Source organism: Barbus barbus, assembly GCF_936440315.1.
Source record: "Barbus barbus genome assembly, chromosome: 39".
Classification (NCBI taxonomy): Eukaryota; Metazoa; Chordata; class Actinopteri; order Cypriniformes; family Cyprinidae; genus Barbus; species Barbus barbus.
Genome location: NC_136717.1, coordinates 10,969,483 through 11,091,378, shown reverse-complemented (window position 1 = coordinate 11,091,378; position 121,896 = coordinate 10,969,483). Strand labels below are relative to the sequence as shown.

The 121,896-nt window shown below is 38.7% G+C and overlaps 1 protein-coding gene across 1 annotated transcript; it reads right to left on the bottom strand.

The window, feature by feature from the left end:
- Positions 1-845: 845 nt before the first annotated feature.
- On the bottom strand, positions 846-119,279 carry LOC306858282 (thyrotropin-releasing hormone-degrading ectoenzyme-like; the record flags this gene model as incomplete). Its single annotated transcript, XM_079398728.1, has 19 exons — positions 846-989; positions 2,008-2,089; positions 2,327-2,467; positions 7,547-7,714; positions 12,600-12,707; positions 12,919-13,016; positions 14,734-14,881; positions 30,331-30,386; positions 30,567-30,700; positions 32,334-32,422; positions 41,785-41,972; positions 45,426-45,491; positions 51,183-51,248; positions 52,894-53,031; positions 56,751-56,864; positions 64,038-64,192; positions 109,917-110,043; positions 114,855-115,125; positions 118,591-119,279. The coding sequence occupies 19 exons, from the start codon at positions 119,277-119,279 to the stop codon at positions 846-848; spliced, it is 2,982 nt and encodes a 993-aa protein (XP_079254854.1).
- Positions 119,280-121,896: the final 2,617 nt, after the last annotated feature.

The following is a 121,896-nucleotide window of genomic DNA, read 5'->3' as shown; positions in this document are numbered from 1 at the left end:
CATGTGTTTGTCCATGATAACAGACAAATGACAATGGCTTGTTCTGGATCCTCTCATGGCCTGCAGTTGCCTTTATTTAACTGATTGATGAATGTTTGAAGATATGGCCTCATTTGATATCGTACAAAATATAAATCAATAAAACGGTGTGATTGTGCAAGGAAAGCAAAGAGCAGCTTATCTCTGAAATTTAAACTTTGAAAAGCGTTTCTGTTCCATCTGAGAACAGCTTCAGTCTTCGGGGAGGGAATGCAGTGAGTAGACAAAGTCCCTTCATAGACATTGTCTTTCTTTTGTAGTTGTCAAAAGTACATGTGCAGCTCCTAAATTTGACTGAATTGGGGAAAGACGGAAATTTTCAAAAACTACTTGTCAAGATTATGTTTTAAAAAGAATTTATATTTCATTTTATGAGTACAGTTTGGATAAAAAGAGGATCAAATCAGGTTAAAAAATTATTTAGCAGTCTAATCAAGCCAATCCACATGTATGCTCTAGTGTAAAATAAAACTTAACTGGTTCCTGTTAAATCAAAAATGCTAATTTCATTCCATCAGTTAATATACTGAGAGATGCAATTTCTTCAATTAATTTTCTACAAGTTGTCCTTTTCCTCCACCTTAAATTGTATATTGTGCAGTGACTGGGCCGGCCAAAAGGGCAGCGCTGTTCTCTGTGAATTCGTCTTGGTCTGTCAGTGCTTGGTTGTTTCATAAACAGCAGGGAAACAGAAGTTCAATTTTGCTGTTTCTCAGAGTCCATAAATGTTTTATTTTTAATTTCACGTAAGTATCCTCACGTCTCTGGCCTGGAAATGTCTGATAGGGTTTCCATGCTAATAAAGGCTAACCGTCAAGAGCTTTCTGCAGCCACCGGTAAAATTGTTGCTGGAACAGGACATGCCATTTTACATTAGCTTGAACAATCTCAATGGCTCGAGCGAATGCAGGTGCTGACTCTCCCCCGCTGGTCAGGATGAATTCTTTCAGCTGAGGAAAAGAAGATAAACAACAGAAATGATTAACATTATCATTAACACTGTCATTGTATTGTGGCTGATATATCAGATGTAGAGAGTTTGTGTTTATGCGTGTAAGTGGCAACTTCCTCAGTGACACAGAATATACGATGCATTTACATGAAAATACCTGACATGTAATTTAGCAGATAACAATGATGTTTATGATAATGAGGTGAGGGAATGCATTTGAAGAAAACAGAATTATCAGTGTTTTTGTTATTCTGAGAGCAAACGACACTGCCTGTCAAAAAACAAAAAGCAAAACAGCTAGACTCTAACATCAATTTAGGGCATAAAAATCTAATCTAAAAACTCAATTTTAACAAATAACATGTTACGATGACGATTCCCAATTCCATGAGAACTACATGAATGAACATGCACGGGGATTCAGGATTAAAGCTGCTCTTTTGCTCCTGAACTATCACAAAATTGCTGTTTGTTCATAGAAACTTTTAAAATAAAATAAAACGCTTGTTTCAAACCAACAGCGTTAAACATAATGCTGATTGTTCATGAATCTGTGGATGAAGTGCTCTGGCAGCAGCTGATTGTCAGTGACAGTATGCTAATGCTCTGTTTAAGAAAACACTGAGGGGGTTCGTATTATCTCTGTATGAATGATAAATTGTGGAAGGCGAAGTCAGCTGGATGAGAAAGTGCTGCGCTGCAGTGAGAAGCATCAGCAGTCTGTGTCCTCTGGGACTGAAGCTGAATGAATTTGAATAAGTGAATATACGTTCCATTTCCTGTAATAAGGTTAAGCAGCTACAATGAGGAAATAACCCAACGAAATGATCCAGAGCACAATTCTGCAGTCTTCAGAGTTTACTTTTGCTCATTTTCTCCATCTCAATAATCTGCTGACCAACGTTTGTTTGTAAGTAATGTATTAATGTTCCATGAAGATTTGTCAATAATTCATTACTGTTTTAGTTTGATTAGAGGTGTACAAGCCTCAGGATGATGTAAAAGTTCAGCCTCACCTCATTCAACTCGGCCTCAGTGTTGAGAAACTCTGTCACACCGCTGATTAATTTTGAGTTCATAAATAAGGCCTCTCCATACCTGCCAATGAGAGACACTGTTATTAAAAGCATTGGAGCACCGCTTCAGAGAAGCCTAGAAGCAAACAAACACCAACAGATATTTCCCATGATGCTCTCGGCCCTCCAAACACAAACAAGACACAAAATAACATTCACAAATAAATATCTTATGAGAGTGCGAATGTGAAATTCATATCAGGGACTGAGAGGAAGGTTAAAATCACTGATAAACAGAGATGAATAAAGCCGCATTCACCTGGAATTCAATATGTCCCACTTCTCGCGGAAATATCTCCACGCTAAATGTCTTCCAAGCGGATTGCGGCCCACATGTATGATGACATCGATCACGTCCTGATCCGGCACCAGGTCAGAGGTGAGGGACAGATTCAGGAGCCTGTGGATATCAGAAATAAATAGGTTATGTTAGTTTGTCATAATATTTGTTATATCTTTACTAGTTATGCTTTTCAAATTAAATTTTGTTATCCTATGCTAGTTTTAAGGTTGAGTAAATCAGAAAAGGTTGAGTAAATCACAAAATGCATTATTCCTTGCCGTTTTCAGCAAAGAGAGCTGCTGACAGGCCTTGCGAAACACAATTATTCAAATATGTTTTCAAGACTGAGTCAGCATCTTCAAAAAGTAATTAACCTGAAAAGCCCAAATCAAATGCAGATAAAACCATTTGCTTCAAATTGGTGCGAAATGTCAAGTACATGAGAAAGGAAGAAATAGGAAATGAGATGTTTCACATAAAGACGCCGCCATGATGCACAAGATTCAATTTGCAAAAACATGTGGGGTAATTGCTTCTCTGTTCTTTGGTGTCTTATTACAGTTCAACCGCTCTTCTGGGCTTTTGACTTCATGCGTCGCCGAGTCACTTGTAGCACCTTTTTCTTTTTTTTTCTTTTTTTGACGAACACCCTGGAGATTACTGCCACTGTGACAAAGCTCACATCTATGTGCGGACGGCAGCTTCACAGCTTGCAAAAGTGACATCTCCAGCTTCCTCTAAGGACAAGTGCGAACAAGCTTTCAGAGGAGTTCTTCTGCTGAGCTCATTCTCGAATCCCTTTTTTAAAAGTTCACACTTAGAAATTCTGAATTCGGACTTGTGTAATTGATTTCTAGCAGGTATAATTGTGGCAGTGTGAAAACATCGGACGTTGTCAGCATAGCTTGCCATTTTCGTTTGTTCATGACTGATAATGCCACCATAAACTTTAGCATGTACAGAATAGCATGCTATCATTCTACTGTCTTCAGTGTATAGAATGTATACTGTGCACAGTATGTACATTTCCTATATGTGAAGGATAAGTACTACATTGGCCGCAATATGGTATACAACCAGAGCAGCATGGAATACTGTGTCCTACAATGCAAAGCACTTGACCTGAACTTCAATTTCCATTGTGATGAATGAACAGGAATTCATTACAGTGGTGATTTCAGTCTCTAAGGCTGCAGGAACATCTGTAGGTGAGCAGTCAGAGCGGAAGTGCGGTCAGCTAAAACACACACACACACACACACACACGCACAGACACACATTCCAGTAGTGGAGAGGAATTATCTTCAGCCCATTGGATCACAACATACATCAATGAAAGAAGTAAAAACATTGAGGAGGGACATGCAATTAATTTCATGCCATAAAAATCAATACTAAACACAGGCCCCATACACCCCATCCTTCACTCCAAACACAGGGCAGTTTTCTCTGGGGTAGAATAAATATCACAAACACACGCACTCATACACGCATGGAAGTTGTGGCCTAATGGTTAGAGTTTCGGACTCGTAATCCAAAGGTTGCGGGTTCGAGTCTCAGGCCGGCAGGGATTGTAGGTGGGGGGAGTGAATGTCCAGCGCTCTCTCCACCCTCAATACCATGACTGAGGTGCCCTTGAGCAAGGCACCGAACCCCCAACTGCTCCCTAGGCGCCGCAGCATAAATGGCTGCCCACTGCTCCGGGTGTGTGTTCATGGTGTGTGTGTGTTCACTGCTGCGTGTGTGCACTTTGGATGGGATAAATGCAGAGCACAAATTCTGAGTATGGGTCACCATACTTGGCCGTATGTCACGTCACTTTCACACCGCTCATCTGGGACAGGGGGCTTTGCTTGTGCATACTGTGTGAAATTGAAATTGAAGTGTGGCTGAAATCAATGAACTGCTTCTATAGGTCTTCTCCACTCTTTTACGTCAGACACTGGAGCAGATGTAGATGCCTGAATGTTGCAGTCATGAAATATTTCAAATTTTCCCAGTCTTTGGGTTCCTGGGGGCTCTGAATGACATTAGCATCACTTCAAATACAGGCAGATACCTGACCTGATTGTGTAGTTTGATACTTAAATGGCTTTTTAAAGGAGAATCATTATTAACTGTGTAATTTAGACTGGATTAGATTTAGGGTTTAAAGAATCACTCCTTTGAGACCTTATTTGAGGAAAGTACTCAGACATTTGCACCTTTGAATCATGATGGTGATGTTGAACAGTGCCTGATCTTTCTGAAATTACACTGTTCATGTAGACAGGAATAAAGTCATGGATATGCCAATACAAATCCAATTGGGCATATTGGATTTCATTGATTTCATGGATTTCATGGACTACATGGGGGAAGTCGTTGCCTAATGGTTAGAGTTGGACTTGTAACCCAAAGGTTGCAAATTCGAGTCTCGGTACCGGCAGGGATTGTAGGTGGGGGGAGTGAACGTCCAGCGCTCTCTTCCACCTTCAATACAATGACTAAGGCACCCTTGAGGAAGGCACCGAACCCCCAACTGCTCCCCTGGCGCCGCAGCACAAATGGTGTGTGTTCACGGTGTGTGTGTGTGTTCACTGCTGTGTGTGTGCACTTTGGATGGGTTAAATGCAGAGCACAAATTCCGAGTATGGGTAACCATACTTGGCCACATGTCACGTCACTTTCACTTTTTTCACTTTCATTAGGGCCGGTAAGGAGTGGGTTCCTGTTCATTTATACACACATCGAGAGATAATTATGGGGAGTTATGAACAACATGCCACAGATATGAAGTTGAAAGAGGAAGGTATTTGAAACTTCCCGATTAGACATCATTTACTTCAGAAGCCAAATACATAATTAGATCTTCATTATCTGACACAAAAACAAATCTCATAATGAATGAGAGATATTTGAAGTATATAACGCAACACCAAATCCCCCTAGGCAGCAATGATTCATAAGGTGCTACGTGCACATTGAACAGAGAATACAAAAAAAAATCATTTCATGGGAATTCATTCAACAATATTAAAAACTCTCAGAGGACAGTCAACAGTTGTAGTTTTTTTTCTTTGAGCTGATATAAATTCAGTTACAGTTTCTTAACACCGATGTGGCTATCACATCACGCTAATTCTATGCATTGTAGTACTAGGTGCCAGTTTCTAATTAGCATGTGAGTATTGTAAGCGCCTGTGTTTTTCTAACAGTGAAGTCTGGCACTTTCAACACCACCACATCACTACTGCACGCCACATCATTTACTAATATTCAGATAATTTTGTGTTGTGGGGAGAAAGCTTTATTGGCCTTTTCTTGGCATATTTCTCAAAAAAGTCAAGGTAGTCAATAGCTAGGTTTCCATCACCCTGTTTTTATGCGCATTTTGAAGGATCGCATCAGAAATTAGGGATGGAAACGCCAAATATCGAAAACAAATTCCTTTAGGTTGCAAAAAAGTTTTTATGCTCGCTTGAGGTGGTTTTTGACTTGTGTGAAAAAGAGTTAATGCGAATAATGGGAGATGGAAACAGATTTACAGAATAAATTCCTGCATGCGCATTAAAAATGTCATGTGGCGTTGAGCGATGGGACGGCATAACGGACTGATCTCGTTGAACAGCATGTTGTTATGGTCATTTTGAAATGCCTGAGCAAAGGCAGGTAGGTATCCAGAGGTATCCATCTCTGAAAGCAATGACCACATTTTTGTTTCGTCTGCTTGCTCTGAGGTGCAAGTAATTTATTATATATGAAAATTATTGGCTTTTCCTTATTTTCTTAGTGATATTTAATGGCAGGAAGTGACAATTTTGTTCCTCTTTTATTTGTTGGATGGAAACGTTGCTTATTCACAAATGTTTATGCGATTATTACAATTTTGTTAAAATTTGCAACTTTGGATGGAAACCCACAGCTAATGATTCCAAGATGTGTTTTAGAACAACCAGCCAAGATGTTCTAGCAGCTCACTGGCTGTTTGTCCAGGTTATTAAACACCAAAAAAGCTTGATCCAGAAAAAAAGCTTGATCCAGCTAATGGCAATAATTGATCTGCTTCAGTCACTAAGAAACCAAATTACTCTGCAATCTGATTGGTTGAAGGGAATGTTCAGAATGTCCAGAAACACATAAAGTGCTATTTAATAAGCCACCATCAGAAGCAGGATGACCTTCCAAAATTTTGTTCTGTAGGGAATTATGGAGGTTCCTGAAGATGATTTTGTATTCATGGTTCAGCTGCATGACTTTCAGATGTTGTGTTTAGGTGTATTGTGTATGACAGTACACAATACACAATACAGAGTCATGGATCACTAAGACTGAGAAAAAAACTCATTGATTTTACCTTCAAAGAAGGCAATTACCACTATAGAAAAAATTAAAATGTTCCTTGTTGACTGTAATGTGATGAATAGTATCTAATCAAGAAGATGAAAATGCATGGACGTAAAGCACTGAGATGTGTGCTTAGCTTAGTGTGGTGCTATTTATCTTCTTCCTCTAGGGAGGCAAACCACATCCCTCTCAACAGACTCACACTGAAGCCGTCCCACAGGAATCAGCCTGTTGAGTGCTGAACACTCATTGCAGAGAGGGGTCATGCTGGGTCTCTTTACATGGGAATGTTTCTTTCTCTCAGTGTATCCATAAAACAATGACCAAATGCAACAGAAAAAATGGAGATGTTGAATTCACAGTAAATCCTGAGAGAACTGCTTTAGAATATGTGTGGGCTCTGAGATCCTCGTCTACTCTGGACAGGGTGTAATCCGTCACCGTTCTCATCCTGCTATTGAGTTGGGAAAGGATTTAAGACACCGTGAAGACTTGTGGGTAAAGCTCCTACAGCAGCCACTGTCTTTACTGCCTCATCAGAGGAGTGAGTGCAACTCTGCTGGCTTGAGTGACATGATGTGGAGAAATGGATTGAATGGGATTGCTTCATGAGGTATAGTACACTGCAAACTAACTAGTGAGTTATAGTCAGGTGTGCCATACAGAGACCCCCAGACACTTCCTGCTGTCAATAAAATGGCAAAAACCTCTCAATACCATGAAAAAGTGAATGAAGAGGTTGGTGGACGGTACTGAGATTCCAAGCTAAAAAGAAGCTAAAACTTTCAGCTGAGACTGATTGATCAATGTCTCATGCTACAGTGGCTTGTTATTGGAATTTCTTTAAGAAGTTTAAGAACATTAACTGACCTGTTAAGCAAGAAGATGTTGTCACTGCAGGTCAAGGCCTCCAGAAGAACCTTCTTCTCAGAGATGGCCGTAGAGGAATGAAACTTCATCCAGATAAACTCCCACACGTCCTCATCCATCAGAGAAACACCTGTGCAGTACACAATGTCCCGCACATTGGGTGGAATCCTGTGGGGTACACAAGGTAAATATTCACAGCTAATCTTAGTATTTAAAAACTTGTATTTAACATTTACAACTGTATTGACGGAGCCAAAATCTTTTTTACTATTTACCATTTCTTTTTATATAAATACAAATGATCGACTTTTAGAGTCCAGGGAAAATAGTGAAAATGGTGATACACTGATTAACATATATGCACACTGACTAGTGCATGCGATTAGCATTTCTCACCGTGACTAAGTCTGTTAATTTAATGTTTGCTGGATAGAAGACCAAAACATTTCAGTGAAGACACTGAAAATAATAATAATAAATAATACATGCTAATTTTAACATTTAAATAGTCATAATTGACTATTACAAATGTATTGATGGAGCCAAAAACTTTTTTTCCCCTTTCACATGCTTTTGTTTTGCAGGGATTGTTCACCTAAAAATTTAAATTTGTTTACCTGCTTACCCCCAGGGCATCCAAGATGTGGATGACTGTTTCTTCAGTAGAACACAAACAAAGATTTTTAACTCAAACCGTTGCAGTCTGTCAGTCATGTAATGGCAGTCAAAGGGACCTATGGCTTCCGCGCATGTGTCTATTATGCCAGAGCACATTGATGCGTCACGCACCGGATGTTGAACGTGCTCAGGACAGTTGGGCATTGCGGTGGATCATAGGTAAAAAATGGTATAAATACTGTTCAGTTTCTCGCACAGACCGATTGTTTCGTGTCCTAAGACCTCAATGTATCGTCACGAGCCGCAGGATTTAATTTGGTTTTGTCTGTGTATGTTTTTTTGACTCTCAAAGCTGTGGTTCCCATTGACTGTCATTATATGATTGACAGACTGCTACGGTTTTAGTTACAAATCTTCATTTGTGTTCTACTGAAGAAACAAAGTCAACTACATCTTGGATGCCCTGGGGGAAAGCAGATAAACATAACATTTTCATTTTTGGGGGAACTAGCCCTTTAAAAAAGGTAAAATAGTTAATAATATCAGAATCAGAATTAGCTTTATTGCCAGGTATGTTTGCACATACGAGGAATTTTTTTTAGTGACAGTAGCTCCACAATGCGACAGAATGACAGCAACAGGACAGGACACAGATATTAAAAAAATAAAATTAAAAATAAAAATAAAATAATGTATAAATATCCAAAAATGCACAATGTGCCAAATAGCACAAACACAATATACAAAATAGACAATTCAGTATGTACATGTATGTTAGGTGCAAATTTGAAATGTGTGTAAAATAAAAATAAAAAGTATGATAGTGTTGTGTGTTTCTTGTTTATTGTTAAGAGTTCAAGTGTTCATGAGATGGATTGCCTGAGGGAAGAAACTGTTCCTATGTCTGGTCGTTCTGGTGCTCAGAGCTCTGTAGCGTCGACCAGACGGTAACCGTTCAAAGAGGGAGTGTGCTGGATGTGAGGGGTCCAGAGTGATTTTACTAGCCCTTTTGCTCACTCTGGATGAGTACAGTTCTTGGAGAGTGGGGAGGGTTGTACCAATGATTCGCTCAGCAGTCCGGACTACCCTCCGTAGTCTTCTGAGGTCAGATTTGGTAGCTGAGCTGAACCAGACAGTTAATGAAGTGCAGAGGATGGATTCAATGATGGCGGAGTAGAACTGTTTCAGCAAGTCCTGTGGCAGGTTGAACTTCCTCAGCTGGCGAATAATGTCAATACATTGATTAGCATATATACAGACTGAATGCTACAGGTGATTAGCATTCCTCAAGTCTGTTCCTGTTTAGGCCTAGATCACATTGTTTTCACACCTTTTTAGTTTTAATTCTCAAGAATTACATTTTCCCGAAGAGAGCATTTTTCACAGCAGGAATTTGTTACGTCCTCAGGGTTGTTGAAAGATAGCACATTTTTAGTCAATGTTTCACCTCCAGAAGAATCAGTGAAAAACTGTGAGTGTATTTATAGATGTTTTTATTTGTATGCTTCTGTGAAAAGTTGACCTTTCTTTTGCTGTTTCTTCTATTCATTCAAAATGTTGAAAATGCGCGAAATATCATTTTAAATAATAAGGCACTCTTAGATTCAAGTGATGTTCTCCTGTGTGCAATCACTTCTTTCACAGTGAAAAAATGTCCATAATAACACCAGCTGATCTGATTCGATGATCTTCAGTGAGCTCATCATTTAAGTGGTGATAATTTAATGAAATTATTACTGCAGGCCTCCCAAAGTGAGACACAGTGCAATATATATATTGTTTAGCAACATATCGGTCATAAGTAAGAGCCCTCCGTGGACCCTTGATATCATCTGGCTATAAATCTCAGAAAAGAATAACCGTCTAAAGTAGAGCTACACAGAGACAAACGCATCTCAGGCTGTGAGGCAATGCATGTAATATTCGTACAGGAAGAAGAAATAACATTAAACCTCTGGAGGAGCCGCGGCGATACAGTGACTGAACTTTTGATTTGCTCAAACAAAGCGCAATAAAGACCTGCTGATTCTGGATGAGCCGTCGGAGCCTCTGGGAGTTTTCAATGTAGCAATGTAGAAAACGGCACCTCCAGTAAGATATGAAATCATGTCACAACCAATTGGCTGCCATTATGTCGAGATAAAATTCATGAATTTTATATATTATCACAATAAAAATGGGCGACAGCACAAACCATAAATCTAGTTTTGACTTCTATAACTTTTCCTACTGCAATCTGAATATAAAGGTTCAATTTTCTCAAATATTTGCCACTGTGGAGAAGACATGTTTATAATAAAAGGCTGAAATGAGATTTTGTGTCTGCAATGTGTCTGCAAGACGCTTTTTTCTTGAAAAAGTATTTTACATTGTATTTATTTACAATAGAGATTTAAAAAACTGTATTATTAATTCACTATACAAAAAATTCAGCTGGACTGGTTTACTTTAACTGGTCTTTAATTCCAGTTTTCTTTTTTAAGGCTGTGGTTTCCTGTTTATAATCAATAAAGCACATGAAACGGATTTGTCAGCGTTTGTCTTTGGTTGTACAGTGATCTGAAGCCTGTCTTTGCAGCTCATAAACGCTGCTGGGTCAATCCTGTGACATTATCATCACCTAAACCATAAAAAGACATAAAGGTCAAACACATTCCTCTTTTATGATGTGCTCATCCCTGAATATCAAACTGAACAGATTCTTTTTATTGTCCCAGTTGGACTGGAGGTCATTTTTGAAGAAAAGGACAGTGAAGGACACATCTGGCAGATCCAGACTTCTGCATCGGAGGAAAACGGCACCATACAGTTATGACATATCCATAAAACGCAAAATGTAGTTAAAACTGCCAAAATTATACACAGTAATAAGTATCAAAAGGATGGTATAGCTAATGACATAAAAACAATGTAGAAAGGCAGGTTAATCTCTAGCAAATGAATATTAGAACAAATTTCTTGCCATCTGTTGACTTTGACAGTTGTACAAGAGGAACTAAAACATTTTTAATCTGTTGTTCTGGATAAAAGTATCTGCTAAATGCCATGTAAAAAATATCTCAAGTACGAGTGCTTTCATTAGCTCTAAGTCTCTGTCAGTGGATTAGACTAACCTGTCCACATGATGACACGTCTAGCAGGAGTTATTGTGTTCAGTACAGAGACTTCCTGTCTATTCAGACACGATCAGAAACCTCTCACTGGAATCCATGGGGTAATAATTACAGAGCCACTGCCAGAGCAATTGAGCAGTTTTGTCTCAAAGGAGTGGAAAATCTTTGACTGAGCAGGTCAAACACTGGCTGAATCCAACTCAACTAAAGTGTGTATTTCACATGTTGAAAGCAAAATATTAGGTCAAAAAGCTTTTAAATTGAGCAGCCCGCTGTTATTAGAGTCATGTTAGAGACCTCAGAAGAAATTAAATGCACATTATATGAAGCCAAGGTCAATATGTAACACATTTTTTGTGTAATAAAGCATTTGTGTGTGTATTTAAGTTCTATCTGTCAATTTTAGGGCTCAATTTTGAAAAAGCCAGCTAGCAAATTTCCAATGCAACTGAAACATAGGTAAGGCTGGGAAAGATTTGGCTTTCCCCCTGGCCACAGGTCAGAAATTAACGAGGGTTTGGGGCAAAAATTTGCCACTAAATTGGACAACAAAATGCCACCGCATGGTTAAACTAAATATTATACACGTTGTGAATAAATTGAAAATGGATTGAAAAGTGTCAGTTGTGGCATTAAATTTAGATCTGTTCATCTTGCATCATATACCTTTATGCATGTTTTTACAGTGTTGCACATTATAACCTATCACACATGATTCTGTTTAGCTTATGAATGCAGAGGCCAATCAGAGGCGTTCAGATTAGTCATTGCTAACCATTAGGTTATGTACTTTTAGGTCCACCCTCCCCCTTATTTGACTGAGATTGCCAGTGTGCACTATATACGTGGTCTTTACATACTGTGTTTGTAGGCATGCGGCCAACTTTTTGGCTCAAAAACAAAAAAAATAATTTCCTAAAAGCTGGGCAAACACAATATCTTGAGCAGAGTAAGAACACACACCCACGATCCTGTTTATTCTCCATTATGGTCATTAGTCCCTGCCGGTGGCATGGTGTGTTTGACAGTGTGATACTGCATACATGAATGTGAACATTGCTGTGGGAAGCAGGGAAAACAAATTAGATGAATAAATGTGTGTTGCCATGGACACTTGGAATAAAGCTCCTACTGTATAAATCTTGGCAGGGTTGAACATAAAGAACAATAACCAGTCATATTTTGCAATATATTTGTATGAGTTTAGCAATAAAATGCCAGAAATTATAATGTATCTGTTGTGAATGTGCATCACATTCATTTTTTGTACACCAGGTCACACCTGTGTGTAGGTGTGGGTGTCATTCTGTAAATTTTCTCACCTGTTCTTGTTGCTGGAAATCCAGTCTGAAATGAGAGAAACAGCCTGCCGGTGACAGTGTTTGTTTCCAAAACTGCAGGCCAGCATCATCACCTCTCTCTGTAGCTCTCTAAGGAAAAAATGGGAAGGATACCAGCAGGAAAGTACATTAGCAGGAATTTAAAGATGGAGGAAGGGGAAAAGGAACAATTAAATACTGTCTACTGAGGTCATTCCCATCTCTGAGGTGGAAAATATCTGACTCACACTTTGCAATTCGGTGTCCATATACGTTTATAACTGTAATATATAATTAAAGAAATATGAAATTCAAGACTCACTCGGTTTGATAAGCCGCCTGCATGAAGGAGCCTTCAGGAGAAGTGGCTGGCCAACCCAACTTGTGATACTTCGGTTCCACCTGTCTTAGAACATAGTCCTAACAAAACAAAACAAAAATGGAAGCAAAGAAATTATCAAAACAAAACAAGAAATACAGCAAAATGCAAAGTAAGGAAAAACAAAAGTGCATAACAAAAGGCAGAAAAACAGTTAGTATGGTTGCCATGTTGAGACCAGGATTTAAATTCTTATAGTTTGTTTAATTGTTTTGTACTATATTGCATTGTATACAGTATAAGTTCGTGTGTGTGTGTGTGTGTGTGTGTGTGTGTGTGCGTGTGTTTTGACTCGCCATACGGTTGGGGGAAATGTCACAGCAGGTAATGTCATGGCTAATTTAGCATGACTGCTCTCCTTCATGCCCTCTTACTGAGACGAGTGAATGATCACAATTAGACCCTGCTATGCCGCACTTCAATTCTTAACACACACTTACACGCATAAAAACACATAAACACTTGTAGAGGACATTGTTTTCCATACTGTGGTGGACCTTCAGCTAATCAGGTGCTTTTGTCAAGCTGTTACTACAAAATTCTTATTCTGCCAACAAATTAATCTCAGTTTGACAATTAGTGAAAATACACTGGCCAGCATAGACACACACGTTTGTTTTTGTGAATTGTGGGGACTCTCCATAGGCGTAATGGTTTTTATACTGTACAAACTGTATGTGCTATTGCCTTACACCAACCCTACACCTAAACCTTCCTAAACTTTGTGCATTTTTACTTTCTCAAAAAACTCACTCTGTATGATTTTTAAGCGTTTTGAAAAATGGGGAAATGTCCTCATAAATCATGTTCTCCTTGTAATACCTATGTCATACCCATGTCATTATACAAATTTATGTCCTCATTTGTCACAAAAACACACGCACGTGCACACACACACACACACACACACACAGGGGTTTGGTATGGCAGGTTGAAACACCTGGTCACATGACTGAAGGCTCCTGACTAATCTGCTCCAGCTGTTTCCTGTCTTGCATTACATTCTAAACATCTGCTCTGTCTCACAGTAAACACAGTGATGGGCAGAAATAGACAGAAGATGCTATTAAATTCATCACACTCTCACTGCAGACAATAAAGCGGTCGTCCATTACAGAGGAGGGGCAGAAATGACTCATGCACACCGAGGGATTGTGGGTAGGCGTTTGAGTGATATTCTGAATAACAGAGTGATAAATGAATATGAAAGCAGGTGGACAGGTAAGCCAGGGAAACAGAGAAAGTGTCTGACACTGTCACATTAGGCTGAGTTCAGAATGGAGAACTAGCACACTGCATACTGCGTAGTATATTTAAAACATAAAAATGCTCATAGTGCTTGTTTTGGTATAAAACTTTTATATATTCTTTTAGTATGTCATCTGGTTATAACATGCATGCAGAAAAACGGCATACTTCGTATAACATACATACTGTAGCGTATACTGCAGAAATAGTATGAAAAGTATGGTATTATGCCATTTTGAACATTGCCAATGTGTCATAATCAATGGTGGAGATGTCACTCTGATTTTAGTATGTATGAGTTTATAAAATGCTGCAGCAAACAGGCATTGTGTCTGGAAATATTTTGGACTGCTGTTTTGGATGATGATCAGAGGAAGTTTTGAGTTCGATCTGTCTGCCGGTGAGTCGAGTCATCTGAGATGTGCTGCTAGATATCAGCTGTGTCTTTCTTATTGCACTAGTCAAGGTTAAAATACAACAGACAGCAAACTGATCTGAGATCAGACTCACGCTGAACAGGCTGTGGTCTTCAGTGCGGTCCAGGAGTTTGTCCAGCTGGTAAAGAGCTCGACTAGCAGCATGCCACGGCAGAAACTCAGTCTCCTGAGACAAATATGAGATCATCTGCAGGGGGACGTTTTGGGGCAAATACCCCGCTCTAGAGAAAAGAAAGCAAGCATGAGGATAAGACACTAGCAGCTCATTTTTACGCATATTTCCCCTTTGGAAGACACATCGTTAACATTTGATTACAAACAGTTCATTTTGTTCATTATTATTCATTTAGAATAACTGCCAGGCATTGTGCCTTGTGTGGGGAGTCATAATGTGCTGTAAGAAACAAAAAAAACAGCTTTTCCTTTACGGCTACAGTCGTGTTCAATTTGCATAAATCCATAAAACATAAGTTTTCTTCTAAAACACAGACATGAGCATTAACAGCACATATTCACTGTCATTTGGAGCGGCACATCAAATCCCTGATGTTCTTCAGCAGGACCTTGGGCTCTAGTCAAATGAGACTGTGTTTCTAGGCCACACATCGGTACCTCCTCCATTTATTTTCATTCCATGTTTCCTTCTGACTTTCACTTCAGTTTTTTAGAAACTCCCACAAGTGTCTCATGAGAGTGGGGAAAAAAACCAGAAGCGGCCGACATCCTTAGAGCAAAAACACAAGAGACACGAGAATTTCCAAGAGTCTAGAATCCAGCGAATGCTTTGGTTTTTGCTAAAGCACACACCTTTGGCCCCCCAGAATACCTTGGCACCGTTCTTGAAACCCAAGCATCACAGGAATGAGTTTTGCATACCCAAGCAACACTCAAAAAATCTAGTTGAGATTATATTTATGTTCCACCTGCACTGTTAAAGGCCTTTCTCTGACTCATAATGCAGGAAATTAATCTTAATTTCTCACAATTTCATGCAGGGCACATAAGTGCTCCTTATCAGAGGTCAGGCGAAAAAGGAAGTGATCAGACTTGAAAACGGACTCATTAAATTCAAGAGGACAGATTCACCCAACACTCATTTAATTGGGACATTAATCACAGTTACTCACAGACACCCACTGTTACCCAAGGAGGTTTTTAACATTTTCAGGGAAACTGATTTGCATTCACATTAGTAGGAGACAATTGAGGCTGTGAAGAATTAAAAACAAACTATTTCAACATTTCCATGGTGAAGCGGCAAAGGAATTTAGGATATCAGGGAAAGATAAATGAATACCGTTGAACTAAAAAGAGTTTTATCTCAAGGTGTTCAAAGAGGTTTGTGTCTAATTGAGACCAGGAACCATGTTCTTCTTCATTTGAACAGCCTGTTAATATACTACAGAAGGAAGGAACGTTTTTAAATTGGATATCAGCGTAACATCTTTGCTCAGTGATTTAAAAAAATCCAAAATATTCATAAAACAAAAGCAAAAACTCAAAAAGGAATAACTGACATTCAGTGCAGACCTGAAGAGTAGCTGCACCTTGTGCAAGTATTAATTTTTAATAATTTTAATAATTTAACAATTTGAAGTCAATAATTATGCTATTACCATGATTAACACATGAATATGTGTTTGTGTCAAAACATGTTCAGGATTTTGTGTCTAAACCTTGAGTTGAACGACTTGCATAAGCCATTGTTTGTATCCAAGCTGTCGTTAACCAGAATAAAGGATTAAACTGTGGTCTAATGAGAAATAATTGTATAACAATAAACAATTAATAAGCCTCTAATGATGTCAAGACACTTGAAACACTCATCGACTATCATTCTTTCACACTAATTAAATGGAAATATTCAATATATACTTTCCTGATTGATGTGTGCACAAGACATGAAAGATGCAGTCTTGACACTGAGACAAGCACTTTTCTGTCTTCACATTAATTATAGTGTTTCTCAACACTTTAATACACAGTTGCATACAAATTACTGCAATTCCTGTATATAAACACACACACACACACACACACACACACACGCACACATTCTGCTCAGCTATCCTTGTGGGGACTCTCCATAGGCGTAATGGTTTTTATACAAACCGTATTTTCTATCACCCTACACCTACCCCTTGCTGGAAACGTTGTGCATTTTTACTTTCTCAAAAAACTCATTCTGTATGATTTCTAAGCTTCTGTACCCATGGGGACCTCAATTTTGGTCCCCACCATGACACGAGTCCCCATGAGTCTGTGTAAATTCAGGTTTAAGTCCCCAACAGGATATATAAACCTGTACACACACACTATATGTGTGTGTGTATACTGTATAAATGCTTTACTATAGCCTTTAATAGAAACTATTAAAGTTTGTATCAAATATTAAAGTGTGGTTTTTCAGAGGAAAAATAAAGCATATGACATAATGGTTGTCATTTATATTTAGAGACACTTCCATTATTACCACATTCCAACAGCAGTGGCTGGAATAAGGCCATTTAGTTTATCCTTTTCATAAAAACATCCCTTTTCTTTTTTTCTTTTTGCATTATTCAGGGGAAATATTCATTAAAAATAAAAGAACACAACATGACCATAAAAATATGATGAGGCACTGACGTTTTCCCTGCTGTTGGTGAGCACAGTAATGAATGAGTTGATCACTCTCATGCTTATGGGATGTGAAAACACACACATACACACAAGGTCAGCAAGTTGAAAATAACAGTATGTGGCTCTTGAACACATAGGGAATTGTTTTAACATGATTTACACGTTGAATTATTTAATCTAAATGAAAAGGCTGTTTCATTTTTAAACAAGGCAAATGTCACTGACATTGAAATAACTCATGAGTAACATATCAGTCTCCTAAATAAATCATTCTTCTAAATTGGCTTGTAATTGTAGCTCATTTAGTCAGAGCTTTAGCAGAGCATTTCAAACAGGCCTATTAAGAAGCTCCATCACTGAGACTAAGAGTCAAATGAGATCTCACTATGTGCATACAAAATATTGTGTCAAAGGAAAATAATAAAATATTCTAGAAAAAGTCGAAAATATTCTAGCCTCGTTCTTTAGTACTTTCTTGCTTTTGTATGAGAAATGACAGAATTGTCAAAAGAAGTTGTGCTGTTTCACAAGTGCCACAAACAAACCTTCTGTCTCTATGGCAACAATCTGCTGATGATGCTAATATCAGGTTAGAAACAAATCAGCATTTCTATGGAAGTTCAAACTGTTGTGAGTCAAGACAAGTAGCTGGTGATCACAGTAATAACAGCAACTGTTAATTGCTTTAATTTAGTTTAGTAGAACTGAAGCTACACTCAACATAAGCTGCTAATTTAACACTATAATGTGTTGATTGAATGAATGAATGAATGAATGAATGAATGAATGAATGAATGAATGAATGAATGAATGAATGAAAAGAGGCACACACTGGACAATAAATGTTTGTAAAACTGTAACTTTAAACAGCTGATCACTTTATGAATTGACAGCCTGTCAGCTAATCTTCAAATCATATTTATTTATTTATAAATCTGGGGGCTACTAGTAGTTCTTAACAGCCGGTAACTTAAAAATGTTAGAAGACAAAGTGAAAAAGTACATTTCAAACCCCGTTTAACGTATTTCCTGTTTGTCTTCCTTGTTTTTTTGTTTTGTCTTTTAGTTTGTAGTTTGCCTTGTTTAGTTCCTGTTCTTGTTTCCCCTTTTAATCATTGATTGATTCCACCTGTGTCTTGTTAGTCTTATTATGCCAGTCTATATAAAACTTTGTGTCTCCATTTGTTACTTGTCTTTCTTTAGTGGTTTGTTGTGTTTGTGCTGTTCTGTTGTCTACATTTCCTAGTTCCCAGTCTTTTGGCTATCTGTATTTTCAGTAGCCTATATACACTCAATTTAATTTGTTTTCAATATAAGTTGAATATGACCAAAATCTTTGTAGAGCTGGGAATAGAGAATATTCTAATAACTTTTGTGCTTTAAAGATGCAAAAGCTATGCAATTAACCCACTTATTATATTCATTAATTAATAATGCACTTGAAATATTATCTTTATTCTTAAACTAGGCTTCATTAACACCAGCTTTCTTCTCCTCAGTTGATCCAGTAATTCATAAATAATACAATAAATTCATAATAATACCATAAAGGCTGACTGAGCTTTGTGAGGCAGTATTGATCTGTGAGTGACTCCCATGAGAATCAGGAGCATTTAATTATTAAACATCACTCGAGTCAGCAGCGCCCATTCAGTTTCCTCAGCCATATCAACACTCTTCATCATCCCTGTAATTTACAGAGAAATTAGACATTTTACACATTGTGATTAATGATGATGCTCTGTTTTTAATATACATGTTGGCATTTTCGCTTCTCAAGTACGTAAGAGCCAATAACCTCCTCTACAGATCTGAGCCCTGAGGTTGAACAAGACATGCTGTTAACATCCGCTCTTATTTATTAGGATTAGCTGTAAACAACAGCAGAGAGAAACAATATGTACAAACCTGACTGAAATCAAACGGAGCCCTCTCAGTTATCATAGCCTTGCCTTGCGTGTTTTCCTTGTTTTTTTTATATTTGCCCATGTTTCCTGGATTAACCCTTTGCCTTCCCGTTCGGACTCTGTTTGCACCTCGTTTGGATTATTGCTTGTGTACCTGGATTATCTCTCTGCCTTGCCCTATTGGATATTGTTCGCCGATCGTCGACCCACACTTGCCCTAGGATCTCTCTTGTGTCTTGCCTGTGCCATATCTGTTTGCCTGTGTATTGACTATGTTTATAAATAAAGGTTTGCACATGGATCCGCACGTCTCACGTCTTGTTCTCCCCATTACAATTGCCAGTTGACTGAATCGTCATGCTTAGAAAACATATGTGGCCAAAAACACAATTCTCCACATCAGAATCAGAATCAGAATGAGCTTTATTGGCCAAGTATGTTTACACATACAAGGAATTTGTTGTAGTGACAGAAGCTCCACAGTCCCCGAGAATGATTAAAACAGAGTCTGGGTGTTGTTGTTCTGTGTCTGTGATCAGATCAACGAGTTTCTGTAAAGCTGTGTCACGTGTGCTTGCGGTGGAATGTAGACACTCACGAGAATGAACGAGCAGAACTCCTGCGGCGAGTAGAACGGCTTGCAGTTAATGAAGAGTGTTTCAAGATCTAAACAGCACATCTTGGACGTGATCTTAGTGTCCATAGGAGAGCTGTTGCTCTCTGATAATCGGCCAGATTGCGCTGTTTGTTCTGATCGCGCGCACTCTAAGGGCCGCCGGCAGACAGTACAGGTGCAGTCAGTTTGGGGTAGGTCTGTGCGCTGTGCCATGCAATGAGAGCTACCATACTCTCAAGAACTATAAACTGTCACATAGATACCTGATTGGGCAGATAGCTGGTCAACTGATCAAAAAATAGGCACATGTATTTTACTATGGCACAGTAATATAGTAATAATTTACTACTTTCTCCTGTTTTACTGTTGATTTCCTCTTTTCCTGATCATTTGGAATGAGGATAAAAAGACAAAAAAACAACAACAACATGCAAATAAGTTTAAACATCCATTCAATATCTATTATTTCCTGAATATTACTGATGAACTGATCAAAAAGTAGGCTACTGTTCACATGCGTTTTACTACTATATAGTATAGTAATATAGTAATAATTTAGTACTTTCTCCTGTTTTATTGTTGGTTTCCTCTTTTCTGATTATTTGGAATTGGGAGAAAAAGACAAAAAAAAAAAAAATCAAACCAATTCAATCTACTATTTCCTAAATATTATGAAATTCAAGAGGGCCACCCCTGATGACGTCATAATATGCAAATTAGATGAGTATATTTACACCCCACATAAACTTTCGGTCATGCCCAACATTTTTCTAATTTACAGTAAATCTCTATCTTTAAGCCTTTTCAAGCCACAAACTTTTGAAATCTTGATGTCAAAATCCAGCATTTTTTTCCAAAAAACCCTGGCGCCTAAAGGGTTAAAGTATTGCTTTAAATTACGTATTAATATTATATGTAATAAACCTTACATTTATTGGTGGAGAATGCGGGCAGATTAATCTAAATTGTGAGCATAAACCAAGTATTTAATCTTTTCCTATTGCCGCGGATGAGAGACGAGACTATAGTGTGTGTGTGTGCGCGTGCGCGTGAGTGACATCAGCTGCGCGCGCCCCGCTTGAATGAATGAAGACAGCAAAAGAGCTTCTCAAACTGCAGTAAGTGAACAAAGTTAGCATCTGAGATCGTACAATAAGGTCGAAATTGAGCGTGTTCCTCTCTTTCTGTAATGCCTTGTTTTATAGTTGAAGTGATGTCCTGCGGGTTCCAGGTCAGTCAGTAGCTATTCTCCCGAATCTCAGTCTGTTAGCAGAACGAAGCTAAACTGCAGTGATTCAAAGGGAAATAAATCAGTGGATAAAGAATAGTTTTGAGCGTGTTCCTCAATCCTATTTGTCAAAGCCTCATTATTATTCATAGTTTGATTGCCAGTGCGTGTTCCATTGTCAAATCATCTATGACTCCCTCAGTTAAACATTAGACAATAACGCTTGTCTGTTTGTGTAACTGTCCACTAAGTGAAGTTAATCTCGCTCAACACTGCGTGTGTCCGGGAGATTTTAATGGGAGTTTTTAAAAAAAGCTTTATCAAGTAAAGTTTAACTTTGAACCAACAGCGAAGAAACCTGTTGTGTTTATGTGTCCAGAGAAACTGGCACGGCTTCTGATACATCACTGTTTCCCCTGCAGCACCAAGCTGTTATTTTAATAAGTTTAACTCTGAACGAACTGAGAGTTTAAGCGCCACATCGCAGAACATCTAAAAGCGGTGTTGTTTATTTGTACAGTGTTGAAATGCGCTGACATTTCATGTAACATGCTTAACTGTACTGGAATGCAACAATTCATGTGCTAATCCACTAGAGTTTGTTTTGGTTTCCACAGTTACGATCGTGACACGGAAGGCTTAACCTACGTCCGGAGCAACTTTGTACTGCGCACGCGCAGCACATCGATGCTGATGTAAACAAACTCATGCTGTTGCTAAGCTAACGAAACGGTTGTTTACCTGGTACAAGTCTATGCTAAAGATTAGCCTCAAAGGTTAGCAGTTAGCATTAACCTCCAATACAGTGTGTGTTTGAAAAGCTAAAGTGGTTTAACCCTTTAAACACCTCTCAACTAATAGACTTGTTGGTCTTTCTTATTTCTCTAATTTCTCACTTCTTACCACTTATTTGCATTTTACTAGAAAGGGAAATACGAGTTCACAATTATTAATTGTGCCAAATTCAAAATTTAATTAAAACATTAAATTTATTTGGAATCATTCAAATTTCCCTCAGATCATTTCATATGATCAATACTTCTAGTATTCTATTCTGGGCCTAATCATTTTAGACACAAATAAGTCTTGAACTTGGAAAGTTTAAGTAAACTTATTCTATCTAATCGATTTATTACCCATATTAATAGATTCTATTCAGACTTATACTCACTCATTACTTTATTGCGTTTTATTCCCTCATTCTTCCTGTTTTGGTTATACACTTAGCCACTATTTTTATTTACTGATTTTCTCCTTTATTTAATTTCAATTTTTGTTTATTTTTGACATTTATTAATTTTCATTTTACTTTGTCTAACCTGAGCCTTAATAGGAGACAGGGTTATCCGTCACTACGAGTCCAAATAAATTTAAGAGACAAATCTCTTTCACCAAAATTTTATTTTTGTTGATTAGTTGTGGAGCAACTGACAACAACTCGTAGTCGGCATAACTGCTTGCTAGTGGACCCAATCCACTCGATTTACTGTCTCTTTCTCTTCTCTCCTGTTCTCTCCTGCTTTCTTTCATCTTCACTTTTCACATTTGTGGGAACCTGTAAGAACCATCAATCAATTCTAAGTGAATGAGATACACAATCTTGTCAAAAAGGACTAATCATCTTTACGAATTTGATTGTAATTGTTCTTCCTAACCTCCCTACATTAAAACGCAATCAAAATTTTAACATTTCATGCAACGCTGAGATCAATTTTAATAGAGACGTTTTGAGCAACCGTTGCCTTTGCAGCCTCCCTGGTGAGCGGTCCAACTGTAAGGTGTGAGTTGTCAATCCTGTCAGACTAAAAAAGAGATATCAGAATTATTATTATATTCATCTGTCTAGAACAGATATTTAATAATGTTGTTTGCCTTCTTGATAACATTTAATTGAAAGAAAACTAAATTAAATAAATAATTTTCTTCATTTGAAAAAAAAAAAGGAATTGTTTATTTTAATTGAATTTGCTTTTCACCTGTTTCTCTCTTTTCCCTCTTCCTCATTAGAGTGACGAAGTCTTCACATCTTTAGTCTACCACCTAGACACTGCGACCAACAGTCATCACCACACTACATTAGTGGTTCAAAATCACTGACACAACACTTAGTTGCATCACCTACACCTAGGCTTTTACTCCACACAGATCTGTGTCAGTCTCTCTTCTCCCTAGCGTGCCAACATGCCGCAGACTGCAGACCCCTTTGCACAAGGGGAAGATGGGAACACTTGGCTGAGAGGCACGACAGACAGCCTCACCCCCAAGACCCTTGAACTGTTATTATTTCTAATAATAATCCTAAGCCTGAGAAGATTCCTGACACAAGATTCAAGCCAGAACAACAACCACGAGGAGCTAGTCAAAATCTCCAGCTCTCTAAGCTATGCCTTCACAACCCAGCTGAAACTGAGCTACAAGCACGTCACCCACCTTCAAGAGGAGCTGACACATGCTCAACGCCGCATAGACAAGCTGGAAGTGAAAGTTCAAGATCAACACAAAGCACCGAACGAAAGGGAGCAGGAAACAACGGAACAAGTTAAGGAGCTCCAAGCAGCCCTGACAGCAGCTCAGCTCGACCAACAACATGCAAAGGCTGCCCAGAAAGACCTGGTAAACAGACTCCAGTACGCTGAACAGCTCCTAGAGAAAGCCAAGCATGACATCAGCGACAAGAATGCTGAAATCAGTGCCTTTAAAGACCACCTTGAAAGGTACAGTTCTGAAATAGACACTCTGACCCAACAACTAGACGATACCAACGATCAGCTCTACATGGTCAGAAAAGAACTTAAACATGCTAATGAGCAGAAACAAGAGCCAAGGCGAGAGAAACAGCTCTCAGCCTCACCTCTGCTGAGCAGAGCAGAGTCCCACATCCAAGAACTGGTATACAGCGAAAGAAGCGAAGAGCCACAACCCAAAACCTCACCTGCCTTCGCCACAGAACTCTTTCCTGTCAACGAAAGTAAACCTCCCATCCAAGCAGACCTCGGAGCTGCACATGGGATGACCATCAACGACCTCGACAAGCTGTCTAAAAACATCAGCAAGTTCGACCCGAACTCCACAGAGGGCCACACCATCCAGGCCCATCTTCAAGATATCGACTTCTATCTGGAAATGAGACCTCATGTGACTGACAGAGACAGGTTATACCTCCTTAGAGCCACGTCCAGTTCCGAGGTACGAAACTTTCTAGATCGACAGCCCAGTCGAACAAAGTCAGACTACCAGCTACTTCGTGAAGTCCTGATGAAAGAGTTTACAGACTCTGAATCTGAACATGGACTTTTAACTGCCTTAGAAACCAAACAAGGTCGACAAGAGGCTCCACAAGCTTACTACAACCGACTCCGACAAGCCTACTTCGGTGCACACAACGAACCTGACCTTGAAGAGGATGTGAACTTCAAAAGCCTCTTCCTAAGAAATCTGCACCCTGGAGTCAGCCACCATCTAGGCGTCATGGCCTGTCCAGGCTCCATGACCATCCAACAGTTGCGTGACCTAACACAGAAGGCCTACAACAAGCAGAAGATGGCCTCAAAGAAAGGTAACACAACCTCCACACTCTTGAACTCTGTCAACAAAGACTCAAGCTTTGCACTGGACGACACCCAGTTGCATCACAACACCAGAGTCCTCCATCAAGAGCACAGAGAACGTGACCCCCGTGTCCACGACAGCTATCAGCCCAACCGCTGGAAAAATCCATGGGACCACCCACGCTTCTCAAGAAACCACAACAACTGGAAACCTAACCAGACATCCAAAGGTAATCGCCTGACTCATCCAAGGGCGACTCGTGTGGGTAAGCGACAACGAAACCCACCTCAGCACCACTCAGACATGCACAGTGCTGGGTATGCACAAGAACAAGACAGCTTACCATCAGAAGACATGGAACAAGTTATGAACCAACTGAACGAGTTCCTTCAAGATAAGCTGAACACGGATGACTACCAAAATTGAGTCATGCTCGCTGTGACCAGCGACAGAACGGAAGGCCGGTGATCACATGGTACAACACCATATCAGAGATGACAAGCACCTGTTCAACAACCACCCAGAATGAACAAGTCTCTCACGGCCAACCGTTGATGAAAACTGAGGTACCAGAGAACATCACCTCAGTCACCCATCACTCACTAGAAAAACTGCTAAATGAACTCCAACTTCAAGAACCACATTCATGTCTGTGCAACAGCAACCACCAAAGCACAGAAGGTCAGAACGTCTGCCACATCCAGAAGGCAGCACAAGAGGAATGCAACATAGGAGACGAAGTTTGCATCCCAGCTTCACACAGCCATGCCAAACTACCTCCGACTGTCTGCTAAAGAACTTCCTGCCTTGCTGGACTGACCCCCATGAGATCATGGACACGCCCTCATCCACGCCAAGGATGCAGAGAGCCAGTCTTCACTGATATACCCGAAAAGGGGGGAGACAACACAGACTGAAACAGATCTGACCACACCTACACTACACCATTAACACACATAACATTACTTACACCCAGAGGTAACCACATCTACTGATAACACATTCCACAAACATATTCTTCTCACAAGTAGAATATACAAATTAGAGCATAACATGAAGTTACATACACCACCATGAAGAAACATGCAGCTATCCTCACAATAGGTAGAACACCTGACAAGTTAAGGTACATTACTTCCTAGCTGCACATGACATCCTAGCTCAACATAAGTTGCAAACCACTCTAGGAAAACCCACAGCAGCATTGTTTTGTTCTTCTTTCACCTATACTTTTCCTTCCCCTCTTTCTTTAGTAGGTGAAACACCTACTCACCCTGCAAGGGTCAAAGGTCTGATATTAGGATTGACTCGTCACACCTAATATCCGCAAGCCACTCTAAACTGAATGGAAGCCAGAGAGCTCCATGCACGATAGGTCAATTCATTTTACCACAAATGATGCCACCAGAAACTAAAGGTGAACATTCATAAGTTAAGACAACTTAGAAGGAACAAACAAATTTAATCACAAAACTTGATCGAAGAATCAAAGTATTCAACCGAATTAGAACAACAATTTCCAAATTGTACTGTTCAAATTACTAAATTATATTGACTAATTGAATATAACCGTCTGTACCTCAAATAACCTGAGGACCTGCACCAATACAGTAACTGTCATGGAGGTGTTGTCTTGTTGTTTGCTGTGTTCTTGTCTGCTTCTTCTGCCTTTGTGTTTCCAGCTCTCGACGACGTCTTCAACTAAATACCTCGCCGATCGAAAAGGGGGAGATGTAGGATATCAGAGACTGAATCAGACAATTTTAAGATGCATCAGAACACTGAAACCTGAGGAGCTGGAATGCAGAGAGGCCTTAAGGAACAGGACGTCATAAATCTAGTTTGGAGCAAGCAAATCCCAACTAGCAAGCCTCTGTCACCAAACAACTTGCAACACTGAGGAAAAAGAAACACTTATTGATAATTCCAATTCAAGAAGGAGACTGTCAAATTTGTTGCAAGTAATCAAGACTGATGTTCACATGTAAACCTGTGATAGAAAATCATTAGCTACAGACTCTTTCGGGGTGTGTCTCCACATAGAAGACAGTCCAATCAACATTCCTTCGTCTAAAGAACATGCCTCGTTCTCCATAGAACCACATAAAGACTTTCATTTTCAATTTTAATGAAACTAATAATTTCTAGGCATAACTGCATATTGTGTATGTAACCCATTTGAATATCCTTGTTTTAATAACTCAATATGTCTTGCTTTTAATAAGTATTGAATGGCTCAAGCCTTAAAGAGACCTATTGCATGTTTAGTATCTATGAGTTTGAGAATTCATGCTTGAAATGTTTCTTCCGGTCAATTCTTTGTCAAATGTATCATAGTCTTGTTATAAAATCAATGTTGAAAAGGTATACTTTGCACGAGCCTGTAACGTTCAGACCTCTGACTGAACAGATTTATTAGGGGGGTGGAGAAACAAAGCAATACCCCAAGCAAGGACAGTATCTAATTGGTCAAGACATTCAGATGGGACGGTCCAGAAGCTGAGTTTAAAAACTCAGGACATCGTAAAATTCTCTCTCTTACTTTTTACTCTCTTAGCTCTCTCTCTCGTCTCTCGTCCCTCTCACCGCGTGCTCTGGCCCACGTGCCGTAATGAGAAAGAAAACAACTTAGTCTCGTTACATCCTTTTTTTATTCTTTTACTTTAGTTTATTTTCTTTCCGTGGAGTTTCGTGTTCTAATGTAAGTTTGCTTCAAAGTCCAGCTCCGACCCGCTTCAAACTTCAACCAGAAAGAACTCCGCATCCTCAGCCAACGCCCAAAAGACGTCACTTCAAAGACTACTGAACTTCCAGCCAATCAGACACTTCGGGAAACCCCCCCTGTCTGCAAGGACGACACAAAGGAAACCCCTAACAAGGCAAAGCACGCAAGCTACACCTCCAAATTCTAACTGAATCAGGTGCAGTTAATATAAATCTTAGCCTCATTGAGAAACTCAAAGCAAGGGTTAAATAAGTGATTGATGGTTGTTCAGGTCTATGCAATTGAACATATTGCTGTGAACTTGGGATTTCACATTTCCATTCTCTTAAACTCATCCTTTCCTCACTTTCTCTCTTTCTGCAACGTGTGAATGTGTGAATGCTTGTATTCATGTGTTAGATTAGTTTATGTCTTAGGTTTATATAAATAAAATCTGATTTATATTTTAAAAGAGAAGTATCTTGTGTTTTCTGCTCACAAGTTAATGCCTTAATCTGTCGATTTCGTTACTGTGCTATTTAATAGTGTTTTCACTATATTTGGGATTTTAATATCCAGTGCAGAGTTTGTCATACGGCTCGTTCAGTGAATCGCCGTAACACTGATTCTGTTCAAATCCCTATAAAATCATAAATGATTCCCTTTGAGCTAAATTAAACTATTGCTTTAAATTACGTATTAATATTATATGTAATAAACCTTACACCGGTATGTCACCATTTAGCCAGGTTTCCGTGAAACACAGGGCAGCAGAGTTAGAAAAATCCTTGTTTGTCCGGGAGAGCAGAAGGAGTTCATCCGTTTTGTTGGGTAGAGAGCGGAGATTCGCCAGATGGATGCTAGGCAATGGCAATCGAAATCCGCACTGTCTGAGCTTCACGAGCACGCCAGCTCGCTTCCCCCATCTACGCCTCCTGTAGCATTTGACTAGAGCTACGGTTCCGCCAACTACAATGTCCAGCAAAACATCCGAAAAAAATCAAAATCCGGTAAAAGATTTTGTGGTGTGTTCTGCTGAATGTTCAGCACGTCATCCCTGGTAAAACTGATCGTATTTGAAAAACAAACAACAGGAAAAACAAACAAAAACAGTACAAACACTGGAGAGCAACGCACAATAGCTGCCATCAGCGGCACCATCTTGGTTATTAATATCAAGATGGCGTCTTCTTAATATGCTAGCAGAGCATCACATGCCTGTTAAACCCCTGTCTAGCTTGACGTGAGCCACACAGCGCCTGCAGATGAGCCTGTCGTTTCAGTTTGATGAACAGCGGTGCTAATGCTAGGAGAGCATCTGGCATTTCATAATATGTACAAAGCAGCACCTGAATACACAACATTCAATGTTTAAGAAAGTCCATCAGTGATACTAAAAACACTGTTTTGGCTGCTGACTGTTTCTAGCTGCCAGCGATCGAAATTTCCTTCAGAATGAGTAAGAGTTTTTTGTATTAAACAGAGAGGACCTTAGGGAGAGCAGTCATTCCTGAAGGGACTAATGGCAGCTTGGAAGCCTGTGGCACTATAAACTCTTAAGAGGACACTCTAGCTCTCTCTACCTTTATCGTTCTGTCTCTCCCTCCTCTTGCATTAATGGACGTTCATGATTTTCCTGATGAAGCTCTGAAGGATTGACACAATGAGGCAGCAGTGGAAAGGTGGGAACACAGAGGTTTTCCCTCGCTTTCTTATTATCCGCTATCGCAGTAAATGCTCAATAGTCTCAGCACAGGTCTCATCTTTATGAGCTAAAGGGGTTTTCTTCAGTAATGCCTTCAGACTAAAGGAAAAAAGAGAATTACAGTACAAGAACTGCATCTGTCAGTAATGAACATCTTACTTAAGTTGTTTGTGATGGACAGTTTCTTCAATATCCTTTTAGGCTGACCAAAAGAAAATCTGAGTTACCTTTGAGATTTATGTTTTTTCAAAGGTTCATTTACATCACTGCTTATTGGCTAATTCTCTCAGATTGATTCCATTTCAGAAAAGTATCATATGGAGATTTCAAATACAGACCACATGACAGGATTTGATCATAGTAATTCTTCTGGCATCAGTAGATCAAACAGAATCTGAACACTATATCTGGTGATGGTATTTTAATTCGCTTGGAGAGCACTATGTATGTATGCAGCTTCAGAGGATGTGAAACAAACACTTTATGTAGAAAACTAATGTCCAGTTTTGGAATCTCATCCAAAATAATGTCTCGGCTGACATGTGATCAGACCTGAGATGAATGTTAATACCAAGACTAAATAAGTGCTCAACTCTTGCAACACTTAGACGTCCATACAGATCTGTCAGTCATGATGAAATCTTCTGAAATCCCAAGAAGATGAAGATCCATTTTCACTGCTCTCTCCAGCAACTTTATAAGCGCCCTGTCTGTTCTTTGACATTTATGAAAAAATCTTGTTGTTATAAAGTTCTTTTTGAGTAAAGTTTTTTTTTTTTTTGGAGTAAAGGAGTAGGTTTTAGAAATTCAAGATTCATCCACTCGGCGTCATTTATAAATGCAACTTATTATTAAAACAGGCATTTGGAAGTACTTTTTTAATGAAAATAAATAATTTAAATGCAGGTCCACTTTTGTAAAAGTGGAAAAAATGTAACCTTTTAAAACTACAATGGTTGTTATAATGGAATAACTAAATAAATTGTTATGTTTCGTCAGTAAAATTTAAATATATGTAGATTTAATTGCTTAATTTTGACCATAGTGAAGTTCATAGAGATACATTGTTTCATTTTGTAATCTGTTTGATGTGTTTTTTGCTGAAAATCCAGACTTGGTCTCAACAGGCTTTTATACTCCAAGAGTTTTCCCTCACTGATAGGTGAATGAGCCTCTGAAATAATGTGACAGCTACAGTGACAATAAAGCAGCACACAAATAAAGCTGAATTAGACTGAATAGTCCAGCGGGTCTCTGTGGGGGTGTGAAGGACGTTAAATGGATCTGTAGAGCAGATTTCAGGCTCTGAATGACTCTGCGTGTAACAAACTGAACCCACCTCGCCAGGTTGAAGACGTCATCAATCAGACCGGCCCTGTTGCCCACAGAGATGATCTGCCAGGACAAGAAAAAGAAGCAGAGACATTTATAATGCAGCAGGAACCATGCAGGAGAGAAGGGAGTGATGAGGAGAATGAGGAAAAGGAAGGATCGTGACAGAAAATTGAAAGAAAACTCAAAGGAAATACTCAAAAAGGAAACATGATGGACTGACAGAGGTGGAAGATAGTCTACCGTTGGGTTGGTTTTCAGCTGTTGAATAAGAAGTATCCAGTTGTGAAGGTCGTAGTTCACTCTGAAGTAGCCTGTTTGATTGATGTTGCCCAGCAACCACGTCTCACCGTCCATGTGACCCACTCTGTGCGTCTCTATAAATACACAAGTAAAAAAAAGAGCATGAAAAAAACATTTAATGACACTTCTGATAGCTCAGTGTAGCTCGACTCATACTCATATGAGCAGATACACACGTCGCCAAATGACATCTAGATGTTCAGAAAGTAAAGAAACAAAATGTATTTCTAATGAAATATTACAGAAAATTAACAAGCTTCTCACTGTGGTTCATACGGACTGATATATTCTGCCTGACAGTGCACTCACAAAGCTTCTTATTCATATCAGTGTTTAAAAATTCTAGTGCATTTATCATCTTTGGAATGAACTCATAAAAGCAGTCCTGCATGAAAATATACAGACAATGCATTCAGCATTTCATAATGCACAACATCTGTAATCTAATGTGTTTGCCACGTTCTCATCTTGTAATATTCCAGCCAGACCTTGTGCTTTTTTGTGGATAACAAATGCACTGGTTAAGTGCTTTCGAGCGCTTGTGGACTCAATGTGTTTGAAGTGTATCGTGATCCAGGGAGCATCCAAGCGTCAGCGACCAGATTGCAAGAGTCAGTCGGTGAGTTAATGTATATAAATGGGGTCTCTATGTTACAGTCTCTGTTTCTCTGTCTGAGCTGCTGTGGATCTGCATTGTGGCCTTGATGAAGGCTGTTTCTCAGGGAAGGTGAGCTGAAAATGGAGGCTGTTAAATGGTCTCACAATCAGAGGAACTCTGAGCTCTGAGTCCCACGGATCACTCGCAGACCAAATTCAATTCCAGCTCTTGGAATTTGACTCACTGTGGCTCCAACCCGAAGAAAATCCACCTCGTTCTCCCAATGGAGGGGAACAGAATTGAATTTAATGATGGTGGATGTGGAGCTGCTGCATGAATGTGTGACTCAGAGATGAATAGTATTTTGAATGTGTTGTAAAAGGACATTTACATAAAAGCACTCTCGAGAGCTGATTTAGTCAAATTTAATGAGGAAATCCAATTAAATTTGTACATTTATCTATGGTTTTATGTGTCGCTGGCTAATATGACAGCAGTTGTCGACTTCATAGGTCAAGGACAAGACACCTACTCAGATCTAAAAAAAAAATGCATTTAAAAAAATCAATGTATATAATGATTTATATTCCTATTCTCGGACTAGTATGTTTATCATTTCTTCTTATTAACATTCATTCTGATATTTTTGAGAGTCAAAAATGTTTCATTTCAAAATTTCAAATTTTCCATTTGTCAGGTAAAACAAATCCATAAAGTGTAACTAACATGCAAACAATATCATGACGATTCCCATGATTATTTTCAGGATCAATAAGTCTCTTAAAATATTGTATCAGATAATTTGGCCTTATTATAACAAGGCAAGAGTTTATGACTGACATATTATAATGTGGTGTGACTCCCCAAACACAAAGATATTTATGAATAGATAATTCATGACATTTGTAAAAAACACTTATTACCTTGAGAAAATTATTTGAAAACATTTTCAAAATGATTAAGGTGTGTATGCTCATGTGTTTTCAAGGTGTCAGGAAAATGTGTCATTTGTATTATCTGGTGGTTACACCACATGACACATTTAGAGTCAAATTTAAATTGTGATGTTCAAACGTTAATGAGAACACTTATTGTTGCATAATTGGTACCTGTTTTATTGGAGACCCAGATGATGGTCTCTGTTGATATGTGACTGGAGTTTCCCACTGCGAGTGTCAGTGGTATTTGCCACTGGAAGCTGAAATGAGACAATGAGACAAATAACAACTTCTGTTTGATCTCAGGGTTTAAATGTCACTGCTGCAGATACATACTGTATGATGCGCATAATTTCGCACATATGGACTCCCACGACTTAATGGGATTGTGGGATATATTTGTACGATTTCCTCTCTGTCTTGGCACCAGCAGGCAAAGTGACAAAATCAGAAATATGAGATGATAGTGAAGCTGCAAGAAAGCCCAGCAGTGTCAAAGCTCAAATAAATCAGCTTTCATTCTTTCCCAGAGTGCTTTGCTATCTCTCTATCACACACACACACAGCTGTGTATCTCTCGTCACCCTATCGCTGTCATGTTCTGTGTCGCCACCTCATTTTGACGCCGATTCATCTGTGAGTGTGTGCTTTCATGTGTTAGTGTGTATATGAACATCCCTAGGTATGAGTGCACATCCAGTAAAAGCCTGTCTGACAGCTGCCACAATGGATGGCCGCCCCTCTTTCAGCTGTCAAAATGGCTGACACACAGGTGGACGTGGTCTGCTGTCTGCCAGCGTAAATTACCCCAGACGACAAGAGCACAGCAGAGCCGACCAACAGCAATAAATACTCTAACATTAACAGATCTAATGCAAGGCTGAATCATTTAGACAAGCTCCAAACAACATATTGTAACTTTAATTTAACTATTTTCATCCTTCCTTAACAAAACCATTTCACTGACTGAGTTTTTATAGGTAGGGAACAACAGGGATAAAGGCGCACCAGGGAAAGAATATGTACATATATGAACACATAACAGTGTATTCATTGAATAAAAGTAAATTTGTACTATTTTATGCATCAAAATAAACATAATATGTTACCAACTTTGTTGAAGTGATTTTAATAAACAAGTATTAACTTTGATATTATGCTAAACATATGACTTTAGTTGAAGTATTTGTATTAGTAATACTGGGGGCCTTTCGTCCCATGCTGGTGAGCCTTTTACCCCAAACAAAACAAACTACTTTATGATTTCTTTTCCCTTGAAACGTATCGTTAAATAAAAAGCTGAAATCAATCACTATGGCAGCAGTAAATAACACATTTCCCTTAAGGTGTGCCATTAGCCCCATTTTACTTTATTCAGTGCCTGATAAGAAATGATAGAATAACACATAATGGTGTTTTCATTCTTAATCATAAAAATATGTTAATGAATGACTTTTAAATGACATATCACATCAAATTAACAAAGTTAAAATGTTTAAAACACATCTTTTTATGTTTTCAGTTTGCCTTTGGTTAGCAAGTTATAGTTTAGCTTACTCTCTTGGCTTACCACTAAATGCATTCGGTTAGCAACCTTGCATACTGCTAACTGCGTAAGAAAGCTCTGTTCATTAGCTAGAACAAGACATTGTGATAAGTAATATTTTATCTTAAGGCAAAATGCTTAAAAATACTCTGAACACCTTAGCAAACACATAGCAGCACCCTGTCAACCATCATTGTAGCAGTGAACTTTACACAGGCACACACCACATTTTCTTCATAAAATGTCAAACTTTAGTCATCTAATGTAGCCTGGATTATTTGGTGATATCAGTTTCGGCTGTGGGGAATGGGTTGGATCATTAGGGATTTGTGTTTGTTGGAAAGCTGACAGGAATGGACAAAATCCTTTCAGGCTGCTGGTGACTCGCCTCAAATCATTCATAAGATGATTTGCATTATTTAATATGTCTTATACTACGGGGCCGTTGAATGCTTGAATCTGATTGGCTGACGAACGTTCTGAGGTGTGCAATTATTTTCAGGGAAGCGCACGGCGAACGTAGTTCCAGGCAGCTTTCTTGACCGCATTACAGTTCCATATCACTTCGCATCGTTGTCAGCGCTGCCCTGACGATTTTATCAGTTAGCCTAGTGTAGCAACTTACAGGCTACACATGCCATTTCTCACTAGCGAGGTAATAACAGCGCTACATCTTAAAGCAGACTTACAGTTTAGAGACGGTGCTTCAGAACACTGTTGAGGGACACACAGAGGTAGCCTAATTCATACAAGCTCTCTCTCTCTCTCTCTCTCTCTCTCTCTCTCTCTCTCTCTGTTTCTCTTTCTCTGTGTCTCTGTCTCTCTCGCTCTCTTTCTAATAACTTCATTATTAACTGCATTAGTCTGCTATCAACGGCTCAAGCCTCCATTGCCAGCTTTAAAATGACGTTTTGGAACTAGCAAAAGAGTCGTTGGATGAGATGCGGAAGAAATAATCCTACTCACAATAGCGATTTAAGTAGAAAAACCGGACGAATCCCTTGAAATATATAATCTGATCGATGTCTTGAGGTGTGGCAACCGTAGTATAAGCGGAATAATTGACTCCGGACCGTTGAATTATTAGAAAAATAATGCACACCCGAGGTGTAACGGCCACTCCGCTTCGCGTCGTGGCCGCATCACCACCTCGGGTGTGCATTATTTTTCTAATAATTCAACGGCCCGTCGTCAATTATTCCTTACTTAATTATGTCTGAATAAGCTGAAATGAGGATTCTGTGTAAAGTGACTGAAACAAGATAATAAAACAATGATGGCAACGTTTAATTTCAGCAGAAACAGCTAAACAGCAGACACTGGAGATACTGGAATGAAAGTTCACAGTATATCACAGAGGAAACTATAGCACAGTGAGGAAGACATTATGCATAAGATGAAGCAGTATGCTCCTGCTGGGAAACAGTATTTAAACGCATATGTGTGTAAGGGCACTATAGAGACAGATTCTGTGCTAGACGAGCGCTGATAACAATACTTATGAATTCCAGTGATAATAGAAGCATCTGTGTATGTTCAGAAGAAACCACACACTGATACATTTACATAAAACTCCGTTCATCAGCGGGATTGAACAAGAGAAGATAGCAAAAGAAAATTAAAGTTCTCCACAGGCTGGTAATTTAGTGGCTAATGTTTATGTTCATTTATGGAAGCGCCTGTTATTATCATTGTTATTTACATCCCTCAGGAACTTTGTGTTTGTCACGGTGCACACACGAGGGAGGAACAAGGAACGCACAGACGAGGATGTAACCTCAAATAATAGTCTTTACTGAAACCATCAAGGCAGGGCAAGACAAAGCAAACACAGACACAGACACAGACACAGACACAGACACAGACACAGACACAGACACAGACACAGACAGGAACACCGGGGGTAACGAGTAGACCAGACGACATTACACTGAACAGACAGGACTATAAATACACACGATAATGAGACGAACATGGCTGGACAAGAATTAACTAATGATTACATTTAACAAGGACAGGAAACGAACCAAATATGGACACAAGAGGCAGGAACACATGACACACACGACAGAGGACTGACAGTGTTATGGCCCAGAGCTTTAGTTAAAGCACGAATCAAGATTTCAGTCTCTGCAGCAGACGGTTATTTATTAGCTGAGGGTCAGTTGCTCTAAATGGACTATATGAAAGAATATATGAATAAATGCAAAAAAAAAAAAAAATGCTGGGAAATGCTGTTCTCTCCCCACTGCTCTTCTCCCTCTACACCAATGACTGCACATCTAAAGACCCCTCTGTCAAGCTCCTGAAGTTTGCAGACGACACCACACTGATCGGCCTTATTCAGGATGGTGATGAGTCTGCTTATAGACAGGAGTTTAAGGAGCTGGCTGTCTGGTGTAGTCTTAAAGGGGTCCCTGGGTATTAAGACTTGTATGGCTTAATATAATGTAAATAATGTCTCTTACTGAAATATGTAGTAGAAAACCCATCAAAGATTTATGTTATTTAAAAAAATCACATCGTTTTATACATATTTTGGACTATGGGGGACGCCATTATTCTGATGACGTAAAATGGTTGAACTCGGTGAGCTACTAGAGTTGCCTGTTGCTATTTTTACCACAACACATCTTGGAATAGACAACTCGGAAAATAAAATACTGATATGATGACCACAGCTACTGAAAGAGCTTACAGGTGGCGATGGATATAAGTATAGCTTTAAACCAAATGCTGTACCATTGATTTTTCCCCACAAGGAGTCTAAACACCCCATATATTGAGGGAAATCCGCACTGAGGAACTCCTCTAGCGGCCGCGAGTCATGATTAGCGTCGGCATTTTTACATCTTAACTGATAGCATCTAGCGTTTCTTGTCTCAGCCGTTTGTAAGCTCTTTCAGTAGCTGTGGTCTACTAAAAGACTCAAAGGCATCAGGCCTAAAGTGAAGAGAAAAAAAGATGCGGGTCTTTAGGAAGTTTTATTCGTCCACAGGCATCTTCCCATGCTTTTCTCCTCCTATTATCGCTAAGAAAGCAGTCTTACATTGCTTCCCTTGTTGCCCTTTGACAACCAAAAGCCACACAATGTGGTATCGTATCAGTATTTTATTTTCTAAGTTGTGTATTCTGAGTTGTGTTGCGGTAAAAAGCCAAAGACTATAGAAATAAGCGCCAGTAGCTCGCCGAGTGCAACCATTTGACGTCATCGATGCAGAATGTACTGTGCACATAAAATAATGGCGCCCCCATAGTCCAAAAATGATGTCGATTTTTTTTAAATAACATACATTTTCATGGGTTTTCTACTACATATTTAAATAATAGACATAATTTACGTTATATTAAGCTATACATGTCTTAATACCCGGGGATTCCTTTAACAACCTGGAGCTTAACACGCTCAAAACAGTGGAGATGTTCGTGGACTTCAGGAGAAACCCCCCTGCTCTCCCCCCACTCACCATCATTAACAGCACTGTAACAACAGTGGAGTCATTCAGATTCCTGGGCACCACCATCTCCCAGGACCCGAAGTGGGACATTCACATAGACTGTTGTCAAAAAGGCCCAGCTGAGGTTGTATACGCCATCATTGAATCTGTCCTCTGCACTTCATTAACTGTCTGGTTCAGCTCAGCTACCAAATCTGACCTCAGAAGACTACAGAGGGTAGTCCGGACTGCTGAGCGAATCATTGGTACAACCCTCCCCACTCTCCAAGAACTATATTTATCCATAGTGAACAAAAGGGCTGGAAAAAAATCATTCTGGACCCCTCACACCCAGCACACTCCCTCTTTGAACTGCTGCCGTCTGGTCGACGCTACAGAGCTCTGAGCACCAGAACAGCCAGGCACAAGAACAGTTTCTTCCCTCAGGTAATCCATCACATGAACATTTGAACACTTAACAATAAACATAAAACACACAACACTATCATACATTTATTTATTTAACAAACATACTTATTACATTTCAAATTTGCACCTAACATACCTGTATACTAAATTCTCTATTTTGTCTATTGTGTTTGTGCTCTTTTTGCACATAGTCTGTTTTGTATATTTGTATATTATTATTTTTATTATCTGTGTCTTGTCTTGTCACTGTCATTCTGTCGCACTGTGGAGCTTCTGTCACCAAAACAAATGCAACCATACCTGGCAATGAATAAGCTAATTCTGATTCAGATATATGCAATTCCTAAGCCTTTAACATTTTATCACCACTGCAAAAGAGAACAGCTGCTTTGTGTCTACATTTAAAATTAACCAGCATCTCAGTCTCAGTGTCTCTCTGTGCGGGTGTGATAATATCTCAGGATCTCTTTAGGGACGGCTGGCTTTTGCAGTCTATAATGAGTCACTGGGGGCTTTTGTGGCTCAACATGTGCGATAGATCCTCACAAAACTTTTATCCAACACCAGCTGCACAGAAGAGAGGAAAAAACACAAGTGTCTTCATTTGAAACCTTCTATGGATTCACACATGCTGGAGTTTGTTTTGAACTTGAGCTGTTGTATTTATTTACAGTATGTTCTATAGACTTGCTTTAGACTTTCAGTCAATCATCCAGCAACGGATTGAAACCATTGAGACCATGAAGAACTGGACAAAAGAAGATGAAGATGTTCTGTTGGATGGGCTAGAGAAGAAATAGTGAACATCTGCTAAACAAAGAGGTTGTTGGTGGATTTCTGGAACAGTCTAGAACAACATTTTGAAAGAACAGCTTTTTGCTGAACACACAATTAAGGCTTTTAAACTTTAAAAGAAGCCTTTAATATCATCCATCAGATAACAAGCAAATTGGAAAAGCCCACATTATACATGTCCAAGACTTCATAAAAGATTTTTTCAATGACTGATATCAACATACAGTGACACACTAATGTACAGACACAAAATCTGACTTGTGAAAATAATTCCTTACTTTAATTATTGCTGCTGCACTTATGTTGAAGTGTTTATTCTTAATATGAAAGACACTACTTTAGTCACGTGCCCAGTGGCATTCAAACTGATGCATGTTCACAGTTACTTTCATTGCATTTCAGATGCATATGTGTGTTTTGCACTGTTAACTGTCTAGACAAATTCCAGTAATGTCACATGAATGCATTACTGCACTGCATATTGATTCCAACTCTAAACCATTTAACATACTGTGAGAGTATGTGTAGTACTGTATACCTGTTTTGTGTGCTCTGTATTATTGCAGTGATATCAAATTTATCTTCATAGATCATTGAAATAGCTGCCTTTATCAATGAGATATTTTTCACTGTAACAATAGTGCTTGAGAAATTATGTTAGTTAATTAGTTTGTTTTGTTTTTCTATATTCTTCATGATATTCTTTCATTTCAGTAACTTTTTTTCAGCCACAAGTTACTTTGACAGAGTTACACACCAGCCTCAAGCATACCAACACATACCTGCAAAATATGACTCTATAAGGCTCCGTAAAATAATTCACAGGAGTAACTGCACATCCCCATTACAGTCAAGCAGCCTTCAATGCGAAAATTAATTTGTGCCATCAAGCGCTAATACGTTTATATTCTCTATAACATCACCTCAGCATAAAATCTGTGCTGTGAAAATCCAAATAGTCAGGTAATATACAAGTGCAAAGGTGTTAATGAAGGAACGGTTCAGCTTCAGATTTTTTACACTGGTGAATATAAGCACAAGATCTGCAAAATGGTCCTTGATGATTTCAGATGAGGTGAGTTGAAGTACAAATTTTCACAGTTATAGCCACTTTCTAATGAAGTTTTGCATCTTGCTAACTCAATACTGAGGTTTTGTAATGGAGAGGAGAACTGTGATTCTGAACAAATCTAAGTTTATTAAGCTAACTGCTAATATGCTGACAAGCTGATGTAAACGATCTTATTAGCTGTAGCTCTGAGCTTTCCCACATTAAAAAAATACTATAGTAATTTATAGTACATACTATAGAGTTTTTGAACCATACTATAGTAATGTCACGGTGCACACACGAGGGAGGACACAGGAACACGCAGACGAGGATATAACTTCAAATAATAGACTTTACTGAAGACATCACAGGACAGGACAAGACAGGACAGGACAGGACAGGGCAGGGCAGGGCAGGGCAGGGCAGGGCAGGGCAGGGCAGGGCAGGCACAGACATCCAACACCGGGGATAACGAGTAGACCAGACGAAATCTAACTGAACAGACAGGACTAATATACAGGGGATAATCATAGAACACGGCTGGACAAGAATTAACTAATGATAACATTTAACAAGGACAGGAAACAAACCAAATATGGACACAAGAGGCAGGAACACATGACACACACGACAGAACCCTGACAAGTAAAGTAATTGAATTAATTTGTTATGGTAATTCTGTAGTTGCTGTGGTAATATAGCAAATATAGTAATATAAACAAATTACTTTACCCAATACTGTTATAAGATTTCTACAACTATAGGGTATATTATACTACAATACACTACAGTTTACTGTAAGTATACAGTATTTATTACAGTTTATCAGTTCACTATAGTTAATACTAGTATGCTGTAGCATTCATTAGCAAAGTGTTCATCATGCTATAGGCTTCCACTGTTCACGTGCACTACCATAACATGATTTTCATTCTTTTTATAAACTGAAGAGTGAGTCAAAATTAATTACTTTGGTAATAATTAATAGGCCAAAGATGATATCAGTGCAGCTGCAGTTGTTTTAAACCAAAACGCATATTTGATAGAGGAAGTGAATTAGCATAGCCTATGAAATGTGTGGCTCTTTGCTAGCTGCAGCTGCTTTAAAAGAATATCAAAGTGCAGCAAAAAGCCAGCATGTGTTTTGAGTACAATGGTGTGAAATAAATGTCCTTTTCTGTGGTTTTCTGTGAAGTTTGGACCTCAGTCGGACTGTGGACCCTCTATGAACTTTAATGAGATGGCAGTGGACATGAAACACACTGAAGGAGTGTGAAATACATTAAACTGACCTTCTCTGTTTTCCTTTTGTTGCTGCCAATGTTTCTGTCAGCACATTTTACTAGGCTGGCTTAAAGCCTCAAGTGAGGTGTTACGCTGCATTTACAAAGGTGCCAAATCCCCCTGCATTCTGGCAGGTTGTCTGGTATTCAGCTGAAAACCCGCCTGAGGGGCAAAGAAGGAAAGAGACGCCCCCTATTCACAACACAGCTTTGCTATTGATTCTTGGAGCAGTTCTGCTTCTGAACGCCTCTGCAGAAGACCGTCACACTCAGAAAACACATTTATGTAGGAGGAGACGTTCAAAGGAAGGTGGCTGTGTCTGCTCTGAACAAATGAAATCCGGAAAGAGGCGAACATACAGATTTCTACCTTTTATGTTTCATATTTATGACACCAAATGGCTTGATGTGGAGATTTAGCCTAGCCGTGTAAAAGCAAGGAGCCTTTGATTATCTGCAGATGATTAATCAGATGATTTTATGAAGAGAGAAATTCACTAGAATTATTATTATCTCCTATTTTTAATTAATAGATTTAATTTTTAACCACCTTTAGTCAAAAAGCCACAATAAAAATATTACAAATAGATTATATGTTATGAGCTCAGGAGCTCATGTTCTCAAATTGCAGGTGTTTGGCACTGATATTGTTCTTAGCTTAAGAAACTTTGTCACTCTCTAAATGGCATTGCCTAACAACACACTCCACACACTCAAATTGACAGTACAGCATTAAAATTCAATTCTTGACTCAATTCTTGTGCTGCTAACAGTGTCTGATCCAAAACAAAGGAGGAGGATTTCTAAAACGGATCAGAGGCAGTATTGAATTATTCATCTCACTCTAACGAAGAATTAAACTAATCTATCTGCCAGTGACACACGCAGTTTTCCATGACGACACAGACGGGTGTCAAACAGCATGTGGTGGTGACGGGTTAGCACGGGTCGCTAATAATAAATGAAATGCTCAGTTAATAACAGCTTGATAGCCAGTGAAAATCAATGGCAAGAGGTCAATTGACTGATGGTGTTTCATTTTCATGTAACAACCTGTCACGATTGACATATGGCAGACTACCTTTTGTTGAACAGCTCAGGATTCTGGATCTTGGCATCTGTGTCATAGACGAAGTGCTCTTGTGAGATTGTGACACTGTTGTCAAGACTGTCGTTCTTGCTGATGGTGACGACAGGGTAACCCATCTGCAGCGTCCAGCGGTCCATGACCTGCGTGATGTTGATGTCCTTTCCCTCCCGCTGCATGGTCTGTGACACAAAATATATACATCGAAATAGATCATACATACATAAACAGATCACCATGTTGGGTGTTTAATGGCAGTAGAAGGTGCAATGAAAACATATTGTGTCTGAGTGTCAGGTGAGTGAAAATGAATTCAGATTTGATGTCTTTAATTGCAGATACATGAATCTAAACTGATGAAACTTTTCTTTGTCTTTCAAAACTATAAAGGATGTAAATAATACTCCTCCAGGTCTTTTAATTAAAAACTCTTTGTGAATAGAAAGGTGATTAAACTTCACCGTTCTATTAAACCGCATACGCAGAAACATCACAAGGCAATTTCCAGTTATCTAATCTCTCTATACAAGAGCAATGCTTGTAAAAGAGCAGAATTAGATTTATGAGTCTGATTTCTTCATACTCCTCCTATTTTAAAAAAGTAAAACAGAAAATTGGATCTCACGGCTCATTAATGAGGAAAGCTCGTAATGTGACTGAGTTTTGTCCCTGAAGGAAATATACTGCGTACACGGTTCCTCCTTATTCTAATGCTATATACGTAAATGGCTCAGCACGGTGGACAACTGGCAGTTTTCTGTATAAACTGTTTTCAAAAGCTCTCTGTATGTATGAGGAACATTTTAAAGCTTTATGGAGTTTCATCTTCTTTTCACCTTGAACTGCTGTATCCATTTAAAAAGAAAGGTACAGAAGGTAACTGCAAAATATTGGAAAAACCTCGTCGCTTATTCAAGAACTGCAAATGCAAAGTCAGTATTTTGAAGTTTAATTTCAGTTCAGATGCAGCTGTCTGTGACTGAAGAAGACAGTGAGGCAGCTCGCTAGCTTTTGGATCAGAGCGGATGTCAGTGGTTCCACAGTTATTGTCCATCATTTCCATACATCGAATCCTAAAGAGCTGCAGAGGCCACTTGGTAGTTTTGTATGAAATTGGTTGTAAACCGGTGGAGATTTACAATGTTTATAAAGCAGCACAGAGTCAGTGTGTTGTGCAGACCCGTGGGATTGGAAGGGGAATGTGGTGGCAGAAACAAAAGTGCTCTGTCAGGCTCTCTTGCATTCTGCAAACATCAACCTATCTAGATCAGTCGAGCATCTGCACTTCCCTTCTCCAGTGTAACTGGGAAACTCTTGCTTATAACAGATGATTCTGACCATTATGAGTATTCAAATCTGAGACTAACCAAGCTTGCATGAGATGACTCGGCTATTGTGGAAAACACCAAATGAGACCAGACGACTTCTCACAGCTGTCAATGACTCATGGTTTGTTTACAACGTGGATACTGAAGAGGCTCTGCAGAGGCTGATGACGGCAGCTGATGTTCCTACATTATGAATCATTTTCTATAGGACAGCTTTCAGGAAGCTACTGTACCTTTTCCCTGGCGGATATAATTAAAGGAAGGCCGGTCCGGCGATGGGTCGTGAGCTTGATAAAGGGCTTTGTGGGAGCTAAGCACTGCCAGATTATTGCAGCAAATTGGATTTCATGAATAGCTAATGAACACAGTGAATATCAGAATTCATTAGATGATGGGCTTTCATGGACTGTTAATGTAGCTAAATTTGTCAGTGCCTGACAAACACGGTCACTGAGAGGATACCGAGGTCCAGGGCCCTTTCACATAAATTCACCTTTAAATCCGTTCTGTTTTGAAAGAGAAAATGAAGAAGTGACTCCCATCATTTGGGAGAGTGATGTGAATGACAAAACGCTTCATACGACGCTGATAGCTGCTAAATGTCCTGCTGTTCCATTACAAACTATAATAACTTTGAGATTACGCTTGAAAGTAATCTCATTAAAGTCATGACACTTTGTGAGACGAGCGAGAGGGGACTTGCTGAGAGTCCTCTGGTTTTAAAAGCGCATCTCTGCTTTGAGCTGATGACTTGAACTCACTTTGATTTCACCGTTTACTTCCTCAGGTGCTAGCAGTTCCTCTTGCTCCTACTTTTAGTGTCTTAAGCTGTTTGTATTATTTACAACTGCACTGTACAGGTGAGCTATCATATTAGCATAATGTAGCACCACACATCATATCGTCATCTGACCAATTTCATCTTAAACTGCATGTCATCAGTTAGATGTGAGATATCCTTACTTGATACCTCCATCCATGAAGGAAGTTCAGTTGATGCTGAGAAAATGGCTTATAAAATAACAACAGAACAATCCTAGCATTTGTTTTGCATATGCGATTATAAAAAATAATTGTTTTATTAAACAGGTTTTATTATCATTTCATGTAGGAACATTGCATTAGCATTGCAGCATTTGTTGTTCCAGCCCTGATGAAAAAAAAACATCATATGCTGGTTTGGTATGTTTTGAAGCATGGCAACTGGTTTGAGCTGGTTTATGATGGTCCTTCGTTGGTCATGAGCTGGTGTAAGCTAGTCCTGAGCTGGTTATGAGCTGGTACTGAGCAGGAGATAGTTGATTAGGTCCAGCTTAGGACCAGCACCTGACCAGCTTAAACCAGATCATGACTCATAACCAGTTTATAACCAGCTTAAACCAGATCATGACCAACTAAGGACCAGCTTAAGCCAGCTCAAACCAGCTGCCATCCTTTAAAACATACCTATCCAGCATATGCAATTTTTTTCTTCAATAGGGAGTAACTGAACTGAAGAAATGATGGGATATGAAGTCTGCCACTAACCAGATGGTTGCTAAACCCTCTACGGTACTAAAAAGACAGAAAAACTGAATGAGCAGATCACAGGAAAAATACCTGAGTGTTTCTGTCAGAAGGGGGGCACTCATGCCAAACTGTATTTTTGAGGCCCGAGTGAAGCATCTAAATAGGTCAACTTTCCTTCAGCAGAAGATTTTTCTTGGGTTATTCTTGGCTACACCTGAGCTGAAGGGCAGATGCTCATGTTTAATTTTGAGAAACTCATCAGGCTTGTCAGCAATTATGTGATACTTCACTAATCGGGTCTGATAAAATTCAACTAATTTATAAGTTAATTAAAATCACCAGAATCACCAGTAGCAACAAGCCTTCATTTTCAGTATCTGTGAACATTTGCATGAAGCAGGTTGATTTCTGGATCAATATATGACCTTTCTCTGCAGAAAATGTTTCCATTCTAAGTGAAACCTCAAGTGTAAAAGCAAGACTATCAAACACAACACAGCCTCCATATGGAATATGGAAATGGAAATGCCTCTTTCCCATGTGGCATTTCCATAAAACCCTTATGTGTTGATGTGAGTAGGTGGTGTATTGGCATAAATTTGATGATGTGCAGTTATATAATGGCCTCTGACCTATAGGCGGCACGTGAATTTCTGAACACCTGCCTGCAGGAGATGCACTGGGTGAATTTAAGTAGGTTGAACACAATTTCACTTGCCGCTCAACACTCACTGACCCCAGCACTGATTCCTGCTCGTGGATGGAGGTCTCACACCCAGAAGATGCGTAAAATCTCACCTCGGAGAATTTGTTCCACAAGTCGTCTCTCGCCGCGTTTCCGTACATGTGCGTCATCAAGTAATCCTGCAAACAGACAGAGACCGAGATCAATATTGGAAGAGAAATAAATTGGACTTGGACGGGAACGGTGAACTTGGGAAACCAAATAAGCTCAAACAATAACATTACTAATCCTCTGAATTCAAGCTGAACGTGTGCAAATTAGCAGCAGATGTTTGGGTGTGATTGGCTGGCAGTTCAAGGAGGACCATAAGGAGGCCAATTAGAGGTTGATTATGTTGTTTGAGTCGATGCTGCATCAGCATGTCACTGAATGAACAACATACAAATCAGCAACATGATTTCTTTCAAGACATAAAAGGTGGTCAAATTGTTTACATTAAAATAAACACAAGAGAAAATATTAGATTTGTTCCATGTAGTATATAATAATCATATTCATACACCATACAGTAGTTGCACTTACATGTCACTCCAACGGCTTATCCGTTATTACCATAGTACATAAACATAGTACATAAAAGCCTGGTACATTTGGTAAATGTACTTTTTAAGTGAACATTTATTCATTAGTAACAAGTAATTCTAATTGAGTTTTGTGAAGAAAGGAAACACCTTACACTCAGCAAGGTGCATACTAAAAGTGCTTTGACATCAAACACGGACAAATCTGCATAGAAAAGTGGATGTAATATCTGTATTGTGTTTTATTATTGAAGCTAAGACACCGGTGGGTGTTAATTTCACTGCTAACAGACTAACAGACTAATGTAGCCAAACGCTACATTTTCAGTGTGTCATGTTCTGCCCTAGAGTCCCAGTGATACAGGTGGTGGGCGACATGAAGAAGGAGTCAGATTCTGGAGAGCACATTTACATGCATCTGATAAGAACATCTGGTGGGAAGCCTTTTGCCTGGTGTATAAGAGATTCTTCGATAACTCTTGCGTGACCGTGAGCGATAAACCCATCAACTGTAATCCGCTTGCTATTGCTGGAGCCAAGAGAACATGCTGACAAAAAACTGCATGTTCTCTGCTAATACTGGTGGATGTCTTCTGTAGAACACAAATGGAGATATTCTGCAGAATGTCCAGGCTGCTCTTTTCAATACACCCAAAACATAGACTATATTCATGTATTTAAACTCTTCTTAAGTCATAAGCTATCTTTGTGTGCTAAACAGACCAAAAAGGTCAGTTTTTCCCAGTTTTAAACAACTATACCAGTGCTCAATACCATTACTGCAGACACACTTCACTGGCTCTTAAAGAGGGCTGGATTTTAAGTGAATAACAAAAAAAAAAAAAGAGGATTTGTAATGGCATGAGTGTGAGAAGATCATGGCAGGGTTTTGGGATGAACTATTCCGTTAATAAGGCCGTTATTTAAGCCTTTCCTTCATTAATCGAATCAAACGGGCACTTGTTGAAACGTGAACAGGCGTCATGCTGAGAGGTCTGAGCAAATTGCATTGGGATCCTGAAAGCGTGACCCAGTCCAGCTGGCCTTCATCTCTCTACATGCTCTGCTGAGCTCTCTGAGAGTCTGGGATTTGAGTCTGGAGCAGAACCAGATTCATGTTACCATCCAGATGAATCTGTTTTAAACCAGATCAATTCCTCTTCCTTTCTCTCTCCTCCATCAGTAGAGTTATTGCCCTGAAGCGAAGTGACCATGTGTTCCAATCTCGCCTCTGATAGGGCCGTCACTGTGTTGTCATTATTTTGACAATGATGTGTTCTGCTGACTGCCACAGCAAGAAGATTTCCATACAGTATCTGTTCTATAACAATTTGTATATTTATCCATTGTCTAGTCTCTTTCAGCAGATCTAAATGCTAAGAGAATTTGAATTTGAATGTTGCATTAAGAAATACCCCTTCTGCTCATTTGCATACATTTGCATAGCAGAGAGGGACCACCCAGAGCCATTTTATGTTGGTGTTGACATTTTCCAGTCTGCTTGGCATAAAATTGTGTATTTTAATGACTGTGTTGTTGCCGACTACTGTTTAGTGACCAAAAGCTCTTACAGAGAGACACACGTGGACAGCAGAATCATATGCCTTAACAGCTGTCTACTTTCTGCATACGGAAAACATCATATGGTGTAAAGCAGCATTCTAACCTAAAGTGAACTTCATATGACTGATTTAAAATGTTTTACATAGTGTCTGTATAGTGTTTCCCTAATTCTTGCATTCAGTGTTAGTCAAATACAATCGAGACTGGTGTAGAGCATATGCTACTAACCTAATTTGATGCTGCAATAGGAAAGATAATATATAGCACATACAAAATTGAATTTGGAGGCCATGTTTAATTAAAATTACACAATATTTTTATCTTTTATGACTCTTTTTTCAATGTTTCAATGCATCCTTGGGTTATTTTTAGTCAAAATAACTAATTTTGGAAAAGCATTGATGTCAAGAGAGTACTTGTGATTCTGAGAAGTCTGACTAGAAAGACAGCTTGGAACAGATCTAAAGATTCACTTCATAACTCAACAGATTCCAGTGGGATGGTTGTCTGTGTAATTAATTTACTCTAATTAGCTATGGCTAGTTACTCCTCTGACACTCTCCAAGACAGAATAATATCCCGAGCGTTCCGTCATCAGATATTATAACCACATTCGGTTTTGGTTTCTGATTCGCAAAGTCAAATTACTTACAAAGGCAGACAAAAGATTGATCACTTTCGATATGTAAAACCCCCGGAGCTAAAACACGAGTATTCATATACACGAGAGCCTTCACCACAACAATCAAAGCATATCAAAAATAATTCATTATTCATCCAACTAAATGAGTTCCCGCAAAAGTAATACAAGAAGAAATATATCTACAATTTTCTTGCATATGAAAGTAATTTTGAGGCAATGGAGGTAGATTGTTTGGAGAGGTGCTGTGTTTACCTACTCTTCCCATCAATCACACAGAGACAGACAGAGATACTGAAAGTTCCCATAAGAGAGAGAGTAATAATGAGCCGGAACAGCCAAGCCAGAGGGGCTGCTGGGAGAAGAAGAGGAAGATGGAAAATGGATCTTCTCTGTGTTCCAGAATATTGGGAAATTGAATCGAGGAGTATCTGCCTATTTCATCTGTGTTCAGAACGAATTATTAGCCCACAACATCAGCAGGGAATCTCACAGACTGCCATTCTCCAAGTCAGGAAGCTGCTGAGAGCCGACAGACAGGACTATGAAGCACCGAATCCAGGGAAGAAGCTTCCAGCAGTTCAAAATCACATCCAGAGAATGAAGATGGACTGTAACACGCTGAAGTTTATTTCTCCAGGGCAGGAGCGTACTTGTCCTCTGCTATTCATAGGTCAAGCATTTTACATTTCCAGAATGAATATTTCCTAAATCCTATAATATGATCCATCTGAAAGTGATTTTAAAAGCGATGGGCAGTGTGTGTAAATGAGACGCGGGTGCTTCATCACTCCAGTCAGCTGTATGAGCCTCAGAAGCTATTCAGACCTCATTTATGACTCCCTCTATTCTTTTATAAGAGGCATTCATCCACCTGCATCAGCAGCCCATCCACCATTTACCAATGAAGACGCCCTCATCCTCACAGAGAGAGAGAGTGAGAGGGATGGGTAATGCTGGTCCGGATGAGACTAAAGCCCGTCTGCTGCTTCTGAACTGTTCAGCATTCACAACTCTCTGCTGCTTCAATTATGCAGCGACACGAGGAGGAGAAGAGATGCCACACAGAGCAAAAGACAGACACTGAGAGAGAGAGCCTCAGTGAACAGACGAAGACAGACAGCATACGAGCTGGATCACTGGAATATGTGTGAGGTTGTGCCTCTCCTCCTAAATACTCAGACTTTCAGATCTAGAGCAGTTTCGGAGTTCATAAGACACTTAAGGAAGAAAGGAAGAAATGTGATTATTTCAAGGAAAAGAGGAAAATATATATTTTTTTTAGATTTTCAGTGATAAAGGAAAACAAACGTAAATAAATAAATAATAAAAACCTGCTCAATTTAGGAATTAACACAAAATGTAAGAATTTAAAGATGAATGAATGATTGAATAACAGCATGGTAAAATATAAAAATTTTAAGAATACTGCTGAATAATACAAGAATATAACTAAATAATAATCAACAAAAATAATAAAATGTATTGAAATTTTTTTTTTCTGATTTTTACAGATTAATCACAATTACTTTATTTTCTTTTTTTTTTTAAATTGATAACCAAGAAAAAAAAGGAATCAACCAAGATTCAGACAGAACTGCACTTTATCTTGCTGTTGTATTAAAAAGTAAATTGATGTTGCTAATAATACCACAGGTTTATTATACTATATACTGCACAAAACCAAACACATTAACCGTCTGGGTTCTGAGTGTGTTTTGGGGCACTGGATAAGTTTTGACATGCCCTAACATTTGTGTTTACATGCCCTAACATTTATTTTTTAATATCTTAAAAAATATTAATGTCTAAAGTCTGATAACACTGTATTCAGCACAAATTAGGTTACAATAATATGTGAGCAGCATGAAAGTAGAGTTATAACCAGTTCAAGATAAATGGACACATACAGTATGTTTGCATTAGACACGTCAGTCTGCTGGTCTGACATATATTTGTGCTGTGATATAAAGCTTGTATGCACAGATTCTACATCTGTAAAAGCATTAAATGTGTTGCTCTGCCGAAAACATGACCTGATTGTGCTTCCAAACACTAATAGCAACATTAAACCACAATAACAAAAATAACCCAGAAAACTCTGAAACTGTCTTTTTTTTTTTTTTTTTTACAGAATCTCAGGCATAAAGAAAGAAATGAGAAGTTATGGATGTTTTGAAAAGTGAGGTGAGGAATTTGCATGTGAGTCTTGCACCTCTGAATCTGTGTGAACTCTCACATTTTACCTTTAACTCATTTACATTTATTCATTTACAGACGGACTCTCACTGGATTCAAACCTGTTTGTTCACGGCCCAGATCCTTTAACCACATTACAGGATGTAGCTTCATGTAGCAGCCATATGGTGTCCACAACACAATTAATACTCTCTAATAATACATGAAGAGTTCTGCTGTTCACTCCAGAGGAGGTCTGACTGCTAGATGGACACAAAATGAGCTTCAGAGAACTTAAAAACACTCTACATAATATCAGCCATCTACACAATATCAGATACAGTATATGTGTTTTAATGCAGCGGATGTGTTTCACCATTACTGTAAACCGGTTTAACACAGAGAATGATTCTGAAACTTCTGATTGTAAAAGTTTCAGATATTAAATTAAACACATTTAATCACTTGTCTGATTGTGCTGCTTTCACCTCAAGCGTGATGGCAGCGCGTGATGTGACAACAAGCTGTTGTAGCTCTAAAGATAAAGAAACACATGTAAACCGACACGGCTGCATGATCTCCCAAACCTACGAGACACTCAGATCAACCTGAGGGGACTTGAGAAACTGAACATTCACTGAGATATTCAAGTGTTAAATGGTGCGATTCATTTGTAACACATTCAGCTCACATTCACAGGATTTAACAAGGATTGAGTTTTTGAAGAAAATAAATTGAGAAGTATTTTAGGTATTTTGCCACAATCTTCTTAAAGCTGCATTTATGCAGAATGTATAATTCATAAAGAGAGCCTTATAAACATATTCATAACACATTAGGAGTAAAACATACATGTTAATTCATCTGTGACCACAAAGAGAGAAGATGAAACAAAACTATTGACTTACATTGAGGCCTCTCTGGAATAGCGGCTGTCCCATGACATTAGCCAGCATTCGGATCAGAGCGGCTCCCTGCAGAAACACACACATTCAGTAAAAGCTCCTCACTTACTCCTGCTCTGCACATGAATTTATTTGCAAAATATGCATAGTATGAAAGTACAGTAATCCACCTACAATGGAAGCCAATGGGGCGTGAAATTATGTAGGGCTAAAAAATTTAAAATGTGCATTTAAATAGCATTTTTGCATACATTTAAATTAAATGTAATTTAATCAGTGTTATTTTAGCATTATGCATATACTATTACAGTATTTTAAAAATTAATATTTTGAATTCGTTTTCAGAAGTTTACATTTTAATATTAAAGTTATATTTCTATTTGTTTTTAGATTTTATTTTTCAGTTTAGCTTTCATTTTTAATTTCATTTTTAGTATAATTTCATTTTTTTATATTTTTTAAATTTAAAATCATCATTTAAAATATATTTTATTGTATTTTCATTTTATATTTTATTTTTAATACTTTTAGTTAGCAATAACAACTCTGAATTAAATTCAATTAAATTAAAATGACATTTTAACATGCTTGTACATTGCAGAACTTGATTCATATTTTATACAATTTTAAGAAAATAAGTATTCAAGGTTTGTCTAAACAAGAACTCCATAACGCTCGTCCTGCTGATTTCTGCAGTTTCATAAATTTGTATCTTTCTGACTTTGAGTGACTTTGACATGCTCATTTGACAGCATCTATTTCCTATCTCTCCACATCCCATCCTCTACAGCCTGTGTGATGAGTGTCACTTCCTGTTAGCGCTGAGGGCTCATGGGATGTGTTGTGGGAAATCAGAGTCCTTAGAGTGTGAGGAGGAAGTGATGAGGGACGGCTGGGTGTCAGGATCACTGCAGTTTGACTGACAGAGTTCATAACACCACAGAGCCTGTAGGGAAACAGGGGGAGGGGTTTGAGGAACAGCAAGAACCAATCAGAATCCGGCTTTGCATTGGCTGACAGTTGGAGGGAGAGTTGGAGCAGAAACTCAGATTTTCAGTGGATGGAAGATTTTATCTGCGTTTGAACTCTGATAGAGGACAATGATTTTTCTTTACTGCTCTTTGTGCCTTTAATGGCTTTCAGATGTTCAGGATGAGAGGATATATTTGGGCACTGGAGTTATTTAAAGTATGTTCCAATAAGAAAGAGGTAATTAGACGTCGTCTGGTCTGAGATGAAATGTTTATAGTGAAGCTGAAGTCCCCAGGGGACACAAAACCTTACAATCTCTCAGCGTAACAGTTTCTGTCCTCGACTTACTAAAAAACAAGTTTTTAATTAAACTGTGTTTCTTGTGTGTGTGAAAAGACTTATAACAACGCGACTCCATTTACAAATCTCAAAGATATACTGAGAAGTCTTTAGCTGGGAGAAAAATAACGAGCAAAGAGAGGTGTTTACTGGACTTTTTACTGGATTATGTTTAACGGTGAAGTCCTGACATAAATAACTGACTGATTTACACTGACGATACTGCTATTTTACAAAGTCATTGTTTCTCTTCTGCTGAAATGAATGTGGAATTGCACTGAACTTTATTTCTGTTCAGTTTTGAGTATAAACCAGTTCATTCAGCTCAGCTCGATATTAAAGGTTTATAATCATTTCCATCATGCAGCTGAAGCCTGTAGGAGCTGATGAGAGATTCTCTTGCCTTCTTATACGCGATCCAGTCAAACACTCTGTCGATGTCTGTGGCTTCAAACACTTCCTGAGAGATCGGATGAGAACTGGCCAAACCGTCCAGTAACATCACCTCATGAAGAACATCAGTCAGAAACCTCTGCTTCTCCTGTGGATGACAGACAGACAGAGACTTTATTCTGTTTTACAGTATCAAACATAAAAGTGGCACATTAAATCTTCTGTAAAAATCAGGTTAAGCTGCTCTATAAATGAAATTAGAAAGTGGTTATGGGAAAATCCAGCTCATAGTTCTCACGACTGAAGCCTTTATTCCTGCAGCAGCTTCCCGCAATCCACTGATATGATAAACATTCACTGCCAACACACGAGAGCTGACACGACTCACTCACGAGAGAAACACTGCTGCTAACACTCTGTATGTGTGTGTGTGTGTGTGTTTAATTTGTGCGGAGGGTCTCAATGTCTCTCTGCTCTGATCAAATGTCTCCCTGTAGGATTCACTATAAAGACAGGTAGAAGTTTTGGGTCAGATGAAAAAGACCCTCATCATTCCCTGTGTCTGTGGATCAGCAGAGAGTCACAATCTCAAATAAAGTCGTTCTGGAGAACATGAGGAGGATATTACTCTGATACCCTATTTTTAGGAAGTCTGAACTGATTTTTAACTCTTTAATATAATATAACGAGAAAATAAACCACAATGAGGCAATTAAATAATAAAAAAAATACAATGATACAATGATTTTTTTTTTATAACCTTTGCATATAATGTAAATATACAAACACAATATATTATACAGAATAACATAATGTTCATTAAATGTTAAAATATACTACTAAACTCTTGCTCCAGTATTGTTGAGCTTCTTCTGCATCCTAAAATAAGCCATAAATGTTATACCACAAACTATACATTTCAGAAAATTGTGCTCCTCTGCAGTGATACTGTTTTCCTGCTGCTCAATTGAAAGTGGTGGTTTGGCAGTTACCGTACATGAAAATGGACGAAATATCAATCACATCAATTATATATGAAAGCATTAGAACATCTTCATAATGGGCTCTCTGGCGAAATCTCTGCACTGACTTATGTAATTCAAAACGACACAAAATTAATATATATTTTTTTTTTCATCTACGTATTCATTAGAAGTGTATGACTAAGAGAAAGCCAGCACACTATCAGCTGCTATAAACACATCTGGCTTTGATACTCTGAATGTTTTATTACACCTTTATTCTCCATCATTATGAATAATTCTTGCCAATTAAAGCTTTTGGCAGCTTGATTAAGAATCCCGTTGAAGACATTAATCCAAGAGAGCAGGATATTTTAACCAAGGGATTTGAGCTCAAACAAACAACATATGAAAGTGAATCAAGAAACAAATGTTTGTGAAATCATTGATAGTTTTATGTCAATATAATACGGCATCTTCTATTAACCCCGCGAATGCTGGTTACTGGTAATGCGATCAAAGCTCAATCATAATCTCATATTCTGACAATCTGCTAAAAGTAGAGTAATGAAATGACATGAGACAAAAAACAGACTCACATTAAAGTGAAAAGTCAACAAATCAAAACAGAGAATATTTAGCTGAGTCACAAACTAAGATTAATATTGTTCGGTGCCTTTTTGCCATATTTGTAAATAACGCTGTCTATCAGAAGGAATTTAAATAAATTATTTCATTCTTAACATCTAAATTACCAAAGGCAGCAGCTAATGAAGGATCAAATTTCCTACAACAAAATCATCACAAAACATTTACCTTTAGATATTTGGGTCACCTTCAAAAAAAAAAAAACCTGAAATATGCTTTGCTTAATGAACTGCAGCAATAATTTATCCTTCATATTTAACTTCAGAGAGAAGATCTTGGAGAAAGTAGAGACTTCTAGAGAAATCAGTGTCCTAATTTCTCAAGCTATTTATATCATCACTTAAGTGGACTTGTAGAAGAGAACACCATGTGACAGCTGTCCTATTAGTATTTTCTGATGGGCAGTTACTTTATTATTTAAACTAATATGAGCCTCAAAGATTAATGTACATACACTACCGTTCAAAATTTTGGGATCAGTAAGATTTTTAATGAAGAAGTCTCTTATGCTCTTATTATGTATATTCATGGAATCAATAGCAAATGAGTCCTTCATGTAAATTTACAACATTATGGTGAATATGAATACAGCAAGACAGACAGAGAGAGAAAGAGAACAGCTGGTGATTTTATGCGAGTCATGTAATGTGCTCTATAAAATGAGAAGAGCTTCCATCTGCCCCATGTATGCTCTCAACAAGGTGTTTACATCCAATGATACTTCATTTAGATCCTGCTTATTAGAGTCTCAACATCATCACCTGCTGTAGATGCACCTGAAGTTTCACACTGATCAACCGCTTTAAGGCCAGACACAGCAGTGATGCCTGGCATCCTGGTCAGCAGCTTTGGAGCATTGCCTTATGGGTAACCAAACCTCTCTGCAAGCATCTCTAGCATGATGGATGTGAGAAAGTGGAGGAAACCCAACAGTCCAGTAGTTATGTGCAGGGGAAGGAACCTATAGGCTGTTTTAATGACCTATTACAGGTCCGTGTCAAATCCATTTCTAACATTTCTCTGTGAACTTATGAGTTTTCAGTTCTGGTTTCAACTCCTTCCTCTTAAAACATGCAAATTTATCCATGTTTTGGTAGGGAAATGCTTGCAGTCATCCTATCAGCGTATTGAAGTGTTTCTATCAGATTTTGTCCTCTTGTTTAAGTGTGTCTGTGTGCTGGCCTTGAAATCAAGTGTGTTTTCAATGGCTGCTTTGGCGCAAACTCCAGTTCTCTGCAGTAAATTAGCAGTTTTAGTTAAGACGATTACAGAGGTGTGGCAATACTAATGAAGTTTGTCTTTTCTCACTGAATAAGTTTAGAAGATTCTATGACTAGGACTCAAACATGTTGTTCAGAATGCATCATCAGTTTATCTGTGACACTATTATTTCACAGCTCTCCTTTGATAACTGATTAAACATCTGGAGACAACAACTTATAAACTAAAGTTTCATTACAAAATAACAAAATATAATGGCATATGTATTGGTTGCTCTGACAATGAGGTAGGACTGAAATAAAGGAATTTGTTAACAGAGCTCAACACAAATAGATATGATTCTGTCTGCACATGAAGTCCAATTGACATCTACAAAAACGTCTTCTATAATCACCTGTTGAGAAGATCTCTTATGGAATACTTAAGCAGGAGCAAACAATATTAGATTGTTTAGAGTGATGATACTGGTCATGCTGACTGAGTGACACTGACCAGGCAGAAGCGACTGGAACACAGTGATACAATTATATTCTGACAGTTGACCCAACACTGAAAAAAAATCACTGAACAGAGCAGCTCAACCCACAGAAAGATGAAAAAAGAGAGTTTATACCTGTTCAGAAACAACTGAAATTGCATCCTGTTCTTTTATTTAACATTGAACAAGAAGTAAATGTCCATAAAATGTCAACATTCTTGGTTTTGTGAAACTGTTTTCAACATTTAACAGGTAATATTGAGCAGTCAGAGTATCTATAGCACGCAAATGAACTGTGAAAGGATTGTTGTTTTCTGCTAAGTTGAATCTTGGCACAAAAAAGAAAGATCTTGTGTGTGTGAAAATCATTGAAGAATTGATCTGGTTTTAAGGCATTCACACATTTGAATAGCATGAAAACCATCAAAACTCTCCGTATAGTGTGTGAGTATGTGTGAGAAATCTTTTGTGTCACATCACATCAGTTCAAAGTGATGAATGATTCATTGGATGAAGTGAACTGAATACTATAGGGCTTACTTCTGCACTACAACTCACCATGTTCCACTTTGGAAAGAGGTAATCAGTCCCGATGTACTCAAAATAATGAGCAAATCCCTCCTTCAGCCAAACGTCCTCCCACCAAACCGGTGTGACTAGATCCCCAAACCACTAGAAGAGAAAAAAATTAACAATCAATCATCCAAAGAGAATAAAACAGAATGACCATTACAAAGGAAGATTTCATGTTCACTGGCGAAGAATAACAACAAACTTTTGTTGTTTTGTACAACTATACTGAAACCAAACTTTATTTGGACAAAACATTCAATTTAGAGAAAATAAATATATTACAATTCACTCTCCTACTCATCCAATATCTGCAAAAGCATATTACATCTAGTGGCAAACACATTTTAGAAAAGTCCAATACAGCATAAAAAATACCTTGTGCTCTTTAGAAGTAGAAGTCCAAATAAACCTTTCTAATAAACATTTGCACTCTGGTTCAACGGAAAATTTGTTCACAAAAGGCTTTACAGAACATTGAACCCGGCGGAGCTTCTGAACTATGATTAATAGTGGCTTTAACAATCGATTAACTACAGTTACACAATTAAAGCACATTTTTCTGTTTCGCAGCATTCATACCTGGGCACTTCGCCAAGGACACCGCAAATGAACAGAACAGAGAAAAATAAGAATTCGATAATGAAACATCCCATCTGGAAGGTAGAAAGAATCCAAATGACCTCTGCCATTGTGTGCAGATGACAGTGTGCAAAACAGGGCTATTGAATGGAAAAGATGCAGCATTGCAGTTCTAAAGAGGCTGAATATTTTCCTGACTCTGAGGCCGTCAAGCAAATGTGCTACTGAACGCCGGATCTCATTGTTGCAGCACACAAACCTCTGTAGGAGTCAAGCCTCTTTCATCTGAACACGACATCATTACAGCAGCTCAAAGCACCTGACGGGACGCTCATCTGTGACTCATGGACTGATAGCATGGAGAGAGACAGCTGGCATTCTGCTCTCAGAGGAGCCTTCTGCTAGTCACACATCAAGTGGCTTCCCATACGTTTACTGACTTTTTCTGCCCTCTTCTGATTTATCAGATGTTCTGACGCTAATGACAGTGAACCAATATAGGGAGTCACATCATGTCATTTATTGTGTTTAAAAAGGCTGAGCTTTGCAGAGCAAATGGATTGGTATAGTGAAATCTTGAAGAACACAGATAGTTCAACAACACTAGAATGTCAATGAATGGTACAAGCTGTGAGACCCTCACTCAGTTATGTCTTCAACAGTGTCTCTGAGAAGAAAGCTAAACTGAGAGATTCTGCAGCCCACCTCCTTCATTAACATATACTCTGGAGGAAGTCGTGAAGTCAAGCAGGGAAGAGTTCATGCTGTACATCTATACTGCAGTATATACAGGATGTTTGAAAAAGGAGAAAACCATCAACGGCATCATTATAAAACAACCTTAAGTTGTATTATATATTATTGACATGAAGTCTTTAAGTCTTCTTTTTTGGCTTAGCAACATGCTAACATCAAACTCTAATGGAATGAACAATGAGAATCATATTTGTCATGTACTTTACATTAACTGAGTTAATGCCTATACCGCCCATTAAATCAGTCACTTATGAGGCACAATTTCAATGAAGATTCTTCCTTAGAAGGCAGCTGCCTTTACAGACAGAAGACATCAAGGCAGCTCACTAGGTTGTGACTGTCACAAATGGGACTGTTTATCCTGAATCTCAGTAAACCTGAATTAAATGAACTAGACTTGGAAACTGCTCAAAATCACAATAAGAAAATTTGAAACCCTCTATTTTTGAGTGACACAATTATTTGTCATTATTCAGCGTGAGAGTGTGAAATCCCCAATTTCATATGTGTTTACAGACGCTGTCTTTTATAAATGAGGAGAGAATATAACACCAGCCAACAGACGTGAGTCATTTAGTCAAGATTCAGTTCCACTGACAGACTCAGACATTTATGTAACTTATATTTAATGTCTAATGTTTTGAGATGTATGTGACGCATACGAACTGAAGCCTCACTTTCCTATCATATTCATACCCAGAGGGCAGAATGTCACCTCTCCAGTCGGTGGAAAATAAGAAAACTCAACATCAGCTGCATCAGCCTCTAATAGGCTTGTGTTATTGGCTGAATAACTGCATATGAAGGGCTGTGGCAGCATCATTTAATCTGAGAGGCTGAAATGAGATAAGAATTTAACCGTGATTGAGAGTCTGTGGCATATAAACCTCATCGCTGGCGGGGGCAAATCTACTAACAATCCGCTGCTACAGTATCTGACATTAAAATGAGCTAATATAGAGAGAGAGGTGGTCCTGAGCCCCAGAAAGCCAAAGGATAAACTTATACAATAAAAAACAGAGCCTGTCGTACACTAATCAATTCTCTGCAGGCAGTCGGAGCGAGCAACGAGACACAAATGTGATTTATCAGACGCCGGCACTTTGCCACCAGCTCGAGTTATTAGAGCACAGACAGACCTTTTAATATATGACAGAATAAGCGCTGGATGAGGACTGATCTAATGCATTCACAATGAATGTGTCAATCAATATGACAGCATGTGCAGCTGCGCCCACTCTGACTCTCTGAGCTCACCTTGAGTTAATCTACACTGGAAAACAATTAGCCGTGTGATAACTCTATATGACAATGATTTGCATAAGACTGAATAAGAGAAGCAGTTTAAATAGAAAAATGGCATCTTAATTAAAAACATAAAGATGCAGCAGAAGCTCTAGAGAGCTGCGGTGGAATTCAAAACGCGTGGCGGCTAATCTTTTTCTCTCTCTCTCTTTTTCACACACATATACACACACTTGTGTTTGATGTTTATTTGGACTGTTTCTATGTTTAACTGACATCCAAATACAACACACTCTCGCTATTTTATGTTTTGTTGCTATTTTTGTTTTGAATTTGTACATTGGCACATTTTCGTAAAATCTGCTAAGGTTTACAGATGTTGGGATACATGCGTGCATTTCTTTTTTTCTAAAAATTGTATGTTTACGAATGAATCACATCATACAAATTCATAAAAAAAACACCACTTAGTAAAATTAATACATTTTTCTCATAAGATCGGGTTGGTTCGCATACATGCATTTGCAGTGTGTTAGAACACAAGATTCATTGCAACACATTAAATGTGTATTGCGATCTTAAACACTTCAATGAGGTAGTAACTACTCAGTTGTTTAAGTTTATTCTATGGTATGTATATTTAAAGCACAAACACTAGATTTCAGCTTTACAGTGTACTGTACTGTACACATCATACGTAAATGTGAATTCAGTGTGGGCATTAATGTAATGCAGGATAGTATTGGACATATTTCAGTTTTCTGCATGTAAACAGCATCACTAGTCAATATTATAGTTCCAGCCCCCGCAGCTGCTTCTTTTCAATTATTCCTGATCATAAAACAAGGGTTTATATGCAGAGAACAGTCTGATCTGGGATACCCTCATGAATTTCAGCTCTAAAAATATCAAATATGCACATTATTGCTGTTTCTGAAATAATATCATGATTTCATGCTCCCCGTGAGAGTGTTTTACTGTATAAGGTTCAGAGTGAGTTCAGACGGAGCTGTATTATCTGTGCAGAAATGAGAGATGAGGGGATTGTCTTCCTTTATTTCCTTCTCCCTAAAAATATAACAAAAAAGAGAAAACAAACAAGAAAAGAAAAGAAGAAATAACTGCAGACATCCTGTTTCGTCCCACTCATCTTTTATCAAAGCAACAGCATCTAGAACACAATGCAGAGCTGCGATTCAGCAGCACATGAGGAAGACTATTCAGGAGATGAATCCAGAACAATAGGCCTACTGGAGAGCGCAGAACATCTCCAACACGCTCATAAATAATCCACCATAACAAAAGACACTACAATCCAAGGTTCTCAGCAACATAAGAGCTCCAAACAAAAGCCGGTGGAAAATGAGCATATGCAATGAATAATTCCACCATTTCCTTTACAATTCATGATGATGATGCATTTGTGGGCTTAAAGTCCTTTACTGAACATCATTTCATTGCCAAAAGAAAAAGCTGCTTGTTTGATCTGCGTCTAATAGTGTGCAATGATGCAAAAATACAAAAAAAATAGGTTAATTCAACACAAGAAAGACAAGCGAAACACTCCAGAGAGAGAGCAAAACAGTGAGAAAGTAAGAGGGATAAAGGAATTAAAGCTTTACTTTCACAATCCCAAATGGATGTGATGTGTGAAGCTCTTTTTTTATATGAGCTGTGCATCAAATTCTCAAGATGTCCAATTACATCTGCTGCTGTTCTGCCCTTTAATTTAACACCTGACCGTCTTCACACTCTCAGACTTCTGGAGATCTTCTCTTTCTGCTTCTTTCCCTATGTCTTCTGGAATTAGAATATGAAAACAGATTCAAAAGGTGATACATTTGATATAATACACTTAAAGTTTCTTTGAGGACGCCAGTAAACAGCAAGTCAAGGAAGAACGTTTAATGGGTTTGATTAGCATAATCATTAGGATTCTTAAACATTAGGGCATAATTGAATAATTATTTCAGTAATCGATTAATCAGCATATTTTTTATTTATTTTATTCTAAACTGGAATAAAATGTGGGACAGACACAGTCAATAGGCCTACCTATTAAATTACATAATCCCTTTATAGTTAGTACCTTAATAAAAATATCATTGCTTGTGTAACATGTAGAATTTTAAACCTAAATTCGACGAATTTATTTATATATTTGAATCTAGCGATCATTGACGCGCATGCGCGCGCTGACGCTCGTTAAGTCAGTGAAGTCTGGCGCAGTTTCAGTTGGAAATTCAAACATTTACGAACAAGGATATGAACGTTAAATGTAAGTTATGCGCTCATGTCTCGCACAATAAACAACACACAAGTGCCAGAGCACCTGACAGTGCATGCTGCTACGCTTACGACTGCGCTTTATGTAAAGCATTCTCATGTTTAGGGCGTTTGCATCGAACAGGAGCTAATTTTGAGTCCTCCGCTATTCTTCAGGTGCGTTTAGTTAATAGAAATGTGATATTGGCTACTACTGTTATATAAACGGAGCTGAGGTTGTCTTACTAGATCTATAATTAACCATTTAGATGTTTTCACAAAGTGACCCTACTACAGTATCAGTGAAATTCACAAGTGCTGTAAAGTTGTTAACATGATTGATTAGTTCAAAAATCAGGAGTGACATGGATAAACATTTAACTAGGCTGTCTTTCCCTATAAAAACTGATCCATTCTCCGTACCTCTTATCCTCTGTTGGATCGCGGGATATAGAATATACATATATATTGATACAATTGTTCAACATTCAAAATAATGCAGGGGTATAACAATATATTGTGACACAATGCAAATGTATAATGGATAGCAACAATATTGTGTACCAAAAATGAAAGCTTAGACAATTTAATTTAGTATCAGATATAGTAATATCACCCAAGAAGTCATTAATTATTAATTAAAAAAATGAAAACAAATCACATTATTTAGTGCAATATCTAAAACTTTTTTTTTTTTTTTTAATGATGTAACTGTGCAATAATTTGTCTAAAATAATTACGTATTTTTTAGCTAAGAAAAATGATGAATATTTATTTTCTGGTGTCACTCTTGTCCTGTCAATTGGGGAGAAGGATCAAGTGATAGGTGATATAATACTAAATTCAGCATTTTAATAAACAGTGGTTTAATAAACAGCGTGCTACACGGGTGAAGACACACTCTGGACAGCAAGGACTCTTCTAGGAGTGACTCAGATGACCAACGTTTGCATTTTAAAGAGCCACTAATATAATTCCTGACGGTAGCCTTTTATTCTTAACTTCACGAGTTAAAATGTTGCTCGGCCATATATAAAAAGCTACATAATTTTAGTTGAATTTTTCCAAACAGGCTATTGTCAGACTAAAATCTGCTGGTATATTGGTTAAAATATGAAATATCTCCTTACAGGCCACTTTTAGTTTTAAATGTTATACAAGCCATGTATATTACTATACTATATATATACTATATATTAGATTAGCCTACTCCTCTCAGTAGGTTGTCTATGTGTAGTTTTATACTTGTTTAAACTTTTACTGCAGAGGTAGCCTACAACATTTCTCTCCACTGTAGGCTATGTTTCAACATATATAGCAGAAAGACAATAAATCTTACTTGACCTAACGTAAAAATAAAATTCAAAATGCTTTCATTTTTGGTACACAATATTGTCGCTATCCACTATACATTTGCATTTTAGTATTACAATATATTGTGTCACGGTATATTATTATACCCCTGCATTGCTTTGAATGTTGAACAATTGTATCAATATATATGTATATTCTATATCCCGCGATCCAACAGAGGATAAGAGGTACGGAGAATGGATCAGTTTTTATAGGAAAAGACAGCCTAGTTAAATGTTTATCCATGTCACTCCTGATTTTTGAACTAATCAATCATGTTAACAACTTTACAGCACTTGTTGTGATTTTCACTGACACTGTAGTAGGGTTACTTTGTGAACACATCTAAATGGTTAATTATAGATCTAGTAAGACAGAAACTCACCTGTTGCCCACTCATATTGGTCTGAAAAGGTAAAGAGGTGTTTCAGGTCTCGGGAGACTAGCGTAAATTGACCAACAGCGCCAACTGCTGTTTTGGAAAAGAAAGTTGCTCAATTGCACATGTGAGAAAATCTGCCCGCACTCGTGTGGGAAAATCAGCCTGTCGCATTTGTGAGAAAATCAAGCCAAGTTTCCCCATAAAAAGGCAAATGAGTCTCACAGTTTTAACACACAATACATATATTTGTCCATACCTCTGCATTTTCTCTCAAAGAGTTTTGTATTTGCAAATCACTTTGCGTTTGTTTGAAAATCGAGTTTTTCTTTGCAAAGCAGATTGTGTTTATTTGCAAAACACTGGATTTTTTTTGATAAATATTGGCACAAAAATCGCTCCATACCTTTCTTAAAAGTCTTCAAAGTCACACAAACACAAAAAGTGTAAGCAAGCAGTTTACACCACTAAACCTCTTGGAGGCCTGATTCATGTTGTACTTCAAATGGAGGCGCAGAAAAGTGACTGATCCATTTATATGATTGGATTAAATGTATTATTTACACATTTAATGTTGCTTCTACACCTACATACACGGTGTATACCAGCAAGATGAAGTTTTGCTGTGACTGTTAATTGATCTGAAACTACACCGCAGCGAATATGCTCGTGTTACTCCAGTAAATGTGTTTTACCTGATGGCAGATCTCGTGAACCACCACCATGGTGAGCTCCATCTGATAGGAGAAGGAGGAGATGTCAGGATCCAACAAGATCTTCTGCTCCACAAACACACTCAGGCCCCAGTTCTCCATGGCTGCATACGGATGCTTCGGCACTGCCAGCAGATCTGCACACAGTGAGGAATATCCAAGCTCAATCACGGGAAACCAGGATTGTGATACAAGGCAACAGCAAGTAAGTGTAAACAAATACAATAAACAGCAGCTCCATCAAACCAAGTATTGTGATTGCACTGTATATGAATAATCTTGCTCATTTATAAATGATGTTCTAAAACAGACAAATGTTCTTCTGTACTGTGCATCATAGAACAAGAGCTCTAATTGAGATATCATCTGATGTGGATTAGCCTTTAACCAAATGCATTTATCATCTAATTACTATAATCAAAGATCATTTGAATTTTAAACCCAAAACCAGACACAGCAAAGCAACAAGACACGCAGCTCTATAATCATAGTTCCTTCCAAACATATTTAAAATAGCTCCTTTACTCAAGTCAGTGTATCAGTGACTCAGCAGACACCGAATCAGCTGTTTAAACGCCTCCACCTCCATCAACCCATCTCAAAAACCATTCATATGCCAATGAGAACAGACGCAGTTAAACCTCTGGCGCTGTTTAATCCACATCTTATAATCAGCCACAGAGGAAGAGGAACTGTTGAAAGCTGTAACATGATTATCTGCTGGGTTGGAGAGTGTGTGTTTGTCTTATTTGCATGTTTCATGAATTGGGCTGGAAGCAGCTGCAGCTGCAGAGTTTTGGAAGGAAGCTGCAATAGTCACTCTTTAAAAGTGAGCTGCAGTCAGACGTTTCGGTGATAATGACGAGTCTCCATTAGGATTGTACGTTCACACATGAGTAATGCTTTTCCTTTGCAGAGATGATGGTGGAGTGACGAACTCATTCAAGAGGAAAAGAACAATGAAAACCGCAACGCAAAGGTGAATGACTGAAAGAGCTGCTCTGTTAAATGACTTCAGTAAGTAAATCAGAATCAGACAGCGCAAGTTTAATTGACCATTGTTAATGTTCTTTATGGACGAGAGACTTGATGCTCTTTTAATTGGGCTTTTATACAGACTCATACTGCAATTACACGACCGATGCTCTTGAAGAGAGTGACAAAAGCACCAATGTAATCAGAGATGTACTTAAACTCAAACACCTTCCGTCAGAACTTCCAAGATCCAAATCCAGAACAATACCAGAATACCCTTGTCTACACACCTCAAGGCCCAGATCCAGACATATTAGTAAGTAAAGATTATCATCCTTCAGTATATATCAAAGTATAATTGTGTCACTGTACTGCAGCAGTACTTTTTGTTTGAGATAAATATACAAACATGTATTATTTACTACAACCGTAACCTGCAAGATTCAAGATTTTTATTTGTCACATACACAATTATACAGAGTATAACCAGCAGTGAAATGTAGGTCAGGTCCGCTCCAAGGACAGTGCAATTAAAAAGTATACAAATATTAAGAAAAAGAAAAGTAGAAAAAATAAAAGCTCAGCTAAGCACACAACTCTCTGTAGTGCTTTGCAGTCCTGATTGGAGCTGTTTCCATACCACACTGAGATGCACTGAGTCAATACACTTTCTATGGTCCCTGAATAGAAAGTTTTCAGGATTGCTGGCGAGACCCTGAATTTCCTCAGCTGTCGCAGATGGTACAGTCTTTGCCTGGCTTTCTTAACCTGTGTTTGGATGTGTGTAGTCCAAGTCAGGTTCTCTGAGATGTTTACACCGAGGTACTTGAAGTTACTCACCCTCTCCACAGGGGTCCCACTGATCATAAGAGGAGTGTAGGGCTGCTGCTGTCTCTTCCTAAAGTCCATGATCAGCTCTTTAGTTTTGCTCACATTCAGAGAGAGACAGTTGTCCTAGCACCATGATGTGAGTCTCTCTACCTCATCCAAGTATGCGGTCTCATCGTTGTTGGAGATGAGGCCGGTGAGGAAGTCTTGAATCCAGTCACAGAGTGAGGAGTTCAGGCCGAGGTCTGTGAGTTTAGAAGCCAGCTTGATGGGGACTATAGTGTTGAAAGCTGAGCTATAGTTAATGAATAGCAGCCTTACATAATTCCCGTTGTTGCTGTCAAAGTGTGTGAGGGAAGAGTGGAGGATGTGAGAAATGGCATCGTCAGTGGATCTATTTGGGCGATAGGCAAACTGAAGAGGGTCCAAAGTATCAGGTATGGAGGAGCAAATGTGGCTCTTAACAAGTCTCTCAAAAACCTTCATGACTATAGATGTGAGGGCAACTGGGCGATAGTCATTCAGGCAAGAGGGTTTATTGTTCTTTGGCACAGGGATAATGACAGATTTTTTGAATGAGTTGGGAACCTCGGAGGTAGCAAGGGACTCATTAAAGATAGACGTGAACAAATCAGCGAGCTGATCGGCGCAGGACCTCAGAACATGGCTCGTTATCCCATCAGGTCCGACTGCTTTCCTTACGTTCACTTTCTTTAGCGCCCTCCGAACCTCATCCTCCGACACGGTGATTACAGGATCATCGCTGCTCTGCCTGCTGCTTCCTGACGCACTGGTCGGCAGAGACGCGCCGCCGCCGTTGCAATCGAAGCGGCCGAAGAAGATGTTTAACTCGTCGGCCAGCAACGGATCTGCTCTCACCTCAGCAGAGGATTTGTTTCCAAAGGCACAGATGGTCCTCAGTCCCTGCCACATGTGTCGAGAGTCATTGAGCTGGAAATGAGACTCAATTCTCTCTTTGTATCGGTGTTTGGCGGTTCTTACTGCGCGTCGGAGAGCATAGCACGATGCTTTGTACTCGCTCATATTCCCGGTCAGAAGAGCCTCATTGTAAGATGCAGTGTGTGTGTTAACCGCAGCACGGATTGTTCTGTCCACCCACGGTTTCTGATTGAAGAATATCCTTACAGTTATTGTTTCTGTAGCTTGCTCGGTTAGCGTGTTTACAAAGCTCAATGCTACATCCGTGAACTCGCTGACGTCAGAAGAACTCGCCTGCAACATGTCCCAGTCGACGTCATCAAGAGCATTGCATAAAAACTGCAGCATTGCCTCTGAGTGGGAGGACCAGCGCGTCACTACTCTCTGCACCGGAGGATCCTGAATGAGCCTTTGTTTGTATTCCGGTGTTAGGAAAATGGCGGTCCGATTTGCCAAAAGCCGGTAGTGAGCGGGCTTTGTAGGCATTCTTGAACTGAGTGTAGCAATGATCCAGTGTGTTTGGTCCTCTAGTTGGACAGGATACATGTTGATAAAAGTTCGGCATGACCTGCTTGAGATTGGCTTTGTTAAAGTCTCCCGCGATGATAAAGGCAGCGTCAGGATGTTTGTTAATGTAGCCGCTGAGCACATCGTGAAGCTTAGATAAAGCCAAGCCGGTGTCTGTGGTGGAATGTACACAGCAGTGACAATGATCGATGAAAACTTCCGGGGCAGATAAAATGGGCGGCAAGTAATGGAAAGATGTTCCAGATGAGGCGAGCAGGAATGCGACAGAATGTAGATATCCATTTCTTGTTAATCATGAAACACACTCCTCCACCCCTGGATTTACCGGCCTCTGCTGTTCTGTCCATCCGAAAAACAGAGAAGTTATCACTCGGCATTACAGCAGTGTCCGGGATCAAGGACGAAAGCCACGTTTCTGACAAACAAAGGATGTTACAGTCCCTTATGTCCCGTTGGAAACTAATCCTGGCTCTAAGATCGTCCATCTTATTCTCCAAGGATTGGACATTTGCGAGTAGAATGTGGACTGTGAGCCCTTTTCAGGAGTCTATCTCGAATCCCAGCACGTTTCCCGCGGTGTTTCTTAATAAATCAGTTGAGTGAATAATTCAGTGACCCATCCAGTAAGACACTTAATTTATTCCTCGCTCAAGACAGTTGCCGCCACCTGCTGGGGTAACAATGTTGCCTGCAGGAAGATGTATATTTAGTTATAGGCTATATGTTGTTGATCTATAAAGCTCTACTGTGTTTTGGATGAGTGCTGTACATTGCAGAAATCATGATGATGCAAAGTTTGAGAAATTCTCTCATTGGTCCATCTCTTTCTGTCATTCATTGTCTCACATCTGATTTTAAAAGAGTCTGGAGGAATCCGTAAGGGGAAGATGAAGGGACAAAACAGAGGGAGTGTGTAGAGCGGGGCACAGTGAATGGCAGGAGATGCAGTAACAAGAGCTTCTGGAAAAACAGCAAGATCAAAATAAACAAACAGCTTGTGTTTTCAGAGAGCAGAACCTCCACTAGCTCCACTAAAGCAATTATTCATCACATTTCTCACACCTCAGCTTGTTTCACACAAACGCACACACAGCCTGAGGTCTAGTTCTGAGCATTCAGGGCTGTCTGGAGGTCTGCTTTACCTACGCTGCTCTTTGAGGCTGTTTTAGGGCGAGCGGTCCTGGGGCGACAAAGGAAGTATGGCAGAAGGCGGCAGGAGGAAGTAAACGTGAAGCTTTTCTCACAGCAGGGTTTCAGTCTGTCAGCGCACACCTGCTCGTGTTCAGCACAGACACACTTAATGTTCACTTCATAAACATCAGCTAGACACTTGTCTCTTTATAGAGCAGCAGAATAGAAAATAATATCTCTATTTTAGCTATCTATCTGTCTGTCTGTCTGTTCATCTGTCTGTGTGTCCTCAGTAATTTCCTATCACAGTGATTTTTAGCAAGTTGGAACATGGTTAATATGTGTTGTGGATGGTTGTTAGGTTGTTGTTTACTGGTGCAACTCAAAAGAGCCCACTATCACATATCTTTATTCTGGTCTCTAAATATTGAGGTATTATTTATGTACAAATGCTTTAAAATGAGATGCATATTTCAATTTAACACTTAGGGTTTGTTCAGATCAATAAATCCAATGCTTTTATTTCTTCTCAGTTGAAGTATAGAAATTAAAACCATATTTGACATAATCTATGTTCACACAACACCTTGTTAATAAATATCACCTTGAATCTAGAGCGCGCAGGCGAAGACATTTCCAGTTATTATATATTGTAGTTATTGGACACACATCGCCTGATGTTGTTATGATTCACTATGATTACACAGTATTTGTCTCAGAGGAAACAGAGCTCTGATAGGAAGAAACGCTGAACCCCAAACCACCGAAAAGACTTAATGAAGTTTCTTCATTAGATTACTACACTTAATGACCATCAAGGCATCTGTGTTTGAAGTAATTGTCCATGAACATGCGCAGCACTAGTTCTTTTGATGCTAGTTCTGTATGTGAGGGATTTTGAGGGTTAGTCATTAGCAACCTGCTTATTCACCCTCAATGCACTAAAAATACACTGTGCGAAACAGAAGTTCAGTGAGGAATCATAAAATATATGATTGGTAGTGTTTTTAGATTCACTGAACCATATAGCCATAATATCCTTGTTCAATTTTGACAAACTTTATATCGTTAGAATATCTCAGACTCAACATTAGACTTTTGTTTAGGAATACATCTTACAATAACAGTAGTGGCCGACAGAATAGCATAAATTCCATTAAAACAGCTAAAAATCTTCACAGCCCAGAAATAACAGTAGCAAACGTTCAATCCAGGATTTGCGAGCTTAACGCTTTAGGCTTTACACACTTCAGCTGTTAATGCTAAGCTCTGTCTTGTTTCTTCTGTTTAATAACTCCGATTTGAGTTAAACTGGCCTGACTTCAGTGCTGGACTCGTAAAGAGTGAGTCTATTTAGCATATTGAGCTGATGCAATGTGATGAAGGTCTGGCAGAGCAGCTGTTCACTTTCACATACTCTATCATCATATACATCTCGTTTCACCTTCAACAGGATTACCGTATCGACAGAACATTCATCAAAGGATTAAACCGATTAGGAAATACTTAAGTGTACTGAGTGTGTGAAGTGTGTTTCTCTTGTTATTTGACATTTAAATGTTTCAATTCTGTCTTGTAGTGCAATGCCCAATGATCCATCCTTTGATTTTCCAGAACTTTCTGTGTCTGCATTTTTTCAACATTCAACTTTTAATTGTGATTATCAAATCTGTGCTTGAACAGAAATTATGTTTAGTATTTCTGACTAAAATGAAACGTTGTCAACAGTTCAGTTTGTCAACCCTTACAAAGCAGAGAGATATATAGATATATACATCTTTTAAATTAGAATATACATTCAATCAACTTTTTTGGGCACTAATCAAACTTATACTAGCAAGTATACAGATAATTTAAGAATTTTTGGCTTATGCTTGTACTTAATGTTTTGATCAAGAAATGCATTTAAGTGACCCAAGTATACATGATGGCTTATTGTTGTTTTTACTCTTTTGCCCTTACTATTTTTTTCACACATATTGGCTTCTTTGAGTAGTACTCCAGCATCTGTTTTGCATACCATCCCATTAACTTATATTTTAACATTTATAGAAACAAGTCAGCTTTGAAGTGAAATAGTTTCCTTTACAAAGTTAATGTACTAATATCAGCGCTTTAGTAGTATTCTTATATGCCTACTATTTCAGTACTTCTTGTAAGAGTATGCTTTTAAGTGTAACAGTTTGAGTAAAGCACTAGTTTAGATCAATAAACATATCCATAAGCCAATAGCATTGACAGACTACTATTTTTTTATTCAGTGTTTCAATTGTAAATTCATTAACAGTGCAGTGCGTTTGTCGACCCCAGAGGGTTAAAATGCATGCAACTGAAATCTATACAATCATAATTACCTTTCCAGTACAGTGTATGTGTGTTAATTTCTGACCTTTTGCATAGTAAAACAGAAATGTGGACAGATGACTGGAAGATTGGTGTTATGTTTCATCATTACTTTTTGTTTATCTCTAACTTTTGTTCACCTGTTAATGATTTTTAACTGAACTGTCAATGAATTTATTTAGACACTGAATAACAAGTGGCACTGTCACCTCCTAGCAAGAAGGTCCCCAGTTCGAGTCCCGACAAAGTCAGGATGCCTTTCATAACAAACATAGTTTTATATGGAGCTAAGCAGATACGCAGATACATTTGTTTTGATTGGCTGTGACTATGTTGCCAAAAGATGCTCTAAATTACTATCACACTTTGTTAGGACATGGTATTGTGCTTTATTCGTCAGTGGTGAATTTAGAGCAGGTTGAGAGCGTTTCATCAGCAGCTTATCAAAAGGACCTTCGTGTTATGTTCTGTTTCCAGTGTTTTCTACTGAGCTAAATCACGAAGGCCTGGTGTGAAATATTTCCAGACCTTAAAGTCTCTCACCTGGATATCATTTATCAGAATTATCTTTCCAATTTGCATTGGTTTTTCTTTCCACATGTCTCTGCATGTGGAGACTCAGTTTGCAGTTTGTCCTAATTGGTGCAGTTTTGTTGCCTATATCGGCCACAAATTTCACCTCAGTACAAAGCTGTCTGACTGAATCACACTGTTGAATAAATTGAATCACACCGATAATTACGGTTTTTATTTCAAACAAATGAAGTATGTGCTTTGTGGCTTCTTCTTGTATTAATGACATGCTGTGACTTCCTGGTGAGGTTTTGGTGTGTTGATCTAGGTTCGTGCTTCATGCATTCACCTGAACTCCATATTCCTCACATTTTCTTGGTGTTTTTAAAATCTACTTTATTTTCCCGGTTCAAACAGCACAAAATTTTATATCCCAATGCAGTGTAGCGAAGTCAATACAGGGTCACAACTCCTGCTTGTCAGTTTCCTCGTCTTTAGAAACACTCAAACTTCACAGAAACCAACAAAAATGAACTTTTGAAGTGGTCTGAAATAATGAACAGCAGAATGTTGACCCTCATTTAACACTGACCTTTATTAAGCTCAGGAGCACATGAGGCTAAATATGAGGAGAGAGGGATGAATTTGAGTCTCTGTAAGTGTGTTCATGGTAAAGGGGAGAGACTCGTTCTCGGTCCACAGCACCCCTGACGCCCTGCGGTCTGCTCTCACATCTGAGCGCTTAACACAGGCAGTGGGGCAGAAGAGAGCGGCCCTTCATGGAGCTGCAGTGGTGCCTGAGGAGAAAAACCTCCAGAGAGGGTCAAACAGATGCTCTCAGCTCATCTCATTATCATACAGTTCACTCCACCTCTCCACGAAGCTATGTGCTCGTTTCACACATTCACTAACAACTTTTTCCCTCCGTTATCTCAAACTATCAGAACTGCATTTCAGCATTTGCTGCCTTCAACACGACAACTGCATTACTAGAAAGTGTTCATTAAGACTGACCTCCAATAAACCATTTGACAGCTTTAATACTCGGGATTAGTTTTCTGAAATTTTTTGGGGATCAGAATGGTCCCAATAGTATAATAAAATTTTATGGTTCAGTGTTGCTCGTTCATAGATTGAGTCTTAATGAAGTACTTAGCTATGTTTTAATTAGGCTAGTCTCAGAAAATCCATTAGGAGACCTAAAAGTAGATTGCAAAAGAGACAATGCTGATGTAAAATAAGAGTATGGAGCTGAGAAATCAAGTTTTTTTTTTTTTTTTTTTTTTTTTCCCCAATTAACTTTTTGTGGGTTTTGTTGCTAGTTTTTTGGTACTTTTTTCACAAAAAAAATATACAATTTTATATATTGAAACTTAGTAGAATGATTCATGTTAGTTAAAGCTTCTTAAAATCATTTAATGTTTCATTTATGTGAGTGAGTTTAAATAGCTAAATGTTTAAATTTTAACTTTTCATTCTTAATTTTCTGTAAGGATTTGTCTTCTCACAGTGACATTAATCTAACGCAACGTCCTGCGCATTTCATAACCCTTTTTCATTTAGCGGCCGTATCATTCCCAGACTTGACATCTGTAAACGTTCTTCTAACACATTCCCGGTCTCTCTCTCGTCTCACAGCCTCCAACAAACACACAGTGTTCCCATTCTTAACCTGATAACACAATCAATCGCAATTTCAGCCGGTGTGAGCCACTATAAGCACCATTACAGCTCCAGCTGGAGCGTCCGCTAGTATCAGCTCTCTCTAATGATGTCTGCGGCCCGTTCTGCTCATCCACAAATCACAGCTGCTGAAATGGAGAGAAGTCTTTAGAGGCGAGAGGCAATAACAGTGAGAAGTGGTCAAATTCAGGTGCTTGCTACAAATCAGAGCCGCACCGGAGCAGAACGGAGGGACACAAACATTTTTTTCTTCTGGCCTCCAGTGAGTGAGTACTCCGGACCGGGTGGAATTATTATGACACAGATCAGTGAGCCACAGACATTGTCCTGAAACACTCCAGCGGTTTCTGCTCTCCATTTGCTATTCGTCTTTACCAGTAATTGGAAGAGGAGGAAAGGCGAACCTGCTTGTTATTTGACTTTTTGTCTCTCTGCTGACACCGGGAGCCGTGCTGATATAGGGATGGAAAGTGTACGAGAGGCAGAAATAGAAAAATATTCAAAGCCGTGACCTTGCACTTTAATGTGTGTGACTGTGAAATTATCAGCAGAGACTGCTGGGAAGACACAGCATATTTACTAAAGCGCAGAGGGACGGCTGAACAGAAAGAAAAAGAGCTCAGAAAATTCCCTCAGTTGTAGTAAACTACTAAACTGCATCGTAAGACGCTTTCACAGCAGCTTCTTCAAACCAAAGCAAACAATGTGCAGCAAACGTATTGTAGGGATAATTAATAGTTGCTTTTCTTTTGGTACTTCCTGAAAATGTCCATGAAAAACCATGTGTGGCATTGTCAAAACCCTGAAATGGAACGGAAACCATGTTTAAAACACGAGTTGAAGCAACATATTGTTTGTTTGGCTGCTTTATTTTTCTTTTCCTCATGGCACAGCAGGTTCCTTTCTTCTGTTATTCCTGCCAAACTTGGTCTTGAGCCTAATTGAGCCTAAAACATTCATAAACCCAAAATACTCCCGCAACAGATGAACAGAGAACAGATGAGCATTGTTATTTTGTTAGTTTGCTCGAAACATTCATTTAAAAACACAAAAAGTGTTCTGACCACCATAAGACATGATACAACTAGATTTTCATATTTTCAGTAAAAATGAGTGCTGTTTGCTTGAGTAAAATGTGATGCTATGATGCTAATGTGCTGTGAATAGATGCTATAAAGCTTTAGCCTACTACATGCTTTTGCTAAGGTGTTTTGCGTGGATGCTAGGTTGTTGCTACTGTAGCTTAACAAACAGCACTATTAAACCCAGTAAAACTCCCATGTTTGTTTTGAGAGTAAGAGGAGATTTCCAAGGATTTCAACACCCTAAAATATTGGCACTCGGCCAAATCAACACACACACCTCATTAGCACTCAGTGGGTAACTAGTGGCTCCCTCCACAGTTTCCATCCTAACCTCACTGTTGACCTTTGTCTAAATGTCAGGGCTGGTATTAGAGGAAACAACACACAACAACTACAGCAGCATATAATAAGGCTTGTTTATTCAGGAGAAACCGGGTCAGATTTGTTTCTGGGAATTATTGCTGGTTCAACGTCACATTTAATCCAGCTGAAAGTCAAGTGAGATGTTGGCCATGTAACCTACACAGAGTGAGCTTCAACAGCCATTGAGACTAATGTCTGCTGGTGCTTCTCCATTCAAGAGCAGGTCTGAGATCAGATCCATCATTATAGAGACTCTCAAACCCAAAACACTTCAGTACCAACGAACACTTGACTATGAGAGCTGAACTACAGAAAGTAAAGTGCCATCTTATTAAAGTGAACACATAAGTAAGGAATACTAATATTTTGAATTTTTTTAAAGTTGAAAAACAAGATTTTTCCTAGTGACCTGCTCTTAGATTAAGATTTTGCTATATCATGTAAAATATTAAAGGGGTCATATTCAACACTTAGAACAATGTCCGCTTACAATTTTGTAATTTAGCTTTGAGAGAATTTTATACCCTCTTTCTGACCCATACAATTAAATAACCTATTCTGCAACTGTAAGATTAAGACTTATTTTAAGAGTAAATACTGTTTAGGGATAGATATGTAAATATGGGCAGTCATATAGTAATTAGTTCATGGTTGTGATGTCAAAAGATGATCTCTAAACGTATATATATGAGCAATTTCACACTCGTAGCAGTGCGATTATGGCTGCGTATTGGCATGTCTGTGATTTGGCCATAGGCACAAGGCCTCAGGCCTCATAAGAACAACAATGGAGTGTCTTTGAAAACCCTTTGAAAAATCTCAAGTTGGCTGCTCAACAGCTGAGCCCAAGTCTCTGTTACCAATTCAAAAATATCACTTTAGAACTAGTAACGACGAAACGTTGAGTTGCTTCATTGAAAGCTTATTACTGTATTATAGCTCACTGTATTATGTAGAGTATTATTAGAAAAAGATGGACTGAGCGAGTGTGATTAACAAACCTGCATCTGATACAGCATTCATTCTTCAGATCGGTCTTGTACTCACAATAAAACATTTGTTTGAATGTCCGCTGAGGATATCTTTTCATACTATCTTTTCATCTGTTGATGGTGATTTCCAATAACAGTGCTGCTCAGTGCATTTGTTGCCTGCATCTTACAAGGTGTTGTTGAAAGTAAAAATAACTAACTTATTTACAACCCTGTTTCTGTCTCTTTCAATATAAAAGTCTTTATTGTTGACTCAATCATAAAGACAGTCTCTTGTTGCCATCCAATGGTGAAATAATGTAGCCAAAATCAGCATCATGAACTCACACAGTTTCTCAATATTAAATACTATTATTTAATACTACTGTTATTGATATAAAATATTATTTTTTGAATAATATTTAAAAAACAACTAAAACAGCCATCGTAAAAGTTGCGAGGCAATTCAATCAAAAGTGCAAAGGCAGTGCTGTGATATACAGCATTAAATTTATATAAAATATAAGGACATGAGATTTTGCCCTCAGCCAAATTTGTTTGCTCTGGAATAGGGCTGCACGATTAATCGATTATATAATCTATTGTCATGCGGATCACAATAGTATGCGATTAATCATGCAGCCCTACTCTGGAACAAATAATAGATTGATGAGACCAAAGACTCCCTGTTGGATTTACCCAAAACGGATTATATCTCATGTTTAACCACTATAGAAAAATTAGAGCAGGCAGCAAATTCCAGAAGATCTGGCTGAGGTGAGGCGCTGAACGGCTGCTGATGCCCTGGAGCTCACATCTCCGAAAACATAAAGCAAATTTTCAAATAAACATTATCTTTATTAACAAAATGCATATTTTAAGTCTAAACGTATACATTCTTGCCTTAAATGGATTTGAGTGTCCGCTATGACGTTCTCTGTGAGAAATACTGCTAGTGGAGTGATAGAAATGGTGAAACAGTTGGAGTTCTGTTATCACTAGAATATCACACTCCTGGAAAATGCTATTGTAGATATCGATATATTTCTATTGTACATGTCTTAGAGGTTTAGAAACATTAGAAGTGTCTCTTTTTTTCTGTAGAGGTTCAGTTGTTGTAGAGGTAGGTTGTTAGATTTGTCGAATATCTAAATCTACCAGTGGAGATTCTCACTGTATTTGAAGTTTAAAGATACAGAAATCTTCACTTTGTTTTGATTTTGTTCATGTGGAAGCAGATTTGATACATTCCGCTGTGGGAAAAAAAAAAAACTATCGACCATGAAGCAGAAGCTTCAATACTGTCTTCACACACACACACACACACACACACAGTGTCATGTCGTGTGTGTGTTGAGCAGACATCATGAGTGCAGAGACCCTCCTCTCTCCACAACAAACTTTTCCTCCCTTTCGTGAGACTGTTTGATCGTGAACTTAAACTGTCACTTTCTCACTTTTTCATGTCAAAGATAAAAAGAAGTGAGAAAAACATTTTCCTATTTCTTTCTTTTAACTCTTTCCTACTCTCTCTCAAATTATAAACAAGGACGTTTGGGGACATTCCCAGTAGGCTGGTGTTGTTTTGGTTGTACATGAGCTGTTGATTTTTTTATTTTTCTTCATTAAATTCAGTCACTCTCTCAAGCAAGTGTTGGTCTGTTTTCTTCTACAGATCTACAGTAAAATCTCAGAGTTGTGACGTGACCTCTGCCACTCAAGAGCTGTCATTGTCCAATGGTTTTCAGACTGGTCAGTCAGGCTCTGGTTTCCGTGTTTTGTCACGTCTTTCAGAAATGTCACAATGTTAAAAATAGAATGAAAAGAAAAATACAGCACAGAGACGTCTTCCCTGACAGACGCTGTCAAACTGACATATTCAGCGCTGCAGTGAGAGCAGAAAGTGAAAGCCGAGAGCAAACGTCACTTCACTAAACTGTATTTTAATGTAAACTCAGCAGCATCCTGATTTAATCACAACTGAAATCTCAGTAAGTTTTAGAAATGCCAGCTGGCAGAAATTCTATAAATTGTGCTCTTCTACACATGGATACTTCTTGAATAAATTTCAACAGATCAGACGAGGACAAAATGGCCCAAAACTACAGTGAACATACTGTTGTGTTGTCCAATTATCTGTCTGTCCACATACAGTAAACCATGACAATGAGTTCACTCAGCATTTTACTATAAACCCGTGATGTCACATCCACTAGGGGGCGGTAAACTGGACATTTAACATTAGATATAAAAGAATAAATAAGTAAAAATGACTGAATCTGAACATGATGTAAGACTGAAGCATATTTGCTATTATTTTATTTATTTTTAGAAAATGGAGCAATATGCTTGGAAAACTGAAGCAATATAATTCAGTTTATGTTGACAGTTGCCCAGTCATCGTCTAGAGATTTTAATGGCTTAAATTCAAGATCTCATTTATCCACTTTTCATTTTATTTACAAACCTTGTTATGTTGAAAATTGCCTTTCGATAATCTCATTTCAGAGAGTTTTCATGTAACATCTGATGAAACAAAATTGGACTTGATGTTCTTACAGAGAGCCAACAGCATAATACTGGTTGAAAGATACCCTTGATAAAGGTTTTTTATTCACACGAGAAGACAAAGAGCTGCCAGTATACACACAGTTTTTGTGTTCATCCTTTTCGGACTGCAGTGGAAATCCCCGAAATCTCAGTCCATTGTCAAGTATGAGAGTCTTGTGTGTATGAGGTGCATTTGATACTCCAGATTAAATTATTTATCACAAAAGGATGGATTTCATCTTGTATGCTGCAAAGGTCACATTTACACCACAAAATATAAATCCAGAATAGATATTTGTATGGCAAATAAGGAAAATAAGCGATGTACCAACAGTAAAAAAATCCAGAATGACAGAACAAGATGAATAAACTAGATTTTTACAAAGTAAGTGCAGAAGAATGCCCATTAGAGGTTAATTTAAAACGAGATACAAAGAAAAAGGTCTTGAGCTGTTTTCATGAAGCTCTTTCATTAATGTTTCTTGGCAAATTTCTAATGGCGAGTTTTAGACTTTGGTGCCTTTGTTCTGTTTTGTTGGGCGACATTCAAAAGAACATGAAAAGAAACAGCAGCTCTTAAAGCTTTTAGGATTTTCAAAACACAAAAACACCAAGGCTTCTCAAAAATACTCCATAATATCAAATCTAGACACAGTGAGACACATCTGATCTGCACTCTCGGACTTTCCTGCAGCAGAACAAATGCTTGATAAATAAACCAACTAATCAATATCCTCCATTTATGACACATTCTTTTCTTTTCCTTGTATCCTCACGTTCAATAAGGCAACTGGACTTTTGTTTACAGCGTTCATACGGCAGATGCTCCAGACGGTCGATGGTATTGACAGATGCTGTAATTTGTTCACGCGGGTTGGGCGAGAGCCGTTTCAGACGTGAATAAACACCTTATTGTTGAATTCTTGAACCTGATGAGTGTCATTAGGATAAAGACGCATTCAAACGCACTCAATGAGTTTATGTGATGTTTCTGTTAAACACTGTTGCTTTTCCCTGTTGGATTTGTGTCTCTGTGGGTTTATTCACTTAGTTTGGTCTTTCTTCTAATGTGTCATTGAATCTGAATGTACTGATCACTGCGGGGAATTTCATACCATGTCCACAGTAAGAATCTGCAGCACAATGAGAGTGAAGTGAATACTGATCAGCCGCCATCTTCATCAGATCAGCTAGCTGGAAATTTTTGCTTGCTTTGGCTGGACTGGATAGAAATGAGAAACTCTGGGTTGTTTCACAGACAGATTTTCACAGTGTTCACGGCTTGAACTGTGTATCTTTGAGTCCTGGATGATAGTTGAATGGAATCTGATTTGTATGGCTCTGTCTCATTGGCTGTTTCTCTCTGAACACTGTGGAAACCTGATGACTCTTTGATCTGGACAGATCTTGGCTAATTGACCGGGATCTGAGCAGAATTTGATGCAGCTGCTCTCCCACTGTGCACATAGCTTGTGTGCTAACAGTTTTCATGTATTTTGGAGTCTTTATATTTTATTCTCAGATTGTAACCAACACTTTAATAGTTGCATACTGAATTGTGATTTGTTTGTGATGTTTAATAATTTATAGCTGGATTTACTTTGTATGCACTATGCTGATTCTTGTGTTCAGCTGAATAAGACTGTCTGACTGATATAGCACCATATATCAACCAATATCTGGCATTTTATATTTTTATTTATATTTTTATTTGGCATTTTTTCTGATAAGTGGGTTACAGGATCAAGAAGTTGCAATCTCAAGAAGAATAAATTGCTTTATTTTACAGGTTTTTCATCAATTTGTCATATTGATTTAGTAAATTAAAATTTTCTAATTTAATAAATATAAATGTAATCTTTACCCTAATATTAAATAGTGTTATATTATATAAACTGGCTTTATATCAGCCATCAGCCATCCTTCCTGTACTGTAGCTCAAACAGTAGAGCAAGGTCATCGGTTCAATTTCCAGGTAAATTAAGAACAGATTAAATGTGTATCTTGAATGCAGTGTAAGATGTAGCTTTGGATAAAAGCCAAATATGCCAAATGCATAAATGCAAAGCATCAGCCATCAAATAAGAAAATCCCTAATGGTCGACCATACATGTTAATTTAAACAGAATATAAGCATGAAACCTCAATTTACCCAAACCTTCAACGCTATTCTTTTGTTGCTTTGCAAACCCTGGTATTTTCTTCAGGAAATGCAAATGTTGTTGAATTCACTGCTGCTTGTCTTTGCAGAAATTGCCTTTGGCCAGCAACTCACATTCTTCACATCTCTTTAACCTCCGTAGGAGGCTGATGCAATTGTCATTCTGCGTGTGTTACATTTCAGTAGTAAAACAAGAAGGACGAAATCATGAATAAAAAAAGAAGTGCAACACTTTCCATTTTTAACATTGGTAACACTTTAAGGTGTCCTTGTTACACATACATACATACACATGTACTTACTATTATAATAATAATTAATTATGCATAATTACATGCAAGTAACCCTAAGCCAAATCCTAACTATAACCATATAGTAAGTACATGTAATTAATTAATATTACTCGGTACTTAAATGTGTAATTACTCTGTAACAAGGACACCTTAAAATAAAATGTAACCTTAGCATCTTTTCCTCTTGAGTTGCTCCTGAGCTACAATGCTAAACAGCTAACACTAGCACTCACTGTGATATTTCTATTGATGACGCAAACACACTGCAGTTCAAACCAAGTAATATAACATGAAAAGAGATCAAAGAAATCAAAACAAGTGTGAAAACTGCTTATATAAGTGCTACACATATACATAAATGACTGAGACTGTGACGGAATGAACAAACTCCATCTCTGCCTGTCCCAAGCCGTGGGTTTGAAACTCTTTTCTTTCTCTTGTTTGAATGTGTCATTCTGTCATCGGCAGCAATCTGCTTTTAGCAGCACATTGCAACAGCTCCTCACTGACTTCACATTGACAGGAGGGGGATCAATCTACAGCACTGCGACAAACCCGCCGACGCCTTGACAAAGACAGACTATCAGCAAGTAACTTCAGCTGTGTTTGTGCAGAATCTGAGAAAAATTTTTAATTATCTGCCTCAAGGGTCTTCGACTCGACTCAGTGCTAAAAACACATCAACCGTGTCAAGCAACGAGAAGCGCATGTTTTAAACTAAGAAATTAAAAAAGAGAATTTGCTCTTTGTGAACATATAGACGAGTTCAAACACTTCAACAATGTGAACAGATTGATGCCATCTAACAAAATAAAACAAGTGAAAAAACAGGGTTATAAGACAATGTTTAAAAGGGAAAGAGATGTGTGTGTGTATATATAGAGATGTGTGTGAGCACTTTCAGGCTGTGAGGGATTGTGGGTCCAGAAGGCTGCTGACAGAGCGAGCAGGGAAACTAGCGTGAAATGGAGCAAGAGTGTGGAAGAATAAGCAAAAAAGAAAGGAAAGAATAGGACAAAAATCAACAGAGTAATTGTAAGTCAAGCTGGTGAAATTTAGGCTCTTTGTTAAATATGTATGAGCGTTTTGAGGGAAAGAAGCTGTTTTAGCTGTTTGACTTCTATCTAGAGCGACCCCAATGTCACGATTCTCTCTGAATGACTTTGACATCGACCTGCTGTTAGTCTGAAACACTGAATCCAGCACACAAAATCTTGTGGAATCAAGCAGAAAATTCAATTTATGAGTTCATATTTATATAAAAGTGTTATGGTGTCTCTGTTTGTGTGTACTATATTTCTATGTGTTCATGTGTGTGAGTTTGTTATGAATGATTTTGTAGAAGCTGCTTTTAAAACTTATGATTTAGAGTAGTTCAACTTCGGTCAAGTTATGTTATACCTGTAGCTAGACTGAAACCTTTTATGGTCTATTTATGCTACCCAGGCTTATTGGAAATACGTGCCTCTACCTACATTTCTACAAAAAACAAACAAACAAACAAAAAGACGTAATACGTAGTTGCAGTTGAAATTAACACTAGATGCAGTATAACTCTGCATCTCATAATTTTCACACAATTCCTCGCATAGTATTGTTATGACTTCAAAACAATTTTAACATGCTGTGAGATTTGAAAACTGCTTTTGAATGTTAGCATCATATATAAAGCTTTATGTGTATGGGTTTTCTTGTCCGGTTACGTATTGAATGCGCGTTTTAGCGCCATTTACAGGACATTTCACTTTGAAAGTGCCACAAAACATGCAGCAAGGTAATATACCATTGTAGAAATGTTTCTGGCAAGCACATATTGTCACGTGTGTGTGTGTTCCTTTTGAGTTTTCTGTTTTTCCTAATTTGGTCAGTTTCCTGTGTTCCTTCATTAGTTAATCATCGTTCATTGTCTTCACCTGTGTTGTATTATCTAATCAGTTCCCTTTGTTTGGTTTTTGCTTAGAAGTCCTCAGTTCTCCCCTAGTCTTTGTCTTGGATTGATGTTGTTTAATGGAAATTTGTGAGTTGGTGTTCATTAAAGACTCCTTTCGTCTACTCCTTCTTCGTGCGCTAATTACTACAACCATGTCCTGTGACACATATTTCCGGTGAGACTGGGTTGTATTTATCTGACATACGTAGATTGCACTTCGCATCAATGCTGAAATATAAATTTGCAGTTAAGTAATAACATTTAAAAACTCAGATTTTTCGCAATCAAAATATAGGCATGATTGCAGTATTTAACTAACACTGTTGAGTGTTGATCCTACTGAATGTGTGAATTAATTTGTTCATTTCAACATCAGTCTCAAATTAATTTGGTTTGAGAAGAGAGCTCAAGATTTAAAGTGTTATGTCAAGCACCATGCAGTATAACCTAAGATTGTTTACTAGGACAAAACCATTATAACCAGCCTGGACTAACAGAAGGCCATAAATCATCAGCTTTGACCATTTAGAAACATTATAAAACCAGCTACCACCTTAAGCGAGTTTTAGCTGGATCTTTTCACAGAAATGTCTGCGAATATTGACAATATGGCCTGAAAAACAAAGTGTGAAATTTTGTATTGTTAGTTTAGTAAACGTGAGAACTCGAAAACAGAAATTAAACCACTGTCCTCCAGTTGGAGGACAAATATTTGCTGAAGCTCTTGAGACAAATACTGAGTGAGGAGGAGAATGAGGGAGGTTTAGACAGGAGCCTGTTCTCAGCGCACGTATTTGACAAACCCCTGGAGTGAAGAGCGATCTGGAGAGGTCTATTATAGTTGAGGAGGAGCGGGGAAACACCGACAACTCTTCAACCATGAAAGAGGTCAGGCGGCACACACACGTATTCAGAAACGAGTTTCCTTTGAATCTGTGTCTTTGTCTTAAAGCAAGGACAAGACACAAGCCTAAAGATGCTGAACTAGAGCGTTTATGTGTGCTAACCGCAATAGAGCTGTCAAAAGCCATGGGAGCGAGACGGAGCTCTGACCCCGCCGACCCTCAGTGACCCTGTGCCTGGAAACTGACAGGCAGAGAAATCCACAGTGAAGCCCACAAAACTTTCTGCCCTGTAACTCTACAGCCGCTCTCCTCAGAGAACAGAGGCCAGGTCACATCACTCGCAAAGACAAGAGGACTTGACAAAGAGGATGGAGATAAAAAACACACAAAAAGCTGATTCAGAAAGAGAAGAGAGCACTAGAGAGAGAGAGAGAAGGACAAGAGTGCTTGAGTGGAACATGCAAATGTGGAGATGGGACAAGGAAAAGGAGAAGGAGGAGAGGCAAACGTGAGACAGAGAAACATATGGACGAGTCTCACAGATGGTGGAAACATTCGGCCAAACACAGAGAGACAGCGATGAAGAAAGAAGGCGGATTGATCTGTTCATGTGTGTTTCAGTAATAATCGGGCTCCTGGGAGACACGGGCAGCACACTTTAATAAAATACTAATGTAATACTAATGAAATGCCTCTTGAAGATGGTTGTGGGATGTTTCTTCAACTTCTGCCACATATCCCAGTTCTTGATTTTTATTAGGACTAACAGTTTTTTTTTTTCCCACCGTAAAATTAAAATCATCTGGGAAGCTTTATATCAAGTCTTCATTATTTATTTTAGCTACTTTTCAAATTAATCATAATACATTTTAAAATGTATTGTGATTGTGTGATGATGACAGAAAATGATAACTGTTACTGGCCCGATTTTGTTTATATTATATATGCTCCCTCTCGGTCATGTCATCAGCCGGCATGGAATATCATTTCATTGTTATGCTGATGACACTCAACTTTATCTTAAGATCAACTCATCCTCTTCTGCTGCCCTGTCATCTTCCATCATGACTATTTGCTTGGAGGAGGTTGAGGCCTGGATGAGTCAAAATTTCCTGCAGTTGAATGGCTCAAAAACTGAAGCCATTCTAGTAGGTACTCCTCACCAGATCCAGACATCTGAAATTTCAAGTATTACTTTTTCTGGCCAAAATATTTCACTCTCAACATCAGTTATTAATTTGGGTGTTAAAATGGACTCTCATCTTACTTTTGAGTCTCATGTTAAACAACTGTGCAAGACTTCCTTTTTCTATCTTAGGAATATTGCTAGACTTCGTCCTATGCTCACTCTAGCAGATGCGGAAAAGCTTGTCCATGCTTTTGTTTCCTCCAGGCTAGACTACTGTAATGCGCTCCTCATCGGGATCCCTGGCAAAAGCCTACAGAAATTGCAGTACATCCAAAATAGTGCTGCCAGGATCCTGATGAGGGTACGGAAATACGATCATATCACACCAATTCTTAAATCACTACACTGGCTTCCAGTTTCATTCAGGATTGTTTATAAGGTCTCTCTCCTTACTCATCAGTGCATCCATGGCGATGCCCCATCTTATCTTAAGGAACTCCTTACTCCACAATCTTCCAAACGTACACTCCGCTCTGCTTCAGCATATCTATTAAAAACTCCCAGGACTAAGCTTCGCACTATGGGAGATCGGGCTTTCTGCTCAGCTGCTCCGAGTTTGTGGAATGCCCTTCCTGATCATTTGCGGACTCCACAACCTGTTGATGTTTTTAAAAGTGGTCTCAAAACTTACCTTTTTAGTAAAGCTTTTAAATGAATTTTTGGTTTGTTAAATAACATTTTTATTTTAATGTTTTCTTCTTGTTTTAATCTGTAGCACTTTGGGATTCTGTGTGAATATAAAGTGCGTTACAAATAAAATTTATTATTATTATTATTATTATTATTATTATTTCCCTAATAATGTTTTTTCTGAAATGAGTGTACTTGTTTAGACAGCAGTGTGTCAATGAACAGCTTGAGATTAAATAAGATGACAAAGAAAAATCAAGGTAAATATTAACTGCAAGCCGAATGGGTTTATTTTGCATATTTTTTCAAAATGTCTGAAAATATATTTAATCTACTCTGAAATTAGCCTTAGCAAGACATAGGACAGGCGTGGCCAATTCTGCTCCTGGAAGTTCAATGTCCTACAGACTTTAGCTACAACCAGCTCTAAACAACTCTTGCCCGGTCTGGTTCATGTATATATAATTACGGTTGGACCCAAACTCTGCAGGACAGTGGCCATCCAGGAAGAAGTTTGGACCCACTGACATGGGAGTTCTGTCAGGAAACTCTAGATGGCACAGACTGATGGGTTCTTAACGTAATCTGCTAGTAATCACACTGTTACTGTGCAGCTGATTGGTTACTGTTGCATCAACAGCCACTGAGCTTGCTGCTGAACATTCAAATACTTGATCAGTGTTCACTGTAGCAGTTTTCAGCGTACCTTCAAAAACCCTCCACCTTCCCCAGCTCCACCTTTATAGATCTGCTATGGAGTGAATATCATGTATGCTATATATGGGGGTTATTTCATATATGTTATATGTGCAGCAGCAGTATTTCTTACAGACATCTGCATATCTGGTACATGTCTGCAGCGTATCAGATCTGTTCTGCTAAAACCAAACACATTCTTTTTGAGAGTTGTCATGCCAGAAATATTTATATCATATGATATAGATTAACAATATCACACGAGCAAGAGCATTTTAGACACCATATTGTCAGTTTTTGCTTAAAAGTTCCAAACAAAACCACAGCAGAAACATGCATCTCCAAGCAACACAGCAGTGTTTCATTACTATTTTATGTGAAGATAGATGGATGGATGGATAGAAAAGCATCATTTTGATTGAATGCAGGTCCAGTCGGGTCATTCATCGTGCAATTTGACTGACAGAAGGACGTGTGAATTTGACGGCTGCTAATTGACACGTCATGATTTAATTTTAAGGGAAAAGGTCAGTGAGGACATGGACAGAAATCACCACGCTCTGAGAAACTGAGACAGAATTAACACAAAAAATTGCAATTAACTTGTGAATAATGTCACAGTGCTTTGAGTTTTGCAACGTCTAGTGTCAATTTATTAAACAGAGAAACACAGACAGAGAAAAAGGCGTGAGGCAGATATACAGCCCCGTTAGAGAGAATTATAAATCTGATCTCAGATAGGATGATAATAATATTTATAGCCAAAAGCAACAGTCAAGCTAAGCGAGTATGAAATAGTTAATTACAGTCACAACAGAAAATCCTCAAGGAGAAAAGACCCACCACAACAACATGTGAATTCATTGGTTGAGACGAACTGCAGAGGTCAAGTGTTATTTGGGCTAATCTAGAAGGAAATCTCTGTTCATATCTTAATGATGATCTTTATATGAAATGATCAACCCAGGCTCATTGGAAACTACATTACTGCAAAAAACTTGTACGTACATTTCTCTGCCGTTTCCAGCTGAAATGAATGCTAGAGGCTGCAAGACACAAACAACTATGATTATGATTACAGGGGCATATTATCGATTAATAAAGACTCTTTTCCTGCTGTTCTTTTCCAAATACTGTTCTGTTGTGACCTCAAAACACTTTTTTCCACAGTGCGTAATTTGTAAATTAATTTTTACAAATGTAACTAATATGTATCTAATTATGTAGTAAACTTGCTCAGTAGCTCACCTGGTACAGCTTGGCACTTGTGTGCAGAGAGCACAATTAGAGTCCCAGGGAACAAGCTAAAACAGAGCAGTTGCTTCAGCAAATAGATTTCACATATTTGCTTTTATTAACACTATCTCTTAGGTTTAGGGTAGAGTTTAATGTTTATGGAATGTTATTCTTAACACGATAGAGCATTAACATTGCCACCTACTGGACATTTTATTTGTAAGTGAAGGTACAACAACCAACATCATAAAATGTTGCCAGATTATGTTTCAGATCAAACTGAATGCACTTTTAGCATCACTCACTGGACATTTCACTTTGAAAGTGCAAAATGTGCAAAAAGCAAAAGAATATAATTTAGCTAAAGTGTACCCACAGTCTTTTTGACACTAGGTTGTTTAATAAACCTGTATATGTAATGCAGAACAAAATTATATTGCGTCTTTTGTGGACATATGACCTGGAAATTGCAGGGTGCCTATTTCAGGTTTTATGGAAATGTAGCCAGTGCCTTATGTTTAATACTGGAGCTGGTTTTAGGTCTGAGATTTAAACTTAAGAAATAACTGAACTGACAGTGATAGAACTCTATTGAAATATGTAGTAAAAAAAAACTATTTGGGAAACCAGTTTATAGTTAATAATTATTCGCTTCAGTTTCTGTTTGTGTTTGTAAAAGTGTTTGAGTGTTCATAGAACTGAAGCCAATAAAACGTGATTTACACTCAATTTCTGATTCATTAGACTGAATAATTGTTATTGTACAGTGACATTTGGAAGAAAAAGAGAGAGAATAAAAAGTGACTAATAAAGACAAATTTCACCACACTGTATTTCAAACTCTGTTCAGATTCTCAAAATGGTCTTAAAGTATTAGAAGAAAAATCCCTTTCAGTGTTCTAGTAACATATCTTTTAATGGTATTTTCCACACACACACACACACACACTTGTAAGTAAATTGTCAGTTCAGTTTGTGCTTTGATCTGTTTAAGCATTCAGTTACATCTATTTTTATCACAGTTTCTGAGGTATTTTTGAGCAGTTATAAAATCACAACTCTTCATTTCGGTGCAGCAGCACACCAGTTTATTTTGACTTCCAGCAGAACGGTTGTTCTAATAACACACGACGTGAAATGATTAATATAATTACTCCAGAATCTAACCAGCCTCATTATTTGCTTCAACTTCCTGAGCGATTCAATTATTTGCTGAGCACTTTCAACAAATACGTGTTGATGTTTCGACCCTTAAGGTCTTTCTTTTTGCATTTTTCAGCCAAATCAAGCTCAACGGGTTTCAAATGCAGATCTCATCTTGCTGTGTTAATGATATTGTGACGGGTGATATTATAATAATTGACTTCATGTTGAGTGAGTTTTGGCTTGAGTTCTGTCCATTATTAACCTCATATTCTTCATTTTACGCTCAGACTGCCCGTGATTGTTTCTTGATGAGTGAAATCAATGAGCTGTTTGGTGAATAAATCAAAAAACACAAGCTAAAAGGCTAATTATTCATAGGCTGTTAAGAGTTTAATGTGCTGAGCTGGAGTCATCGTGACATGGATTTTTATGAATCTCATATAACATGCTGTAAATCCTCGCTGTAGATATTATTTTTTCATATGATGAAGTACGGTCAGTAGGAGGAGTGACCATGTGCTCTCTCATTGTTTTGTCAGGGTTCAGTGTGTGTGATGTGCTTTTTATAGCAGCGTGTTATAGATTTAGCTGCTGTAACCTCAGGCCGCAGCCACTGGCTGACAGAGCACTGTGATTGGTCAAGGCCTTCCAGCCCAGCCGGCCGCTTGCCCTCTCGGGGTCGAGACAATTAAAACATAAAGACAGTCTTCCTAGCTCACTGGACCAGAGCTCTTTCACCTCATCCACCCATCCATTCCTGATTCAGCTCTAAACATTCCCGCTCTTTACCCCTTCATCATTCATCATCCTGCACTATTGTCTCTCTCTCTTTCTCCCGATGGCGGTCCTCAGCTCCCTGAACGCTGTTACATCACACAGCAACAGATGAGGCCGGACTGACTGACGCTGCTGTGGGATTTACTACATTGATTCTGCTTATATGCACACACACAGACACACACATTCACACGCACGCAGGTGCTGCTCAAACACGCATACACATGTACGCATACAAGATAAACGCTCTTAATTACATGTGCATGCAGCACTTTGTGTCCAAGCAAATGTTCACGCAAAACTCACACATGCACAGGGGTGATGGCAAGGACACAACCTCAGACCACATCTATTTTTGTTTGTTTATGTTCATATTTCTGTGTCTTTCATTAAATGTAGCCACATTTCTGACAGTGAGTTGCAGCAGCAGCTCTGTGGATGAATTTGTTTGATATTTAAGGGTCATAATGTGCATTTCTTGCTCTGAAATCCTTATGCAACCCAGATCTAAAGAAGCACAAAAGCATCAATCATGACGCCCTTTACACCCTGAATGAAATAACATGTTCAGCATAAACCAGCATCTAATCAAGTGATCTGTGACATTAAACCAGCTTCAAAGTTCAGCTGGGAGTTCAGTCTAAAAATATAGGATATTTGAGTAAGGCTGATGAAAACACTCATAAACTCTGCTAAAGCAGAAAATGTAAGATCAATACAACTGAAGGTGACTTACACATACTGTGCAGAGAGAGAGACTGTAGTAACAGACCTTGTAATGCTAAACTGCTATTTTTTAATCATTTAATAAAATAATCGACCCAGCACACACTGAGGAACAAACTCTGCAAGAGAAACCTTGTTTAAACAGAAAAAGTGCTTTGCACAGAAAAACCCTCACTAAACGCTTTCTCAATTGAAATGTCCACTAAATACTGCTTGTTCGAAGAATCTGAGCTTTCATGAAGTTTTAAGCAGTGGGCAAATAAAACCAGGCCAAACGAGACAGAAGAGCTGATTATGTTATTGCTACTCTCATTTCATGGCATATTTGCAGTAAATCAGATGTGATTGAAATAAGTAACTTCATTCCAGACTCTAACCCACCTTAGATATCAAAGAAAAACTTCAGACAATGAGCAGAGATTGAGAAGAGAGTGATAATTACCCTCAAACCCAGACTAATTAAAAGCTTCTGCTGATCTGGTTCATCTTTGCACCACACATTACAGCCGCATCAAACTCACATCAACACGTCTGAAACTTTAGAGCTTGGAAGTGGAGCATGTGTCCCTTACTATTTAAATCATCACTTTTTGTGATGAAAGTGTTTTTTATGTTTATAACTGAGACTTTGATAAATCACAGGAAACTGGGCCCCTTCTCCAAAATGTCATCTGAAAAGTAGTTTCAGCAGTTGAAGCATGATTACTTAACATTAATCCAGATAATGCAGTTTTGTGTGCCTTGATTTACTGACCACCCTATTATGATAAGAGGCAGGAGTTTATTTTTTTTCTGGTACCATTTTACAACAAACTTTTTCTTCTTGCTAATTTTAACATGCATCAAGCTTAGCGTTAGTTCTGTCAGGTCACGTTAGTCAAGCTCACATCAGCTGACTCTCAGCTCATCCCCATCTACCTATAGGAATACGACACCTATGTAAGCATCCATATATAAGGTCCCTCAGTATTATCAGCCGTTTTCGCATTGCTCAATAGCTAATTACCCTCCTCCATCCTCAACTCTTCCTCGGTCAGTCAGGATTCAGCTTTCTGATTCTCCTTTGAATCAGACTAATTTTAAATGTGTACATAAAATTACTGAACTTTAACGGTATCTGCAATCCATTTATGTTGGTTCTGTTCTGTTTACCCTGGGGGGGTTATCGCTGCTCTCCCTGCTCTCATACATGCTAGGCTGCATGGATGCGCAGGGTGTTCTTGCCCGGAACAGAACCATACCGCCAATCCACACTGTGTGCTAATTGTCAATCATCTTGACGATAGTGGTCCTGACAGAAATGTGTATTGTCCCTTTGGACCTGAGGTCATCACATGTGGTTTGTTAATTCTACAGCTGTATATCTAAACATTTGGAAGATGCTTTTATCAGGGGTGTTTGCCTTGTGTCTTCTTTCTTAAAGCTGGCTGTTGAAGAGCAACTTTCACATTTTAACACTTTGTGTAGAAATTAGTGCTGTCAAATGATTAATTGCTATTAATCACTTCCAAAATAAGTTTTTATTTGCAGAATATATGTGTGTGTGTGTACTGTGTACATTTATAATGTGCATATAAATACAAACACATACAGTATATATTTCGAAAATATTTACATGTATATATTTATATTCAGATAATTTATATTATTATATAAATATGTTTAAAATATAAACAACATATGTTTCTTAAATATATACATGCGTGTGTGTGTGTATTTATATATACATAATAAATATACACAGTACACACACATATATTATGTAAACAAAAACTTTTATTTTGGATGCAATTAATTTGACAGCACTAGTGGAAATGTTTTATACTCTGTAGCTCCATTTAAAATTAAGGAACCCAAGTTACAAACACAGCCTTGGCTTAACAAGGATACTCATGCATCCAGACAGGAATGGAGGAAAGCTGAAAGAAAGTGAAAGAAAGATAAGCTTTGTGTATCTTATGAAATCATGGGAAATTTTATGGTCTGTTACCAGTACTCTGGTAAGGTTGCTAAGGAAAATATTTTTCTTACCTGATAGCAAAACGTGCATAGCCCTAAGACTCTGTTTAGTACAATAAATAATTTACTTATTACTACTAGGCTTTTTTTCCCTGATGTTACACCTACAATCTGTGATAACTTTAGGCTTTTCTGTCAGTAAAGTGAATACCATTTGATCTTGTGTCCCCTAATATGCATGAATTCATCTGTAATTGACCCATGTTCAGCCTGCTTAACTGAGTTTGAGCCTATATCTTTTTATTTCCTTGTGGATGTTCTCCATAAAATGAAGCCTTCCTCATGGTCCCTGGATGTGGTGCCTTCTTGTCTCTTTGTCAAAGTGCCGGGTGTCATTGAACCTTTTTGTTTTAGCAATTAATAATAACAGGCAGTGGTGCATCCACTTTAAAAATAGATCTATCTAAATCTGTTTTTTATAGATAACTACTGTCCTATTTCAAAATGACCATTTTTATGTAAAATGATGAAAAGGCTGTTCTCCATCAATTGTCTGCATTTTTAAGTAACAATAACTTATTAGACAAGTATCAATCTGTTTATAGACAGCAGCACAGTACAGAGTCAGCATTGCTTAAGGTTTTGAAAGATCTTCGGTTAGCTGTGGATTCAGACGATTCTAGTCCTCCCGGATCTCAGCACTGCCTTTGACATACTATTTTGCTTGAAAGGTTAAGTGGGTAGAAATTCAAGGCACCGCATTGAACTGGTTTTGAACTTGTTTAATATCACTTTGATAGAACATTTTTGGTGGAGGTTGGTAGTTTTTCTTCCTCTATGGACATTAGGACATTAGTGGTGTACCTCAGGGATCAATCTTGGGCCCTCTTTTGTTTTTCGCTGTGCTCCCTTTAGGTTTGATTTTTTTTTTAGAAGCATAATATTCTGCATCATTTTACACAGATGAACCTTCCCTTGAAAAATAGAGAAAATTAAGACATGCACTCTTTGTTGGATTGTCTAACAGAAGCAAGGTGCTACTTGGCAGCTAAATTTCTTCAGCTGAATGAATCTAAAACAGAAATTGCAGCCTTTGGTCCCAGAATCTATTATACAAATAAACAACAATGTGGGTCCTTTATCCGTGAATTCTCATGCTCACGTTAGAAATATGTAAATGTTTTTTTGATAACGGCCTACAATTCGATAAACATATCAATTCAGTGCTGATGGTGCTTTTTTTGGACTTGTCTGATCATAGAACACTTTTCCACTTTGAAACAGTCCATTTTAAATGAGCCTTGGCTAACAGGACACAACGGGGCTTCTGGACCATGTTCACATGGCTTCCTTTTTGCATGATAGCGCTTTAGTTGCCATCTGCTTACTGTGATTACTGACAGTGGTTTCTGGAAGTATTCCTGGGCCCATTTAGTAATGTCAATGACAGAATTATACCGATGAGTGATGCAGTATTGTCTGAGGGCCTGAAGACCATGGGCATCCAACAAAGCATGTTGCTTGTCCCTTACGCACAGAGATTTCTCCAGTTTCTCTGAATCTTTCGATGAAGTTGTGCACTGTAGATGATGAGATTTGTAAAGCCTTTGCAAGTTGACGTTGAGAAACTTTGTTTTTAAAGTATTCCACAATCTTTTTACACACTCTTTCACAGATTCTTTACTTCTGAGAGACTCTGCCTCTCTAAGACATCCCTTTTATAGCTAATCATGTTACAGACCTGATGTCAATTAACTTAATAAGTTGCTAAATGTTCTCCTAGCTAAATCTTTTCAAAAATGTATTTCTTGCTTTTTCAGCCCTTTGTTGCCCCCGTGCCAACTTTTTTGAGACCTGTAGCAGGCATCAAATTTGAAATGAGCTCATTTAGTGGATAAAAGGTGTAAAATTTCTCTCTTTTAAAAAACATCCCAACATTTCCGGAATTCGGGTTGTAATAAACACTTTTGTTTCCCCTCGGCAGCATTACTGTAACACTGTACCTAGGAGTAGCTCAATCCTCTTTGGCCCATCTTGATACAAAATGCTGCTGCGAGGCATCTTACTGGAGTAAGAAAAAGGGAACACATCCCTCCTGTTCTGGCTTCCCTACAATGGTTACCAGTTGAATATCATGTAAAATGTAAGGTTTTATTATATGTGTATAAGTAGTTAAAAGCTAGACTCAATATATTGCAGTTCTCCTTCTCCAGCGGAAATGCCCATCAACAGGATGATGCTGACTTTGCCAAGGTTCTGTCTGAAGTTAAGGTGGTGATGTTGAATAGGTCTAATGCTGAAACTTTTAAAACCATAGACATACAGTATATTTTACTCTGGCATTGTAGTTTTAATGACATGTGTTTTCTTATTAGGTTTAGTTATATTTTATTTTATCTTGTTATATTGTACACCATATTAGACAGCACCAGCTATTTTTAAGTATGCTTTAGAAATAAATGTGCCTTGCCTTGCCTTAGCATATATTCTATCCATCAATCAGTTTCAGCTGATATCAGCAAAAGATGACTTATTTAGTTTATTTTGTGTGAAGTGGAGAAAATTCTTAGACACTAGAATGAATTATTTATGGTTGATTTTTTGCAATATAAGAGGTTATTGTATGAGTTTCAACACTATTGAAGACAAGCTGCTAAAGTGACTCGTTTTGGAATTTGTCACATTATGATGTCATAGTTCCCAATTTAGCAGTGGAAAACACAGTCTTTTTATTGCCTTGCTTCTGATCCTAACAGTAGGAAAGAGTGGATTAACTTTATTTCTAATAGTTCCAGATCGTGTCAGTAAGAACCTGGCCGCTGGTTCGCTTAATTTTACTGTGGATTTTTTTCTAAAGAAGACACAATTCAACGCAGGATTTTCAGAGAGACAGTCTAAAAGACAACTAAAAGACAGTCCTGCCTGACTAACAGTGTTTTTATCATGTGTCACCATTGCTTTGTGTGTTACAGACAGTTTGATATTTACTGAGTATTTTCACATAAATCAAGTTCAAGTTGAGCTTTATTGTCACGGTGCTACATAAGTACAGACATACAACAATGAAGTAAAAAACACTATAAACCTATACACAACTAACCTACTGACAGATTTAACTATAAGTATACTATATATATGTATTTACCCTATACAAACTAAAAGAATAAAGGATAAAAAATACAAACTATACGAATGCTTCACATAAATATTACCCTATACAAACTAAAAAAATAGAAGATAAAAAATACAAACTATACAAATGCTTCACAAATACTGTACATGTGCAAAGAGAGACATTTGAGTCAGTAGCTGGTTGGGGAACAGTGCAGGATGATTTGTAGTGCATGAGCATGTAAACATACATATATTGCTTAGTCTTTTGTGGGATTGTGCACACGCAGCAGTATGTGTCCATAGTGCACATAGTGTAAAGTGTCCATAGTGTAAAGTGTCCATAGTAGGGGTCGACCGATATGCGTTTTTCAGGGCCGATACCGATTATTACAGACCAAGTAGACCGATAACCGATATATTGAACCGATATATATGTCTGGTGTAAAAATGAAAATGAATGTCAAAATTAAGAATAACAAGGGCTCTGACAAAAACGGCCTTCCCTAGTGTTGGTTGCACTTCTTACTCTTGTCTTCCCCCATGCATCCATCTACAATAAGGGTAATATATAAAGAGAGAGTTAAAAGTGGGGCCACTGCATGCTTCATGATTAATCCTATGAATACTAAATACTAAAGCTAAACAGCTTGGGGAAATGTAAGTATTTGGCTTCAATAATTTACATGTTAGAAATGTATGTGTAATAGCATAACCTCTCATAATTCTTCATTAATTATTTTCGGTTGACTAAATCATAACCTACAAGAGGTGACTATTCAATTCATCATCTAATGCACATCAGTTGATTAATTTAAAAAGCGCAATGTATATAATAAGTGTAAATAATTTAATTGTCTTCATAGCTCCATTGTAGAGGTTGCGAAGAAGACCGCAACTATTTTAATGAAACTATAACACTAATAGCCTGTTATAGGCACACTTGGTTCAATAGCCTATTGAAATGTCCCAATTTCCATCATCGTAATCTTGGCCTATGTGACAGTAACTTAATCTTGGCCTATGTGACAGTATCTTAGTCTTGGCCTATGTGACAGTAATTTCCATTAGTTTTCATTTACAGTGCAGTGCAAATGAAGGCATAAAACATTAATTTAATTTATCTTTTAATCAAATGAGAGTTAAACTATTTTTTGGCAAACAAATGTGTTTACTATTAAAATTAAAACATGTAAGAAATAGCGTATTGTGTGATTGTTCTTTTAAACAAAAGTTGTAATAATTGTAGTAGCATTAGTAAATAAACCGATTTTATTTTGACGGGTTGCCATGAGAACCTCTTAAGTTTCTGTAGCCTATTTATGATATGACGATCGTTTTACTCAAACGAAACAGTCAAATGCTCATGAAGTAACTCTCAGAGCAGTTCTGGGGATGATGTTCATATATTTATGTCCTCATTTAGTGACATGGCAGATGCGGAAAACACCGCGAGCGTGGCGCACTTCAGTGTGTGTGTGTGTGTGTGTGTGTGTGTGTGTGTGTGTGTGTGAGAGAACTGATGCGTGATGAAGCAGCACCAGTTAGCAAGTGCTTTCGGTGTGAGAGTGCCTTTAGTCTTCCACGTTGATTGGTCGGACTCCTGACTCTCAACAAATCAGATGCGCGGTGGGCGGAGACTGCTCTAGGCCACAGAGTGGTGAGTTCCGACAGGCTGCATCAGAGCCAAATAGCGCGTTTCAAAATTAAATAATTTTATCGGCACATCGGTTTTGAAAATGACCGATACCGATTATCATAAAAATGCTTAATATCGGTGCCAATAATCGGCCAGGCCGATAATCGGTCGACCCCTAGTCCATAGTGCACATAGAGGAGAGTGTGTTACTACAGGTGGTTTGTACAGGCCCACTCACCTGTGTGTAGCACACTTCGAATTGCACAAAAAAAATAATAATTTAAAGTTCCATACAGTTTTTCTTTGGTGTGGTAAGGTTTGGGGTGGGGGGTGGTCCATGTTTCAGGAGGTAGGGGTTTGCATGGGGTTTCAGAGGGGGGCAGGGTGGTTTGAGTTCAGGGCTCTCACAGCTTGGGGGAAAAAGCTGTTGAGCAGTCTGGCGGAGCGGGCTCTGATGCTCCGGTACCGTCTTCCTGATGGTAGGAGCTGGAAGAGACTGTGGGAGGGATGGGTGGAGTCCTTCACGATGCTGTTGGTTTTGCTGGAGCATCGTGTAAGGAAAATGTCCAGGATGGAGGGGAGAGGGGCACCGATGATCTTTGCAGCTGTGTTCACTGTCCGCTGGAGGGTCTTGCGGTCAGCAGCACTGCAGTTCCCATACCAGACAGTGATGCAGCTGGTCAGCACACTCTCAATGGTGCCTCTGTAGAATGTGGTGAGGATGGGTGGAGGGAGACTTGCTCTTTTCAGCCGGCGGAGAAAGTGTAGGCGCTGTTGTGCCTTTTTGGAGAGTGACATGGTGTTGGTGGTCCAGGTGAGATCCTCTGTGATGTGCACCCCCAGGAATTTAGTGCTGCTGACTCTCTCCACAGTCGAGCTGTCGATGGTCAGTGGGGGGTGGTCAACGGAGTTTCTCCTGAAGTCCATCACAACCTCCTTTGTCTTCTCGACATTGAGGGACAGATTGTTTGTGCCACACCATTCAGCCAGCTGTGCCACTTCCTCTCTGTAGTGCGTTTCATCGTTGTTGCTGATGAGACCTGCCACTGTTGTGTCATCAGCAAACTTGTTGATATGGTTGGAGCTGAACTTGGCAGTGCAGTCGTGGGTCAGCAGTGTGAAGAGCAGCGGGCTAAGCACACAGCCTTGTGGGGCACCTGTGCTCAGTGTGGTAGTGCTCGAGGTGTTGTTGCCGACACTGACTGACTGAGGTCTTCCAGTTAGAAAGTCCAGGATCCAGTTACAAAGGGAATTGTTAAGGCCCAGCAGGTTTAGTTTACTTATGAGCTGTTGTGGGATTATTGTGTTGAATGCCGAGCTGAAGTCAATGAACAACATTCTAACATAGGAGTCTTTATTTTCTAGGTGGGTAAGAGCCAGGTGGAGGGTGGAGGAAATTGCATCGTCCGTAGAGCGGTTTGAACGGTATGCAAACTGGAGCGGGTATCCCCAGCCTCCCCAAGTATCCCCAGCCTCCCCAACACACCAGCGTCCATCTGTGAAGGATGTAGGCTGTCATACAGACAGTTTTGTGCTTGCGTGCTCCTACAGTGTGACGGCCGGCCTGACATTTCGCCTAGCGGCCCAACGGCCTGTCTCCTCACTGTCATAATCAATCCAATTATAGGATTACATCACACTTTATTGAACAGTCCTCTGGGAGCCAGTTTGTCCAGATCTAATCCGCATTATAAAATCAGACACTTCTGTTGTTTGTGAGCTGAGGGATTCTTGAGTTTTTCACTCTGCTCTTCTCACTGAGCCCCTCAAATCCCTCTTCAGCAGCATCACCATTCATCTTAGGGGCTTTATCCTTAAAACCATTTAAAGAGGCCATAAATACTTAAATACCATCATCTTCCATCATTTCCATAGAGCTTCATAAATCAGCATAAACAGACAGATGGCCATTAAACTACAGCTTTCCCCTATGATTGGTAGATGTGAATCTGATGGAGAAATGAAGCATTTATAAAGGGCACAGTTCTCTGTATTTTATGTTTCTTTTTCTCTCTTTCACTTTACAGTTGATCCTAAACATCCAATCAGCACGAGCCGCCAGCCGTCTCACAGGTGATGAATGAGGCTCCAGTGCAGCTCTGACTAAACCAGTGACAGCATTACTTTCTCAGACAAATGACTCTGATCTACGGCACAAACTGAGGCTGAATTAAAGCCTGTAATAGGAGTGAAGACGGGATCCTGCAATCAAACACAAAAGTGGGTGAAACTAAACTTCAAACACTTTCAGCACCACACACACACACACACACACAAAGTAAAACTGCTTACAACAGCAGAAGTCTGGAGTGATGGCAGAACCATGAGCCCTGACAGCGTGAGACTCTTTGTGTTTAGCGGTGAGGTCAATATCATTAACATGCACTCAGCAGGGTGTTTGCTCTTTAGTGTGCAGTCAATATATCTGTTTTTTCACTCCTCCTTTCCTTAAAAATGTTCTGTAGTAGTATTTATATGCCTCATATACACCATGGCACTATAAATCATGGTAATGAATTATACAATATATTGTACCTGGGGTTTTTAAACTGACAGTGAGTCACTGGGGGGGGGGGGGGGGGGGGGGGGATTCATTTAATCAATCAATCAAATTATCTAAGTTAGATGGAAATTACATTAATTATTTTATTCTATTAACTGTCAGTTTTAGAAAATAAGACAAGTGCATATAGTTTTGTGTAAAAATCGAATGTACCAACAAATCTTTTACATTAATTTCTAAATGTTCATTTCTCCTTGCTTGCTGTTTGTACATTTTGTTGAATCTTTAAATTTTAAAAATAGTTTGTTTCATAAATACATTTAAATAAATTTAAAGGCAATATCATTTGTAATATTTGTAATAAATATATTGCATTTAATTTAGCAAGGGAAAAATGTTTTATTGTAATATTATGCATATAAAATATAAATTGATCTTAACAAATAAATGAAAACAGATCTGAAAATCATATTTGAGCCATCAAAAAAGAAAAAAAAATACCATCACATTTAGATGGCACATCAAAGAATATCAAATATACATTAAAAATGTGTTTTTATTATTGGAAGCAATATAATACCATAGTAAAGACAAGCAATAGATCACCAGTTGTATTTTGGATATGTTAATATTAGACAAGTTAACTTGTTTACCCAGCAAAAATGTATCAGCTTTGCCAGTTTTTCTGGTGAACACTAACCAGAATAAACTCATGCTGGTCTATGGCCTGTTCAGGAGAGTAAGAACTTGATCTTGATCTCACCTTAAAGGCGATACAGATACAGAAGAGTCAGACAGCAACTGATTAGCGGCTTCAGCACACCTGCAGTATGGCCAGAATATATCAGTCCTATAGCTGTACCTGAGGATTATGGGAAAAACGACACTCACACTGGGGAAAAGATTACACGGGACACCAAACTCAACTGACATCACAAGCTGCCGGAAACATCACAGCCGTGTTCCCCTGCTGGATTTTTTTCTGTATAATCTGATGTCTGGATCCCTCAACCATCAGCAAACTTCCTTTTTAATCTTTTTAAAGGAAACAGCAGAGTTCCTCCTCGCTGTTCTGAATCTCCATCTCTGCTTCAGCTTCAGGTTTGAGTCTCAGCAGGAGGCGGACAGAAATGATGGACAGAATCGATAGACCAGAGGGCTGTAGATTTAAGAAGGAGGCTGATAGATGAAGAGACAAGAGGTCTGTGACATCGCCTTCGGCCTCCAAACAAAGCAAGACCTCGACTCAGCAGAAAGAGTGAAACATGGCTCCAGCTTTCATAATTTCTCAAGCGCGCCGAAAACACACACAGCTGTGATTAAACACACTAAAGGTCACTGTGTTTCCTTGAATATAGCCGCACTGCTGCTGCCAGAGCTCTGAAAGCAGAAAATCAAGACCGAAGAACTCAACGCAAAAAATGACAAGTGTGAAAAATGAAAACATATTGCAACATTGTGGAAATGTTGGATCACTCTTCATACTGTAGTGTACTCACAAGAATCACACGAGAGACACGAGAGTCCATTCATTACAGCAGAGTTTGAAATTAGCATGCTGCTGAAGACATGACACACAAACAAGCATTAAAAATACACAAGTATCGACAAAAAATACTTGCACAAAAATAACTAAAATTAAAACCGAACATCTATATACATATATATTTGGACACTGACACAAGTCCCCCACATTTTCAGGGACTCAAGTGTAATTCGACAAATAAATATAATCACAAATAAAATGTCATTGTACTATGAAGCACCGCCCAATCAACATTGCTGCATTTGACTGAATCTGGGCAGAGAGTATATCCCTATTCACTTCAGAATTCTTCCGTCTGCTTCTGTGTTCTGTCACTTCATCACTAAACACCAGTAACCCAGTGCCACTGGAAGCCACGCACGCTCATGCCATCACACTGCTCCACCATGTTTCACAGATGATATTGTATGCTTTGAATCATGAGCTGTTCCAAGCTTTCTCCATGCTTTTTTCTTCCTGGCATTCTGGTAAAGGTTGATCTTAATTTCAGCCGTCCAAAGAAAGTTTTCCAGAAGTGGTCTGGCTTGTTTTAGATGTTTTTTGGCAAAGTATAATCTGGCCTTGTTTGCACCTTGCGGTGAACCCTCTGTATTTGCTCTGGTGAAGTCTTCTCTTGATTGTAGACTTTGACAGTGACACGTCTACCTCCTGGAGAATGTTCTTCTTTTGGCTGGATGTTTTGAAAGGGTTTTCCTTTACCATGGAGAGGATTATCTGATCATCCACCACTGTTGTCCTCCGTGGACATACAGGCATTTTTATGTTGCTGAGCTCACCAATGTGTTCTTTTTTCTCAGAATGCACCAAACTGTTGATTTGACCACTCTGAATGTTCCTGCTATGATGGATTTGTTTTGTTTTTAAAGCCTAACAATTGTCTATTTCACTTGTATGGAGAGATCCTTTGACCACACTATGTGGGTTCATTTGGAAGCACCAGCTTCCAAATGCAAATGGCACACTTAGAATCAACTTCAGACCTTTTACCTGCTTAATTGATGTAGAAATAACGAAGGAATAGCCCACATCTGTCCATGAAACAGATTGAGTCAACTGTCCAATTACGTATGGTCCCTTGAAAAAGGGGGAGGTACATATTAAAAAGCTGTAATTCCTTAACCTTTCCTCTAATTTTGATGAGAGTACCATCAAATTAAAAATCAGAGTGTTCACTTTAAGCCCATATAGATTATATATAGGTCTCTGACCATCATGGCCTCCTAATCATCCCCTTACACTGATTGGCTTCATCACTCTGTCTCCTCTCCACCAGTAAGCTGGTGTGTGGTGGGCGTTCTGGCGCACTATGGCTGCCGTCGCATCATCCAGGTGGATGCTGCACACTGGTGGTGGACGAGGAGACACCACCCCTCACAATGTAGAGCGCTTTGAGTGCTTAGAAAAGCAGAAAAGCGCTATATAAATGTAATGAATTATTATTATTATTACTATTATATAACTGTAACATGAACATGTTTTTCAGCTATAATAAAAATTGTGCCTGTGTCCAAATATATATGGACCTAACTGTAGCATCTATATAGATACATTTAACGGGGTCATCGGATGCCCATTTTACACAAGTTGATATGATTCTTTAGGGTCTTAATGAAAAGTCTATAACATACTTTGGTTAAAATTCCTCAATGGTAGTGTAAAAAACACCTTTATCCTGTCAACATCAGCTCTGTTTTCAGCACGCTGTTCTAGTCCATGTTGCTTTAAATACTAATGAGCTCTGCTGACTCCGCCCCTCTCTTCCGTGGAGTGACGAGCAGACCATAGAAATGTGTAGATTCCCTATTCGACTGCTCCAGATATGTTGACGCGTCAGCCATCTCGCATTCACCATAATAATCAATGAATATTCAAAGATATACAAGCGTATAAATTGCTGTTGTAGACGCACACAGTCAATGCGCTCAAAGATTCGCAGACCGTTCCAAAAATGGCAGATGGCTTACGTATCGCGGCCCATAGAAACAGTCAATAATGAGGCATCTATGGAGCATACGAAACTTCAACCGCGAAACTGGCTAACTAGCACATTATTAGGAAAAACGATTTGCAAAAATACATAAAAACCCTTATACTCACTTCTTCTGTAGATAAAGCTGGATCACGAATAATTCACGAGTTCGCCCTTGCGTATAATGAACAGAGTCAAGGTTTATGCGTATTTGGCGTGCTGTCCGGGGAGAGGGCTCCGAGCTCTGTAAATTACTCCCGAACCCGGGGCACTCCCCCTGTCCGGGGAGAGGGGTCCGAGCTCGGCATTTAGCCCGGACCCAGAGCGCTCCCCCCGAGCTCCTCCCCACGCTGGGGTAGGAGCGGGCTGATGGTGAGGAGTTGGGGTGGGGGTGGGATGCTAAAAACTGTAGAGAGAATGAAGGTAAGATGGCTTGGTCTATTTATAGAAGTTCTCTCTCGGCTGATAGGATAGACGGAGTGATTGCTGATGGTGAATTGGCCGTGTTAATTATCTGCGCGTGCTCCTCCCGAAATTTGTTAATAAAACATTACTTCGGGAGAACATAGACGCATTTATGTAGATCGGGGATCGGCGCATTCCCTTCAAAATGAAAGTAACGTTAATCCTCTGCATCTTCAGCGGCTCAGATGTTGGGAGTAAATGACGACTGCTATATTCATTATTACATCCAACAACTAAACAATTCAATCGCTTAATCAGAGACATTCTTGTCTTCCCTGCACCGGAATTGGCAGACAGCTCTCAGCTCACTCAGGGCGGGTCTAAGGTAAGACGAATTTGTCAATCAACTATCGTGGGAGGGGCCTGTACAGAATGACGTCATTCTGACAGGAATCTCAGCACAGCCTGATTTGAGAAAGGGGATTTAAAAATGGGGATTTAAAAAAAAAAAAACACTGGGTGGATTTTTATCATTAATGGATGGATGTGTACACACACTTCCAGCACACATTTATGTTCAAACAACTTGTAAAGTGAATTTTGCATCCGATGACCCCTTTAAAAGAATACAAAAATACTAATAAACATGACAAAAACACATCAAAATGACTAAATCTACAATAATGGAGAATGTAAAAAGTAAAAAGCAATTCAAAATAATTAAAACTATAATAGCATCTCAGTGATAGTAAAATTACACTGAGCTTCTAAATGGATTCTAGAATTATGTTTTTGTGTTTAACATTAAATCTGAAAAAAAGCCAAATATAACAATAAAATATAAAAACAAAAGAACACAAATACCCTTTTAGAAATCTTAAATAAATAATTTATATAAACATTCATCAGGCTTCAGGAACGTATGTATCATGTCTTAAAATGTAAGCAGGTTTCTCACCAGACTTAGGAACAGATTTAATGACACACTGTCACACTTGTGTTTCACAATAACAACTGCTCTCACTTTTCTATATGATGAAGGATTCAAACTCGTATTGAAATGCAAAGCAAAGCTCATGTAATATTAATAGAGAAGCTGCAGACACCTGTATGTTTATTAGCATCTTCCAAAAATGAATGTGACAGCTCATGTGATTCATGGCACCTGAGAAGCAGCAGTGTCAAGCGTCTGCTTTGATCATGTGACCTTGTGTGATCTAATAGCTTTTAGGCGCACACACACACACACACACATACACATACATACACATATATACATATATGTATACACATGCATACATTTGTATTAATTCACTGTGAATGAGCTCTCTTGTAATGGAAAGCAATATAAAAGTCTCAGTCAGCGCTGGAAAGTTATTCATTAAAATGTGAGGAAAAGGAAGTTAATAATGGTTGGACTTCTCCTTTTATACCAGACGAATTGAGAAACTGAGATTCCTGATGCTTGTGATGAGGATTTTGGTTTTGTGCTCCAATAAAGAGAGATATATAACCAAAATTAACTCATCAATCAAAATGGCACAATAATGGATGCTGCTGGAATTAATGAATCTGAACCTCCTTCTTTTGAAAAGTCGATTCACATTAGCACACTACCATACTACTCATCCTTCTGTTGCAGTGTGCAGTACATATATTGTATACAGACTTATAATAGATTTTCTATATCTGTGGGCTATTTGGGTGACTAAATGTATATCATTGCATAATGCAATCTGTTTTAAATAAGAGGTAGTATTCAGTCTGTACTGCACAGTATGTAGTAAGCAGTATGCTATTATTCATTTTTGAACATAGCCACCCTTAGAAGAACTTAAAAGGCCAAAGTCGTCGTGACGTATTGTCAAGTATGGTGACCCATACTCGAAATTGGTGCTCTGCGTTTAACCCATCCAAGTGCACACACACAGCAGTGAGTAGTGAACAAATGCACACACACACACACACACACACACCGTGAACACACACCCGGAGCAGTGGGCAGCCATGCTGCAGCGCCCGGGGAGCAGTTGGGGGTTCGGTGCCTTGCTCAAGGGCACCTCAGTCGTGGTATTGAGGGTGGAGAGAGCGCTGGACATTCACTCCCCCCACCTACAATCCCTGCCGGCCGGGGGCTCGAACTCGCAACCTTTCGATTACGAGTCCGACTCTCTAACCATTAGGCCACGACTTCCCCAAAGGTCAGGTTTGAGAAGCACTTGGTAAACACTCGGTAACTCATTCCTCTGTAAAAGAAGAGAGATGGAGAGTGTCTGTTAACATTCATCAGACATACATCAGCTTTGTGATTCTTTTATAATGTGCCTCATTTTTCATCTCTAGTGAAATACCCTTCAGTTTTATGGCCGTCACTTTCACACCGATGGTGAGTCGCTTTCAAAACTCCCCTCGTCCGACCTTGATGATTAGCTTTAATGAATTCTAGAAGAGATTACCATTATCCTTGGGATTTTTTGTATTAAGGGCCCGACCCAGAACATTCACACAGAGATGGGCAGAGATAGTGATCGAGACTCAAAAATGAGGTATTTTAAAGTGCAGTTTATGCTTCAATTTTTGAAAAAGTAGTGAGGGATGATGGGTAGATTTTGTGAGTCAAGTTTGGGGGAGTAAGGACACTGAAAGGCCAAGTAATAAATAAATAAAAAACCAAGGCAAAATGAAACTATAGAGAAATGACAGTGTCACAGTTGTATTGATAATAATAAATAATGATGTGTAGAATAGAGTGGAACGGCGCAGTGAAAGGCGACCTTGCAAGGGGCATGAACTGCAAAAACGAGTGAAGAAATGAACTCATTCAAAACAGGAAAGTAAAAAAACAGTCCCATCCACCTTAAAACCAGTCACTCACCTCAGAAAATATTGTACATGCTGCATCTGAAAGTGTGTCTGCTGTACGTGAGCATCAGATGTCCTCAGACGTCCTGCTGTCAATCTTTAATATCTCAATCTCTCAGATTAATACTCATAGTTTGATCTCCAGATCTGGAGCTGTGTCACTGATCTCCCAAGACTGAGGAAATTACCCAGAATGCTCTGTTCTCACTGTAATCTCATCAAGTAGGGGTGCCCCAAAGATGACTGTGATAAATGTCATCATTCCCTTCATGCAGTGGGTTGAAATTAATCTGAAGGTCACAAGTGTGTGATTTGATCTCTAGGTACATGAGCTTTATATGATTCAGCCAGTGTGGTGGCTTCTGCCAGTGCTATGAGGACTCATTCTCAGACTCTTGGGGTTTTGATGCCAGAATTTAGATTTTATTATCAGAGACAATAAAACCGAGAGACCCTGCAGAGAATCTCTCGAATCTGTGTTCGTACCCTCTTATATACAGTTTTTTCCCCTAAGGCGTGTTCAATACATTTCCTATATCGTTATTTTTTACCTTTTTTTGGCCATGAGCAGACAATAGGCCCCAATTTATGTTACGTTAAAGGAATCATGTTAAAACAGGTTAAAACTGTTTTGACATCATGTCAAAACAGGATGTGCAGCTTTACCTTAAACCATACGTCTGCACATTCCATTCTTCTGCAGGCCTCTACACATGCAGGCAGATACAATTTTTGTATCAATTTAAATGATTCAGCCAGAGGAGCTTGTTCCTGGATCAACATGCAGAAAGTTCAAAAGGAAAAACAGCCAGAGCAATGAATGGCACTGGTATTTGATTGGACTGATTAGTTGGTGTTGGACTGGATCTCTTCCCAGTGTCCGGCTCATACACACACACACACACACACACACACAGACAGACAGACACACTGCTGATCCTTTCAGCACTTTTAACAGCAAAGGCAGATTAACCATCTACATTTGTCATGCATTCGATTTCCATTTGCTTTTGTCCGTATCTGTCACTCGCATGCTGCTGTCAAGACTTAGAAGAGTCCGGAGCGACCTGGCCTCTTTTTGATAGATCATTGATCTCTCTCTGGGAAGCACTTACTGTAGATCGATATCTAAGAAAGATCATGTCTCTTAAAGGATGTGCTAAATGCTACTTCAAACATTCACAGACTCTTTCTCTTGACGAACAGATGATGTGCTGCATTACAGTCTTCATAGAAGCAGATTATATTGACCGCAGACAAAACAACCAGCTGGCAAGTCAAAATTAAAATAAGAATAAAAACATTTGGCAGTGAGTTTTTACTTTTAAAGATGCTACCATTTAAAGGCATCATTGCGCATATATTTATAGTTTAGTATATATACTGTGCAGTATCCAATAATCAATATAGGCTAGTATTTTCAATGAATTTCTTCAGTTCCCTATAGCTGATAGCTCACTCAAAGAGCCTTATTTTCAACTACCATCTGAAGAGTCCATTTTATCATCCTACTCTGAGCAGCATCTCATTTGATATACAAATTGACTCGGTGTTTGAGCACTAGACGGTAAAAAAGGCTCTTGTTTTCTGTAGAATTCAACTTAGTCTGAGAATTAGCCGTCAAGTGTTTTTTGCGGCACACAGATTTGTGAGGGTGAAATGTCTGAAAGAAAGTGACTGCAAACGCTCACTGATAACCAAAGCATTTATTTATCCATTCACCATACACTTTATTTGGACATTCTACTAACTTTAAGTAACTTTGTAACTACATGTCAACTACTTTTCAACTAATTCTCATTAATTTGCAACTAAATGTCTACTAACTCTCAGAGTAGACTGTTAGGTTAAGTTAATAGAATAAGTTGACATATACTTGCAACGTTTCTCATAGTCAGTATGTTGTGTGTTTTGGTACCATCAAAGTAAAATGTTAGAAGAAATTAAGCAGACAGTCTACTAATACTCTAATGACTGCTGGTTGACATGTAGTTGCAGATACTTACTGTTAGTAGAATGTCTAAAGTGGACTACTGAAATAGTGTTACCAAAGAGCGTCCTCACAACAACTCCCAAAAGCATCAGACAGTTGGATTCTTGCATCTAAAGACACTTGTTAATGTAATGAAAGCTAAATGGATGAAGGGTGTTGTGGATGCAAACATACTCCGCCCTGATTCTTCATGGACTTTCATTCATCTTATTATCATTCTGCATGTGACTCTTCTAGAAGCTTTTGTGTCAAAGGCATGAAACTGATTACTGGTCATCATACGACAGTATTAACTGCTACCCCACAACAAAGTCCATTTTCTCCTCTGGTTTACATCATTCCTTGAATCTCTTTTTCATCCTCTTTGAGAGCGAGAGAGAGAGTGAATGAAAGAGAGGAACAGAGAAAAAGAGAGTGTTTGGTGGCTCTTTGTCTCTCATTTGCCAGTCACAGTAGATGGCGGCTCTGATTAAGTTGCTCTAATTGGATCTGCTTTAGATTCGGCAGGTGAACAATGGCTTGCTTTGATTGAGTCGTGTTGCGCTTTGGCCCATCGTTTCTCAATCTGAGAGAAATCGTTACGCCATTAGCGACGGATCACATGCCAAGAGACACAGATACAAAGAACTGAGTCATTAAGTCAAAGAAGCAACAAAACAAATGGCCTAAAATCTCTCAGGTTGAAGAAACATTAAGAACCAGAGTGTGAGGAAATGCTTTCAGCTGCTCTAACAAGCTTTTATAACACGTCTGTGTGAGGCGTTTCAAAGACTTAAGATGTAATCTGTCCTTAACCTGTACGCTCTGATTTTATTTCTCTTTTGCATGAGTAGAATGACAGAATGTCCCTTTTTCGAGACCAGAGGGGCTGCAAATGCTCCAACACTCAACACACAGATGGTGCCTTTATGTAACACAGGGCATTCTAGGACATGCGCCCCCCCAAGTTTGTCTACTTTCACTCGCGCCCCCCCCCCCCCCCCCTTCAGCGGATGGCTGAAGATTTGAAAGCTCGTATTCGTAAATCTTCAAGGCAATGTCTCTGAATTAATTGATGCTCGCGCCCCCCTTGACAGGTGCTGGCGCCCCACAGGTTGAAACAGACATATTCATTACATCCACATCATTTTTCATATTCATGCTGTAATCATTTGACCCTTAAATTTAGCAATGACATGCAACATTACGACGAATGTGTCAAAAGTATCTTAAGGTCACCAACTCGGTTTGAAAACAAAGTTTGTTTGCACCAGCAGCATCCTTGATGTGACATTTGAACAACCAGACCTGTGCAAAATGAAGGTTGTGAAAATCTGCCGCCTCAGTAAAGATTTCAGTGTGTTTGAGAAGATTCAGTGAATTGATCCTACAGGACGTCAATTAATAGAGCTGCAGTAAGGAAAAATTAGCTGCACGAGGGCATGTTAAGAGGTTTTAAAAGATGCCATTCCTGATCTGATACTGTAGGTCACTTGGTATAAAACAGTCTGTAAACAAGTTATAGATTATCACGTATCCTAAAAAGAATTTCCATATCTATGAGGCATAAGGCCTCATAGGTTGCTGTGTTTTGGAAGATGCTAGCTGGTCATTAGCTGCTGCAAACTTGTAGGCTGACTGGCAATTCCAATACACAGTTAACAGTTTAAGCTGGGTTTACCAGGAGGTGAAAATGAGACTGAAAGAAATTCATAAAGAAATCGCTGAAATGTACTTTGAATATCGAGAGGGTCTTAACCCGATTAGCAAACGGCAAATGCTTCCCAGAGAACATTTGAGAGAGTAAGGAAGCATGATTAATATCACATGCACACTCAAATACACACACGCAAACACACGCATTCACAGAGGAAGTGAGCAAGCAGGGGAGTAGAGTGAAAGACAGAAGGCCAGAGAGACTGATGGCTATATTCAAATGAATACAGAGAACTGACAGGAACCCAATGGAGCGAAACACTGGCACAGAGAGAGTCTGATGTGAGCCAGTCCAGCACAAGCGCACGCACTCTTACAACAACATACAGTAGCACACACATCAATACAGTGGCAAACGCACACTTTAACACCACACGCATGGTGTGTGCTCCAATTCCCAAGACCAAACACAACCACAAACAGCCTAAAATGCTTTTAGGATCAATAAACGCAAGAACGGAGTTGCCACTGACACTCCTTCACCTCTTTAGATGAGCACAAGAAAAGGAAGTCAAAGAAACAATTGGGAGTACAAATGGAACATTGAATCACCTGGTTTCCCATGAGAAGAACATTTATTGCCCGTTTCAAAAGCATCACTGAAGCCAGACAAAGCTGAAGACATTTCACCGCCGTCTTACCTAATTTAGGGAGGGAATATTTGACTTTGAAGTAATCCTGGTAAAACCGCAGGAGTCTCTTGGTGATGTGCAGAGCGTAGTCCCCTGATCCGCTCTGTATGGCGTCAGGTCTGGCGTACAGCCGAATCTACAACAACGCAACATAAGAGGAGAGAGAACAAAAATAGAAGTGTGTCAGGTGCTGAATCTATGGCTCTTATACGGCTCTGGGTTTATTCCTGAATTCCCTCAAGGATAACAATTGTGGACCTGAAAGATTAACTTCCAAGGGTAATCCATGGTGAACACATCTGCCAAATGGCTTTTTCTGGCTTGTGAATTTTGCATTTGCCTTTCAAGTGTACTTGTCTTCACCCCTCATGCAGATAGTCTTGTTCCTTCCAGTTTTTGTATAGTTGCTTGTTCAAATCAGTTTGTAATTTTTTTTTTTGAGTCACTGCAGAGTTGGTTGGATTGATACATGGTTTAATGTTTTATTAAACAACTCATTTAAAATCCTTATCGACTGGGAAAAAAATGTACTTCAGAACCAAGGCCACTGAAAAAGTAGGCAGCCTGTTCTACTGGAGTTATGACACCTTTAAATGAACTGATTGCACTTTTATAAACCATAATGTTATTGGACTGTAGCTGCTGAAAACTCCTTCATACATTTATGTTTAAAATTTGATTGTCAATCAATTGTAAGCAAGCTCTTTAATAAAATAACCTTTTACACATTCGTCTCTGGAAACAAATTAGATTTCCATGAAAAAGCAAAGACAAAACATTTGCATTATCTGAACTATGCATGTGAGAGAAGAAGTGAGAGAGAGGGGAGAGAACAAGTGTGAGAGAGAACGTGTGTGAGGTGTGGCTCTGTGGGAAATGTATTTCCACAGTAAAAATGATCGTGGACTCTTTTAGCCGAAGGCTGATGCCAGGCATGGGTTTCTGAACGGGAATCCATCTAGTCAGAATGAATGTCCTCCTACACTAACAGAGTTACAGTGCAAAACAAGCAGGAGGAAAGGCTTTGTTTCAGAGCCTGGCAGCAATGCACATTGAATTATGTGTTGTTTACCTCACATGTTGCTGGCGTATCGATCAGCTCTATGTCTGATATAAAGAAGAATGGGTGGCACTTAGGGCTGTGGAAATGATTCAAAGCTCAATCAAATCAATGTGATTTTAAAACAACCTGTAATTAGACAAAGCGCTCAAGTTGACAATCAAGAGAAGATTTGTTAACAACCTGTTGAGTTATTATTCTATATATGTATGACTGTATGTCACATACTTCAGGCGCTTTACAATTAATTTCTCTTAATGATTTTCTAGTTTTACACAATTTGATTCCTAGCTTGTGTTGTGTAGATGAGTTAGACTGGTTTAACAGCTCAACCAGAACCAAACCAGCATACAGTAAATCAGCCTGGATAAGGATGGATATTATTGGTGGTATAAACTGGTATTTTAATTTTGAAACCTACATGGATATTCTACAGCTAAAAGCATAATTTTGTCCATTAAATGTACTGAACATGCATTTTGATCAGGCTGAGTAATTTCATGAATATGTAATCAGCATATTTAATAAAGTGGTGTTGAATTTTTATTAGATATTAAAAGAACATTTGTCGTCTTAATGATAAGACAAATAAAAACTGACTGACATAAAACCATTGGATTTAATAATGGCTGCTACAGTGTTATGAATGGAATATGCTGCTTTAAATTAATTACAGTTTTTCTCGATTGCTAAAACACTATAACCAGGCTTTTGAACTAAAATTTCAAAACCATAATACCATTTTTAGTAAAGCACACCCATTTCCCTAAACCAGGGGTCACCAAGTTCGGTCCTGGAGGGCCGGTGTCCCTGCAAAGTTTAGCTCCAACCCTAATCAAACACACCTGAAGCAGCTTATCAAGGTCTTACTAGGTATACTTGAAACTTCCAGGCAGGTGTGTTGAGGCAAGTTGGAGCTAAACTCTGCAGGACACTGGCCCTCCAGGATCAAGTTTGGTGACCCCTGCCCTAAACTATAAACACTTTTCCCCTGCTTTGACACATAAGTCAGATTTGGTGAACTGTTACTGCAAAGCTCTACACACAAATCCCTACATTTGTCAGTGCTCATTTGGAATACACTAGCATTCAATATTGTTCACTCAAGTCTGCACAGTTTGAGCTCAATTAGCACACAATTACTACACTAGGAGTCAAAATTTATACAAATTGAACTAAAGATTTTGAGTAAGTTGCAGGCTTTTGCAGGAAATCCATTGTGTAGTGGTGTTTATTCGAATTGTTTTGAGAAATGCACATGCTTCTTTGCAAATATTACAGTAAGGATGATTCGAGAAATGCACCAAAGCAACTCAATGACTCAAACAATGGCTCCAGAGAGATGTGAAGGAAGAGGTCAAGGACAACACAGAGGAGGAGTAGGGAGTAGAGAAAGAAATGGAGGAAGAGGAAGAGTAGGAGGTAGAAGGAAGAAGAGGAAGAGGAGGAGGATGACAACATGAAAGAGAAAGAGGAAGGGCCAGGGCAAGTTGATGCGTGCCAGGGTTTGATCAGGCATGCAAGAGGATTGTACCCCCGCTGCCTGGCCACGGCCAATTTAGCCTGATGTTGCCTGTCCCAGACCAAAGATGGGATGCTGGGGCAGAATAATAATTTTTGTTGTCGTTTGCTGTATTGTACTGTACTCAGCAGTACATTAAATTAAGAAATAAAACACTTGGGGAGTACCACAAGCAACACTTATTACTGGTTTTTGTATTGTTTTGAATTTATCTCATCAGTGTGTGTGTGTGTGTGTGTGTGTGTGTGTGTGTGTGTGTGTGACTGTTGTAGTGTGTGTGTGTTTGGTTTTTTTTCGAGGGTTTGTGTGTCATATCTGAGAGGAAAGTCTGGTTGTTCAGCAAGACTGAGTTGTTTTGAGTGGAGAGCTTCATTTTGACTGGAATATAGGAAGTTTGGGGAATTGAGTTAGAATTTGTGTATTTGTGTTTAGAGTTTCGCAAAGAAGAGGCATAATTTCAAGACGTGTTTAAGCAACGATGAAACACTGTAATATACCACTTTTTTTATTTTAGCACTTTAGACAGGTGCAGTGAAAAGGGGATATCTGGTCAGAATAGGAAAAGTCTGTTGAGTGTTAGTAAGCCTGCTTATTCTGTGAGAAATCATGGGTTTAATTTGACATATTGTGAATGCAAGTCAGCATATTAAAATGATTTCTGAAGGATCATGGGACACTAGAGTAATGGCTGCTCAAAAACTTTGCATCAGGAATAAATTACATTTTAAAATATATTAAAATAGAAAAGTCCTTTTACATTGATATTACTGTTGTTACTATATTTTTCATCAAACAAATGCAACCTTGGAAAACATAAAAAGGAGCAAAAAAGCAGTTCTATTGCAGTTCAGATACTATCTTAAATGCATCATTACTCATGTAAACATGCTGATCAGTATGCTAGCTCCAAATGCATCAAAAACTCTACATGCTTCATAAATTCATAGTTAAAATTCATGGTTACATTTCCCCACTACTATCTAGAGCCATAATAAATGTATTACATGATGCCCAACCAACTGCTGCAGAGTCTGATGTGATTTTTACATGTGTGTGTGTGTGTGTGTGTGTGGTAGATTAGTGTTTCCCCATAAACCCAGAGTAATAACTCCACTCTCCTCTCCAACGTTCCTCTCCCACGATCTTTCCTCTCGCTCCGCACAGCCGAATCTTTATGATGAATGGTGCGAGGGGGCTGCCCTACCGCTTTAATGTGATTGATGGGGGATGCTAGCATGCGGCTAACTGCTACAAGCCGCAGTGTGGGTATAAGTGCCCCAGATAGAAGCACACACTACAGTCAGCAGTGATATAAAGGAGAGCGTGGTCATGAAGGAGATCAGATTAATTACACTAATATGAGGAGGAGGCCGGCCAAGGGCACGCAGCAGGAACCACTGAGGAAGCCATCTGAGGCTTTGACTGAACGTGATATCAGTAACACGGCGCATAACCATGTCTCTCTGTTGGCAGACAGATGATGCCGCTTAGCCTGCGAGGATTCAGTGCCAAAAAAATAACATTTAAGAGCATGTGATGAAAGTGATACAGCAAATAGTATCTTAATCACTAAACTTCACATAAAACATGTTTATATATGATATATAAAACCTAGAAGAGCTTGTCATGAACACAATCCAGGACATGAGCATAAGTGGATGTTTGTTGCAGACATTACTACTATCCTTTTAAAAGCAATTATAAGACATTGTAGACACTGGACTAATGTTAGTGGAGACAATCTTTTCCATTTACAGTACATCCACTGTCTAACCATTATACTGCCTAAATAAACTTACGGTAAGCTTCATATAAACAAATGAAGGTCTTCTAATGGAACCTCAACTACAGTATATACACTCTACACATCTCACCATTGTGAACATTAAAATACATTGATGAGCATAAAAATGCATCATGCAAATAAAATAATAAAATAATTTTTTAATTCGATTAAACTGCTTAATGAATACTTTTCAGTATTTAATGAAATATATTTACTTGTACACTACCAAAAGTGTGGGGTCATTAATATTTTGTAATGTTTTGCTTACTGAACCCAAACTTTGGGTAGCGTATATTCTGTAAGTATATATTGATTTCTCTCAGCTTATTTGAAGTTTTGTATTGATTTATTACTGCACTCTGTGCAGTGCATTCTGGGATTGTCTTCACTCTGAAGCATACATGAGAGGCTGCCTTAGAATTTGGTAAATGATGCATCTTAAAGCAGAATACCTTCTAGAAAAGTATCTGTGATGCCTTAAAACTCTTCTTACTAGGTTTTAGAAGAGAGTTGTGGAATAATAAAATCTCAGTTTACTGTTTCTAACTTTGAGTTTTAGGTACTTTAAATGCGACTCACCACAACACTGTCTGTAACTGCTTCTCTGTAGGTGAAGTTGCACACGGCCCAGGCCAGGTAGTATGTGGACATGCGGGGCGTCCTGGAGAAATGGTTGGTCACCCATCCGTCCTCGTCAGACGTGGAGGCCTCCACTGGCATGTTAGACAGCGACTGATATGAGCTCTCGTGTTTCAGACTCACTCTGAATGTGGCTTTATAGATGGGCTCGTCGAAACACGGGAAGGCCTTTCTAGCATGAGTCGGTGAGAACTGCGTCACCGCGAGAAACCTGCAGAATAACACCAGCAATGAGAACATGAGAAAGAGGTAAGATCAAAGAAATCTCTGGATTTGAAGAAAGCTCTGCTATTTAAGTAAACCAGAAATGAACAGTGAAAAGTCATTTCACCAGAACTTCATTAAACTGGCTGTCACATGACTTTCCTGAATTCAAATTAGCTCTGACTGCCATCTCTGAACTCATCGCTGTGCATTTTTATCACACTAATGAGCTTCCTGGTTTGAAGATGGACAAAATTGTTACAGCTTTTTGAACCACAGCAACTAAATCACATCAAATGTCAACATGTAATAAATCACACCAGAATTACTACACAGAAATAATGATATATCTGTCACAGCTGTAAACATTAAACCCATCTGTGACAGCATTAGTCAACAAATTGACAGCGTGAACCAATTTAGACGACAAGGAAATAATAAAATGCTGTCAAATTCATCTTACGTGAGGATTGGTGAATTTTAAGTGAATCATTATTAATCTACATTTGGACACATTTACCACATCAGAGTCAGAACTGTAAACAGCCATGGAAATATTCTAGTATATGTAAAGTTAGAGAGAAGGAAAAGCGGTGAGCTGCATTCCAGAAAGCTGCATTATGGACATTAAAGCCCCCCTCACATGGAGATTTGGCTTTGACCACCCACAGCATGAGCAGCAGACGGGGGAGGAGGGTTTTCTGTTCCTGTATTTCTGTCACAACTTTTTACTCTCATTAGCAGCCATTCATGCGGTAACAAAGTATAATGAGTCTATAATGTCCCATCTGTTTACCTCCTCTTCGTTCCACTATTTATAAGTGCTAGTGCCATTTAAACATCTTTACACTACTTAAAGATCACAGTTGAGACACATGCAGGAGGTGATGAGAAATCAGACGACTAACAGACACACAGGAGGAGATTCTACAGGAATGTCAGAGTGAAAATCCCTGCAGCGATACACATGGAGGTGTTTGAGTTTGTTGTCTAATGTGACACAGCTGTCCCTGAAAATGTGTGAAGGATGAAAAAAAAACCTGACAAATCTCCAAAAAGACCAGACGATCAGATGTCTGTTTGAAGTGAACTAACAACACGGTTCATGTGGCCACGTCTAACTACATAAACACGGGTATTTTCTCAATCCTGCGAGATCCCCGCCGTTCAGCGTTCACAAATATACAAGCAGCCAGCAGGCGCTGATTACATTAAACTCAATGATCTTCACAGCCTGTGGCGATCAGAGCTGCAGCTTAATTTATCTAAAAAGTGCTCTTTGATGGACCTTACAATGTCAACACCTTTGTGCTGAATCAAAAATGGGTTTGTTAAAGAAACGTTACACTGAGTTCTTGACATGCTGTTTTACAGCTAAAAGCCGGAAGAAGTCCAGCAGTTATTGCCAAGACAGAAAGGCAACTGGAGGATGGACAGAAGGTTTATGAAGTGTGTCCATGAAAGTGATCCCTTCTGGGTAAAACAAGGTTTAAACATGTCTCAAATGCAGGAAAACCTGGGGCAAAGATTCAAACATGAGCCATTTTCCCTCAGAGGACAAAGAATAAGGAGCCAGAAAACAAGAAATAGATATTCAGTGTTATCTAACTGAAGTCACTTTGAATAAGAGGCTGTAAACGGCTGTAAGACACTATAATTAATACATATATGAGCTTCTGATAATCAAAGGCTCAACATAAAGAACTGAATAATATGATATTGGGAGATCTGGTGGTTTTCAAAAATTAAACTGGGTTGCCTTAAGTGTAAACATTAGCACATTTCAACCAAACACCTAAACCCAACTGTCTAATCTCACTTTGTATATGTGATGTAGTATGGTAATACTGTAACTGCATAAATAGTTAAGATAATGCTGTATAAGAGGGTAATTTTAATGTAACTCTGTGTGGATATTTATGAATCTTTAGCACTGTGCTGGAAAACTTCCCACAGTCACATGCAAGTCTCAATGTCTGACAGTAAATGAATCATTGAGCGTCACATCAGACACAGCTGTGATTTCAGTACCCAGAGGTTTGACTAGCGTTTTTCAGATCTACTTGACCTCTGACCTCCCTAAACACAGAGGAACAGTTACTGTCTGAGACTGAGACAGTGCAAATTACATGCTGACAGTAGTGTTAACTGTAACCTGGATGTTCATATTATGAATGAAGAACCAGAGATGATATCTTCTTTATTTTAATACATGCTATAATAATATTTGGAAAACAGCCACCTTATTAGCTTTGGCAGCTGTGTTTGTAAAATGGTAAAACTTTAGGGACCATTTCTCACTAATAGTTAGTTGCTTATTAGCATGCCTATTATTAACATATTGGCTGTTTAGTAGTACTTATGAAGCACATTCTGGATGACCATATTCTACATCCATACCAATACCTAAACTTAACAATTACCTTACTAATTATTAATAAGCATCAAATTGGGAGTTTGAGGCGAAAGTCGTAGCTAATGGTTTGTTAGTAGCGAGAATTGCAAGTGAGGCAAGGCAAACACACACCTTATGAGGTGCAAGTTGAAGGAAAAAATATATGAATCAGTTAAGAGGCACACTCACTTAAGCATATTTATTAACCAACGTTTCGGCTAATAGCCTTTTTCAAGGTATAATTAGCGAGAATTGCACCTTAAAATAAAGTGTGACCAGTAAAACTTATCATGGCCACGTTGTACTTGACACTTTACTGACATCCTTATATCTGCACATCACATGTCCCTGCGACAATACAATGTTAAGAAGCATTTGTGAGAAGGCAATAAATTAAAGAAAGCCTCACAAAATGTATGTATTTAACTATGGCATCCAGAGTTTCATCAAAAATGCAATGGTTGCTATTACTATTAACCTGAATTTACATAAGATTATCCCATATTCATTAATAATGGTTTTGAATTATCACTGAAGCTATTACATTTTGACGTAAACCATCTTAAAATACTAGTTCGGAGAATAAATTAAGCCAATTACAAAAAGCTTGTTGTTATACTAAGGTGTCAATAAACATCTGCATATCAATGTCAGGCAGGATCAGCATCATGATTCACATACAGTGATAATATCACTGACATGTGAATGTCAGAAGAATCAATATAAACTGTGATCCTTAAGAAGTGTGTGCTTATTCTCATTCTCCCCTAAAAAATATTTTTTATATAATACCATAGTAAAAAAGTTCCTGTGGGAAAACTGTGGTAACTTGGTGACAGCAGGATTCTTCTACACTGTTTGAATGAGATCCCACATTGTTTATTATAGTCAGTAATTAGTAGTACATCAGTAGTAAGTATGGTATTTTGGTTATCATGGTAAATTAATGTAAAAACAATTAATTAGCCCCCAAAAAAGTGCTTAATTGCGTCAAGCAGCATCAACAGTTACCAATGTAACCGGAGAAGATTATAACAACACATGAGAGACTTTGACTCGACACTGAAGCGCTTTTACCTTCTTTCTCCATTCAGCACATAGGAGCTACGGAAGAAGCCCAGGAGCTCGTGCTCGATGTGCGCGTGGAAAGTGATGTTGATCTTGTATGTTCTGAGGGGCTTCATCTCTCTGTGCAGCGCGATCACATACACCTGCTTTGGCTGGTAGTGGAAGCGGCGCTGGATCCTCATGGCGCCCGCTTTCTTGCTGTCCGAGTACACCAGCACCTTCTCCACCTCCAGCCGGTCCGTGTGCAGCACGATCAGCTTCGTGGACTGAACGCACTCAAACTCAATGCGCACCTCGCCGGAGAAGGTGAAGTTCTCCATGGACACGGACAGGCGGAGGTCGTAGTGGCGCGGGCGCAGGGTGGCCGGTAAGCGCAGGTGTCTCCAAGGCTCCTGGCCGTCCTCTGAGTCTCTGTGACTGATGTTAGCGTCCCGGGACTGTTTCCACTTACTGTTGCTGGAGCCGTTAGCGGCCAGTGCCCCGCTGCTCTCCGCGGCGCATTTCTCGAAGCTGACGCTGAGCGTGATGGCGATGGCCGTGACGACGATGAGGGTGAGGATGGAGATGGCGAAGCCCAGCACAAGTCTCTTATTCACCGTGATGTGCTGCTCGGTCGTCCGGGGCCGGACCACCACGCTGTCGGCCCACTGATCGGACAGAGCCCGTCCGTTCCTCATGCTCGCGTCCTCGATCCCCATTATATGACGGATCTGATGTGTTTCATATTCATGATCCACCTCCGTTCACGCGGTGCAGCTTCAAACTGCGGAGGATGAACCGGCGGACTGATTTAAAGGCGAAAAATTCGGCGAAGATCCCGCGAAACGCGCAAAGCTTCGAATAGAATTAATAGAACTGATGATCGATGAACTCGCGCGAATCAGAAGTTCGTTCGGTCAGATGCTGGAGCTCATCGAGTCCCGCCGCACATCCATCTCTGCTCTAACATCAGTCTGATGTGGGTGAAGGTCCAGCACCTGCTTCCTGATCAGTCGCAAGAGTGTTGTGAATATCTCTTGGCTCTGTTCATTTCTGCCTCCATCCTCATCCCTTTCTCTCTCTCTCTGTCTCTCTCAGCCAGTGGGCTGTGTGCGCTCTTTCTCTCTCTCTCTCTCTCTCTCTAGCTCAGAAATTGAGTCTAGTAGGTCCGTCTAAATCTTATGTTCAGTTAAATCACATTTAATTAAACAGTGAAATGTTCAGACAGGCTGATGTGACTCTTCTCCTCTTTCACACACATCGAATTGCATGAATATTCAGTTGAATGCTGGAACTTTGACAAATTAAATGGAAAAATGATACATGAGACATGTACATGTCAAAATCTTACAGCAGCGCTGTGACAGTATTTTCAACACAATTATTACACATCACATATTAGAAGATGTCTGTTTTGTACTTTGACAACAAAAGCATGAAATATGGAGGTGTAATGAGAAATTCAATAAAAGCATTCAGGTTGTGTGGGGCAGTCGAGTGAGCATTTTTTCCCTGTGAATACACAATCTATGTATAATCACTGAAATGAACTACAACTGTACAAAACTAAAGGCTGCTGTCCATGGTGCTGAATCGTAGTACTAGTTCAGCACCACTAAAGAAACTTGATTGGGAAAATGCATTTCAAACAAGGTCACAGAACACTTCCCCCATGTGTCATTGGTAGAAAACACAGATCGACCAGCCCAAGCTTATGCCATTGGTTGGGTGATTTTCAAGCAATGCTTGAACCACAAAGCCACTTTTCATGGGCATCAAACTACAAAAATGTAGTTTTTACATATTAAGATATGTTTTTAATATATTTAAAATGATACACTTCATCTTTAATGAGTTTGACAATTTCTACCACTTAAATCTACCCTAACTACCCTGCTCTTTTATCACAAGCTTATAATTATCTTAATCCTGCATAGATATTATATATATATATATCTCCCATTGTTCCATAAATTATTCATAAAATGGATTTAATGAAGTCCAGAGGATCTTAAAAACTTAAAGTTATTTTGTGGAATTAGCACCAATACAAGATATAGATACCAGATGTATAAAACATAAAATAATAAACATGATGCCATTTCAATAGTTCATATTATCTTTAAGTGTATAGATGTTTACCATTTTTAGCAGTTTTGTAGTGATACAGAATCTCATCTTAATTTAATTAACAGCATAAAATGAAGCAAAATATTTGTTTGTTTGTTGTATTAATTACATTTGTCAATAAATTAAATATCAAAGATTGTACTTATTTTACACGAGTCTGTGGTCATGCACGACTGTTATGCACAGAGCATCCGTTATTAGTCATTAATCACATTAAAATACATTAGCCAAATAATAAACTTCGATTACACAGTATTTTTAATACACATTTTCTTTCTTGTTTGACCTGAATTGATTTTGACATTTATTTACCCTTTATCTTCTTTTTTTAGGTATGATGCCATAATTTACCACAGCAAATATTCTGCAGATGACAGTGTAGTCTCATTGTTTGTAAGCGACCTTCATCCTGATGTTTTCAAGTTCTTCATCAGATGTTCATCAGGCGTTTTGATAGTTTTGGATGATATTCAACAGTTGTTCTAGGTCCAGATGTCTGATCTGCCTCATAAATATCTGCTGATCTTGTACGTAACAGATAATGAAATACAGCAGTTGTTGAATTAATCTGAGCCGTAAGGGTTTGGTTTAGCAGACATCAATCCATAAATTATTGAATCTTGGCTTTTATCAGTTATGTTTGAGTAACCCGTCATTCAGAACAGCAGAAATAAGATTACATAAAGGCCAGCATATTTAAAATGAACACACTTAATACAATTGAAATTAGTACATCTTAAATAGATTTGTAAATAAAATTAGCTCTAGCATGGGTTTTGATGTGAAATATTTTTTGAGTTCAGAGAAGCAAGTTTTCTTGCGGACATCAACACTGGTCATGCTGCATGATCTATCAATGTCGGTTTGTTGTCTGTGCTTTCATTTTGTGTAATTTGTTCCTTTGCACTTTGACCTTTGTGTTTCTGTAACATGGTGAAATGTAATTATGGGTACTCTTCTGCTTCCCAGGAGGTTTTGCTGGATTTCCTCTTTGTTTCTCATCAGTTATGACATGGTGAGTGTTATCTATTATGTCATGATTTTGTTCATTTATCAACCATCATCTGTTAGCTTTCCACAAACCCTCAAACACCCTCTACTGCTTTAATCCAACCTCCACATATTCCACCACACATTTGTCTCAGTACATCTGTCATTGTTTCCTAAAGGAAGACCAGCAGCGGCTCATTGAACGAAGTGACGGCT